This window comes from Ambystoma mexicanum, chromosome 7q (assembly GCF_040938575.1).
Source record: "Ambystoma mexicanum isolate Mex_15411 chromosome 7q, UKY_AmexF1_1, whole genome shotgun sequence".
Lineage (NCBI taxonomy): Eukaryota > Metazoa > Chordata > Amphibia > Caudata > Ambystomatidae > Ambystoma > Ambystoma mexicanum.
In genome coordinates, this window is record NC_090941.1 from 1,059,057,886 (window position 1) to 1,059,202,064 (window position 144,179).

The 144,179-nt window shown below is 48.0% G+C and overlaps 1 protein-coding gene across 3 annotated transcripts; it reads left to right on the forward strand.

Annotated features, from left to right (window-relative positions):
• The first annotated feature begins 47,281 nt into the window (after positions 1 to 47,281).
• LOC138528607 (uncharacterized) lies at positions 47,282 to 111,843 on the forward strand. Of its 3 annotated transcripts, XM_069640398.1 has the most exons (5): positions 47,282 to 47,406; positions 78,788 to 78,872; positions 91,233 to 91,368; positions 94,393 to 97,022; positions 111,246 to 111,843. In XM_069640398.1, exon 4 carries the CDS (start codon positions 94,655 to 94,657, stop codon positions 95,654 to 95,656), a length of 1,002 nt encoding a protein of 333 aa, XP_069496499.1. In that variant the 5' UTR covers positions 47,282 to 47,406; positions 78,788 to 78,872; positions 91,233 to 91,368; positions 94,393 to 94,654; the 3' UTR covers positions 95,657 to 97,022; positions 111,246 to 111,843. The 3 variants fall into 3 exon arrangements, with proteins under 3 accessions (XP_069496499.1, XP_069496497.1, XP_069496498.1); XM_069640396.1 differs by lacking the exon at positions 91,233 to 91,368; XM_069640397.1 differs by lacking the exons at positions 47,282 to 47,406; positions 91,233 to 91,368 and adding an exon at positions 47,853 to 47,986.
• Positions 111,844 to 144,179: the final 32,336 nt, after the last annotated feature.

The window sequence follows — 144,179 nt, forward strand, 5'->3', positions numbered from 1 at the left end:
AAGGTTCAGGGAATTTAAGAAACGAGAGAATGTGTCTTGGGTTGACTGGGTGAGTGCTGCACACATGAACATGATGGGGTGGATTGATGTTTACAAAGTGAAAACGTTTGTTGAATTATCACACCACACCTTTTGTTTTTTAAGCTTTTTTCGGAAGCCTGTTCACCGGAGATGCGTCGGTATGTTGCTGACCAGAACATTTTAGATCCAGATGCTCCTCTGAGAACCACCAGGTTAGCTGGTGGGCCTCCCAAATTATCGCCTGTAGCCTAGTCAACGTTACGATTGTAGATAAGACATCAAAGCTTCCTGTCCTGGTCCAGGACAATGTGCCTGCTAACATTGTATTAGGAAATGATTTGGTGGAAATGGGAATGAGCTCGAATAGTCTACCCATGGCTGCTGCGGTGGTCACCCGATGACAGGTCACACCGGGTCCGGCTGCGAGTCCGGTACCCTTGCTGACGGGGAAGGAAGAGCAAGAAGGTCGCCTCTGCGAAAGGGATCCCCTTTTCTTCCTACTGCTCCTGCAGCCCACATTGGGATTCATGCTCCGGGCAGACTGGATCTCGTGGTAATCCCAAACTCAACTCCTGAGGGAGATGAGGCAGAAGACCCTCTGTTAAGATGGATTTCTGAACTCTGACCTGGAGGGGCAGAGGTTCAGAAGGCCAGCCTAGTTTCTTGGAACAGGGTAACCTCTGGACAAGCCAGACCAATCAGGGTAGCGATGGCGGCAGTCAAGACTAAGTCTCAAGAGGGGTGAGGGTGACTGAAAGACCTCAATTAGCACACAAAGCAAGGACACTTACAAATTACTTGAGACAGGTGTTATATTGAAAATATAGACACATTTATTACAAGGCCTTTGTAACATCGACCATAGCAAAGAATCACAATAATACTGAAGTAAACCAACACCTCACAATCAATACAATATATATACAAGACCGAGGGGGTCTAAGGAGTTAAACGCACGAAATATGTAGACCACCTAGATGGGTGTTATGCTTGAACTAAAATGGCGCTGGTGCTCAGTGCATTCTGGGAGCGCTCAGAGCCATGATGGATATTTACTTCATGCCGCAGTGAAAATCTGCACACATTTTGCTGAGTGTTAGATTCACGGTGCTGAGGAAAACATGCTTTCCAAACCTGGTATGCGGTCAAGGACATTTCTGCTGGGAAAGCTAACTTTGTTATGGTTTGTTACTGTTCTCCGTGGAGCGTGCTTTTAGAGGAGGGAGGCACTCTGCTCCTTGACGGTGGCCGTCGATTGACCCAGCTGGCAACCGACGGCTGCTCATCAACTGCGCAAGTGCCATTTCCAGAAGGTTCGAGAACTGCAACCCCTTTTCGGAGTGTGTATATATGCGGAAAATCCGTAGGTGGTCAGGTGAGACTTCAGCCGGAGGAGGACGCTTACGTCGGGCATTCCTGTGGGCTGTAGTGCTCTCGGCCTGGCTGTTCCCGGGGTCTTCCAGCTGCTTCTGGGCGAGATGAGGAATCCAGGTACGCTCACGGTGATGTATTTCCTTTTGAATTCCTTGCTTCTCCTGTGATTTATGTCTATATTATTTCTGTGAGTTATTTCTATGTTATTATTGGTTGCTTCTAAACTTTGAATAAATAGCTGTATACGTGCTGATTATCTTCTAAGAGTGTGTGGTTGCGAGTTACTGCGTCTTTCTGCGTTCAAAGTATTGGCTCTATAATTGCATTGGTGATTTATGTTTGTCCGTGCACTCTGGGGAGAGCAATAGATTTTTGGCGTCACAAACAGGATACTTGTGATGAGTTGTTCCGAGTATTCAAGAATCTGTTTGAACGTCGATAGGATTCGGTTATCTTGCAAGTGAAAGTAAGTGGGTAGTGATGTTTTTGAGTCGTGAAGTTTTTTTTTCTCTCCTTTGCTGGTGTGTGCGTGCCTGTGGGGCTGACCGCAGTGTGAAGAGAAAAAATACATAGATATAAAGAGGTTTTGTTTTGTTTGCGATAATGAGTAGTTTATTCAGGAAGTAGAGCGTTACCGCTGGCGGTGACTGTTCTGATGTTGTTATTCCAGGCTGGACTAAGAGTCCATATGATAAGTTGGCCCAGGCGTGGGCATGTGGTGCAGGTCTAAGTGAAACATGGGATCAAGGATTGGGAGATGCTGATCCGTCTGATGTAATGGCATGCTTGCAACAAGTTCCAGTGTAATGTGGCAGAGAGTGTGCTGCATTAGGTAGGCGAGGTTGGGTTCTGTTGCATGCTTATAGGAAAATACATCAAATGAAGGTGGAAATGAAAAATTAGGTTTTACGATTAGAGAGAGAGATGGCTGCAGAATGGCAGACTGCGTTAATGCAGTAGATTCAAATGAAACTGTTTAAAGATGAGGCTGACACATATCAGGCTGTGGCCGAGAGGGCAGCAGTCAGAGTAGTCCGGTATAAGTATAGGAAAAGACGGGGAGGGGTCAAAAAAAGAAAGGTGGCAGCTGTAATCGCTACCGCTGGTGTGGACTGGGATCCAGATAAGTGGGATGGTGATATTTTTGATTCAACCAGTCTAGAAAGTAGTTCCGCAAATGAATCTGACCCCAAATTGGAAGTGAAACAGAAAACAGTGGCGGCTAAGCCCGTTAGAAGACGGCGAGCTGGACCCCACCCACAGAATCCTGCTGGCGGAATGGTGGATTTAACCACGCTGGAGGATTACATACAGCAGGAGGTTGGGGAAATTATTACCCATTTGAGGCAAAAATCAGGGGAAGCTTTATTGACATGGATGGTGAGATTGCTAGATGAGGGTGCTGCAGGGTTGTTGTTAGATTCTACGGATTCACCGCGTTTTTTACCCCTGTCAATTGACACCAATGTACAAGAGGTCTTAAGGGCAGGACCGCCCCCTGACGTGAATGGTCAAGATATGCAGGTGTCTTTGTTGCACCTGGTAGCCTAAGCATGTAACCGTAAATACCCCATTACCACAGATTGGCCTAGCGAAGAAACAAAGTGGTATACGTTGAGAGAGGCAATTCAAAAAGTCAGAGATCATGCTATGAAAGAGGCTATTCACATAGATGCTCCTGATCACATGGGACCCGTGCCGCTCTCAGTTTCAACTCGAAACATGGTGATTAGAACCACGCCACCCGCATACAAAAGTGTCATTATGACTTTGCTCGTAGGTATGACGGGCAAAACTACTGATGAGGTAGCGGATGCCATTCGGCAACTTGCAGATTTAGGGGAGTGGGATACGAGCGATAACAAGCCACGGGAGAGAGAAGGGCGGCGTGAGAAAAGAACCGAAGGCAGGCGGCAAGAAGATAGCAGAGACTCCCGAGTGTCCCGAAAATACATGTTTTTGACTTTTTTGAAAGATGGTGTGCCACACGAAGAAATTGATGGCATTGAAACCAGAGTAATGTATGAATTATACAAAAAACGAGGCCTTGCAGCCAAAGAGCGCTATAAACAGGTTAAGAAACAGGTAGTCACCACGCCGCAGCGGGACACCTCACCTTCTGCTCCCCCTGTGGAAGAACAAGACGAAGGGTCTATGGGGACACCTTCCCCGTACCAGCCGACATACGCTGATTTGAGAAAGGTGGTGAGTGCGATGTTAGAGGCGGAGTCGAGTCACACTCATTCGAAGTTTGACTAGGGCTTCAGCCAAGCTCAGGCAGCGTCTGCCCGCATAAAAATTGATAGGGGGCCTCATGTTGATGTTAAGATTTTTTGGGGGCCAGGAAATACACAAGGGGTGCAAGCATTGATAGACACCAGGGCGGAGGCCTCTTTGATTCATGGCAATCCAACACGATTTAAAGGCAAACAGTTTACTATTACAGGTCTAGGGGGAAAGGAAACCCCTGCAGTACAAACGAAAGTGGAGATGAAAATAGGCAATTTGAATAGGCAGAAATACCAAGTGTTGATTTTCCCGATACCTGAATATATAATTGGCTTTGACATTTTGGAAGAGTTAACCTTGGGACTTGGCGGTAAAATGTACCAGTTTGGGGTGAGTGCATTGATCTGTACACCCATTACCGTAGGCAAATTGAAGATGCCCCCTGTGCAAGTGCCGGTGGCAACCAAGCGGGTAGCAATGAAACAATACCGCATTCGTGGGGGGCACAAGGAAATTTCAGACACCATCAAAGATTACGTGGAGGCGGGTGTATTACGCCCTATTACCACCGCATGGAACAATCCTCTCTGGCCTATCAAAAAGGGAGATGGGTCGTGGAGGATTATGGTGGATTACAGTGAGTTGAAAAAACACACTCCTCCCTTAGTGCCCGCAGTCCCAGATGACATTACCTTAATTGAGAATGTCCAAAAGTTTGAGGGGACTTGGTATGCAGTGATCGATTTAGCCAATGCATTTTTCTCTGTGCCAATTGCTGTCAAGAGCAGTTTGCATTTTTGTGGAGTGGACATCAGTACACTTTCACGAGGCTACCAATGGGGTACACACATAGCCTGACTATCTGTCACCGGCTGGTGGCAGAGCACTTAGACAAGATACCGTGTAAACCTGACTTACAAATTTCTCATTACTGATGATATTTTGATTCAGGGCAAGGATGAGCACAGTGTGCAAAGTCAGTTAAATGTCATTATGGAAGGATTGAAGAAGGAAGGGTGGGAGATTAACCCGAGTAAAATTCAAGGTCCAGCTGAAACAGTGATATTCCTAGGGATTCAGTGGCATCATGGGCATCGAGAAATGGTGCCAAAACCCAGACAGAAAATATTTGAATTCACCACTCAAATGAACAAAAAGCAAGCTCAGCAGTTTATAGGGCTGTTTGGGTTTTGGAGACAGCACATTCCCCATTTAGGGCAGATATTGGCCCCCCTTTACAAAGTGACACGAAAGAAATATGAGTTTCAGTGGGGGGAGGAGCAGCAGAAAGCCTTTGAGCTGGCGAAAGACACTGTGCAGCAGGTGCTTGATTTATGGCCATTAAAGGAAGGCGAAGTGGAATTAAATGTGTCTGTACAAGACAATTATGCTAACTGGAGTGTGTGGCAGAAACAAGACAGGAAACGTGTGCCATTGGGGTTTTGGAGTCGTAAGTTGCCCGATGCTGGTAAATCATACACTCCGTTTGAGAAGCAATTGCTGGCATGTTATTGGGCCCTTGTTGATACCGAGCAAATGACGGTGGGCCATGATGTATTGATGAGACCAGAAATACCAATTATGCAATGGGTACTGAGCTCTCCTAAAACGCATAGAATAGGACATGCTCAAGAAGCCAGCATAATTAAATGGAAATGGTATATTCAAGACAGAGCCAAATCAGGGGAGGGTGGAGTTGCAAAATTACATGAGCAAGTAGCCAACATGCTGCCCTCAGATTACATACCATCGGAAGTGCCTGAAAAACGTGAGTCTCCCGTGAAATGGGGAATACCTTACAGCGATTTGACCGTGGAGCAAGAGCATGCTTGGTTCACGGATGGCTCAGCTCAATATGTAGGAACTGAGCGGTACTGAAAAGCAGTGTCGTATAATCCCAAGACAAAAAAGATGTTGACAACGTCAGGGAAATGGAAGAGCAGTCAATTTGCAGAGCTTTACGCAGTTTACCAAGCATTGAAACAAGAGACCCCTGGTCAATGTTATGTGTAGACAGATTCATGGTCAGTGGCGAATGGATTGGCAGTGTGGTTGCCAACCTGGCAAAAGAATGGGTGGAAGATTCATTCAAAAGAGTTGTGGGGAAAAGAACTGTGGCAAGATATTGCAGAAATGTTATTACAAAGTGAAGTCACTGTATATTATGTGGACGCGCATTGTGCCACAGGCTCATTAGAACGTTGGTTTAATTCTGTTGCAGACGAACACACCAAGATTTCATCTGTGGATGCAGAGGCTCAGGAAGACGATTTGGAGGGTTTGGCCAAATGGGCTCATCAGAAACGTGGGCACCTTGGAGAAAAGGCTACTATCAGGTGGGCACAAGCTCGAGGAATCAGTCTTCCTTTAGAAGTAGTGAAAACAATCATTTTGCAATGTCCAGTGTGCCAACACCAACTGCATAGACCTATCCCTCAGATTGTTCGAGGTACATTGTGAAGAGGAAAATTACCAGGTCAAATTTGGCAGATTGATTATATCGGTCCCATGCCAATCAGTAGAGGTTGTCAGTATGTATGCACTGTTGTGGATACATAATCAGGATATTTCATGGTTTTGCAGTGCAAACGTGCAACACAACTGAACACCATCAGGTTGTTAGATCAGATCATACTACATTATGGAGTGCCTTTGCAGATTCAAAGTGACAATGGGTCACATTTCAAAGGCCAATTAATTAAGGAGGATTGACAGGAAAAGAGCATTGAGTGGTTGTATCACGTACCTTATTACCCAGCTGCTTCAGGGTTAATTGAACAAATTAATGGGTTATTGAAAGAACAGTTGCGCAAATCTGGAGATGGCAATCTGGCAGGCTGGCGTGATCGTGTGTTTGATGCGGTGCAAGTATTAAACAATAGACCTGTGAATGAGCATGAAACTCCTTTGATGCGACTAATGACTCCTACTTTACAGGTTCAACCCAATTCAGTCAGAGAAACACTATTGTACTGGGAAATGACTGCGGGTTCTTTAGCTCCCTATCGAGCAACTCCAGAGTCAGCAGGGGTAGACTTGCATTCCCATGAAGAAATCAGATTAGACCCGAGAGGGATAGTTGTAATTGAAACAGGGATTGGAGTACAAATTCCCCCAGAGCATATGGGATGGATTGCCCCTAGATCTGGCCTAGCATTGAAGAGAGTTCAAATGTTGGGAGGGATAATTGATGCTGATTACCAAGGCGAGATTAAAGTCATCCTAATGAATAGTGGGGACCAATTGTTATCGATCCACAAGGGTGATCGAATGGCCCAATTGATCATTATTCCTGTTAAGTTGTCCATGATTAAGAAGGGGAAGCCTCCGACAGTGTTAACTACCCGTGGGGATCGCGGTTTTGGCTCTTCAGACAGTATGGTACCGGGTGCAAAGGTGTGGGTGGAAAAGCCAAGTGGCCCACCAGTGCCTGCAGATGTCATTGCATCAGGCAAGGATCAAGTAGTTTTAGTCATGGAGCCTGGTAGAAAGAAATGGCAATATGTGCCTGCAGACAAATGTTACCTGAGAGAGTGATGTGCAACACTGATATCTCTTTTCTGGGTTTGCCTTGTAGATCCTGTGTCTGGCTGGTGTAATTGTGGTACTAAATGGACTCCTTTTGGGAGAGTTGAACAGCCTGCTGCTACCAATGAAAAATGTCACATCTGTGCCAGTGATCAAGGGGATACTGATAGTGATGAATAATGTTGTCCCAAAGCAGCCTCATGCTGATGCAGAAAAGCCAGCCAGACCGAAGACATGGATTCGTTAAATGCGGCAAACACGTCAGGAGCAAGTGAAAACAACTTTGATGCTAGTCATGCAAGATGCATTTTCGGGACGGCGAAAACATTCTCCTATGATCACCCAGATGGAGAATATGTGGATATATCTGGCACAGCAGGTCCTCAACATATCGCACTTCTGTCTTACTGATGTGCCCAATGCTGAAGCTTTACTGACTACGTGTTTAGTAGCAGTGCCGACGCCTGTTCCGGTTTTAAAGCATATCTTCGGCGTCACACACAATGATTCTTTGCTCCAAGATTCGGATATTAGGCAATCTTTTTCTGTTTATGTGTACTGTAGGTTTTTGCCAAGAAACTGATCGCAAATGGAGAAATCTGACACGTGTTATTACTTATAATATGACCCAAGGTGATTTATGTTATTTCATGACATGCAATGCACAAGAAATTGGCAAATACCAAAAGATCGATTTAACCAAACAGCACAATCATACAAGGTTTGAGCAGCGACTGTGTTCGCGAGTGCAACGCACATGCACCAGTGTAAATAATACTATGGGCCTCATTAGGACCCAGGCGGTAAGGGGTTTATGGCGGCGTAAACAGCGCCGACCCTTACCGCCTGATTCCGAGGTCCCTTAGCGCCATGGAGGATTTAACACCTGCTTTTAGCAGGTGTTAAAATCCATGGCGCTAAGGGACCTTGTCGTTAATTACGCCACCGTAATTTACGGTGGCGTAATTAACGCCTTCCCCACTCCCATTATGCCCTATGGGGCAAAAATGGGAATGGGGAAGGGTAAATGGGTTAATGGGGACTTACCGCCCCGCCAACCTCAGAATGGTAAAGGTAAAGGTATGACCCAGGCGGTAACTTACCGCCTGGGTCGTAATGAGGCCCAATGTCTTGTACTCATACAGTGATAGCTGCCAGTCATTTGAATCATGTGAAACTTCCAACAGGATGGCTCTTTTCATGTGGCAACATCACATACACTTATATTCCAGCTAACATTTCTGGAGGTCCATGTGCTTTAACTCGAGGTAAACGTTCAACTTTCGAATATGTGGGTCTATCTCCTGATTGTGATTCACATGTACACTGGTTATCAGAAGCTGAGGTTCTAGCATTAACCCTTTCATTAGAGGGGGTTTGGGGTTTAGCTGCTGGGGGTTACAAATCTTTGATGAAATTAGCATGTTTAGTAGTCAAAAGCCTTAATCATACTTCTCAGGCATTAGAAGAATTACTCCTTGATAGTCAAGTTATTAGAAAAGCATCTTTGCAGAACAGAGCTGCTGTTGATTATCCATTGCTAAAGCATAATTTGGGATGTAACGCATTTGAAGGTATATGTTGTTTCAATCTAAGTGACCATTCACGATCCATTGAAAGTCATATTCGAGGTTTGAGGGATCTCATTTCTCAAGTGTCTCAAGATTGTACTGGAAATTGGTGGGATTGGTTATTTTCATGGATACCTGATATTTGGGGTACACTACGTTATGCTTTTGCTTGCATTTTCATTATATTAGCTATCATAATAGCTTGTTGTTGTTGTATTCAATGTATTCCCAATTTAGTTTTAACGTTTCGTAGGTTTCAGAGACTGGCTCCTTTGCCACCGGGCTATGGAAGGTAAATATCCAAGGGTGGAATTGTTATGCTTGAACTAAAATGGTGCTGGTGCACAGTGCATTCTGGGAGCGCTCGGAGCCATGATGGATATTTACTTCATGCCACAGTGAAAAGCTGCACACATTTTGCTGAGTGTTAGATTCACAGTGCTGAGGTCAAGGACATTTCTGCTAGGAAAGCTAACTTTGTTATGGTTTGTTACTGTTCTCCGTGGAGTGTTTTTTTTTTAGAGGAGGGAGACACTCTGCTCCTTGAGGGTGGCTGTCGATTGACCCAGCTGGCAACCGACGGCTGCTCATCAACTGCGCAAGTGCCATTTCCAGAAGGTTCGAGAACTGCCACCCCTTTTCGGAGTGCATATGCGGAAACCCGGAGGTGGTCAGGTGAGACTTCAACCGGAGGAGGACGCTTACGTCCGGCATTCCTGTGGGCTGTAATACTCGGCCTGGCTGTTCCCGGGGTCTTCCAGCCGCTTCTGGGTGAGATGAGGAATCCAGTTACGATCACGGTGATGTATTTCCTTTTGAATTCTTTGCTTCTTCTGTGATTTATGTCTATATTATTTCTGTGAGTTATTTCTATGTTATTATTGGTTGCTTCTAAACTTTGAATAAATAGCCGTATAAGTGACTGCGAGTTATTGCGTCTTTCTGCGTTCAAAGTATTGGCTCTATAATTGCATTAGTGATTTATGTTTTTCTGTGCACTCTGGGGAGAGCAATACAATGGGGAGGAAAACAGGCAGTGCAAGTAATCATTAGACCCAGTTCGACATCAGAAACACACCTAACTAAGAGGCAGTCCAAGCCCTACGAAGAGAGGAGCCTTGTGCTCAATAGTACATGCACAAGCTTGTGTCAATGGACAAAATAGGGTCTCTTCAAGGGTCTCTGATAGTTCAGCAAGGTAGATTAGGCGATGAAGAACAAGTCCCCACTACTCAAGCAAGACCACCACTTGCGGGCAGAAGCAGGGTGAGAGTGGGGGATGGAGCCGCTATTTTGCAACAGCGGTAGACAAGAAATGGATTCCTGCGCTAGGGGCCACCGGTTGGGGTATGGACTACTCACAGGTCCCCGACGCAGGCAGACCCAGACTTCGCCAGTTCAGTTCACTTTGCTGGCAGGTTCGGATGCGAAAATCAGGACGTCTCGACACTGTGTAGTTTCCACGGTAGCAGGTTTCAGGGTCAAGGGGGTCACAAATGCAGCGAACTTGCACAGGTCATTGCCGTAGCAGGGCAACACGGTAACCGACTTTACTCCGGGTGCACTCGTCTCACTTCAGACCTGGGAATGCCAAGAGTGCGAAATTCGGTGTGAGGGTGCCGGGGACACAGAGCAAGCAAGATACCAAGTTTCGAGGGCTTGCTCAAAACGGCGGCAGGGACAGAGCAAACGTCCCATGTAAGCTGGTCAGCCCACTGGTTGGCCCAGGGGCACTTCTGAAGAGGCTTACTTGCAGGGTTTGATGAAGGTGCCGAGAATAGTTGGTCCCACTATTCCAATGGGTCGAAGCGCCTTCGCAGACCTTCTAGGATGATCAGATGCAGAGGGGTCTCGCAGGATGACAGCGGGCTCAGGGTACCAAACCTTCCAGCGGGTCACCAGTGGTTCTTCGACTCGGCTTCTTGTTGCAGGATACTTGGCTCCTTATCCTTTGTTCGTGTGAACTCAGGAGATCGACATGGTAGTGGTGTTTTCGGCCTCCTCTTATCCAAAGTTCCCTTCGCGCCAAAACAGAGAGGACCCAATGGGAGATCTGCTCACAAACATTCACTTCATACGTGGACCAATCACGGACCACAGTGGTCCCAGGCATTCAGGACACTCAAGACTCTCTGGCACCCAGGATGTGTATTGGGAACAGACATCCCAGCCCACATCCTGGAGGCACACACACAAGGCATGCAGAAGCCCGCAAAAGCTTTGGGTTTCGCGGGAAAGTGCATGACCAAATAAGGACTGACCCGGGTCGGCTCAACCTGGGGAAGGTGAAGGGGCAAGATGGCCAAAGGACAGGACAAAGAACTGCGTGACATGGCCATTTTGGAGCCAGGCCACCTATTTGTGCCAAACGTGGTAAGCGTGGATAACATGGCAAAAAAAGGGTTCAACACATAAGATAAACGATAGCTGCCACCAGTCCTATCCGTGACACACCTGCACAGTTCATAATAAGTCCAGCGAGAGTTTCTAGGGCCTTTGGAAGGACTAGAGACCCAAGTGTGCGGTACAGTAAGTTGCATTGCACTCTGGTTACATGTTGCACAAAAGCTGCAACATGAGGAAAGGACTAAGGGAAACAAAGTCTCCCAGTACTGACTGTCTTAAGGGCATGTCAGTTTCCCCATAAGAAGTGAGCGAAAGTCCAGAGGAGGGCGGCAGAGGGCTGCGCTTCTCTGGCAAAGGTTAGATCAGGGTGTAAAACAGCAGCAAACAGTTTGGGGGTTGACACATGGAGGGAAAATTACATTCAAATATGAAATCTTTCCTAACACCCTCCTGCGGGAGAGGTGCTCAACTCGGAGGACCACCCCAACCGTCAATGCCTGCTGACTGAAGGGGGGCCCTCCCTGGTGGACTTCTGTAGGGGTCAGAGAGAGTGCCACTCTCTAGATGGTCTGAGAAAACAGGCCCTTTCTTAGGCACAGGGAGAAGTGCCTAGGACATTCTGGATCTATTGGGAGGGTGAGCCCACTAAACAAGAGGTTGGTGGTACCCCAGGTTTACAGGCCCCTCCTGCTGCAGCTGGTGCATGAGGTGCCCCTGGCTGGACATCATGGTACCAAGAAGACTAAGCAGAGGCTCTCTGCCCATTTCTACTGGCCACGGATGGGAGTAGAAGTGGAGTCCCACTGCAGGATCTGCCCAACTTGCCAGTTGTCTGGAAAGCCTGGAGGCAGTGTCATTCCCTCACTGCAGCCATTGCCAGTGGGTGGCACACCATTTGAGCAGGTGGGCATCGACATTTACATTGTCGGTCCCCTTGACCCTCCCACTTCAGGTGGACACCGGTTCATCCTGGTCTTGGTTGATCATGCCACCAGGTACCCTGAGGCGATACCCCTTCGGACTATTACTGCCAAGGTGGTTGCCAGGGCTCTCCTGGGCATTTGCACCCGTGTTGGATTCCCTAAGGAGTTTGTCTCTGACAGAGGGTTCAACTTCATGTCGAGTTACATTAAAACCATGTGGAAAGAGTGTGGGATAAACTACAAGTCCTCCACCTCTTACCATTCCCAGACCAATGGTTTGGTTGAGAGATTGTTATAAAACTCTCAAGGGCATGCTAGGCACTTTGGAAGAGCCCCTAAGTAGGAAATGGGATCTCCTCCTGCCATGCCTGCTGTTCGCTTACAGAGAGGTATATCAAGAGGGTGTTGGTTTCAGCCCCTTTGAGTTACTCTTTGGACATCCAGTGAGGGGGCCCCTTGCCTTGATCAGAGAAGGTTTGGAAGCCACCCCTCCCGGTCCCGCCAAGCAAGTGGGGGACTATGTGTTAGGCCTCAGATGGAGGATGACACAGATGATGGGTCAGGCAACAGCGAATCTCAAGGCCAGCCATGAATTGAACAAGTACTGGCATGAGCTTAAAGCCTTGCAAGTGGATTGAACTCCAGGTCAGGAGATCCTTGCGATGGAGCCGACTAAGCCTAGAGCTTTGGCAGATAAGCGGACTGGACCCTTCAGGATCATATCCAAGATGGGTAAAGTCAACTATCTGGTTGACATAGGAGTCCCTGGGGTAGCTCCTCAGTTATTCAATTTTAACAGGCTCAAGCCTTTCCATAGGCGAGCCAAAGTCTCATGTCTCTTGCTGGCTTCAGAGCAAGAAGCAGATGAGAGTGAGCCCCTTCCTGATTAGCTGCATAGCAACCTCAGGATGGCTTAGTGGAGGGAGTGCATCTCTCTCCGCATCTGATGACAGAGCAGCAGAGGGCCTGCAGGGCTTTGCTCTAGCAGTATGCCTCTCTGTTCTCACTGGCACCATTCCTTACACTGTGGTGTAGACACGAAATTGACACTGGTGACAGTGTGCCTGTCAAAAGCAGGTGCTACCGTATGTCAGATACAGTTAAGAACCACATCCAGGCTGAGGTCGCCAAGATGTTGGATCTGGGTGTTATTGAACCCTCGACCAGTCCCTGGTCCAGTCCAGTGGTCTGTGTCCCCAAGGCAAGTTCCCAGGCAGGTACCAAGGATTGGCGGTTCTGTGTGGATGTTAGGATTCCATCCGCCCCTGTACCCAAGCCACACAAACCACTTCTATCTGCTTCAACTAAAATGCATCTAACATCACGTTTCTCTTTTAAAAGCATGGACACATCTCGTTTACTTCATTCACACCACAGGTTTCTATTGATTCACAAGAAACTACGCCAATTCGTTCCCTTGCACTTTCCCAACTACAGTCCCCAGAGGGCTGTGCATCCTGGATGTTATGGCCGCAACTGGAAGTTGCCATGGAAGCTGTGGCGGCCATGAATTGACGTAATTCTGGCACGTTCTGACGCTGGTACCATCATGTGATCACTTCACGGCTTTTAAACACCGCTTTCCCCTGGTTACGGTGCTTCTGAATTTGCAGAAGTGGGCTTTGTTTCCTGATACATTGCCTTGCTTTTGATTCCTGTGGTTTTGACTGTGGATTTGTTTGCCTGGAATTCCCTTGTCTTCTCCTTGCCTGTTATGTTGCCTGGTTTACACTGCCCTTATGGTTTTTGACCTGTCTCTACCACAGAACTCTTTACATACTCCCTGCCTGCTACGTCTCCAAGTGCAACGTACTCAAGACCTTGCAAGTCCCAGACTATTTACTGGATTGATTCTACGTTGCTCTTGTTCTTCATTATTGCCCTGTTCCGTGGTCACCTTGCTCTCTGCTGGAACTTATCTATGAATCACCTCGATGGTGAAGCACACTCGCAGTCATGCACCACATTACACGAACACTCATTCGTATAGACGTAGAATATGCTTACAGAGTTCTGTAGCTAGAGGACGGATACATATACATACTGTCAAAGCGTTATTATTTTTCTCATTAGCCAAATGCAGTAAAGCAGAACCGCAAGGCAACTAGAGACCCAGAGCAAGCTTGCAGATGCTTAAAGCCAATAAGCCTATGGAACGTTATGCAGTAATAAAATTGCGGCAAAAATGCCGTGGTTTGACCCGGTAAAAGTGTACCCCATTATACCATTTAAGGGGAGCGGGGGTTGCAGGGGAGTCCCCCGCATCCCTTACATGGATTGCAGTGGTAAAACCACAGCCTTTTTACCGCAATTTTTTGTGTAAACAGCCATTTGTGCTGTGATTGTAACACATCGAACCTATGGAACTACAAGAGTATATATATATATAGCCTGGTAGGACCATGTGCGACTAACTTGTAGGTACTTAAAATAACACGAACATGTAGAAATCATATTATAAGTCTAAGGAAAATTACAGAAGTCCTCAAGCCGCAGAGCATGAGATGAGAAGAGCAGATTTAGGCTGCGGAGAGTGCAAAGCAGGCTCAAAGCCAAGGTCAGAGATACACAGTTACATTCAAAACTGCAGACGACAAGGGGACCAGCTGTGGAGAAAGGGAATAAATCCTCATAAATGCAAGCTAAAGAGCTTGATTTCGTGGTCTCTAAACAAGTGATGCAGCCGAGCCAGACAATGGGCATTCACCCGTGGTGGGAAAGCAGAGCCGATCCCAGCAAGCCAGACGAAGAAGGCAACAAGTGTTTCAACGTCAGAGGCGCACTCTCATAGGCAAAGGTGGTACATTACAAGTTACAATGCAGACACATACTTGTTCACATCACCTTAAATAGGTACACAGAGGGCTGTGAACCCAATTGAGTCCAAGGCCTGGGGAGATCAACCCTAGCCAATCACAGCATAGATATTCAGAGGTGGGTGACCAGGGGCAAGAACCAATTGTAAGCCCATTACTCTGCAACAATGTGATAGTTTCTTGTGGACGGGACAGGCCAGCCACCTGACATGCAAGGGCCAGTAGAATAACCTCTATAGGTTACCACCATAGGTATTAACTGTCTCGATACCCAATTATGTATGGTGATAAGTTTTTCGGGGAAGGCCTCAAGGATGATGCAATTTGTGCACAAAAACGCAATACACACAATGGAGAGCTGAGAAGTACTGGAGAATCTCAATTGTCTTGTATGATCCCTGTTGGTTTTTGCAATAAACCGCAGTTCTATCTTGTCGTTGACTGAGTCCTCCATTTATTCTGGGAGGGTGTTGGGCCCTTGGAGTCAGACGGACTCCCAGGCGGCCTCTGGTATACCTGGGAGAATTACCCCAACACTGTGGACTCCTTTTTAAATGTAGAGAGAGGAATGAAACATGTGAAAGAGTATATTGTGTTTGGGAATGAATGAACAGCGATGTGTAGCTGTCCAAAGGGTACTGTAAAGCACTAGCATTTTATTTGTTGCACTGTGATGCAATGCCGAAGACCACTTTCTTGTATTTCTTTTTTTATAATATGCTAAATTAAATGTAATGACATTATGTATACTATTAAATTGTAATTCTTTTAGATTGTTGGAGTGAAATTAAATATTTATTTTCTGTGTAGGGTGTGAATCTGCCTCTTGTGTATAGGCACGTTACAAATGCCATATATCATATCATTGTGAAACCACTAGACCCAGTAGCATTTTTTGTTGATGTAAGGATAGTTTCCTGTAGAGGGGTTGCTCAACTGGGTCTCAAAACTACCCTACAGTCTCACTTTGTTGTTGAGGACATACAAGGGCCTAAATTAATTTTCTCCAAATTAGACCTTCGAACAGGGTAGCAATAGATCCCAGTTCACAAAGATTTGAGATGCATAACAAAATGTTCATGTGCACGTGGAGCTGCACAGGTACAAACGTACAGTGTATCATCAGTGGCTGAGTTTTTTTTAAGAACACTGTCTGTGGAGTTATATTAGGGATGTCAGGAGTTGTAAAAGTCAGCAAGGATATACTGATTTTTGCTAAGTCAAAGGCCGAACATTTCAGCCATTTGCGGATGGTCCTGAAGAGGATTCAAGATCATGGGCTCACACTCAACGAAAAGAAGTGTCAATTTCTCAAAGACCACCTACAGTTTTTCAGTTTCGTATTCCACAAAGCCGCGGTGTCGGCTGACCCCACAGAAAATAAAGGACACAAAATTGGCCTCCACCACCGAAAAATCTGTCTGAGCTATGCAGTTTCCACAGTATGGTTAATTCCCATACCTGGCTATGCTGTCAGAGTCGTATGTCACCTTACGAGGACGGCTGAGCCACAGGAATGAACCAAACTGCAGCAAAGTGCGTAAGTGCTGATTTTGGGTACAACACAAGTTGGTAGTTGACAAATACTCCCATTATCCTGAAGTGGAGATAGTTACATCCACTGCGACCCTCTATGATCCCCAAACTGGAAAATATTTTTGCAACTCATGGGCTCCCGGAGGTATTGAAGCCAGGAAACATCACCACAGTGTGTAAAAGGACCAGAGCCTCGGCGCATGTGCCAGAGAGGCCTCAGGGCAAGCACCCAGGGTGGCCAACTGTCCCATATTTTGCAGGGCTGTATACTTTTGGAGGTCTTTGTTACATGATACATGGGAAAAGTCCTGCCTCCATCACTGAGCAGTCTCGACCCAGCCTGCTTTGTGTGCCTGCAGGTAGAGCTGCTGCTGCGCTCTTCCAGTCGTTCTCACCTGAGTCTGAAAAATCGGCCTTTCCAGGACGTTCTGGCCTTTCCTTTCTTAGTCTTATCTTGAAGCCGCTGCTGGAAGAGATAGGGCCTACACTCGCCGGACACCACAGTGGCCTCCTGTAGATGACCACTGGTTGGACACTGTGGCAACCAGGCAGAACGTGCCCAAAGTTTTGAGGGAAAAGCCCAAAGACACAAAAACCCTCTATCAAATGAAGTGGTGAGTACGGGCCGTTCAATTTCTGGCTGTGGATGTGGCTGATGCGGGATGAAGCAGAGAGATCCAAAGAATACAAATCACAGAGAGATTCCATGCAAACGGAGTCCATAGGCATGAAGGAGAACCGAGAAGTAGTGCCAGAGTGCAGGAGATTACAGCAGCAGAGAATGGATGCTGAGAGCAAGGATCCAGGAGAAAGGGAGATCGAAAGCGGAAGAGGTTCAAAAGACAGGACAGGAGCAAGGAAGAGGAAACAGGGCAAAGGCATACACAGAGAGAAAAATAGCACTGGCGTCTTACCCAAAGGCTGCAGTAGCATACAGGGTTGCAACGCAATGCGTGTTCAGTGTTTGCCAGTAAATGAAGAACTCTGTGAGTCAGACGGCCATCTTGGTTGTAGACTAGACTGTTGCTATAGATCGAATAACAACAAGACAGAACATTCATACCTCTAGTCCTCTGAACAGAATGAAGCCCTCTGTGCTATTGATGCCACAGGGACCAAAGGGTCGCTGTAACAGTCGTGCTGTCTGTTCAGCACTGACAACCGGCTTCATTACAATGTTAATGCTTTGTGCGTGGGGTTGTGGGGGTCATGTTTACAGTTTAAAATAAAGTGACCATCCCCACCCAAGGACAACTTGAGTATTAGCATTACAATTAAGCCAGGTGTTAGATCTTTAAAGGCTCCTCACCAATTGTTAATAGGGGCGGCTGTGACAGAGTCACGTGGGCGTGACAACTCTGTTCGCCATTGTGCATGGGCTCTAATAAAGTGGGCGGGCTGGAGCTCATCAGAGCGCACCGAGCACCCATCCGTAGCAGGCCGGTGTCCTGCGTGTTCATTACAGGTACGGGTAGCCAAGGCTGTTAATGGGGGGCCGTGGGGGCATATTGAGAAACCTCACACTGGCGACGAGGACACAACTGGGTAGGGGGTCTACAATCCGACACCAGAATTAGCATCCAGATTACTGTACCAATGCCTACCAGGAGCTCTACCCGCGCAGGAGGATTCCCAACCGCCATTTTGAGCCGTTGACAGTTACGGCCCCACACGTGGAGTGATCGTGCACCATCCTGCCAATTATTGGGAGCCTACCAGGCCTATACTTTAGAAAAGAACACCCGGGGCCACCAGGAAAGGTCAGCGATGCCCGCAATCTATTAAAAAAAATACATATATATTTTTTTTTTACAAGCCACAATCTCAATGTTACGTGGTTTTCCCTTGTGGGCATTACATATGCATATTACATGCTGAGAAGAGCAAGAGAACTGAACTCTCTAGTACAGAGACATTTATTTTCCTTTTCTTCTGACAAGAGGACTAAGGAGGTGGGGCACTCCACGCTATGTTTTTGCATAGACTCAATACATACCTGCTGAAGGTGCTTGTGTGTGTGCTGCGCCACAGTGCACTGTCACTTAGGTGGACTTGCGGCCTTTCACTCAAGGTGTTAGGTGCCAGTGCGGTCCGTGGCCATGAGTGACCCTACAGACAATGCTCAAGGGGCTGCTGCTCCCCCACAAGTCAGAAATATACCCAGACAACAAGGCACACGGCCCCCATGCCAGAGTTTGACATGTCAGGTGCGCCATAGAAGCTAGGCCCAAAATAGCTGCTGTGGGTCAAGAAACTAGAGATGTATTTTCGGGCCAAGGGAGAAACAGACGATGAGGCAAAGGTGGCAACGCTACTGTATGCTGCAGGATCTGATGTACACCGCATATACAAATCCCTCACTCCCACCGCATGACTCATATCAAGCCGTGAAAGGTGCGCTCAAGGAACATTTTCTGCCACTTGCTAACCAGGATTTTTAGAATTTTGTAATGTGTAGCGAAAAACAAGCAACGTGATGAAGAATCGCTTGACCAGTTCTCCGGAAGGCAGCGTCAGCTTGCCACGTGCCGCTGGGAAAACGAAGAGGGAATCATCCGCAACCAACAGATACAAGGCTGTAGCTCTGGGAAATTATGTCATCAAGTACTCCGAGAACCGGGGCTCACTCAAACACAAATCCTGGACATGGGAAGGTCCTGTGAGCTTGCTGATAGCCGCGCAGCAAAAATGGATGCCGCAGTCAAAGTAGTAAAGAGTGAGGAGATATGCGCAGTTGAACGGACAGCGAATGCCAGTCAGTCACGACCATCTTGGCCCCAGAAGAAGTCGTACCCCTCGCAACCTTGTTCAAAATGCAGCTATGATCTCCCGCACACTAGTGACTGTCCAACAAAAGGGAGAGTCTGTGCGCTGTGGGGCTGCAGATCAATTCGCCAGAATGTGCCGGGCTGCCGCCCCAACTGCAATTCCCAGGGGGCCAAGCAGAGCGACCAATTCAGTGACGCACAGGCAGAAAAGTGTAGCCATGGTGGAAGATGAGTTCCAAGATCTGGACATCACAGAAGAAGAGGACGAAGAGGTGTTCTTCTTCATATCAAACATTGACTTGAAGCCAAAGAAACTGCGACAACCCACGTGCACAGTCAACATCGACGAGACTCCAACCCCAGTTCTAATCAACAGAGGCGCATCTGTATGCGTACTTGCGACACAACACTAAGAGGCACTCCCTGGACCACCGGCATAGGGTGAGACCAAAGCAAAAATATACTAATTTGGAGGAGCCCAACCACTTCCTCCCAGGGGAGTGTTTACAACTCCAGTTACGTATGCCAATAACACCATTAGAGCGAGATTCGTTGTGATGGTTGTCAGCCCTCAATCACACTGTAGCTGCGCCACTTCAGAGGCACTAGACATTGTGCGCTTTCAGTATATGAAGCAGACATCCGAGACATAATTGAAAAGTTGGAAAGTTGAAAGGGGAACCTATCAAGCTACATATTGATGGAACAGTGCGTCCAATGGTGCTCAACCACAGGCGTATACCCTTCCATTTGCGTGCACGAGTGGAAAAAGAACTGAAAAGCCTTGAAGATGCAGACATTATCGAAAAAGTAGAAGGTCCAACCCCGTGGGTATCCCTCATTGTGGCCGCGGCCAAACCCAAACAGTCAGGTGCTGTACACACTTGCGTGGACATGAGGTTACCTAACCTCGCCATAAAACGAGAACGGCACCTCACGCCAGCATTGGACGATGTAGTAGGTGATCTGAAAGGAGCCAAGGTGTTTTCGAAGCTTGATCTGCACTCTGGATATCACCAACTTGAGTTGCCCCCGGATACACGCTTCATAACCACGTTCATCACCCACAACGGACTAAACCAATATAAGCGCCTACGTTTTGGAGTCTCCTCTGCAGTGGAAGTGTTCCAAAATGTTATCAGAGGGGCCCTTGTTAGCCTGGAAGGAGTAATCAATTTAAGGGATGATATATTGGTATATGCAGCATCAGAGACGGAACACATGTTCCGGTTGGAGACGGCATTAGTGGGGATCAGGGATTTAGGATTAACTTTACACTGCGAGAAATGTGAATTTCTCAAAGACAGCATAGAATTCTTCAGTTTCATTTTTCACTCAAAAGGAATTTCTCCAGACCCGAAGAAAGTGAAAGACATTCAGGACGCAAGGCCGCCAAAGAATGCCTCAGAGGTGAGGAGTTTCCTCGGTATGGTAACGTATTGTGGAAGATTTATTCAAAACCTACTTTCTCTTTCAGAACCCCTGCAAGCCTTGACAAAGAAAGACACTGCATGGGTCTGGTCAGACATCGAACAGACGGCTTTCGACACCATAAAGGCTGCCCTCACACGGGGTGAAATCATGGCGTTTTTCGACCCCGGGAAGGAATCCAAATTGGTCGTGGATGCCAGCCCTGTGGGGCTAGGAGCTGTGCTACTTCAGCCTGATCTACATGGTCAAATGAGGCCCATTGTGTATGCCAGCAAAGCACTGACAGCAACCGAACAAAGATACTCCCAAATGGAAAGAGAGGTGCTTGCCATACTTTGTGGTTGTAGACATTTTTGCATTTATATTCTTGAAAAACCACTATCCGTCATCACCGACCACAGGCCTCTGATCACAATCTTGACTGGCTCATCCCCCAAACCACCACCAAGAATAAAGAGATGGATGCTAGCCCTCACAGAACATGGAGTGAACGTGCAGTACAGACCAGGGATGCACAACCCAGCGGACTACCTGTCCCATCATCCAAGGGGTGATGGCGAGCAGGGGACGAGTCCAATTGGGGAGTGTGAGGATTACATCCGCCTGGTCATGGACACGCAACGCATCGACAGGGGACGAATGTTTCCAACTCATCCAGGAGGCAGTAGAAGGTGGGTACTGGAGGTCGACACTCGCAACATGTCCCGCCAAGATACAGACACTCAACGAGGGATCCAGCAGTTATGGAAAATCTGACATGAACTGTCTAGGTCGGCAGAAGGCCTGATCCTTCGAGGGAGACAAATCGTGATACCAAGAAAGCTTGTCGGGAAAGTGATAGAATTAGCCCACTTTGGCCACAAGGCACAGCAAAGACCAATGCAAGGCTGAGAACCAAAGTGTGGTTCCCGGAACTAGAGGAGAGGGTCGATGACCATGTGAGAAACTGTGTTTGGTGCCAGGCAAGTGCCCCTGTGAATAAAGAACCCTGCATTGAGTCCATGGAGCGAAGCAACAGCCCATGGGACACTGTGCATGCAGATTTTGAATCAATGGGGAGAGGTATGTACTTTCTGGTGCTAATAGACCAATGGTCATGATATCCAGAGGTAGAACTAGTTGACTCTACGTCGTGTGAACAAACCATGCAAGCATTAAAGAAGGTGTTCGCAACCCATGGGCTGCCCCGTGTCTTATGCTTGGACAATGGGCCGCCGTTTTGCCGATTATATGAAGGACTATGGTATCCTGCACAGAAAGGTGACACCGGGATGGCCGAGAACTAATGGGGAGGCGGAACGCTTTATGCGCATGCTTAATAAAATCTTTTGCATCTCACAGGGACAAGGAGGGGAACTTAAGTGAAACTTGTACCAGTTCCTCAGAGAGTATCGGTCAAGCCCGCACCAGTCCACAGGCGTTCCACCAGCGGAAGCGTTATTTAGCAGATGCCCGAGAGAACTTATCCCCGAAATGGACGGCCGAAAAACCGGGGGTCATTGACGACCAGAAGACAGCCGATGACAGGCAAATGCATAATGAGAAGGAAGCCGCCTAAGAATTGAAGTGGGCGACATGGTTTTGGTGATGAACAGACACCCAGAAGGGAAATTATCCCTCAACTATGAGCCCACTCCCATGCCATGGTGACGACCGCTGACCAGCGAGGATCGGTAATGAGAAACTCATGCTTCTTCAAAAAGATCACCAGAGAGGAACAACAACCTGAACCGGAGACAGAGATGCCACCGCTCCGAGTGACACTCAGTGGACCTACCCTCGAAGAAAGCCTGAGGGGTCATGAAAGGGAAGAGCCCAAATGTGAGGAAGAGCACAGCGATGGGAGATATCCCCGTCGGGAAGGCCGGAGGCGTCCAGCGAGATTCAAGGACTACATCCTGGACCTGGATTGAAGAAAGCCGGCGGACGATGTTGGTTACCCACTTTGGGACCAGACACTGCTGGTGATAATTCTTTATGTTTATATGTCATGTTGACAGTAAGTTAAAAGTTGAATATAATAAATGTTTTGTTTTAAAAAAGGAGGGATGTGCCAGAGTCACGTGGACGCGACGACCTGTTCGCCGTCGATCATGCGCACTAATAAAGTGGGCGGGCCGGAGCTTGTAAGAGCGTGCCGGGCACCCATCTGAAGCAGACCTGTGTCCTCCATATTCATTATGGGTACAGGAGGCCAAGACTGTTAATAGGGGGCCCGGGGAATATTGAGAAACCTCACACAGGCCACATGTGATGTCATCAGCACTGTGTGTGTGTGCCAAATGTACCGCATTTTTTTTTCTACGAAAGTTGCCCAGCCCACATTCTTGTCTGGTGATGTTATTGTGGCAGGGCCACAGCACATGTGTATGTGAACCTGCCGTTCATCAGTTCCTCTGCTGATTGCAGCACAGCAGAAGCAACATAAGACTACAGGCACCCAGGAGATCTGGGACCCTTCTGCTAGGGGGGCTTTTTTTTTAACCAAGGTAACACTCATAAGGATTTTTCAATAGCAACAACAAACGCCTGAAAACATTTCGGATGTGCATATGAAATACTTTCTGCCCAGTTCCCCCTTATTCTTAACATTCATGACCGCAGCGGAGGGTCATTTGTAGCTGCAGACGCTGCCAGAAGCATCGCAAAGTGAGGACTCTTGTGGCTGTTTTATTCACTAACATGGCGTCCAGAGCTCTCAACCTTTCGTGGCCCCATCGCGGGTGAAAACACCCGAATTTTTATTTGGCGGTGTGAAGAGCTTAACAACAAGGAGTTAAATCATTAAGAGGTCTCCAGCAATATAAGGCTTCACGGCAGAAAGAAGGTGAAGGGGTGACACCACGTGGGAGGTGTTTAGTATGTTGATTGACAAGGCATTACTCCAATAGAAAATGTATTACTATGTGGCTGGGTGCTTTTCTTTAATGGACTATGTTCGTTGACAGGACACAGCTTATGTGAGCGAGGAAAATAATGCTCTGATTACTTACCGGTAATCTTCTTTACTCCTAGTCCTACTCTTCCTCGTCACAGTACTTACTTCATGAGGCCCCTGCCTCCGACACAGGACCTTCTTCTATTTCTTTAAATTCCTATAACTCCTCCCCCACATCCACGTCACTCAGTTTCATATTACCAAGCCAGAGCATAGGACCTTCCTCGCAGGGAGGGTGAGGAGGGTCGTCGGTACTGTGACGAGGAAGAGTAGGGCTATGAGTAATGAAGATTACCGGTAAGTAATCAGAGCATTACCTCCACTTCCACTCTTCCTCGTCCCACTACTTACTTCATGAGGTATACCAAAGCAGCACCGGGGAAAAGGTCCCAATGAGACACAGAGCTAAAGACAGTGCAGCAAACACACCCACAATAACTCTTAATTCATATCCCCACAGATAAAACTCCAACCACGAAGGAACCAACCCCCCAGTGGGAGAAAATCAACCCATAGCGGTTGATAAAATCCCTAGACCAGACAAGGCGGCAGCCATACAAATCTCTTGCAGAGAAAACCCTCCTTGCATCGGCCCAGGAAGCCGCCAAACCCCTGGCGGACCGCCCCTGATCGTGCGCAGGCACAGGCAAGCCAAAAGCCACATAGACCCTGGAGATCACAACCCGGAACCATCGGAAAATGGAAACCACAGATGTGTTATGCCCAGCCCCAGCCGGACCACAAGCAATCAGAAGACTATCAGATTGGTGAAAAAAAGCAAACCTAGCCAAATACTCCAACACGTCCCGCCGGATATAATGTTAAGCCAAGCCACCTCCTCATGCATTCTCGATCATGAAAGAAGTCAGGGAGAACCAGATCCTGAGAGGTGTGAAAACCGAGATACAACTTAAGGGAGGAACTTCGGACCACACCTCAGCAGCACCGAGTCTGGCAGCACCCTCAGGAAAGGAGGGTGACATCAGAGAGCCCCAATCTCCCCAGGCCTATGGGCAGAAGCGAGGGCATTAAGAAAAGCAGATATCAGTGTAAGATGTTTGATATAAATCTCGGAAAAGGGCTCAAAAGGAGGCCCTTGAAGGAACCGTAATACACGAGGGAGATCCCAAGGGGGAAGCCCTTTATCAGCACAAGGACGGGAAGAAGAAAAACCCTGGAGCAACTTCCCCACCAGCACCTCCCCATCCAAGTGACCATCAGAGTCCCCCAAAATCAATTTCATGGAGGTCCACTGAGAGTGAAGCCTGGGAAAAAAAAAATAATAACTGCCAGGCCCCTGTCAAAAGCCCTTCTGGAGGAATCGAAGGATAGCTGAGGCCAGAACGCAGGGGAGGGATCCCAGACCGCCCATACCAGTCTCGGAAATGGCCCCAATGCCTGCCGAACACCTTCAGAGTGGATGGTCTAAGAGCATCCATTATGTACTCAACTACAGGATCTGAGAACCCCTGAGATATCAACCTAGACCAAGCAATAGCCACACTGCCCATTGCATCCAGTGGAATTCCAACCGCAGATCCCCTTGAAGAGGACACGGCCACCTCGGAACCAGCCAAGGTTCCTAGGACCGAAGCTCCAACAGAGAGGGGAGCCAACTCCGGCGGGACCAGAACTGAGCTAACAACAACACAGTCACCCTGGACACTCTGATGCGCCAAACCACCCAGGGCAGAAGGGGAATAGGCAGAAAGGCATAAAGGAAAACCCCAAGGCCACTGCACAGAGAGGGCATCCATTCCCCAATCCCCCCGGCCTGAAACCGAGAGCAGAAGAGGGGAACTTCTGCTGAGGCCGGGGATGCAGACAGGTCTAGAACCGGGGACCCTAATCTGACACAGGTCACCACAAAGACCTGGGCCAACAGGACCAGTTCCGCCGAGGAGTGAAAACCGGCGTCTGAGAAGATCCGCTTGAACATTGTCCACCCTTCTGATACGTGAGGCCACCAGAGACACCAGATGAGATTTCTCCCAGGTGCCTATCAGTGCTGCCAGAGCATTCAAGGAGCGGCCGGAACCCCTTTTGCAGTTGACATATGCCAAGGCCGTCGTATTGTCCGATCGGATCAAAACTGCCGACCGTCCAGCAACTCCTTGTAGTACACCAGAGCTTGGACAATGGCACAACTCTTGCCAATTGGATGATCACCGGCTCTCCCCAGATCTCACAACCCTTGAGCTGAGAGGACGCCCAATGTAGACCCTTTCTGCCGGCGTCGGTAGTAAGAGAGGCCATAGGAGGATGGACCATGCACACCTCATCATGTAGACCTGAAAACCCCCCGCCACCACAGCAGGGAGACTCGCAGCGCTGGGGACACTGAAAACACAACTACGAAAGCCGAGACGTCGGAAGCCAGTGGAAGAGAGTATAAGACACCAGGGGACGTAACCGAAGACAGGCTCAAGGAACCGAAAAACACGCAAGACGCCACGTGCCCGGTAACTTCAGCAACAGGCGAGCCGAGACATACTGCCTTCTGAGAACCCAGCCCAAACCAGCCAGCAAGCGCCCCCCCCCTGCACAACATCCAGAGTACGCTCTCCCCAGACGTCCAGACAAGCAGTGCAGGGTCTTGAGACCCATAAGCAGTTGACACATCCTAGAAGCCATAGGGACCAGGAACACCCGCAAGTAGAAAACTTGACCCTGAACAGGAAGAGGAATGGGCAAGACGGTAACCCACAACAATCGTTCAGAGAGAACTGATCCCATGGCCAACTACTTGGACCGTGAGCTGGGTACCAAAGTCCTAACAATGCAAACCTGGACAGGAGGAGACAGAACTGCAACTGATACCCCCCTCCGGAAAGAGCCCATTACCCAGGAAGCCGAACCCCACCGGTCCCATACACCTCCGAGAAGACAGAGACGAGGAGCCAGGGAAAACCGCCAGTCACTGCACTTGCACCAGAGGAAAATCACAGAACGTTGAAGCATGCCTGCGCCACAATATAACAGCATGCTTGTCAGCCCACAAAAAGATCCCACTTATGAAAAGGAAGATACAGGACAGCCCAGACGTCCAGCAGACCATGGTCCCCCCAGCCGACAGAGGAGCCACCAGGCTGGCGCCAAAAGGGCAGAGTACTGTCACAAAGCGGGGCAAAGCAATCCATCCCGGATAGCAGACATGAAAGGCAACCCCCCACCTGGGGTATTCCTACACTGGAAAAACCCACTGAAGTGACATCCCCCTCCACCGACACCAGGGGCTCTGAGGACCCCTCTAAGCACAGACATGTGCCACCATGTGCCATATCACTTCCCACAAGTCTGAGAGGAGGCGTGAAAGCAACACGTCGGCACCGGAGGACCTGGGCCCTAAAAGAAGAGACACTTGGAACCCTCTGAATGGCCATTACTTCCATGATGCATTTTCTATAATTCCATGCCGGGCAAGGGAAAAGAAAAACATCTCCTTTGACCTTCCCTCGTGCAGTTCAGAGGAAGAGGACAGGACAAGGAGCCTGCGTCCATAGCTAGCACAGACCCAAACACACCACTAACTCGCCACATTGCTGAGAGGTGGCTTGAGCCCTGTATCCAGTAGCTGGTAAACCCAAGCTCTAAATCGTTCCAATGCGTTGGTCTAGGAAGGATGAAGGGCCGAGTCAGCACCGCAGAGACTCGAACCCGAAGTGTAGACTATGCCAGGCCGGTACCCTTCCGGCCGCTTGCAGACGCGTCCAAATCTGCGCCGTTTTCACAGGCTGCACGCAAAGAAAGCGGCCAACATCCGGTGCATCCTTGGCTGCGTGTGTCTGAGGAGCGGGTGGTCCGCACTTTCAAAGACTCTCTGCCACTGTCACCCCATGACAAGAAGCAGAGAGGCCTTACAACAAAAGGGGAAGGCTAGGCCATACTGCCAAGTGCTTGCCATTATTTCCAATAAAGATGTGTACACAGAGCATGAGGAAACGGCATGTTGAAGGAGTCAAGATGGCCATACCAGCAGGAGAGGGGAAAAATATCAAGCACAGTCCTCCCCTCTCCTTACCTTCCACCAGAGAATGCAGCTAACATCCAGTGCATCCTGGGCTGTGTGTGTCTGAGGACCGGTTGTATGCGACATGCCTGTGACAGAACAGAGCCCCCGCACTTTCAAATACTCTCTGCCACAGTCACCCCACGACAAGAAGCAGAGAGGCCTCACAACAAAAGGGAAGACTTAGCCCATACTGCCAAGTGCTTGCCATCATTTCCAACAAAGATGTGTACACAAAGCACGAGGAAACAGCATGCTGAAGGAGTCAAGAATCGCCATACCAGCAGGAGAGGGGAAATATATCAAGCACAGTCCTCCCCTCTCCTTACCTTCCCCCAGAGAATGCAGCTAACATCCGGCGCATCCTGTGCTGTTTGTGTCTGAGGAGCGGGTGGTATGTGACATGCCTGCGACAGAACAGAGCCCCCGCACTTTCAAAGTCTCTCTGCCACTGTCACCCCACGACGAGAAGCAGAGAGGCCACACAACAAAAGGGAAGGCTAGCCCATACTGCCAAGTGCTTGCCATCATTTCCAATAAAGATGTGTACACAGAGCACGAGGAAAAGGCCTGTCGAATCAACATGGCCAAAACAGGAGGAGAGGGGAAAAAACATCAAGCCCAGTTCTCCCCTCTCCTTACCTTCCCCGGGCCATGCAGGACCCGGGACACAATGCTCACGCTGCGGTCCGGAGCCCAGCAAAGAACCGAGCGAGCAATCCCGCTCAACTGTGACCCCAAGCCCCGCAGGTGGCCCAGGAGCAGCGCCGCACCTGAGGGAGCCGAGGGCCTCGCCACACAGCCCCCCCAGGGGGCCAGCAATCGGTGCTCCCCAGTGCCCCGCACCGGGAAGAAAAAGTCCAACCTGCCGGAGGCAGGAAAAATTCAACTGAGTGACGTGGATGTGGGGGAGTAGTTATAGGAATTTAAAGAAATAGAAGAAGGTCCTGTGTCGGAGGCAGGGGCCTCATGAAGTAAGTACTGGGACGGGGAAGAGTGGACGTGGAGCTAATGTCTGCTACGAATGGGCGTATTGAGTGAAGCCCGATGAAATCGAAGATGAGGATAATCCGGGGCCCATTTGTATCGACAAGCCTGTTCTGAGTACATATTGTTGAAGAGTTGAAACACGAGTTGCGCGGTAGCGCCTGTTCATTTTGAAGTTAAAAAAAAGGAAGTGTTCGTCTGACATGGTAACCCGGCCCTGTAATTGACGAGGTGTGCCCTCTCCGGTGGTTGGCCTGAGAGACTCCTAATGAGGCGTGGCTCCTGTCTGTCAACCGCGGCTTGAACAGCTGTGCAGCGGCACCAGAGGGAAACGAAGCCGCAGCGCCGAGGTCGACAGCTGACACAGGAGTGATTAGCAGAACTGGGTGGGTCCGCCCACGCATTCAGTAATTTAGAAGAAGAAGAAGAAGAAGAAGAAGAAGAAGAAGAACTGGCCCGCGTCCGGAACAGCTGATCCCAACACGCACTAACACCCGCCACAGCCGAGGACAATACATAGTGTGTAAATGCTATAAACTGTATTACAGGCACCAACCCTGTCAATGAGAGAGAGTCTGGGTCACTTCAGCGAAGAGGGAACACTAAATGGAAGGAAGTTAAAGAGACAGTTACATTACATTATGTTTTGAATCCAAGCAAGTGGGGAACCCTGCCTGTGGTTTTTTTGTGAACTGAAGCAGCAAGCCTGAGAGGGGAGAACTCCTAAGTAGCGGGAACAGGAGTGAGTCCAATATGCCGCAGGGGAAAACTTCTCACCACATAAACTGAGGCAGTGAGTTAAGACTGGGGGAATGCTGATAAAACTCAAGAGAGTGCTCGGAAAGGTTAAATGACTGTTACATTTGATTCAGTTGTTTGAGTGGACTTCAAGAAAACCAGAAACACTGCAGCCTTTATATCGCACATTGTGTTTTCCACGGCAGAGGAGTCCACACAAGCGGTGTAGCAATCACTGTGTATCCTTTTATGGTCACCACTTAATATGCTGTTTCGGAATCTTTTGTGAGTGTTGTCTTATTCCCACCACAAAATTGTGACATTTGGTGGCAGAGGTGGGATAAGATTGAACACCATGGAGGCCTTAATTAAGACTTTAAGTGAGGGTCAACATCTTCTCCAACAGGCTCTACAGCTACAAAGTCAACAGGCACAGGCCGATCGACAGGCTTTCCAACAAGCCCTGCAGGTTCAGCAAGCTCAACTACTAGATGCAACAAATCTAAGGAGACACTCACAGGTACCTGCTTCAGTGCTTCAGAAATATGCCTCGGCAGAGGATCCAGTGCATTTCTTTGTAACTTTTGAGCGAGTGGCGAGAAATGCCCAGTGGCCGGCTGATAGATGGTGCCATTACATCGCTCCCCGATGATGGGGAGATGCAGCATGCATACCAAGCTGCAAACGCTACGGGAAATACAAACTATGTGGACATAAAAAGGGTCATACTCGAAAGACTGGGACATGATGAGGAGGCCTACAGGATAAAATTTAGAGAAACCAAGCTCCAAACTGATGAAACCCCCCCCCCCCCCGACAATTGTACTACTGAGTGAAGGAGCTGGGAGATAAGTGGTTGCAAACGGCTACGACTAGAACCAGGAAATGATTGAAAAGATTGTGTTAGAGTAGTTTGTCAAAGCGCTTCCGTTGCCCATACAATGCTGAGTTAGACAGCACCATCGCCCTAGTCTAATGGAAGCCGTTAACATTGCATCCGCGTATCAGAAAGCGGGTCAAGGTCGATTGATAACCTACCCTGGAACCCCCAGAACAGTCAACAGTCCCTCGCCTTTAGCAAGCAGACCTGCAAAGATGGCCAAATTCGATGATCAGAAGACCAGATTGGGAAAATACCCGATCCCGACCTACCAGTGAAGCTCCTCCTGCTCTAAGACCACGGAGCATAAACATCAGAGGCCCACAATGTTTTGAGTGTGGAGAGTGGGGGCAGTTAGCACGATTGTGTCCCAAAAGAAGCAAGTCAGAACCAGTGGATATTGGAATCTTCGAGGTGTCTAAGGATAGTGATTTTCAGGAGTCTGTTCCTACCACCAAATCTCCATATGTGTACACGTGTGACGCAGAGGTGGAAGGAAGACATACACGTGCAATGATTGATTCCGGAAGTTTACAAACAACAGTCAGCTCCGACCTGGTAGGTGAAGTTCCTGAATCGAATAGAAGTATACCCATTCAATGTGTGCATGGGGATGTGAAAAGTTATCCATATGAACAAATAAAGATAAAAGTGGCTGGGGAACAAATAGATGTAAGGTCTGCCGTAATGCCTGTGTTGCCAGAACTTCTTCTAGTCGGGACAGATGTACCCAATTTTCCCTGCCTAGTACAAAACATAGAGAAAGGCTGGTTAGAAAGTGCTCCCTTTCACGATCAGGAAATTGTAAGCCCCTTCGGAAAGGAACGGAAGAGTCGGGCCGACAGGAGAAGGGTGAAGCGGGAATGGGGAGAACAAAATGTCTTCCCAGTGGCTGTAGATTGGAAGTTGGATGAACAGGGTGATAGTTTTCGAATGGCCCAAGAACTGGATCCAGTTTTAAAACATGCACAAACGTCTGTTGGGAAAAACAAGGGAGGAAAGGACCCTATTTCATCAAGGACAAGGGCTTATACTACAGAATTACGCAAGGCTCAGGAGAGAAAACAGTCACGCAGCTATTGCTTCCCAGTAAATATTATAAGGCAGTACTGGGAGTGGCTCACTTACAAGGGGGAGAAGGACATTTGGGAACTGAGAAAACTACCCAAAAGATATTGGCGAGGTTATTTTGGCCAGGTGTGTATGGCCAAGTCACCAGCTTCTGTCAGGAGTGTACGAAATATCAAAAAAATAAGAGAGCTAACATCACTGATGCCGTTACTCCTCAAGCCATTTCACCGTATCGGCATGGACATTGTTGGCCCGCTTGATCCCACCAGTCGAGGTCATAAATATCTTCTGGTGATAGTAGACTATGCTACACAATATCCTGAGGCTTTCCCATTGAAATCCACCAACCCCCAGCAAATCTATGATGTGCTGATTCCTTTTATATGCCGTGTGGGTATTCCCAAGGAGATCGTGACTGATCGAGGCACCAATTTTATGTCTGCCATTCTTAAACAGGTGTGTGAGACTCTTTAGATCGAGCAATTGAAGACGGCAGTCTATCACCCAAACAGACGGGTTGGTCGAGAGGTATAATCAAACTATCAAACAAATGTTGAGGAAGACCACTACACCAGGAGAGAGGAACCGGGATAGACTAATGCCCTGGATATTGCTGACGCTCCGCAACACTCCTCAGTCCTCGACAGGGTTTTCGCCATTTGAGCTTCCCTTTGATAGACCGGTGCAGACCCTGTTGGATATATCAAAAGAAGGTTGGGAGGAGCAGCCCTCCCAAGAGATTTCTCTCATGGAATATGCATCCCAGTTAAAGGAGAGAGAAGAAAAGTTGCAATCAGTGGCCCGAGACAATCTGCTACAAGCTCAAGGTCGGCAGGGACAGTATTACAATCGAAATTCTCGAGTGCAAAGTTTCCAGGTGGGGGAACAGGTGTTAGCTCTTCTATCAACCTCAGAAAATAAGATGCTAGCAGCCTGGAGAGGTCCTTATATAGTGGAGGAGGTTTTTGGTCCAGTGATTTATAGGATCCGACAACCAGACAGGAAATTTCCTTTACAAACTTACCATGTGAATCTCTTAAAGAAATGGGTTGAACCTGCCCGAACCCTGGCCATGATTAATACTGATGAAATCCAGGCTGAACATTTTCCCCAGACTGGGAATAACAATGGAAAGGGGGCCCTGAATATAAATCCAGAGCTGAGCACAGCACAAAGGATAAAACTGTCAGCCTTAGTGAATAAGTATACGGATGTATTCTCTTCTATTCCAGGAAAGACCACGTTGGCTTACTGTTAGGGAGAACTCTCATAAATGGCTGATTTCCCTTACCTAATGAGTCCCTCAGCAGCTTTGCTGGATTTCTAGGATTTATTATTTTCACCTGGTAAGAGTGTGAGCCTTTTTCCCACTCTTATATGTGTTTTGCTGTGTATGTTTTCACTTTTTCCGTGATCTTGAGCACTGGAGCCTCACCTACTCCATGGCCTCATATTTTTCATGTGTGTTACACAGCACCTTCAGTGCATTGACACAGGGTTTGTCTTTAAGACTTCCCACTGACTCCATTTTCTAGGGCTGACTACTGTCCCCCAGAAAAAGTAAAGTTGCCATTAACTTTATTATTAGTCACTTTAAACCACAGACCCAGTACACCCCATCTTACATGGAGTATTGGAAAGGGTTAATTCTTATCCCTTTTTGTCTATGCCTCTTGGAGCCTTGTTTCGCTCCCTTTACATCAAGACTTGGCTGGTGGCAGTGGTAACTACCCTAACTTTTCTACAAGCAAGTGGGGAATTCTGCCTGTGGTTTTTTTTGTGAACTGAAGAAGCAAGCCTGAGAGGGGGGAACTCCTTAGCAGCGGGAACAGGAGTGAGTCCAATATGCTGCAGGGGAAAACTTCTCACCACATAATCTGAGGCAGTGGGCTAAGACTGGGGGGATGCTGATAAAACTCAAGAGAGTGCTCGGAAAGGTTAAATGACTGTTACATTCGATTCAGTTGTTCGAGTGGACTTCAAGAAAACCAGAAACACTGCAGCCTTTATATCACACACTGTATTTTCCACGGTAGAGGAGTCCACGCAAGCGGTGGAAGGAATAGCAATCACTGTGTATCCTTTTATGGTTGCCACTTAATAAAAGTTACTGTTTTGCAATCTTTTAAGTGAGTGTTGTCCTATTCCCACCACAAAATTGTGACAGGCGGGTGAAAGCCCATTGATCTATATGGGCGTGCAAGGGGCTTGGTGTGTGAGAGAGGTGCCTAAGTGGCGGGTGACACCCAACAAAAGCATGTGAGTTGAGAGCATACCTTCCTAACCTCTGGATTTTTCCCAGAGACTCCGAATTTTAACCATTTCTCCAGATCTCCGGGGGAAGACTCTGGAATCTCAAGAATGTTTGTGTTCTTTCCGGTCCCGTCAGATCCTTCACCCGATTGGCTGCAAAAGACTGCTGGACCCAGAAACAGCGCGAACGTGCCTCCCATTAGCCCGTTGCTGAGGTGTGGGACAGCTTTTACTGATTGCTTTTATTTTATGCATGCAGGACTGCGCTGCCCCGGACTCCCTGCCTGAGTGTGGCTTCGTCTCTGCAGCAATGACTGTAACGCTTCCAGCACATTGGCAAAAAGAATGCAGGTGAAGCAAAATAACGCGCGTTTATTTAGCTTCACCTTTCATTCTTTTTTGCCGAGTTTCAATACGAACGCGCGTTTATTTTGCTTTCATTCTTTTTGCCCAGGTTACCAGGGCTGAAGTCGAGTGTACGTGGCCCACATTTTTAAGAGGGTGGTCTCAGTCCCATTGAACCACAGCCATCAGGTTTGCAGGCTGGACAACTCACCACTGCACTAAATAACCTCATGAAAAACAACTAAGGTGAAATGTCCAATTTTGGTACTACAAAATTCAGGGAAAACCTTTGTATTGGTTCTTAGAGTTTACACGTGCACATTTTAACGTGTTGATTTTATGGAAGGCGAATGCCTTTTGTCCTATGCAATTTGGGTGGTTGTGAAAAGGCAATTTAATGAAATATGCATATTTCAATTTGAACTGCAAATTTCTGACGTCACATCACAACAGAGTTTACCTTTTTGACATGTGGGCGGGGCCACGTGAAAATAGGCCTAGTTTTGTGTGACTGTGGGTGGAGCATAAATCTCAGGATTTTTGATTTTCAAATGTAGGCAGGTATGGTTGAGAGGTATGCCAGAGCTCTCAACGTTACTGGTGGAATGTTTGCAGTGCAAACTTTGCACCCTAGTTCTATAGAAGAGCTGTATGGGGAATGCACATAGAAATGTAGTGGTCACACTGAGAAGGCTAGTTCCCATTAGAAAAGTGGCCCTTTTTGCCCCTAGTGGCCAAGTTCTGATAATAATGGGAACTAGCCCACTCACACTCAGACGGCTAGCTCCCATTAGACAAATGGCCCTTTTGCTCCCCTAGTGGCCAAGTCCAGCATAATAATGGGAACTCGCCCACTCACACTGAGAAGGCATAGTTCCCATTAGAGAAATGGCCCTTTTTGCCCCTAATGGCCAAGTCCTGCCTAATAATGGGAACAAGCCTACTCAAACTGAGAAGGCTACTTCCAATTACAGACATGTCCCTTTTTGCCCCTAGTGGACAAGTCCTGCATTATAATGGGAACTAGCCTACTCACACTGAGAAGGCTAGTTCCCATTAGAGAAATGGCCCTTTTTGCCCCTAGTGGCCAAGTCCTGCATAATAATGGGAACTAGCCCACCCAAACTGAGAAGGCCAGTTGGCATTAGAGAAACGGCCCTCTGACCTGCAGAGGCAGAAAGGTCCTCTCGTCTAATGGGAACTAGCCCATTCACACTGAAGCTGCTATTTCCCATTAGAGAAACGTCCCTATGACCTTCAGAGGCAAAAAGGTCCTATCGTCTAATGGGAACTAGCCCACTCACACTGAAGCAGCTATTTCCCATTAGAGAAACGGTCCTCCGACCTGCAGAGGCAGAAAGATCCCCTCGTCTAATAGGAACTAGACCACTCACACTGAAGCAGCTATTTCCCATTAGAGAAACGGCCCTCTGACCTGCAGAGGCAGAAAGGTCCTCTCCTCTAATGGGAACTAGCCCACTCACACTGAAGCAGCTGTTTCCCATTAGAGAAACGGCCCTCCGACCTGCAGAGGCAGAAAGGTCCTCTCCTCTAATGGGAACTAGCCCACTCACACTGAAGCAGCTGTTTCCCATTAGAGAAATGGCCCTTGGACCTGGAGAGGCAGAAAGGCCCTCTCATCTAATGGGAACAAGCCCACTCACACTGAAGCAGCTATTTCCCATTAGAGAAACGTTCTGTTTAATTGTACTTACGCTGCAGGAAGGAACGTGTGTGAGTGTTCACTGAATCCAGCTCAGCACTGTGAGTCTCTGAGACTCTTGCTGCCTTGTGCTCACTCCCAGGAGGGGGTGGAGCCTATTGGCAGTCACGTGCTGTATCACGTGACTTTTTTCTGCTGTAAAAGCCGGCCACAGTCGCCCGAGTAGCGAGGACGTTCTGTTTAATTGTACTTACGCTGCAGGAAGGAACGTGTGTGAGTGTTCACTGAATCCAGCTCAGCAATGTGAGTCTCCGAGACTCTTGCTGCCTTGTGCTCGCTCCCAGGAGGGGGTGGAGCCTATTGGCAGTCACGTGCTGTATCACGTGACTTTTTTCTGCTGTAAAAGCCGGCCACAGTCACCCTTGCGGCATTACACCCGTCAGGGGTAAAGGGCGATGACTGTTGTGTGGCTGTTAGGTGGCTTATTTAAGTTGACCACAGCGGAGTGGTGTGCAGAGTCTAATTCTGCTGTCGTTCGTGGAAGGACGCCAAGAAGAAGGTTTGGCGGAGTCGAGTATAGAGTCAGTCTACGGTAGTCCACGGCTGGTCGTGGCTGAGAGGCGCGCAGTGGACATTTGTGACTGTCATGACGGCTCAATCAGGCATAGGAGGCCAGGATGGCCCTGTAACCCAACGAAAGACCATCCAGCAACGTAGGATGCAGAATCCCTAGACTGCCCTTAAAGCGGACTCGTCACTCGAGACTTTGAAGGTAAGCTCTGCGTCACGTAAACGTGCGCCAAAGAAACATTTGGAGTCTTGCACACACTTGAACTCCATTGATTGTAACAAATTGCACACAGACGGTACGCCCCCTGTAATAATAAACAAAACTTTGGAAGGTCTATCTACTAACGTACCTGAAGCCAGTGCAGAAACATCCATATTTGAGAATCGGCCCGAAACTGCAGGCTCAATGAGTCTTACCATTCCACTCGATAATGCTGACACCTCAAACTGTTCGTCGCTGTATGACCACGCAGACCTAAGTATTGACGCGACGTTTGCCGACGATCCCGTTGTCGATGAGGTGCGGCAGAGTCAGGTAAATAATCCTGCGGGTCCTTGTGCGTCCGATTTCGCCTCTGAGAGCGAAGTCGAGGCCACAGCTGCAACGGCAGACTTGGATAATGAGGCTGCTCACCCCGCCAGTCGTCGACAAAGACCATTATTATCTCTACTTGATTTACGACCTTTTGAACGGAGTGCAGTGAGACCAGCCCCATCTAATCAAAACCAATCTGAAATGGGTGATGAGTTTTTCACTGCATTCGATCTAACAGATGCAGAGTTAATGGAAGCCTCGCAAGATGAGGAGGATAATGTATCACTGAATGACTCGGCCGTAACATTGCTGAAGGCCTCGTCAGTACTTGCAACTTTCATCGCTGACAACGATGACACAATCCTGGCCGGCAGTTCATCAGTAGCCAATTTAAACACCAAGAAACACATGGATTCTGATAACAAAGAACTAAGAGTAGTGCCACGTCGAGAAATTAAAACAAAAACAATTACAGAATTACCGACATGTGCTATATTCACATATCCATGGCCCCATTTCTCTGAGAAAGACAATGCTATGAAACAAACGAGCAGTTCAGTATCCGTTCGTGTAGATCAAAGACCTCAAATTGATTCACTTCATCGCAACCTCAAGTCCAGCAATGAAATTTCGGAATCATCTTGTGGGGTGCAGAGGGACGTCTTAACGGGAAATTTCATTGTTACCGGTCTACCAACAGGCAACAACTGTGCCTCCAAAGATGGAGTAACCCAGGAAACAAGCCACTTGTCACATAAATCTTGCATTCAACATCACAAGACACCTCCAATGTGTGTACCGAGAATCAGGGGAACGCGTTCAATTCAATTACACTCATCAAAAGTCGCTTCAATGAATGCAACTGGGGATTCATTATTAACATCTGATCGGCCGGTGATGCTATTGACATGCCTCCCAGGTTGGTCAGCCTGAAGGCTCATATTTTTGCTTTCAGGGGCTTGGAACCCATCCCGCTGGACGGTGCCTTTGTAGTGAAAGTTGAACATGATGTCTCGCAGATCAGCGCCCATTTCTATGTCACGCCAGTGAGCACGAACACTCTCCTGAGTTGCGCTGCAGCAGAGGCCCTCGGCATTGTCAGCTTTGCCTATTCTGTGTATCTAGAAGACATCAATGATCTCCTGGACAAATATTCCGCTTTGATGCACGGAATTGGACAAATGACTGGTGTCCCTGTGAGGCTGCACATCGACGAATCGGTGCAGCCCATAGCCCTGAAACATCAAGGGTGCCTTTTCATCTTCGGGAGCAGGTGGACAAAGAGTTGGACAATCTTGTGAACTTAGACATCATCGAGAAGGTGGAGGGTCCTACTCCGTGGATGTCCCCAATTGTTGTGGCAAGAAAACCTAATCAGCCTGACTCCGTCCGCATATGTGTCGACATGAGGCTACCCAACAAGGCCATCAAGCGGGAGAGACATCTTACCCCAACTATCGACGACATCATTGCAGAGTTACCGGGTGCTCGGTTCTACTCCAAACTGGACCTCCGGGCCGGCTACCATCAAGTCATTCTACACCGGAGTCGAGGTATATAACCACGTTCTCCACCCGCTGTGGACTCTACCGCTTTAAAAGACTCAGTTTTCGCGTGTCATCGGCGGCTGAGGTGTTCCAGAACATCATACGAGAAGCCCTCACCGACCTGGAGGGCGTCTTAAACATTACTGATGACATCCTAGTGTTTGCCAGAACTGAGGTGGATCATCTACACAAGCTGGCAAGAACTTTTGAAAGGCTACAATCGTTCGGCCTCACACTCCACAGAGAGAAATGTGAGTTCCTGCGACCATCCATTGAATTCTTTGTGTTCGTCTTCAAGGAGGGAGGGGTGTCACCAGACCCGAGAAAGGTTCAGGATATTAAGAAGGCTCAACCACCTGAGTCGGTGTTACACCTTTTCGCTGATGGCAGCTTAGGCGTCATTGGTCCCTGTGTGGAGCTATGATTCGAGGAAACTCCGATATAGCAAGAGAATCCTATGTCAGCAGTCTAGTTGTTTCACGTTGCCGTCAGGAACACATGATTAATCATGTGATCCCTCTTAAGGAACCCGGAACTCCGCTTCAACGCGTCGCTTCTGCTGAATGTGATGCTCCGTAAATTCGCTAAGATTCAGAACCCCGAACCTTATTCTATCGACAGCTATTCAACTCTCTTTTCTCACTAACATTCCTTTTTGTTATAGAATTGTATCTCGTCTCGGCCTGCTCACTTCCTCTCCTTCGTTCAGTCCAGGGAATTCCCTCATCTCTTCAAGCAGAGCTCTCCATTTGATATTCCGCTCTAGTCAGAAGGTCCGCCTATCGAAAGTAAGTCCAATTCCTACATTTGGTCTATCTTTTCTTTGCTTAGAACCACACTTACCATTCTTCCTTTGTCAGTTGTTACCCTCCTCTTTGGACTACCACTCCTTCAACTGCCTGGGAAGACCCATTTGAAGGATCTAACTCCAGTCATATCCAAAGTTAGTTTCGCACTTTCCTCATTAATTTACCCTTCATTCTGCTCTTCTTATACTTACCTGTTATTCTCGTTCTGTAGGTCTCGTTCCACTTCGCCACATAGAGAAGGGCCATCCTGAGAGACAACCAGTCCTGACGGCCGTAGTCTTTCCTTACAAGAAGGCTGATTCAAGATCTCCAGGGTTTTCTTCCCCAGAGGGTTTCCCTGGGGTCTGTGTTTCCCCTCACTGATTCTTTTATGTTCGGTTCTAGGGAAGCAGGGATTCCGGGGTGATTCTTCTCTTCTGCTGTTGCTGCTCTGAACACGTTGGCATCCAATCAGGTTAGTGTTTTTCTAAATATCCTTTTTGGGAATTGGTAACACAATACCGAGAGGTATTAACCTCAACGGAGTTATAACTGTTACAGTAAGCGACGCCCAATATAGCTGACAAGATCGGGTGGCAATAACATGGAGCAGCAAATGCAACAATTAATGGCCGCTATGAAGTCTATGTCACTAGAAATGCAAGCTATCAAGCAGGATAATCCTCAATTAAGGCAACAGGTGACCCTAGCCTTTTCCGAGACTCCCCCAATTTCATTGAGCATGGGCAGGTTTAATGGGGATCCTCATAAACTCAAGGAATTTTTGGATAGCTACACTGTGCAATTCACATTTAAACCCAGATTCTTCCCAACCGATAAAGATAAGGTGGGATTTTTGGATCTTGCATCTATCTGGTCCTGCCCTAGCTTGGGCTACCCCTTTAGTTACATCAGGTAATGCAGTATTAGATTCCTACCCAGCATTTGTAAACAGTCTGAGATCTATGTTTAGGATCTCCGCCAGGGAAACAAGGACCTTCTTGTTTATATCACCCAGTTTAAACAATTGTCCTCAGAGGTTGGATGGCCAGATGATGATCTCTTAACGTTGTTTCGCCGAGGACTCTCTGAGGAGTTGAAGGACGAGGTTTCCAAGTTCCTCGACCGGCCAACTTGGCTGAAATGATAACCCTCACCATGCAAATAGACTACCGACTTCAAGAAAGGGCGCATGAAAAGAAGAAGCCTAAGGGAATCCGTACTCATTCTGATCCTCTGCCCAGTATTCTCAAAGCCCCTACGGGTGAGGAACCTATGCAGATTGGATCCGTCAAGGGTCCTTTAACAAACACCGAAAGAGAACGAAGGAAGCCCCTGGGGCTTTGTATGTATTGTGGCTCCTCTTCTCACATATTACATGATTGCCCGATTGTTCCTCCGCGCAGAACCAAACCTCAGACGGCGGGAAACGCCAAAGCCCTGCCGTAGAGGGAACCACGGTAGGGAAATCTATTCAGAGTTCCCCACATATTTTAGGATTGTCTCCTGAACAGCCCGTCTTCCACCAATCCATGATTGAACTAGCATTGACCTTTAGCCTTCCAGATCATTTAATCCAAAATATCCCAGCTTTACTCGACTGTGGGGCGGCTGGAAACTTTTTGGATGACCATTGGGCAGCTACAAATGGCATCACAAGGACTCTTAAATCTTGCTCCACTCCAATCCAAGGAGTAGATGGCAGTCCCTTAATATCTGGACCTATTAGAGAACAAACCAGTCCCGTGACTTGTATAATGGCCTCATATAAGGAGAGTTTGACTTTCGATCTGATAAAGGCTGCCCACTTTCCTGTCATTTTGGGACTCCCTTGGCTACGCACTCATAACCCGTTTATAAATTGGACAGCAGGGACTCTTTTTTTGGGTTTGGAGTATTGTTTAGCCCATTGTATATCTCAAGATGCAGTTGGAATTCAAGTTCCATCGGAAATTTCCAATACTCCCACAACTTCTTCTATTAATCAGTTACAGACAGTGCCTGAATGTCATCAACAGTACCACAAAGTTTTTTCAAAACCCCTTTTTCCCTCTTTACCACCTCATCATCGGGATGATTGCCACATCGCCCTGCTCCCCGATCAGCCTCTTCCATTCAGACAGATATATGTCCTGTATCAAAAAGAAAAAGCGTCTCTCTTCATTCTAATCTACAGAATGGGTTAATTACTGAGTCCAAATCTCCAGCTGGGGCCTCTCTCTTTTTTATCCCAAAGAAAGACTCAGAGGAGTTACGTCCTTGCATAGACTATCGGGGACTCAATAAGATCACCATCCCAGATAAGTACCCGATGCCACTGATTAAAGACATCCTAGAAGCGATTCAAGGAGCAGCACTTTACACCAAACTAGATCTTCGTGGGGCTTACCGTCTGATCCGAATCACCCCGGAGACGAATGGAAAACAGCTTTTCGCACACCTTTTGGACACTTTTAGTATCAGGTGATGCCTTTTGGACTGATAAATGTACCCGCTGTCTTCCAAAGGTTTATGGACCATTTATTCTCCGACATTCTTCTTCATTTTGTAATCATCCATTTCGATGATATCCTAGTGTTCTCTGCAAATGAGGAGGATCATATTCATCACGTGAACATCGTCTTGGAGCACCTTCAGGCTAATCAACTGTATTGTAAGGCTGAAAAATGTGAGTTTCATCAAGCACAGATCTCCTACCTGGGATTCGTTCTATCAGCTCACGGTATCTCCATGGACCAGAGGAAGGTTTCAGCCGTTCCAGATTGGCCATCCCCCACATCGTTTAAAGAGATCCAACAATTTCTAGGATTTGCAAACTTTTGTCGAAAGTTTATTCCTTGTTATTCTGAGACTGTCTTACCAATAACAAGGTTACTCAAGAAGGGCGTACGTTTCAAGTAGGATGAACAAGATCAACATGCATTTGATACTTTGAAAGGTCTCTTTACCTCTGCATCTATCTTGGGCACTCCAGATCAGACACGTCCATTTATTGTAGAAACTGACGCTTCTCATCATGCGCTAGGGACGGTCCTATTGCAACAATCAAGTACTGGTGACGAAAGACCCGTAGCCTATCTTTCGAAGACATTCACTCATTCTGAAGAAAATTATTCAGTACTTGAAAAGGAGCTTCTGGCTATAAAGAAAGCCTTTGAAGAATGGAGACACCTCTTATTAGGTTCCCGCTTCCCAGTAGTGGTACGTACTGACCATCAAAACCTTAAAGTACTTCAGCAGGCTCAAACCACCAATAGCAGGCAAGCAAGAAGGGCCCATTTTTGTCTCCCATATCGGATTGAGGTCACCTTTTTACCAGGGAATCAGAACCTACGAGCGGATGCTTTATCCCATAAGAATACTCATGCTACTAGATTCTGTTCTGAAAAGATGTTTCCCCAAGCTCGATTTGTCTCCATCATATTTGATTTTCTCCAAGCCCTTAAAACTGAAACCTCAAATCAAAGTCAACTGTGTGAAGGATTAGCTACTTCCTACCATCTAACCAGAGATCAGGGATTGTATTTTCATGAAGGCCAAGTATTGATTCCTACGTACCCATTACAATTGGAGGTTCTTCGGATGTGTCATGACACCCGTGCAGCGGGACATCGAGGCATTCAAACTACTCTTGACTTGATTAAACGTCACTTTTGGTGGCCTACCCTTCAGTCGGACGTCACAGATTATGTAAAGGCTTGCAGTGTTTGCATTCAATCGAAGACACTACGGTCTCCTCCCTTCGGATTGTTGGCCCGCATGCCTATACCAGAAAGACCGTGGCAAGTCATCTCTACTGACTTCATAGTCGATCTTCCACCTTCTTCTCACAACACTACTATTATGGTCACTGTCGAATACTTCACCAAGATGGCCCACTTCACTCCATTACCCAAGCTTCCAGGAACTGCTCAGATGGCTAAGATATTCATCTCAGAAATATTTTCAAGACATGGTCTTCCTGATACTATCATTTCAGATAGAGGCCCTCAATATACATCCTGTTTTCTGGAAGGGAGTATGCCAAGCCTTAAGCATAAAGAGAGCTCTAAGTTCAGGATATCATCCCCAGACCAACGGGCAAACTGAGCGCTTGAATCAGACGTTAGAAGGCTACCTCTGCTGCTTTGTGTCGGCTGCTCAAGACAACTGGGTAGAGCTATTACCTTTTGCAGAGTTCGCCTATAACAATGCCAAGCATGCAGCATTAAAGACAAGTCCCTTCTACTGTTCTTATGGATATCATCCTTCATTTGTGCAATCCATCTCCTCAACCTCATCACAAATTCCTGGAGTAGACAGTTTGATAGCTGATATACAAGAGGGACATCGAACGGCACGAGTGGCACTGCAAAATGCACAAGATCATGCCAAGAAATATGCTGATAAACGCTGTCAAGCCGAGCCAAATTTGAATCCAGGGGCAAAGTTTGGTTGGCCTCTCGCTTTCTACCCAAACATCTGATCCCTTCCAAACTATCCCCAAGATTCTTTGGACCCTTTGAGGTACTAGAGTGGGTGGGTTCAGTGGCAGTGCGACTGTCTTTACCTCCCTCTTGGTCTCGCATTCACCCTGTTTTCCACTTGTCCCAGATCAGGCCGGATGTACCAGACCGTTTCCCTCGGTCCACCAAACCTTTACCTCCTCCCGTTATGACCTCTTCTGGGGATCATTATGAGGTTGCCGGTATCTGTGATTCCAGATATCGTCGAGGCCGTCTCCAATTCCTTATTGATTGGAAGGGTTACTCCCCTGCAGACAGAACATGGGAACCGGCATCAGGAGTACATGCGCCTCGATTGGTGTGCCGTTTCTTTCGCCTTCACCTGGGTAAACCAGGTTCGCCTCCCCTGAGGAGGGGGCATACTGTTACACCTTTTCACCGATGGCAGCTTAGGCGTCATTAGTCCCTGTGTGGAACTATGATTCGAGGAAACTCCGATATAGCAAGAGAATCCTATGCCAGCAGTCTAGTTGTTTCATGTTGCCGTCAGGAACACGTGATTAATCATCTGGTCCAATTCCTACATTTGGTCTATCTTTTCTTTGCTTAGAACCACACTTACCATTCTTCCTTTGTCAGTTGTTATCCTCCTCTTTGGACTACCACTCCTTCAACTGCCCGGGAAGACCCATTTGAAGGATCTAACTCCAGTCATATCCAAAGTTGGTTTTGCACTTTCCTCATCAATTTACGCTTCTTTTTGCTCTTCTTATACTTAGCTGTTATTCTCGTTCTGTAGGTCTCTTTCCACTTCACCACATAGAGAAGGGCCATCCTGAGAGACAACCAGTCCTGACGGCTGGAGTCTTTCCTTACAAGACGGCTGATTCAAGATCTCCAGGGTTTTCTTCCCCAGAGGGTTTCCTTGGGGTCTGTGTTTTCCCTCACTGATTCTTTTATGTTCGGTAATAGGGGAAACAGGGACTCCGGGATGATTCTTCTCTTCTCTTCTGCTGTTGCTGCTCTGAACACGTTGGCATCCGATCAGGTTAGTGTTTTTCTAAATATCCTTTTTGGGAATTGGTAACACAATACCGAGAGGTATTAACCTCAATGGAGTTATAACTGTTATAGTCGGTGTCTGATGTGAGGAGCTTTCTTGGCATGGTAACTTACTGTGGACGCTTCATTCAGAACCTGGCCTCAAGATCTGAGCCCCTGAGGGCCCTTACAAAGAAGGAAACCGCCTGGCAGTGGGGCCCCCTCGAACAGGCGGCTTTCGACGATATCAAGAGTGCACTCACGGCAGAGGATACCATGGCGTTCTTTGATCCCACCCTGCCCTCAGAAATCATTGTGGATGCCAGCCGTTTGGCCTGGGGGCCGTGTTAATGCAAGTCGATCGGGATGGCGGTGTCCGCCCAGTGGGTTATGCCAGCAAGGCGCTGTCCGACAACGAACAGCGGTACTCACAAATCGAACGTGATGCTCTGGCAGTGCTATGAGGCTGCCGGCATTTCAGACTCTATGTCCTGGGGCACCCAGTGACTGTTGTAACGGACCACACGCCCCTGCTTCCCATTCTGGCGGGGTCCTCATCCAAACCACCGGCGAGGATAGAGCGATGGACGCTTGCCCTCCTGGAATACAGGGTTACTCTCGTATATCGACCAGGAGTGAACAATGCAGCGGACTATCTGTTCAGGCATCCAAGAGTGACCGACAGAGAAGAACAGCACACATGTGCCGAGGAGGCGGACAATCACGTTCACATGGTGGTCGAGGCGGCTACCCCCAATGCCATGCCACTCGAAGATTTGGAGGCAGCGGCAGTGGGGAATGAGTGCTTCCAAATCTTAAAGCACGCCATGCAACAGGGTTCTTGGAAGACGGTGCTGGATTTCCTGGCCGGGCGCACAGAAGATGCTGAGATAGGGCTAGAGCAACCGTGGAAGGTGCGGGAGGAGTTGTCATTCTCGCTTCCGGTCTTCTGCTGAGAGGCGACCGAATAGTTGTACCCGAGTCAAAGATCAAGGAAGTGATCACTCTGGCCCACAATGGACACCAAGGCGCCGCGAAGACCAAGGCCCGACTGCGCCTCAAGGTGTGGTTCCCAGAGTTAGAGCGGAAGGTTGATGACTTTGTTGCTGCCTGTGTCTAGTGTCGGGCGGCATCCCCTCTGCAAAGAGAGCCAGCGATTGAGGCCATGCCCGAGGCACGAGGCCCTGGGAAGTGGTGCATGCGGACTTTGGATCCACCACGCTGGGCACCCACTTCATGATAATTGTGGATGAGTACTCTCGATATCCTGAGGTGGAATTTGTGGACTTGGTGGCCTTTGAGCATGTGGTGGTGGCCATAGAGAAAGTGTTCGCTGCCCACGGGTTCCCCCACACCCTGTGCTCTGACAACGTGGCGCCATTCCAAAGTGAGCGGTTCTCGGAGCTGATGGGTGGATATGAGGTACAACACAGGAAGATCACCCCACTCTGGCCGCGGGAGAATGGTGAAGCAGAGAGACTGATGAGGACACTAAACAAGACATTCAGGATAGCCCAGGGCCAGGGACAGTGCCTGCAGCGGGCCCTTTACCAATTCCTGCGGGTGTATCGCACTACCCCCCATGCATCCACAGGAGTGGCGCCGGCTGAGGCCCTATTCAAATGGTGCCCCCGCGGACTGTTGCCAGAGATGGGGGAGAAGTAGCCGGGGTCATCGATGATCAGCAGGTGGAGATGGATCGCCGGCTGCGGATTGAACAGGAGAACGCCGGGAGAGGACTTTGCCCTCAGCGACTGGAGCTGGGAGATGAGGTGCTTATCAGGAACAGACACCCCCATGGAAAGCTCTCTCTCCCCTACGAACCTGAGCCACTTGATGTGTTGGCCGTCAAGGGGTCCATGGTGACGGCCTCGGATGGGCGGTCGCTGTCACCCGGAATGTGAGCTTCTTTTAAGAAGCTAGGAGACCCCAGAGCCTCCCCTCGAACCGGACCGGATGGAAGCGCCTGACGACGGGGGAGGCCAAACCTCCATGCCCTCGTCTCCTGCCCGGGGAGGGCCACCGGATGGACTACCCGTGCCGGAGGTAAGCGGGAGGTACACCCAGAGGTCTGGGCGAGGGAAACCCGCTTACCTCAGCGATTATGTGTTGGGACATGTTTCGTGAGTGGTGTGTAGGCTCATAATGTTATTTAGGGGGATCCAGGGTGGTTGTCAATAAAGGGGTGTGTGGGCATTTGACGTGTATGTTGGAAAGTTATGTTGAAATGTTATTTTGTGATTTGTGTAGACTAATAAAGTTTTGTTGTTTGTGCTCATGAAAAAGGAGGAGTGTGGTGATGTCCCTTTAATGGACGCGCATGTGGCGGCCTGACGTTGCACGCCGCTGCGTGCATTATAAATAAAGGGGGCGTTCCTGGACACGGCAGTGTGACCGGGAAGCCCGAGACGAGCAGACGTGTTCGTATGTGGGGGCTTACGGGCATCGCGAGTGGGGGTCTGATACACTCCCAACACTGTCCACTCACAACTGGGAGACGGCGAACGCTCTATACCCAAATATTGCCTGCTCTACTGCAAAAATGGATTGTTCTGCATTGAACATAGCCAGCCAGATGTTTATAATAGCCAAGTTATGTTGCTATAAAACGTGTATTAGCCAATTTCAAAGTGAATAAAATACAATAGTGTACAATAGTGTAAAAAAAGTATATTTCAGGCCAGTATTATTTTGCATTCTGGAACTTCTAGTCTCTATTCAATAAAAAATTGTTGTTTTAACGCACTATGTCAGTGTTCTGTCTATGTATGTTTTTGCTGTTGTGTTACGTTTCTTACTTTTGTGACCTTTCCACAACGTTTAATGTGCATGCTTGTTTTTTCAGCTTTTTTGGATGGGAGGCAGCTTGCTTTGGACTTGTTTTGGAAGGTCATTGAGCTTATTTTTCCCTTCCCACCTGGCCACACTGATCACGTGGGTTTCAACGTTCATTTTGTCTTTTTCTTTTGCACGCGCGGGAAGGCAAGGGGTTGCGGCAGCGAGTCCTCCGCTGCAAAGCACATTTCCCATAGTTGATTGTTACTTGGTTTCGTGTAAGTCTTAAAGTTATCTCTTGTTGATAGTTACTTTAATGCACAGCGGCAATATTGGGAAAGGGTATTTTGAGGATATGTAATGTGCACCAAAGGGGTGACGCGCTATTGGGGAGCGGGTATTTCTGTATGTTTTGGGGATTGTAATGTGCATCGGTTGAGATGTACTTAGTACAGGTGGATTCTGTTAGTTTTGGGTTTTTCTCGTGCAGTTGTGCGATTTGCACGGGGCGGTTGTGTTTTATGGAGTGGGGATGGGCACAGTGCGTTCCTCCCCGCGGGAGGGGTTGGAGGATTTGGTATGTGCAGCCGATGGGGATAAGACAGACGCACTGTGCCACTTGGGTACTAATAACAGTTCAGTTCTTTATTTCTCCTGCATCAATCACACTTTTAAAGTGCCTATAAGACCCGATAGGCGATAGCATTGTGCGTTTGTTAAAAAGTTTGCCGGTACTTTCTGAAATGCCTTTACGACGTAATGACGTTTCTGTAACGTCGTCGTCGTGACGTTTTCACGTGCGACGTCTACGTGCTTAGGAAGAGGATTACGGAGGAAAGAGAGCGCCACGCCGGGCAGGTATTTATTTTTTATTGCGCATTTAAAATGCTCTTATTCGTCTCGGGTATATTTAATGATATTTATATTTTTATCGCGCGCACGGGTGTTTTACAGCGCGGCAAGGGAGAGGAGAACAAAACACCGATGAGTTTGTTTTTCCTGTCTTGATTTTAGTTGCACCAACAGCGGTCCTTTGTGTGTCTTCTTGGCTGGTATCCGCCCCCGCATTTGCCCCCTCCCCCCGAACATTGGTGGCTTATCATGGCCGTGCCGCACACGCCGAGGGATTTTCAGGGCAGCAAGTTGGGTTGTACCGCCATCTTCACCCTTATCTAGAGGTGCTGTTCTCTAATATTGGGTACCCCATATGTGGCATAGCGCCCGAGTTCCATATTGTCCAGTCAGTGGAGTATCCAGCATTGCAAGAGGGGCTGGGGGGACAGCCACGGTGAAAGTCCTGCTACTTTCCCCTCAAATGCAGTGCAAGCAATTCCAGGTTTTCATTCGCGCCCACAAACCGCCCACCCCTGCCCCAATCTACTTTTTTGGTAACGTTACTTGTGGCATATCGCATTTTAACACAACAAAAAAAAAACAGCAGAATCATTACAGATGCAGGGAACGCATCCATTAACGATCTGTCCAGGCGCTCTGGGTAAAATACATGCACATCTACTGATCTGCATATGGATTGCACCAACAGACAATTACTTCACAGAAAGCACATTGCAAGGAGCATCATCAGTCTTTGATACTTGGAGGCGCCATGCAAGTGACTTTAGAATAAGTTGTCTTAAGTAAGCCAAGTGGCAAAATCATTTTGTGGTTCAAAATACCTAAATTGCACTGTTATATAGAGCAAGTCAGCCTTTTTTAATAAAAATAACAGCATCATATATGAACACACAAGCTTTGGAGTGAATCACTTAAAGAGTTGCAGATAAAACAGTCTGGTTACACGATCTGCCCAGGATCACACACTTTGGTTAAATAGTGAAACCAGGATGTGGACAATTTAAGCAACTGAGCACATCTTCACAGGTTTAGTTCATATAGATATTTATTAAGGTTTCCCTTTTGCGTTTCATGTGCTTAAATAATTTATAGCAATGCCTTGGAAGCAAAGCACACTACATAAGAAACTACCCTTCATTATTAACTTTAACGATACATCATTATAGAAATATGTTTAGCAATAAGAGGATGAATTTAGTTTTATTCTCCCCATCCAGCATGCAAAGTCACAATAGCATCGTGCAGATCAATGTGAGCCTAACAAATCCCCCTTGGGTAAAGCCATAGTCCTTATTTCATAAAGCCTGCTGCATTGTGCAACCTTCTCAAACCTGATCACTCCCTGCCATGTACATTTCTAAAGGGACAAAAGTCCCTGCTAATAGTCCCCCCCCCCCCTATTAGTGCCTAATGGCTCACATTGAAATGCTCTGTTGACACAGAGCAACTTGAGAGCCCATCTGCTGCTGCCTTGAGCTCCTTGGGACATTGTCCTGCCAGAGGTTTCGGAAAGGGTAAGATGTCCTCCTGCCAGGAAAATTACGGTGCTGAGCAGGAATTACTCAGCACACATTGTCCTGCCAGCTGGGCACCCTCATTGAGGTGCCGAACGGGAGGGGTGGCCCACTGATGAAAGTCCCGGTCAGGCTCCAAAAAGAGCCTGTGGGGTGGCAGCTTGCCCCCCGGGCTCGGTACACCACTGTTACTTGATCAGTCAGCTGAACTGCATTGAGTTGAATGAAGTTTAGTTGGTTCTATGGTTATTTGTAGCTTAAAAAATCACAGCTGCCAACACTTGGCGGGTTATATGGTTATTAGTAGCTTAATAAATCACAGCCGCCAACAGTGATGGAACTGGGTACACAAACTACCCCTGGAAATTGAAAAAAATATTTAGAATACTACCTCCTTTGGGAAATTGAACCCATAGATGGGTTCACTGTAGAGGGTGTGGCGTAGCGTGCAGTCATCATGGCAGGCATGTAAAACACATACAAATATTTTATTCTACAGGTTTTAGATGAAACACAGATAAAACACACAATAAACCAGACTGACACATCTCATAGCATAGTGGGTGTATTTGTTTTTTATTTATTGCATTTGTTTTACGCCCGGACCCTGAGGTATCACGCCGTAGTTACAGACAAAGCAGGTGCATTATTAGTGGTGATCAATGCAATAGGACAGTACAGATTTGGTTACATTTATACATTATGTACACTTATGTACAATTATATACAGTGAAGATGCAGAGTTGGTTGGGATACAAGTATCTGGGATCAACTTAGAACTGGTTGAATAAACACGTTTTGAGCAATTTTTTAAATTGTGGGCAGGATGTTTCATTCTTAATGTGGATGGGTAGGGCGTTTCAGTGCTTATGAGCGAGTACTTTGGAGCTACTGCCCCCTGCTTTTTCTCTATTGTATCGTGGGATTTCAAGGTTTTCACTGTTATTCGATCTAAGGAGTCTGGTCTGCGTTTTCTTGTTCACTGTGTTGAGGAGGTATTTGGGAGCTTTGTTGGCAATACATTTATGGGTGATGCTAAGGGCTTTAAAGGGTATTCTGGCTTTGAAGGGAAGCCAGTGATTTTGTGTCCTGATGTTGGAGATCTACTCTGATTTTTTTATGCCTAGTGCAGCTCGGAGGGATTTATTCTGCATGAGTTGGAGTTTGGTTAGGTTGGTGTTGGAGGTGCCTAGGAGAAGGACGTTACAATAAAGTTTTGATAATATGAGCGCTCTTGCTAGTGTGGTGCAGTTTTCTGGTGTCCGGAATTTGCGACTAAGAGATTAGTTTGGCTGGGTAGGAGGTAGAGGAGGCTAGGGTGTTTACTTGCTTGGACATTGTGAGTGTCGCGTGTCTTAACTTGTTTAACTACTGTGATTGTGGTGCCGTCAATGTTGAGCGATGAGTAGACAGGCTGAAGGGAAGCGATTGTGGACGCTGATCCTAGTATAAGTAACTCTGTTTTTTCATCATTGAGACATAGGCTGTTAGCCATCATGTTTTGGATTATTGAGTTGATTTTATTGATGAGCAGAGAGTCTTGCTCATGGTTACCTGTTAGTGGGGTGAGGATCTGGGTGTCATCTGCAAAATTGGTGTAGATGACGCCCATATCATCCAGTGCTGTGAAAAGCCGCTTGGTGTAGGCGTTGTACATGGTGGGGGATAGGCAAGAACCTTGCGGGGCGCCTATTGGGACTGGTATGGGATCTGCTGATTCTTTCCCAATGGCATCTCTTGAGGTCCTGTCTGCGAGGAATGATTTAATCCAATCTGTAGCGTTGTTGGATAGGTTGAAGTTATTGTTTAGGGTGGCACAGAGTTGTCGTGGTCGACCAAATCGAAAGCTGCTGAGAGGTCAAGGAGCAGTAGCAGGTGGAGTTTACCTGATTCTCTCGTGGCATCCATTTTAAGAACATGTATTGCCCCTCTAAGGAGGTGTCATGACAGCCTCATACCTGACTGGGAAAAGGAGCCTCCGCACGCACGTGCAATACCACGGCGGTAGACTAAATGTAATGGCATTCTGTCTCTGTGTCTTATAGTGTTGGGCCTGCAGGCCTACCTTGTGCGATCACAGGCCTGCGGCCCTGCTTGTCTGGGTGCCCCCAGACCAGCATGTGTAACCTGGGTGCCTCCAGGCCACTGGCCCTCTGTCATTGCAGAGCAGCTGCTTGTCCGGGAGCCCACTGCAGCTGCTGTCTTGTCGTGTGACTAGGGTGATCCCTGCCACATTAATTGTGTGTTGGTGCCCCTAGCACCCCTTGGGCTAGCCCAGAGTCACAGTGCACAGAACTTATGTCCTCCCCCAATTCAAGGGATAGTTCAAGCAGTATTTTGTTCAATGTTACCCCTCAACATCAAGGGGATACCAAATATTACAACCCTATATTAGCTGTAATATTTGGTATCCCCTTCAAAATAAGGAAGAGATGGCTTCCAGAAGCTGTCAAAGTGTAGGCTCATGATGTACTCCCCTCCCCAATACAAGGAATAGTTCAAGCAGTGCTTTGTTAAATGTTACCCCTCATAATCAAGAGGATACCAAATATTACAACACTATATCAGCCACTATATTTGGAATCCCCTTAAAAAAAGGATGAGATTGCTTCCAGAAGTCATTGCCTCCATTTGGCAGTGCTTCCATATCCTGTTGTGGGCGCTCAGGTGGTGCTCTCTCTGGTCGTGGCTGACTCCTGTCGATGTCTTGACTCCGATTCGGCCTCCAATCACCCTTTAGTTTTCTTTCCGCCCAGCTCCACGCTTCTCTGGGATCGTTGAAATGCACTGTCGTACTGTCGTACTGTTGTGGTATATTTTCAGTTGTGCTGGGAACAGAAGTCTGTATTTTATGTTAAGAGCTTGAAGGTGTTTCTTGAGTGGGTCGAAGGACTGCCTAGCTTTCTGAACCTCCTTGATGAAGTCTGGGGGGAAAAAGTGATTCTGGAGCCATTAATTGTTATGGCGACCTTAGTTCTGGCCATCTGTAGTATGGTATCCTAATCCCTATAGTTCGGGAGCTCCGGGTATTTATCTGTGTCGTTGGTAAGCGGTGAGCAAATTCAACTAAGAAGAATTTTGATAGGGTTTTGGGAGTGAATAGATCCGCAAGCCATTGCTCTAGTAATAGCTCCATGCTCGGGCACTGACTTTTCGGGCAATCCAAGGGCCCGGATGTTCCATCTTGCTCTGCCCTCACCCTCTTCCACTCATTCTTCCAGTGCCTTGAGGCGTGCCAACGCTCTGGTCATGTGGTGATTTACAGACCTCAGGCTGTCCTCTGTTTCCAATATGCAGCCCTCTGCTTCCCCGGTACGAGCCGTGAGTTTTTGCAGGTCATGACGCAATAGCGACACCTCAGTACTTATGCCATCCATCTTTTTTTCCATGGAGGTATGGAAGGGATATATTGTCGTCCTTCGGTCCCAGTACATCACCAGAGCTGCCCTGCTCCTGCGGGGGAACTTGGGTTTTGATTGTGTACTGCTCCATTTTGCTCTGCGTTGTCGCGTTCTTTCCCCTGTCTTTCCCCATGGTGGTCAAGCCAGTGTTGATTTGCAGTTGCTCCCTTCCCTCTCAGCTGATGTTTTTGCAGCTGTTTAGGTCAGTGGGGTGCTTGCTTCGGGCGCAACGATTCGGCAAGGCACCATCCAGTCGTTGCTGTTGGTTCAGGATCTTGTGGATACTGATCAAGTAGTTCACCAGAGACACTTGTTCCGCCTTCGCAGGTACACTGTCCAGCGTTTATTACCAAATGGTGCTGTCCATGACAACCTGGCTGCGGTACTCTGAAGACGGCAGAGCCACAAGCCTTGGCTTTCTCTCGCTAGGGAGGTGCCGTTGTTATCTACACCTCTTCCCTCCTTTTGGTTTCTCTTACGGTTTATATGTACTGTCCACTCAGTGGTTTCTTCCCAGAAGTCTACTCAGTTATCACCTATGTACTCTCTCTCCTTTGTCTTGTTGGCCTGAGGATTGGCTCAGTCGGCACCCCATCTTTCGGGAAGGAGGTGTTTCTATTGGTCTCAGTTCAAATGTGTCTTAGACTCGTACAGTGCTGGATTAGGGGCCCTGTTGCTTCTTCGCCCCATGGACAAGCAGGCCAGTACTCCAGTTGTCTCCTTTGCTTGTTTCAGTTGCCCTCAGTAGTAGTCTTTGATCGGGCCAGTGATATCAGAATGTTTTGCTCTCTCAAATCCCTGCAGCTTCTGAAGTGCGTGCTGCCACTCAGCTTGGCGCACCGGTTGTGTACAAGCTCGCCTCTCAGCTTGTGATAACGGTTTGGGCTCACGCGATTTCAAGTTTGTAAACTACATTTATTGCTGCGTGTTATGGCGGCTAGGTGATGTATTCACAGGATATTAGCCTTATTGGGTTCACCTTGGACACTCAGCCACATTACTACTTTATTGGGAGCTCGGAGCGTTGTAGATTCAGTGCGCAGTTCTCATTCACCTTATAACAGCCATGCCCTCAGCGTGGGCAGCTCTCCTTCTGTTCTCGGTTACTTTGTGGAACGTGTTGCAATCCACGTGTCACGTTCCACTTTCAGGGTCCCACTGTGAGCAGTTGGGGTCCGGGGGTAATTGTACTGCGTATCATTGTTGGTAGGCAGTTTAGCTTCTTCGCACTGTCTCTAGGTAGGAGATGTGTTTGATTTGGTTGCCCCCGCTTTATCCTTGTCGCAGGCGCTGCTCGCTTCGTTGTCGGTCTGGCACTCCTGCAACCGGACTGCCTTCAGGCAGCCTTCCTATGTTCGCCTGCTAGCTCGGGTAACGTCGTTCCCAGGGGCCCACAGCAGCTTCTCGCAGCCTCAGATGGGACCGCCCGGGCAGCAGGTAGGAGCCTAGCCTAGCTGGCACTTGGAGATCCCATGACGTGGGGATGCCCATAGCGCGGCTCATCTTGTCGCTGCAGTGATCCGGATCGTAACATCGGCTGTCCTCTGCGTCGTTCTCAAGCAGGGTTGCTCCACCTCATATCGGAGCAGGGGATGCCAGTGCCTGCCCGCTTTCATGGGCGCACTTGCTGCCTACTCGCAGTGTTTGGGGTCGGGATCAGTGTTTAGTCTTCCTGATTTCGGCCTCAGCGCTGTGATGGTAGTTGCTCTTGCGAGGTGCTTGATTCAGTGGAGCCTTTAACATAATGCACACCTTCCACTTAGCTTGCAGACACGTCGGCCATCTTGTCTGGCATACGCGGTCAGCCGCTTCTGGATTCCACAGCACGTATCTCTGGAACCACTCATCGGTTCAGGTCCCTAGTGCAGCGACCTGTTGCAGAAGGGTTCTGCCGCTTTTGGAAGCTATTTTTGTGAGTTTAACATGAATTGTCAGGATAAAGGCAGGATCTAGCTGGCTACCCGGGAGCAGCAAGGAATCTCATCCTCATTGCCCGCTTGCTGGCAACACCCACCTCCAACCTTGGTGATTATTGAAGGTAAGGTTACCCGGTATATCGGATGCTGTGCGTCCGCCTACCGTGCTCAGCCCCCCTTTCAATGAGCAGTAAACACATTTGGAGACTCTTTGCACACACCCGTCCATATTTCATTGTGGGCAAGGGGATGTTCAGTGACCAGTCCTCCAGCGGATCTGACAGATCCTTTGGCAGACCTACACCCATTTTGAGGTTAAAATCTCCTCCCCATATGCATTGCTCTTTACGATTGCTCCTGTTTAGAAATAACTTGTCAATAAACGCCTTGACTTTGGCTAACCTGTCTGCCTCAGCCTTATGGGGGCTGTTATAGAGGTTCAAAATTATTAACGGGTCCCCCCTAGAGGGTAAAATACAGAGCACCTGTAGGTAGTCCGTTAGTCTCCACTACTCTAACCCTCCACTACTTAAACCCTACAGGTTAGGGAGGCTTTATTCGCAATGACCAGACCCCCATAACATCTTACTCTAGCATTTTTTTGGCTGAGATCCCCTACAATGTGTAGCCATCTAATAACAGTGTGGTCTCCAAGGCCCAGGTCTCTTGCAGGAGAATGACATTGTTTTAAAAAAAAATGTATTTATTTGTATTTGTTTTATGATACAACAGAGAACCTTCGGCGCAAACATGAAAGGGACTCGGATCCCTATAAACCTTATACAAAAAAAAAGATAATTCCCTGGCGTATACACCCTCCCAACCCCCTTTCAAGGCACAGTCTCTGATCGCTGCTTTCACTTATAATTCTCAATCCGTTGTCGGCAGTCCCGACCGGGCTCTAGATCGTCAGCAATGGGCTGATTCCTCTGAATTAAAGTCTGTGTTTTCCAGGTTAACTATTCGGTGGGGCCGAGTCTCTGTTCTCTGGGAATTTCAACCTGTACTTTCCATGTTGCTGAAGGCATTAAAGAACCCGAGCCATTCAGTCTGTTAGAACGCTGGATCCCTGTATAGCTTCTGTGATCTTTTCCATAAGATAAATATCCCTGGCCACTGCCTCCCATTCTTTCTTCGTGGGGAGGCAGGTCCTTTTCCAAGTTCTAGCTCGACAGGCGCTGGCTGCTAAAAGTAAATCAATTTGACAGGTGTGGAAGCTTGTCCAACTGCTCATCCCTTCTTTCAAGTCCAAATAATACTAAGATTGGGTCTAGTGGGTGGGATCCTCTGTTCATCTTTGATCCAGCTCAACACTTCTGTCCAATATGTGCGCACTTTGTGACATGTCCACCACATATGCCTATAATTGGCTTTTTCCCCGCATCCGTGCCAGCAACGGGGAATAACCGCTGGAAACATCTTGGAGAGTACTACCGGGTCATATCGCACCCATAAACAGTCTCCAATTTCATAGCTAAAGTCTCTCTCCCATCTTGTTCTTAGACCCCTGATTGCTCCTTCACGGGGCGACAAAAGCGCCCTATACAGGAGGGAGATGAGACCTTTCATATCTACATGCATTTCCAAGACCACCTCTACTGGGGTGATTGGCCTCTGTATATGCTGCTTCCATTTCCTTGCCATGAATACCCCCTTCAATCTTAGGAGTGGGGACAGCCTGCCAATGCCCAATGCTTCCTCCAGTTCTTGGATGCTTATGAATGTATTTTCTTTCACCAACTGACACACCCTGTAAAGCCCTGCTTCAAACCAGGACTGATAAAGTTCGTGGCCAGGGATCGCGTCCCTCACCGGTGGGGACCAAATGTGACTTAAAGGTGAGCGCCATGTAGTCACTTTGTCTTTCTTTCCTTTCCCTGCTAAAGCTTTCCACATGGTCCCAAGGAGTGGATGCTCCATGATCCATCTCAGAAGTGTGCCCAGTGGGACCCATAGCCACTCCTCCACCGCTATTGGGCGCAGGTAGAAATTCTCCAGGTAGACCCATTGTTGGTTCAGGTCCTCCCTAAGGTGTGGAGCCAGGGCTCTTAATTGAGCTGCTCTATGGTAAGCCTGCAAGTCTGGGAGTGCTACTCCACCTTTCTCTTTGGGGAGGGTGAGGGTTTCGTACCCTACTCTAGGTTTTCGGCCCTGCCACAGTAATTTTAATATACGTTTTTTGGCCTCCTTAAGATAATCATTGGGGGCCTCCAGAGGAAGCATCTGGAACATACATAGCACTCTGGGGAGGAGATTCATCTTTATCGCGTTTACTCTCCCCCATCCACGAAATCTGCCTCTTGCCCCATCCTTCCATTTCCTTGAATATCTTGTCGAACAGGCGGGGGGTAATTTGCCCTGCTCAGGTCTTCATCGGGTCGAACAATGTTCATCCCTAGATATTTCACCCCCTCCAACTGGATCTGGAGGCCCAGTGGGGCCAGCTCTGTGATATTCCTGTCTGGGTCAGGGGCGAAGGGTAGATTACTGATTTGCCCACATTCACCTTGAATCCTGAAAAATGCCCGAACTCCTCTTCACTCGAAAGGTGGCTGGGGCAGATTGGGCTGGCTGCCTCGCGTGGAGCATTATATCATCTGCATAGAGACAGAGTTTAAAGGTTCTGTCTCCGCCATCTATACCAATCACATGAGGGGACCCCCTCAGATATTCCGCCAAAATCTCCATGGACATTGCAAACAATAGGGGAGGGGGGGGCAGCCCTGTCGGGCCCCTCGCTGAAGATTAAATCTACGTGATCGCTGCCCATTTACCATAATTCTGACTGACGGGTCTGCGTACAGAGCCTTGGTTGCTCGTCGGACACACTCACCAAAACCCAACTTCTCTAGTACCCCCATGTAGAAACCCCCAGTCGACTCGGTCAAAGGCCTTTTCAGCATCTATGGCCACCGTGACTGGGTATATTAATAATAATCGTGAATGGATCCGCCAGGAATCCCGCCAGTTGGCCTGCAAATGCCTTAAAGAACATGCTGTGAACCCGTCCTCTCCAGGGGTTTTCCCCAGCTTCAAACCTAATATTGCCCGGAGGACTTCCTCATCTGTTATTGAGGCCTCTAGGGTGGAGACTTCTCCCGGTCTAAGGGTCGGGAGGGTCACTCCCTCAAATAGGATTCGAATGTTTCCCCTCCTTTTTAACTCCTTCCTTCTCATACAATAGTTCATAGAAGCTGGCGAATTCTCCCGCTATCGCCTCTGGGTCTGATCTTTCCCATTCTCTATCTTTGCCACCCATCTATCTGGCCGCTGGACGCAGAGTTTCGCCGCCAGCAAGTGCCTTATCCCCTTTTGCGTTATGTTCCCGTCTCTTGGTTCTGGCGATCCCCAGGTCTCTTTCCTTCTTTTCCTTCCCCTCGACTCTCTCCATTAGGTGTATCTCAGATCTTAGTTTGTGGGCCAAGAGCGTTCCAGTTCTCTTCTTGGCCACCCCTTCACTAATCAATCAACCCCGCCATGTAGCTTTAGCCGCCTCCCATACTGTCTGCAAGTGAACCTCTCCAGGGTTGTTTAACTCAAAGCACTCTCTAATGGCTGCCATCATCTCCTCTCTGAAAACTGCATCCCTCAGGTTGTTGCACCTCCACAATGATTCCCTCGGTTTTAAACCCGATATAATAATGTCTGCCCAAACCAGGTCATGATCTAACCAGCTAACCGGTTGATGGACACAAGCATCGGTTCTGCTCATATGCTGGTGTTCAAGAAATATATAATCAATAGTGGTTCTGTAGCCATGGACTGCAGAGTAAAATGTATAGCCTTTCGTAATTGGGTGAGTCTCCCTCCAAAGATCTACCAACCGTCTAAGGACCCTCTGTACAGCTAACCCCACCACCCCCCACTACTTGTGGGGACCGGCTTCCCACTATGATCCAATCCCCGGTCCGCCCACATGTTAAAATCGCCTCCCAAGAGTAGGAGTCCCTCTGCCCAATCCAGGAGTGAGTGCTTTGTTGGTGAGTTAAGGCACTTTACATTAAGCAATCCTAGCCTTAAAGTTTCGATCCGGCCCCTTTTCTCATTGTCTATAATCAAATTAAGTTTTTGGATTCGCACCTCTTCCGGCCATATGGAAGCCGCTCAGCTCACTTCTTGAATCTGATCTGTTGAGCCTGACCCCATAAATTCTCAACCCTTTCCCTCCCCCCACACCCTCCTCCCATCCTTGTCTGCAATGCTTGCCAGTTGGCAAGCCACTCGGGTAAGAGGTCCGTCCTTATCTCCTCGCCACCCCCAGTTGGGGTCCTTGAACTTTTCCCGACTCCTGCACCTCTGATGCGGCCCCAGTCTTGTAATCCTCCTCTAGATCATGCGTCTGGGTGTTGGGTTTTTTAAAATTTTCTCTTGACCTTCATCTTTTTGGCCCAGGGGCCCTCTGGTTCTCGTCTATGCTCCTTGGGAGTCAGGGTCCCTCCCTTCCCTCCGAAGGGGGATTGTCTTTAAGTACCTGCAGCACCTGTAAAGCATGCCCCCCCTGCGTGACCTGATAATCCACCCCATCCCGTTCAAATGCGAGGGCAAATTGGTAGGACCATCTATATCGTATATCCTGTCCAGTGAGCCATTGTGTGAGGGGACGGCATTCCCTTCTGCGGCTAAGTGTGAAAGATCTTGATAAATCCTGATTGTGTCCCCCTCAAAGGAGAAGCTCCCCAGTCTCTTTGCCTTTTCTGGGACCTCCATCTTTCCTCTGTAGCAGAGGAAACGCACCACGATGGATCTTGGGCCTTTACCTCTGCCTCCACCACCCCTATGAGCTCTTTCCAGCTGGACTTCCTTGCCCCCCTCCAGGGTGAAGAGTTGCTTTCTTAAGCCTAGGACTAGCCTCCCAAAGTCTGCCGCTGTCTCCCCCTAGAATACGCAGGTTATTTTGGCGTTCCCTGTTTTCAAGGTCGTCCATCTTCAAAGGCATGTCCTTTTCTCTCATTTCCAGGTCTGTCCGCCTCGCTTCATATTTCATGTCCAGCAGATCAGTCTGGAGGTGGTTATTCTCCATACCTTCCATTTTCTCTTCAAGAGTGTCAACTCTCCCTTTAAGATCCACTATCGAGGCCTGTATATCTGTCCTTATGGCCTTGATTTCCTGCAGAATGTCTTTAAGATCATCCCTAGTAAGTGCTGCAGGGGGGGCACTTCCTGTGGCCATATTGCAGTGCTTGTCCCAGGCCCTGCTCCTCGTGTTGCTTGAGGCCTACGGAAACACTGGAGGGATAGGATTTCATGGGTAAGTGCTCGTTGCTCCGGGGTGCCTATCAATGGTTGCTCCAGGTTTACGGTCCCCTGTGCTCCAATAGTTCGGTGCAGGCTTCAGGCTTCGCTGTCTGTACCCCTGTGACCTCGTTCCAGACTCCTTTTGTTTTGTATGCCTTGAGCCCAGATCTGGCTTTGTCCTGAAGGGGCCCCACTGCAAGCCCAGAGTTCTTTAGAGATTCCTCAGATGAGGTCTGGGTTTCTGGCAGGGCCTCCCTGGTTGAGCCTTCTCCTCGTGGCCTTGGGCTCCCTCCGTGTTCTCTCTCTCTCTGGCGTGGGTGGGCTGGATTGTGCGCCGGTGAAGACTGGGATGGCGGGGCACCTGCTGCCTGCTTATTTTCTGCACCTGCTTAGGTCTCCAGAACGGTTCACGGGCTCTGCGCTAGAACGGGTCGGGGTCCCGTTTGTTGGCACCCCAGGGTTCCCGAGGGCTGCTGTTTGATGTCCACGAGCCGCCCTCCCCTCCAATGTTGGGGCCTGTGCCTTGCGGGCAGAGGCCCTGCACACCGAAAGAGGGTCCGGGGCGGTTCTCGGGAGGGCCCCGCTCCCACCCGCGTGTCTGAGCGTTTATATATGCCAGGTGTGGGGGTGGGGGGGCATGGCTTGTGCTTTAGCGTCCTCTGGGCCTCCTCACCTCTTCTTCTGGATCCTTCCAAGACAGCGTTGGACCGTGTTCTTTGAGGCCACCGCCCGTCGTCTGTCTTCCCCACTCTGCGACAAGCTGGTTCCAAGCCCTCTCTCTGCCCCATGGCTCTGAGGGGTGCCCCGGGAAGGCATCTCTCACCAACGAACTATCCCCTGCGTCGGGGCTCGCTCTCGTGGTTTACTTCTCCAGGCACCGGGCTACGTGCACCTTCTCTGGGCCACGATGGAGCCCGCGGGGTACCTTGTTCCACTCTTGGGTCTTCTCATTGTGGGTTTTTTAAATCTCCACAGTGGCTTTCCCCTTTGAATTTTCGCTGGCCCGGCTATATTCCAGGATAACAAGCTAGCTACCAAAGGGGCTGCTTTAGATAACGTGTACCCCTCCAATCTCAAGGACCCCCCCCCCCACAAAGCTCCTGGTTGACTGGGCCGGGCAGCCGTACGTCAGTCCAGATCTTCACCGGAGGTTAGGGCATCGTACTGATTCGCTAGCTCAACCCCAATAGTATGCACCCCTCTCTTCTGTGGGGTCAATCTTTCAATCCAAGGGTAATCTGAGGCCAAGAGGTGGATACAGAGGCCCCTGTGTGTGGGGTCACTCAGTACTTCCCTCCTAACAAATTTGTTCAAGCGGTTCCCTGAATCGGCCACCCTCCCTGTACAACCGTAGAACAAATCCAGAGAGAAGAGAGACCAGCCTACTATGTAGACATTAGCTTTTTGGTTTTAGGCCTCTGGATAAATTAGATGACCAACTAACAAACCATTGTTGCATCTGAGAAGGAAACCAGCCCCCCCCCCCCTTCATACATTGGGTTTTTGGCCTACCCTTCTTGCCATTAATATAAGGCTTGGGACAATGCTCGGTCCAATCGGGTTGGTGTTGATCTAATGGGTCGCTTTTTTCATTAGTGAAATAGTTGATTCAAATCCAAACTTGGGGAGCCCCGGTACACCCATGATAATCCCCACAAGAGGCTGCTGCAGGCAGTAAATTCAAAATGCTCTTCTCGGGTACTCCTATATGCATGTTAGCCCCAGTGTCCCCTATGAAAGTCCTAAAGCTTAGGTCGGACCTCCCAGTACCCGTAAAATGTACTTACTGAGCTTAACTGTGTGGTTATTGCCTTATCCTTTGCCGGCATCACCAGCCTACCAACCTCAGTGACCGGGCGAGGATGCTCACCACTGAACCCCTCCCTGATAGTATCTTACCATTTGGCTTTGCCCCTACCCCAACCATACCTATTTCTGCCACTCTTTTTGTTAGAACTCCGAGTCATCCAGGATAGCCAGTGTGTTCATTACCCCTGACGTAAACATCTGCAATGACTCTAGGATGGTCTAAAGGGGCTTGAGCTTTACATATAAAAGTTATTCCAACCAGAGCGTATCTCCCCACACCCCTACCCCCAGAGGAGGAATTTAGATCCTGACTTGGTTCCCTCTCCGGGCTCCCACCGATATGGCTATTCACCAATTGATCCGTTACTACACCCCCTCACTGTTAAGATACATAATGATGACTGCGTAAAGTTATAATTAACTCTTTATTGAGTTAGTAACAGCAACGACCCCCCAGCCAGGGGAAATCTTCTCAACTGACCTAGTGGAATGTGGAGTCCCCCAGACGCTGAGACTCCACATTCCAGGAGGTGATGTCAGTGAACATATTATGACGCAGCAACCAGGTTATGAATGAATGTATTGCACACACAAGCCCATCAATACATAGACATTTTAATATAATAACTTCTAATATGATCAACTCGAACACTCACCATCCGGTCTCCCGTCCCTAGTCTCGCCCCCTCCTCTTCCACTTCTACTTGCTTATCTTCCTCCGTACCAGGGTGCAGAGGATCCTGAGGCATATGCACCCCAAACAGCTGCTCCTGTAGAGCCATTGCCTGAACTACTGTGCCCCCTAAGGCCCCCATCCCCTCAATACAATTTTTTTTCCAGTGGTGCTACCTTTAGGATTCCCTTGTGCACGTGAAATAGCCTCCCATGTGGCTTTTCCAGTAACAGTAATGCGATTCACTATTTTGCTGGCCATGACTTCCAAATACGAATCATGGGAGCGTTGCAAAAGCTGGGGCTTAACCTTGGCTAGCTCCTGGGCCGTTTAAATTTGTTTAGGTTTTTTGACCTTTTTGGCAGCGCACCCGGTCCCCGATCATCCCTTGCTTTTCTTTTCACCATGGTGGAAATGCACCTAAGAACAGTAAAATTGAGCCATTATAAAATAGGTTAGAGTAACCGCTAAAATGTCAATGTCTAAATGGTGACTACAGTGGGACCTTCCGGCATGCACCGTTGCATAAGAAACAAATGGTAATGGGCTGCTGGCCAGAGGACCACGACCATCCGCAGGACAAATACAGCCACCTGCCACCCTGGATTGATAGCTTAGTAAGAACTGTTCGGCTCCAAAGGCAGCCACTACAACCACGGTTACAGATGGCCACCGGGAGCCAGTCCTCAGGAAAAAACCCTCCAGAGAACCAGAAAGGGGGGACAGAAAGGGTGGACAGGGGACGACTAATGGCTCAAGGAGCAGCCTTAGTCTGTCTCCCGCTTAACCCCACTCTTAAACACAAAACCTGAAACAGTCAGAGGCATTGGAGGGCGATGGAATTCGGCGGCAAATCAATAGTCAACCAGTAGCACGGCTCTCTGGAGTGATTCTAGCTTGGCACACTACTCCTTATCCAATTGCCAGAATAAGTAAATAGCCACTCAGTTGGCTGGACGTAGAGTAGCAGGCAAAAGTGGAGGGGAGTGCAAATCTATTTACGTACAGTTTTTCAACAGTCCAGCTTTCACTTTCCCGCTTTCGGGTTACATGTTTTCTGCACTCCACTATCATGCGGAAGTACCAAGTGCAGAGGGAGGAAACCTGGGTTACAAACGGAGGTCGGTCGATGACTTACTTGCAGACCTTGTTGACTGAAGTAACCCCCTCCATGCCGCTCCACCAATAACCACTTGTACCTCCACTTCATCTCTGTGCAGCACTCTGCGCTCGTGTTAGGGTTAAATGCTCCTCAACCTCACATGAGCATAGGCAGCAGTAAATGTGCTAATCGTATTCATACCCCGTTTATAAAGGCTGGAGATTTCAACACCATTTTAAGCACCCCCCTAGGTAGATTAAGCCGAGTTCCTATAGCTCTTTCATTGTCTCCACAGGAAATTCACAAGGGCATGCAAGATTTTGAGCTTTTAGAGCTGTGGAGGACACTCCATCCAAGTGATAGGGAATATTCATATTACTCTTCAGTCCATGATATGCAGTCACGGATTGAATGTTTCTTAATCGGGACTGTTACATAAGTCTCGAGTGTATTCTGCTCCTTGGGACTCTATCATAACACCCCCGCTTATTGTGATTGAGCAACTTCTCTGGCATTTTAAATTGCATGCACTGTCGGATGTAGCATTTAAAAGTGACATCAACGTGGTCATTAACACCTTCTTTTAAACTATTATCAGCTTGGTCCCCCTCAATATCCACTATCGGGGACACAGTCAAGGTTTATCTTCATGCTGCATGGGCATAGAGAATGGAGTCCATAAGGCCATAAGGAGGAGTTTGACAGAACTCGAGGTAGAGATCCGACACCTTGAGATTGAAATAGATCAGGTCCAGCAATAACGTCCTGCTTGCAGCCATAAAAGTTCAACTGGACCAATTCCGATCACTGGCAGATCAGGAGGTGAAATTAGTTTCTGCCCAGATACAGACCCGAAATATAGAGAGGACGGAAAACCTGCTTCTTACTAGCCTTACTGTTGTGTTCTGAAAGAGCCATCACCTCTTTAGTTTTGCTGTGGAGGGTTGCCCAGAGCAATGCCAGTAGTTAAGATTAATTCTAAACCTTCCAGCGATCACCTCTTGTTTTGCATTCTGAACGGGGGGTCTATAAACATAGCCACCATATTGAACGATGAAGGGACACTTATGTCAGATCTGAGTGACTTAGTGTATACGTTTCATACTTCTAGCAAGACACTATGCTAGGAAGAATACACAATTCCCTAAGGAACTCAAAGGAAACCTATGCGATATACCAATGCGCAAAATAAATCGGAGCACCCTATACTCTTAAATGCCCCAATCACGGAAAAGGATATAATGAATGCCATTGCAGTGCTACCCACCTCAAAAGTCCTGATATCGGATGGTCTAACGGCTGTATTTTTTTACGAATTTGGTCTTAAAGTGTCCTTGCACTTGTTGAAAGTCTGGCAAGCAGCTTTCCAGCAAGGCTCCCTCCCTCCTTCTATGGTGAAGTCATGATTACGCTAATCCTGAAGCCCAGGAAAGACCCCACTAATTGTGCCTCCTATAGACCTACAGCACTATTACCTATGTGTGGTGGCACATCTAGTTGGCAGATATTAACTCTTGTCAGGAAGTTCTGTGGATGAGGGGGCGGATAGAAAAAGGGGGAGGGCGGTGTAAGGAACTCATGGTGGCAACAGTAAAGACAGACACAAGTGATCACAGTTCAAGGGTGTTTATTAAACTGTATGTAGGTTGGAAAAATGCCTAATCTGAACCTAAATCTAAGATGGGAGCAATCGTCGACCATCAAATGAAAATAAGGCAGTCCTAGTGGCATTGTCAAATGAAAAGGGGCCTATACTAAAACCTATTGCCAAGCCTTACAACTAATCGAAAAAAGGGTGTGGGATAGTTTAAAAAAAAGTGTTCACAAATAATATGTCCGGATATGGTAGCCTGGGTCTTCCTTCCCCACGTTTTGAGCACGGGGTAAGGTGGGATCTTGGAGCACAGCACAGTCTCGAGCTTTCCCAGCATGAGACAGTTCTGTTTTAGCTTAACAGGAGCCTCGATTGCCAAGTCTTTTCTTCAAAAAGTCTCTTGCCTTCTAGGGTGAGTAAAATAACAAACACAAAGTTCCTTTTCAGGTACCAATCGCTTTCCACAAATCGTATATACAGTCCCCTTTCAGTGGGTCTTGGATGATGACTTCCACCCCGGGAACCCCCTCTTCCGGGCTTGGATCCTAAAACAATTCCTATCAATATCAAGGCCTTCATTGGTTGAGTCTCCTGTTTCCGAGGGCCTGATAGGTTTACAAAAATGACTAACAAACGCAAAGTTCTGTTCAACGTATTCCTCGGGGGATGGCTTCTCCCCTGGGTCCCCCTCTTCGGGCGCAGACCCCTCTTTGCTTTCAGCCTCCTCCCACTGGGTTCACAAAGCCTTTCTATTGGTTCCCAAATCTTAATGTCTTTTCTAACAGTTCATAGTGGACATCCCTCTACCGGGTTCATGTTTGTCAATGCACTGTTTCTTGGGACTTTAGACTTTGTCCCCTCTTCGTCAGCATCACTCTTCCGGGTTCACTCTGGCCAACTTCGCATTCACATTTACTTCCCTTGCTTGCAGGATTTATTTCCCTTGCTTTCTTATTGTTTTTAGGTCAAAGGCTTTCGACTGTACAGGGATTTTGCTTGGCCTCCTGTATGACCACTTTGAGCTATCTCGGCGGCTCTCCTACAGCCTTTTGGTATCTGTAGTTTTACTCGACCAGAGTTTCTCGAAGCAGCACCCACGTGGTGCTTGTCCCCTTCTGCAACTTGTCGCCCCTTTACAATTTTACAGTTCTTTGAACTTTTACTTTGCGACTTTCATTCCCCACAGCCCGGTTTTCCCTTTCGACTCACTAGCTTTGATGAACCTCTTGGTTTTCTTCGCAAGTGGAGTCAAGGCCGGTACCATGGTAGCAGGAGTCTCCTTTGATCCAGCTCATCAGCGTCAATACGCTCTGTGTACCTTTGACATCTGCTGCAGGACACTTGGGCTATTGTCCTCGGTCTTACGAAAGCCGCTGACTGGTGAAGGCCTGTGAACGAGGCCTACGCCGCTCTCTGCAGCTCTCCGATGAAGCCATCAGAGACAAGGTAAGGCCACCAGCAGGCGCAAGTGTGAAAAAGCTTGCAATCTTTACTCCCAACAGAGAAAGGTTGATGCTTATACCCAGCACCCTCCTCCTTGCTGCCTCAAACGCACGATGCCGGTTGCGCTCCTGTTGCCTCCCCCCCCCCCAATGCCTATCACCTACTTCCCGAGCCTGGCAGACTGCAACTCGATGGTCGGTCTCAGGTGTCCACCCTTCTCACTCCGCCGCCACCATGTTGATAATTATCTGTGGCTCGGGCCCCGAAGCCTGGAAATTCAAAGACTTAGACACCGATACAGGATACCCCTAGCAATAAAAACACGTGGTCTTCCATGCATGGCCGCCCCTTCCAGCAGCATATTGTCTACAGACCTCCTGGTCCCATCAGACTTTCAGGACACACTCATCCTCTCATTGTCTGACAACATCCAAAAGAGGCCCCAAGTCCTACTCCTGGGAGATTGAAACCTAGGGCTCAATGACCCCAAGGACCCCCACGCCAAATCCCTCAAAGCCCCATCCACCTTGGGCCTCTTGCAAACTATCTCCGAACCTACCCACATCAAAGGGAGCACTCGTCTGGATCAGCCATCATAACTGTTCCAGCCGAATCACTGCCAACTCTCCCATCCCATGGTCCGACCATCACTGTTCAATTCAACCTCAACACGAAAAAAGGGCAACCTAGGCCCATCTCCCCTTGTCCAGCAGCCTTCGCAAGGAGCTCCGCCAATTGACAGCTGAAAACTTAGCACTGTTCCTTCTTATCCCCGCTCTGCAGGCCCCATTTTCCAAAAACCCAGAAACCTTATCAAACACTTTTTTTTTTTATATATATATATAAAGCGATTGTCACCCAAGCAGTTGATGCCATTGCTCCACTTGTCCTCAAAAAAGCTAAAAAAGCCAAATACTCTAACACATGGTTCTCAAAATAACTCCTTGACCAACGTTCTCAGAAGAGGCTTGCCCTCTCCGCATGGATAGCCAACACCTCTGAAGCAACCAGAAGCGCTTTCAAAACCATTTCCATATCTTACAAAGCCAACATCACCCTAGCCAAAGCCGCATCTTTCAATTCAAAGATCAATGATGCCAAATCAGGGTCCAAAGAAATCTTCAACATCTTTAGGGAGTTGGAAAAACCACCCACTCCTCCCTCTCTCCTCAAGGATGAAAGCTGGTGCAACAGTATTCAATCTGCCATACTAGACAGGCTCCATTCTCTTCAAACCAAAGTTTGCGGCCATCAAAAATCTCTTAACTGCCTCATAGCCAACCTGCACAGTAAAATGCCCACGCCTACCAAGAGTTACAATACCACTGAGCTGGATGTTATCACCCTGCTCAAATCCATCAAACCTAACTGCAAGGGAGATGCCTGTCCAGCCAACTCATCAGATTCGGCACATATCCTAGCACCCTTCCTAACCGCATTGATCAACTCCTCTTTCCAGGCTGGCCACGTTCCAACTGAACTTACGGAAGAATTTACGCCCACCCCTTTAAAAAAAATCCCTGGACCCAACGGTCCCAGGGAACTATAGGCCCATTACCACGTCCCATTCTTACTCAAAATCCTGGACAAAGCAGCCTACCTGCAAGTCAAAAATTCCTGGAATATAACCGGCTCCTCAACCTGCGGCAATCTGGCTTCTGCCCACGACATGGCTCCGAAACGGCTCTCCTAGACTTAAAGAATCAAATGGACGATCTGGGAGACGCAGGCAAACCTGCGCTCCTTCTGCTCCTGGACCTATCCGCAGCCTTTGACTTGGTGGATCACAACACCCTGTGCCGCCATCTAGCAACTGAGGCCAACTTCTCCCCTAAAGCGTGCAAATGGATAACATCCTTACTCCGAGAGAGGGCCATAAAAGTCTTCTCTGACGCAGCCTGTGCACCCACAGCCACATCAAATGTGGTGTGCCACAGGGCTCCTCTATCGCGCCCACGCTTTACAACCTCTTCACGAGGCCTTTGTTCAGCATCCTTGACTCCTTGTGCATTTCGTATACCAATTATGCAGATGACACACAGGTACTTATCCCACTCACTGGGGTCTATGAAGCGGATACGAACACGCTCACCACCATTTACTCCACTATCCAATCCTGGATGGCATACAGTTGGCTCTGCAAATAACAAGGGGGGGGTCCTGGCAGACTCTCTGCCAGACATGAGTCTGTCTGGGGATGCTGTTGGTACTCTTGTTCAGAGGAGAATTGCCTAGCATTTCGGTGCTGGACTGCCCCAGGGCAGGACAAAGACTGATATGTTTGGGATATTTCTTCTCTGTGAAAGATAGTGAGCTAAAGACTCTGGGTAAGTCTCTCGTAACCAGGACTAATGTCTGGCAGAGAGACTCCCAGGGCCCCCCTTGTCAATCTACAATTGGCTCTGCCTCATCAGTGAAAAAACTGAACTTCTGCTCATAGGGTCACCCACCACCTTGGGCTACCTCGATCAACAGTACATATCCTTTACCATTGATGATATTCCCATCAAGGTCTCTACTACCGTTAAGACACTTGGTGTCTAATTGGACTCGGATCTGACCATGGATAGACCAGTTAATGCCATCACCTCCTCGTCAGCCTATTACTCTAAAGTCCTCAAGGCAGCCAGACCCTTCCATCACATCAGAATTGCCTCACCATTGCCAGGGCAATAATTGGATCGAGGCTGGACTATTGCAATGTCCTCCTCATAGGGCTCTCCTGCAAAAATCTGGCTAAGTCTAGCTGGTCCAGAACAACGCCCTCAGAGCGGCCACAGGAACCTCATGAAAAGACCACATTTCCAAAGTGAGAAGGCAGGCCCACTGGCTCCCGGTCAGAGAGAATTGTCTTCAAAACCCTTGCCCTCGCTCACAAATGCCTCCATGAACTTGCACCCCTGTACCTGGCTCAGAATCACCAAGCACACCGCCACAAGACCTCTGAGGAAGTGCTATTCCAACATGATTGTCCCGCCTAAAACTTCCAAAATAAAACCTGATCAGTTTTGCTACTCTGGCCGCCACCCATTGGAACTCACTACCCACCTGAGTCCCACCAAGCATTCCGCAAAGCTATCAAAGCTAAGCTTTTTGTCTGAAAGGAAAATGTCTAGGATCACCCTGTAAATTGATGTCATTGTATTATGCATTTGTATGTAACTCTGATTATATCTGTATTTCATAGTCTGTTCTTGTAAACAAGAGACCTCTCGATGTTTGTCTACTTTCTCCTCCTCTTGAACTGTTGGTCTTGATAGCTGTCTCATTGTGCAGTCTGCCTCACTTGTACTGTGCTCTCTTGCTCCCTTTTTTATTCCTGTGGGGGAAGGGCCGTCAGGTGTGTGATTCTGATAAATTGCCCGATTTTGCCTGACCCCGGTATTGGGACAAGTCAGGTAAACGGCTCTGGTGTTAGTCCATTGTCTTTCATATTGTGCGAAAGTGTTCGTGGCGGAAGGGGGGGGGGGCAGTGTTTTTGAATGCCCTACGGAAGAGGATAGGGGAAAAGGTGTTGAAGGAAGGGTGATACCACGTCTCACCCATCAGTGTCCCACTCCCGAGTCACCCCATCCAGGTGATGCTCCCTCACTAGTCCACCCACAGGAACTGGATCAATAGCGATGGCCATGTCCTGGCCATCTGGACGACAGATCGTCGGGATTTAGCCAGGGAGACACCTTCAGGTTTCTCCCAGCGGGTAAACGGGCATAAGGTGCAAACTTTAATCTGCCACTGAGAGAGTACTGTATGTTTTTTATGTTGAAGGGAAAGTGTGAAAGGGAATTGTAATTGGGCAATCACAAAAAAATGGAGGCTCGCCAAAAGTAGGGCGAGTTGGCACTTAAGTTGTCCCACTGATCTTGATCATAACCCTGGGGAGTGGCTTCCTCTGACAGCTTAGAACTAGGTCTGCCTCCCATCAGTCTTCAGCTACAACCCAAACAGACTTGTTTTTGGGACACTGAGAATGCTGGGATTCCTCGCTAATTGTTTCAATGTGTCTCTCTTCAGCACACGAGTGAAGCGGCTGCATCCCCCATGCACAACCCCCACTCACTCTCTCAAATACTAGAGAAGCATCTTCTGATTCTAGAATAGGTCTCTGAAGTACTGGCAAGTCCCAGTTCGGTCCAGAACCTTGCTACGTCCCACCTCAGCAAGCTCTATCCCATGTTATGTTATAGCGCTTTATGTATCATTGGTATGATCTCGAGGTGCTGGTAGGTTGAACGCCCTCGGGAATCGCCGTTCAAGTCAGTTGAGAGAGTCGTAAAGTGCGTGGGTGCACCAGGTATGTCTGCAGCTGGTGTGGTTGTTGTGCATGATAGCTGCTTCTTAGCGTAGGTGTGATGCTGACTCCTCTAAACCCAGTCTGCCGCAGGGCGTCCCCCTGTATCTGGTGGGTGATAGGGCACTGCTGCCACACCAGCTCAGGAGAGCCTTTCAGAAGCTACACTGTACAGACCCTCCAGAAAATTGCGGCATGAAATGGAAAATATTGCGGCACAAAAAAGAAAAAAATTGCGGCACCCAACTGCGTTTTTTGCGGCATTTTCTAACGTTGAAAAATATATCATTTAACATCTTTTTTAGCCTAAAACCAAGTAATTGCAAGGCTTTTGTTAGTGAGGACCAAAATGTGTTCTGTCTGGCTGCGCTCTGTAGGACAGCCAGGTCGAGTCACCACAGCCTAACATTTTGGATTGTGGTGGGGGAAGGGGGATACAGCCTGATGAGCTCCAAGGAAATGGTGCTGTGCCACTACTTCCAGCAGACAAGTGGAAAGCAAATAAACAGGCTTTAATTCAAAAGTGTAACCCTGGTTGAAGCCCATAGGTTTGCTTTTCGCTTGTCCTATGACCCCAGGAGAGAGGGGGAACAACTCTACACTTCTCCATGGAAGGAATCCATGAGGCCAAGACACAGGGGCAATGCAGTGGCAGTAACTGCAAGCCCATAATACCTAGCCAAACAATGAACTCTCTTGGGTGGTCATAATTCCTTGGTTATGCCACCCACACATGGTGACTAAACACACCCACAAACAGAAATGAAACATCACAACACTACCAGGGGTCAAGTCCTACAAATTAAAGTGGGGGAGGGAACTCATTAACAAATGCAATGGCATGTGATGTCATCAGAAATTAGCATATCAAGGTGAAATATGCATATATCATTAAATTGGCTTTGCATAACCACCAAAATTGCACAGGACGAATGGCATTTGCCTTTCATAAATTTTAACACCCAATTTTGTGCGTAATTGGTGTCATACAGCCCAGCCTTGATTCAAACGCTCGTAGCTGTATTCATATTTAAATTGCTTTACAATTATTGTAAAGCAATTTGAAATGAATACAGCTACGAGAGTCTTCAATTGGCATCATGCAGCCCAGCCTTGATTCAAGGCTGGGCTGCATGATACAAACGCTCGTAGCTGTATTCGTTTTCAAATTGCTTTACAATTGGTATCATGCAGCCCATGATACCAATTTTAAAGCAATTTGAAATTAATACAGCTACGAGAGTCTTCAATTGGTATCATGCAGCCCAGCCTTGAGGCCTTGATGTATACCTACTGTGATGTTTCTGCACAGCATACTGTGTTGCCGCATCACTCTGACCCACGCCACAAGGGCACACCGCTCGTGGTTTAGGAGGCGTGTGGGGGTGTTGCAGGGTGCTGCACAGAGCAGCAGGCAGAGAGGTTGCTCCCATGGGGGGCTCCTGCTTGTGGAGCGAACTACATTATGCACACCAGCCGACTGATAGCAGCATAGGTACTTTATGAAGAATAATACTGTATCTTGTTATGAATAACAAGACCATGGGCCTCATTATGGGTCTGGCGGTAACCCTGCCGGTATAACTGGCGTGTTTTGCCGCCAGACCCGAAATAAATTACCAGCACCTGATTTCCCGGTATTACAACCCCGGTGACCGGGAAGTCAGGTGCCAGTAATTCTATTTGTCCCCATTCCCTTTGAGTCCAGTAGGACTCAATGGGAATGGGGCCCACGGAAGCAACGGCACCGTTAACGTTTTTGGTGCGTCCGTGAAACTCTCCGGGCGGGACGGCACCTGCCCGCAGAGTTGTACTGTGCCGGTCCAGTAACAGTGCCGGTAGGCTTACCGGCACCACTGTTACCGGGCCGGCACATTCGTAAGTCAACTTTATGTGTAGAAATTTCTACACATCTCTCAGGCATATTACCTCCATGTTCCTCTTCGTTGTCCCAGTACCTACTTTTAAGGGATCAGCCTCTTTGACAGAAACCCTTTAGGTGTTGGCACATGAGGGCCACACAGCTTGCAGACTTAATTGCTGCTGTAAACACGCTACCGGTGTAATAAAAATGCTGAAGCCAGGTCTGCATTCAGCCACTTGATTTATAAGCACTCTGTTTATTTCATTGAAGTCCTGTTAAGCACAAGCACTGGCAAAGCCAACCGTTTCGGCTTGTGTATAATATTAGGAACTTGCCGGGCACTGGTTAGATGCCCAGGTATGGCCACCATTTTACACCTGCAACTACCAATGGGCAGTTAATACCAATATGACTGTGCCTGAGAAGTGCCTTCGCGATGCCTACAAAAAGTTCAAACTGTTTGCATTGCTAATGCTTGTTGTATCGGTGTGCTCCGTCTTGTCGATGTTGCTGTCTGTCAGACACACCTTGTACCCACCGGATTTCCTTATGTATTGCTGTTTGTGGTTGGTTTTATTAGTGCCTCTTTGATGGAAAATCGTATTTGAAAGGTTGCATTTCTTGATTTATGTAAGGATTCTGCGGCGGTATATGATGAGGTTGTATCACTTTGTTGAAATTACTGTTCACGCTCTTTCTTGAATATAACATTTTGACAAAAAAAGTGTAGAACCCAATGGAGGAAGTCTTATGTGGTGTCCAAGCCCCTCAATCAGGAGGATGGATGAAATGCACAAGGGTGGTTCATGAACTCATAAGCTTGATATCTTGATTGGAGAACACCTGGACACTGTGGCCGGAGGGCACGCTGCCACCCCAGACTCTTTTGAAAGCCTGACCGGGACTTTCGTCAGTGGGCCACCTCTCCTGTTCGGCACCTCAACAAGGGTGCCCAACGGGAAAGGTGTCCCCCTGGCAGGACAGTGTGCTAATTCCTGCTCAGCACGTTAATTGTCCTGGCAGCAGGACACCTTACCCTTTCTGAAACCTCTGCCAGGATAATGTCCCATGGAGCTCCGGGCAGCAGCAGAGGGGCTCTCAAGTTGCTCTGTGTCAACAGAGCTTTTCAATGTGAACCATTAGGCACTGATAGGAGGGAGGGGCACTATTAGCTGAGGCTTTTGTCCCTTTAGAAATGTGCATTGGAGGGAGTGATCAGGTGTGATAAGGTTGCATAATGCTGCAGGGTTTATGAAATAATGACTATGGCTTTACCCAAGGGGGATTGGTTAGGCTGACATCAATCTGCATGATGCTATTGTGACTTTGCATGCAGGATGTGGAGAATAAAACTAAATCCATCCTCTTATTGCTCAACATATTTCTATAATGATGTATCGTTAAAGTTAATAATGAAAGGGTAGTTTCTTACGTAATGTGCTTTGCTTCCAAGGCATTGCTATAATTAAAGTAGTATTTAAGCCCATGAAATGCAAAGGTAATCATTAATAAATATCTATATAAACTAAAACTGTGAAGATGTGCTCAGTTGCTTAAATTGTCCACATCCCTGTTGCACCATTTAACCAAAGTGTGTGATCCTGGGCAGATCATGTAATCCGACTGTCTTATCTGCAGCTCTGCAAGTGATTCACTTCAAAGCTTTAATATATCATGCTGTTATTTAAATAAAAAAAAAACACTTGCTCCATATATATAACAGTGCAATTTAGGTATTTTGCACCACAAAATTATTTGCCACTTAGCTTACTTATGACAACTTATTCTAAAGTCACTTTAAAGTCACTTGCATAGTGCCCCCAAGTATCAAGACTGATGATGCTCCTTGCAATGTGCTTTCTGTGAAGTAATTTCTGTTGCAATCCATATACAAATCAGGAGATGTGCATGTATTTACCCCAGAGCACCTAGACAGAGGTCTAATAGATGAGTTCCCTGCATCTGTAATGATTCTGCTGGTTTTTTTGTTGCGTTAAAATGCGATATGCCACTGGTAATGTTACCAAAAAAGTAGCTTGGGGACAGGGGTGGGCCGTTTGTGGGCGCGAATGAAACAAACTGGAATTGCTTGCGCTGCATTTGAGGGGAAAGTAGCAGGACTTTCACCGGGTCTGTCCCCCCAGCCCCTCTTGCATTGCCAGATAATATAGGGAGGCTCAAGAAACATTTCATAAGCTGTAACTGTCTTGTTGTTCCCACAAGGAACTGTCATGAATGGCTTCTATAAGTCGAAGCTTCGTATTTTAATGACAAGTTAGTTTATGAAATGCCGAGCTTCGTTCCGTTGTGGGTATACATTATTCAGAGAGAAAGCTTTACTTCAGCGGCTTCCTCAAAGACAGCCTAGCGTTTTAATGCAAAGCTTTCTCTCAGAATGAACAGTGTTTAGCTATTACAGCAACAGAGGCCGCTCGCTTGCTTGGTGCTTTGTTGCTTATGTCTGTGACAGCTCGGAAGAGGGGCCGGTGCTCGGGCTTAATACAGCCAATCGGCGATGAGCCAAACACACCCGAAGACCAGGGGATACCAGATCCATATGGCATACCAAATATTACAGAACAGCGGAAATGGAAACAATTTGGTGGTGGGGTCCCACAAGGGGCAGAGTTTGGTGGGCAGAGCTGACAGTTAACCACCCATCTAAGGAAATGTCCAAAATAGTTTAAAACGGCGCAATTTCTTTCATGCTGCTTTTCTAAACTATATATCAATTACACTTTAAACCACTTCCATGGCACTGGTGATTTTACTTCACTATGTGAATAATAGTTTTGACCAGTGTGGCTGAGTAAATATTCTTTAAAATGCACAATTTGCATCCCATTTTATTAAAAATATCTCTCCCTTTGGGTACTATTCAAACGAGATTAGAGAAGGAATTAATACTATGGGCCACTTTTTCATAGGTCCCCGAAACAATTTTATGGCCCAGTCCAACCCGCACTTGTACACGGGAGCAAACCCTACCCGCCATCTGTGCACCTAATCTAACAACAGAAATGTTAGTCTACATTGTGATCTGAGCTCATGCAGAGCAGTATTTTAAGCAGACACTGAAAGAATCATTAAGAAGAGCAACTACTCTAGCTAATGGTGAAAGAGCAGAAATCTGCAGAAACCGAGGGATTGTTCTGCAACCTCATTCTTAAAACCTGCTGATTTCTGTTCGCCATAAGACACATTTTCTTTTACGTGAACCACACCTGGCACAGCTCCTGCAGCTCCCCTCTGAAAGCAGTTGAGTGGCTGCATCGTTTGGGATAGTTTCAATGATAATAGGGGTATTTATTCATGCGATGTTTGTCGGATACCTGTGTTTTTTTTTATGCAATGTAGTTTTCTTTTCCTGCAGCTGTGACCTGTATCAAAGTCCTGCTGTATACACGTAGGGGGCGGAGCCATCAGATCGCTCATGGCAGCAATGAACTGCTCCGCCTGCGCCCCCCAAGCCCCTGCCCCCCACCCTCCTTGCCAATGCGGGTGCTTTCTTTTCTTTCTCACACCCCCCCCCCCCCCCCCCGCAAAGTAACCCAGCGCAGAGCATGGGTTTGTGGCGACTGACTCTGACCGGATCCCGCGATCTGCGCAACATGGCTTTCACTGTTAAAACAGCAATGAGCTGAACACGACGTTATGCAGTTCCCTTGCTATGATTTCTGTAACTTTCCTGCCTTTACGAGGTCAGGGGTTCTGAACATCCTTTACATTTTAGGGAGATGTGCCTGACTTAACTGCTCAGTGCTGCCAGGCAGTGCATTGAGCTGTACCGCCAGAGTCTGTATCACAAGATGTCTTTTGTTGACCGGCCCCCCTCCCATATTTCTTTCTCTCTGTATAGGACAGACTTCCTTCATTTCCCTGTGACTTCTTGATTTACCTGCGTTGTCTCACTGACTAGGTGCCTGCATGTTGCTTTGCTAGTAAATAGTGAAAATGCAAACTCCTATGTAGTCTTGCCAGCAAGATAACAATGAGTATTTGTTTAGCCCTAAAAATGACCATACTGTAGGCAGAGGTCTTCAATTGTGACCCAGGACAGCGAGAAAAGAGAAAATACATGCTCAGTCAGTGCAACATGATGCGGGCGCGGGAAATAAATGCTGCCTGGATGTGCGCTTTCCTGCATTTGGATCGCGTGTCCACGCTGCATTGTTGCTTCCTGCTGGTGCCGCCAGCGTCTTATTGCCTGGTAAGGAATGCCGCTTCTCGGCTCAGACCGCCACACCACAGTTGGCGGGAGTGCCGTGAAGCAAGCGTTTCATGTCTGACGGTCCCTCTGCTTCCCTCTTCCCCCTTTGGACCCACGGACGCGTGTGGAAATGTGAGCAGGGGGGGCTGGATCACTGCAGTGCTGGTTCCCCCACCTTGCTTGGCCATGGGGGAAGAAGAGGCGAGGGACGATGGAAGCACGCATTGCCATTGTTGTGTGATATCCAGCTCCCCCACCAGCTGTTTGCTGCGCTCTCCAGCAATCTGCAGTGGGGGAGCCAGATATCATACAACACAAGTCCCCCTGCTTTGGCTGTCCCTCTGCATCGTCACCCCTCTGGTCCATGGGACAGCGCTGGCCGGGTATGAGATCCGGCATCTGATGTCTGGCCGGATCTCGGGACCCGGCCTGCCTCAGCCATGACCAGGCTTTACCAAGCCCCCAGCTTTGCAGAGGGAAGCTGGGGACTCGGTGACCTAATCTCCTTCCACCAGCCGTCGCTTACGCCATCACTCGTGCATTTTCTGGCCCAGTTTGCTCATCCAGTTTGTTTTTTCTGTCCTGAAAGGGACACCGTGGAAATCAATGGGCCCTGAACATCACTGTGGTGGGGAGGGGAGGGCTGGTCACTGTTGAAAGCATGCATTGTACATGCTGGACACATTGTTCAAATGTGTGTTTTACACAGTCAAAGGAAAAACATTTCCAAACTCAAAAATGCTGCTGAAACCTGCGTTCACTAGTTTTTCTTTGAGATGTATTTTTATCACGGGTTATATTTATGGAGATGTTATGTTTACAAATAAATGCTTCCATTGTTCTGACAGCAGTTATTAGGAAATTAAACTGGGTTCATGGGTGCCAAATGGAGGCAGAAATACCCCACCCATCCCTTGGCCAAACACATTTTATAGCACTTCATTTTTTTTAGAAGTAATTTCAAAAAGTAATTCGATTAACAACAAGTTTTACATATTTGTTTCTTTTTTTTGTTGTTAAATTCAACCTTAAACAGTCTCAGCAATGGTGTGTCAACCTGCTGAGCTACCCTGGGAGCCATCTACTATAGAGCAAGTCTATGCATCCGTTGATGTACTAAAATCACTGCATTACCAACAGTACTTTGGGTGCACCGCTGCCATAGAAGTTATTTTAAAGTGGAATTTGTGTATATCACCCTGCTGTGGGTGCCAGGCCTTCGCATGCATGTCACCATATGCTGCAGAGAAGTCGGGGGCCCTTGTGTGTGGCATGGCAGCCGCAGCAGTCTGCTGCTATGCTACGTCAGCGCTGTCATCTAACTGCAGTATAAGCTACATGGCTATTACTCGATGTTTCCGAAAGTTAGCTCGGTGAGTTAAGAACTACTGTGTCGTATTCTATGTAAGATATGTAGACGAAAGATTGGAATGCCCGCAGGCTGGATTTCTCAACTATTAAGGGTAAAATATAACAAGCTGATGCTCTTTCTCTAGCTCTTCACTGTTATTTTTTTTGTCTCTGTGGCTGTAAGTCACGTTTTCAGTTGTGTTCTGACTGCTCTCTCTGCCAGCTGGAGTGGACTGACCTATAGGGGACTTTGGAGATTTCCCGGTTGGACCCTGCACCCTAGGTCCCTTTTGTGTGCGGGGGAGGATGTGTGCTGTCTGGCAGAGTGCAGGGCGCAAATATTGGTACAGTCAATCTAGTACGTCTCTAATATTTTTTTTATTGTACTTTTTTCTATTACAGGAACACAAATTGGCTCAATCATCCCATTTTAAAGTCCCCCAGCAGCATAAAAAAATCCTGACATCTGTATTAGGACTTGCCGACGGTAAGAATGTTTTTTTTACGTCATGCTTACTAGCTGATGCCTAACACCCAAGAGCTGGTTTTAACCCATGATCATTTTTGAAGTCGCAGGTAGACCCCTGTATCCTTGACAAACTGTTTTCATTGTAGCATCATTGCTCCACACGTCGGTGTGTCAACCTAACCACCTGTGTCCCAGCAAGAAAAATCCAGTGAAGCACTTGACCCAGTCACGCAGGCATGTAAGACAAATGATAAACCCCCCCCCCCCAAAAACCCCCCGCCACCCCGCAGACCCTCCTGCCACAAAAGCAATGTTTTCAGTCGGGCTCCTTTTTTTTAGATGGATCATTGGTAGTAAGTGAAAATATAATTTTCACTGTACCGAGTGTACTGCGTAGGGGCTGACGGGTGCTGTGAGCCCCAGCAGAGAGTCGTCACAGGAGGCAGAGGTGAGTTTAGGACTGTATGTGTGTGCGCGCATGGGGGTAAGATGCAGGTGTTGGGATGGGGGAGCGAGCGGAAATCGGATTTGGGGGGGGGGTCCCCATTTGATGAGTTAATGAGCAGGTGGGGAAGGAGGGGGCAGTATGTGGTTTCCGCACTTTAAAGCCAATACAAAAACGGCTAGAAAAAAAATCAATTTTTGTGTTTGTGCTTTAAAATGCAGAAATAACACACATAACTGGATAGTTTCCTAGTGCCCAAAGATTGTTGGAATCTCAAACAAAAAGCGGAAGGAGGGGTGGAAATGGACACGAGAAATACAAAAACACAGAAATTTGTTTTTTTGCATTTTGGGTTCACATGGATCGCAGTTGCTGACCCGTTGAGCTGCAGTGTGTGGTTTGTGGCGCTACATTAGCAAGCCTGAAACCAACACTGTTAAGGTGCATTTGGAAACAAAACATTAGTAAAAAAAAAAAAAAAAGACCAGGGATTTTTTTGTATGGCAGCTGCAAGGCATACACAAGCAGAAAGACAGTTAAAACGTGGCCTCAGTACTTGCAAATGCTTTGGAAGCTTCTTACCACATTATCTGTGGGGGAAAGCCCTTTACAGGTGCTGAGTAATTCTGCCAACAATTCTCGCTGTCAACCGGGTAATGCTTAGTGACGGCGCAGCAGAGAAATGTAAAAGTATCTTATGTCTGACACTTTTCCCCTGCATCACTGACCTGTCCTCTGTCAGTGCAGAATTGATATCGTGTTTAAAATATTTTGTAAACCAATTCAGGGCAGAGCAACTGCATCTATGGTCATTGACATTAACTACTTCCTAAATTCCCACTGCCTAAAGTGGGAGGCATGTGTTGGTATTTGCTTGGATGGTGCTCCTTCAATGTCTGTTGCTAGAACTGGGTTAAAAGCTAAAGTATTGGTAGTAGCTCCACCTAAATTGTGAACACACTGCGTGACCCCTGGAAGCTTTGCCTGTGCGCAATATGGGGACTGGACTCTGAGGTGCTGACTTATGTATTTGTATTTTATTTATATAGCGCACCAGGCCCAAGGGCATCCGGGCGCAACATTTAGGTTACAAGAAAGTATAAGCATAGCACAACAGCAAAATAAGTAGTGCAGGCAAATAGAGCATTTACAGAATTATATACAGGTTCAGAATGTAAGGACAGATAATTGCATATTTACATAAGAGTAAGCCACAAGCAGGGGCATGATAGATCGCTAGTGAGCGGTCTGAGTTAACGGCAGGTCTTGGGCAGACAGCCAGGTTTTGACCTTGCTCTTGAATGCCAGGAAGGAGGGATCCCCTCTAAGTGGGTTAGGGAGCGATTTCCATAGTTTCGCCACCATGACTGGGAAACTGATACCGCCAGATCTCTGAAGGTTGAAACGGGAAATGGAGAGGCAGTTGGTCTGTGCACTTGTGAGAGGTCTGTTGGTAGTATTGAGTTAGAGCGAGTGCTTTTAGAGAGATTCTTTGTGTTACTGAGAGCCATCGGATGCTCCGTCTGGTGTCAGAAATGTGTTGGTTCCTAGGGATGTTTAATGCTGCTCTAATGGCATTGTTTTGGATGATCTGTAACTTGTTGTTATTAGAAACGTTGGTGCCAAGATAGAGGGTGTTGCAATAGTCAATTTTAGACAAAACCAGTGTCCTGGCTAGTGTGGTGCAGTTGGCTGGTGATAAGAAAAGACGGCATGCTGTGATCATCTTGCATGTGTATGCTGCAGCAGAGGATACTGCGTTAGTTTGTCTGGCAAGAGAGAGGGTGGAGTCAATATAAACATTTTAGTATCCTTTGTGACATTGATAATATTACCATCAAATGAAAGATTGGGTCTTTGGTGAGAGCCTAGGATGAGAAGCTGTCTTTTCGACCAGACAAAGTTAATGTTGCGCCATCCAGGCTTGGATGACTTGGTAGATGTTAACGGCAAGAGTGTCAGTTATGTGATCACCAGTAATGGGGATGAGTAGCTGAGTGTCATCTGCATAGATGGTGTAGGTGACACCCAGATAATTCAGGATATCGAATAGTGGCTTCCTGAACCCGTTGTAAAGTGTAGGGGAAACACACGGTCCTTGTGGTATCAGGTGACTGGTGAGGGTTCTGCAGCTGCAGAGGGGGAAAAAACTCTCATGGATCTGTTATTCAAGAATCAACTAAGCCAGGCCGTAGCTTGGTCTGAAGTAAGCTGCAAGTTTGAGGTGTCAACAAAGGATTTGGTGATTGAGCAGGTCAATCGCAGCAGAAAGATCTAGTAAGAGTAGTAAGGCAGTTTGCCCTTATCTTTTTGGTCTTCAATCTGTGTTTTAAGATCAATGAAAGGGCAGTTTCAGTACCATGCCGCGGACGGAACCCAGATTGCTTCAGTCCCACAAGATTGTTAGTTTCCAGATAATCTTGGATCTGCAGCTCGATATTTTTAGCAAAAATGGCACCGTAGTGATGGGCCTGTAATTGGTTGGTATGTTGGCATCCAGTGATGGTTTTTTAAGGAGCGGGATGACCCAGACGTCCTTCAGGTTGTCGGGGACAATCCCGGAGCTAAATGAGGCGTTTATGAAGGTGGCAATGAAAGGAGCAAGATCACGAGAAGCCACTTACATTTTTTTTTAAAGAATTTTATTGTCATTTATATAAATACATAACAACCATCAAACGGTAACATAACATACGAACAACAACCAATTAACTTCCACAGTCTTCATAGCTCAACGTATTGTTCTTAGTTGTGGTGAGTGGGGCCGGTGGTCGGTGTACCCAAGGTCACGGGGGCCGAGTTTCCAGGTTGTCCGTTCTTTGGGGTAAACCCCAGGCAAGTCTCTGGTAGGGGTGAGAACTCAGGGGGGTTTGTGATCAGAAGCGTATTGGATGTCACGCAGCAGGGCCCGCCGTGATTCCAGGGTGTTGTTGGAGTTATCGTCGCTTGAGTTGATTCCATCTTGCCAGGCTCTGGTCTCTGCCTCTGTCCATTTTTTCCAGGTCCTTAAGCCAACGTCCATGCATCGGGCCCCCTGGTGATTTCCATGCCATGGCTATGGACCTTTTTGCGAGGATGCAGGCTAGGTCCATTAGTTTGACCAGGTGTTTGTATTTGCTCAGTCTGGGATGGGCTCCCAGTAAGCATTCCTTTGGGTTCATTCATATCTTGGGAGTCCCGCTTTGGTGCAGGTGCTTTCTACCATGGACCAGAATTTCGCCGTTTTGGTGCAGGTCCAGAACATGTGGATCATGTCCGCTTTATCATTTCAGCACCAGGGGCAGTTCGGAGATGCTTGATTGTTAAAGGTAGCAACTCTTAGTGGGGTCATGTATGTTCTGTATAGCACATTTAGTTGAACCTTTTTAAATCTAATGTTCCTCGACACCTCTTTGGGGGTATAGTAATATTCACTCCCATTCACCGTCAGATAGTGTAATCCCCAATTCGGTTTCCCATTTTTGTCTCAGGATTGCGCTTTTTGGATTGGGTCTATCGTTCAGTTTGATGTATAAACGGGAGACCGGCTTCCAACCATCTGCTAGGTTGTACATTTCCTGGAGGAGGGGGGTCCTGTGGGGGTTCCTCTGGCCAGACAGGCCATTGTGCCCTAGCTATCCGCTTGAGGCGGTGATACCACAGGAATTGGGTGTTCGAGATGCCTTCATTAGCTTGTAGCGATTCAAGTTCTCTGAACATGCCGTCTTCAAACAAGTCTCCCCATGTGTAGATTCCGGATCCCTCCCATTTCCTGGCTGTCGCTAGGTACGCCTTAGTTTTGCATACATCAGCCAGAATGGGGGTGTTGGGATTGTAGGGATGTTTTATTTGTCGAAGGAAGCCAGTTCTGGCCCATATCTGCCTGCCCAGATGTAACAATCGTGGGAACTTCAGATGTTTGTTTCATCGGGTTCCAAAGCATTTCCTTGGGGAATAGCTTGGAGGTCGCATGTCGCAGGAGCCCCACTTCAGCTGACGGGCCATCGGAGAGCCATTTCGTCACGTGGCTGAGCTGTGCAGCTAGTAGTACCTTTGCAGATCGGGTAGGTGTAGCCTTCCTTCCTTGTACGGGAGCATAAGTGTAGGTAAAGAGAGCTTGTGTCTGGATGACCCCCATATGAAGTCCTTGATTAGAGAGTACAGTTTTTTGAAGAAGGGAGGTCTGATGTAGAAGCAGACGTTCGTGAAGTGATATAAAAAACGGGGGAGAACTATCATCCTGACTATTGCCGCTCTGCCCATCACTGCCAGTGGTAGCTTCGACCAAAAGTTCATGGATTTGCGGTGGGCACCTACTGCTTTTTCAGTGTTGTGTTCATGCGTGAGTGCAGGGGTATGACACATCGACTCCTAGGTACTTAAACTTCTCTAATTGCCATTGTATCCCGACGTCTGGTAGATCGGACTTATCCAGACCCCTGAGTCTAGCCAGTGGAAATGCACATGACTTTTGCTTGCTAAATGTTATCCCAGAATATCAGGCATAGTTGTCTAGGATGTCCAACGCGACTTGTGCATCGAGCTGAGGGTTATTTAAATACAGGAGGACGTCGTCCGCGTACATGGGTATTATGGAACGGTCACTGCCCAGCTCAATGCCCGCGTCAGTGTTTCCTGAAATAGGCGGCTACTGGCTCCAGGCCCAGTATGTATAACATCGGGGACAGCGGGCATCCTTGCCTCGTGCCCCGCTGTATCGCCCAGGCTTTGGACACCGTCCCTCCAGTCTTCACTCTCGCTGCCAGTGAATTATACAGTACCTCGACCCATTTTACAAAGCCCTCGCCAAAGCCGAATTCCCTTAGTACTTCGACCAGCCACTCCCAGTAGATCGAATCGAAGGCTTTTATGGCGTCTAGCGTTAGCACCGCTAGGTCCTTGTCCCGATCATAGGTCTCTGCCATGATGTGCTGGAGCCTCCTCAGGTTTGCGGTAGTATTGCGTCCTGGAACGAAACCATTCTGGTCCTCGTGAATCAGGGTTCCTACCACCCTCGCCAGCCTCTTAGCCAGTATTGTGGTCAGGAGCTTGCAGTCATAGTTTAGCATGGCGATTGGGCGGTATGATTCACAGTTGTCGACAGGTTTGTTGGGTTTCAGTATAGGGATAATTGTTTCTTTCATGGAGTTGGGTAGTATTCCGTTTTCGTATGCCTCATATACACCTTGTGTAGTATCGGGGTGAGGGTCGCTTCATACGCTTTGTAGAATTCTGGCGGAAGCCCATCACTCCCGGGGGTCTTGCAAGTGGCTAGCGATCTAATCGACCCGTCACGTCTTCTGGAGTGATTTCCGCGTCCAGTAGCTCGCTTTGGGCCTCCGTCAGTCTTGGGAGCTCAATCTCTGCCAGTGTAGCCCTTATGTCATCCACTGGTATTTTAGTGTCGTGGGCATACAGTTTGGAGTAGAAGGCCGCAAACGCAGAGTTATTATCTTGTTGCGTCCTGTCGGTTGTCCCCCTTTCATCAGTTATTTCGGTTGGGAGGTGTCTTGGGAACTCGCGTTTACACAGCCAGGCCAACATTCTACCAGGTTTATCTGCTTCTTTGTGCGCCCTGGCTATGTAGGTCGTGTAGTTGAATTTAGACTGTCTATTCCAGGCCAAAAGGCATTCCTCCCGGGTGCCCTTTAGTTCTGTTTCAGCGTCCGGCATGATGTCGATTTCGGATTCCAGGTGTGTAATCTTAATCTCCAGATCCTCCAGTTCCGACTTCAGATGCCTGAGGATGCCACCAGCTCCGGATATGACGTCTCCCTGTGTCACCTTCATGGCCTCCCATAGTGTGCTCCAACCTGACACTGAGCCTGTGTTGATGTCCAGGTATTCGAGTTTAGCACCAAGTTCCTCCTTAAATGCGTGGTCAGTGAGTGCTGCCGGTGGCATTCTCCATAATGGGATTGGCGGTCTGGGTCCTCTAGGAGCCCATTGCATAATCAGCAGGGAGTGATCGGATATGGTTCTGCCTAGATACATTGTGGAGTCTACTTGTTGAGCCAGCTCACGATCTATGAACAAAGTCTATCCTCGTATGGACCTTGTGCGGGGCCGAGTAATAAGAATAGCTCCTCTCGCTGCGATGTTGTTCCCTCCAGATGTCCACTAGGTCGAGTTGCTCTATTGTGGTGTTTAGCACGTTAGATGCCGGGCTATTTGAAAGACGGGGGGGATCTGATCAGTCCGTAGCTCCGTTCCTGATGCAATTGAAATCACCACCCCATATGAACGCACTCTGCGAAGAATCATTTTAGCACTAAGCATTTTGAGGTGAGGGTATTCCGTGTTGTGGTAAGTATGAGTTCACCAGGCACACTGGCGTGGATTCGATAGTTCCCCATAGTATTAGATGTCTGCCCTCTTTGTCGGCTTAATAGTCCAGTTGCTTGAAGGGGACCGTCGGGTTTACCCACGTGAACACTCTAGCAAATTTGGAGTATGGTGCCCCTCTTCCGATCCCACCCCATCTTTCGGACAGTTTGGCTGTGGATTCTTCTGTGAGATGGGTCTCTTGAAGCATCGCTATCGATACCTTTTTCCTGCACAGGTAAGAGTGGATGCGATTCCTTCTCAGGTACGTGCCCATACCCCTCACATTCCACGTCATCACCTTTAAATTGGAGCGCCATTGAGTTGGTGTTTTGGTCTCATCCTTCCGGTCGCCCCAGGTTTCACGGGGCGGCCCCTTCTCCAGGTGATGAGGCTCCTGGGTTGCTGTGTTTTCTCATCCTCGGGCCCACATGGACCTCCGGTCCCGTGCTTCCCTTTTCTTAATATTACGAAGACTGTGGTGTGAACGAAACAATTAACAAAACTGGAACTGGTGCGCCCAGCAACGATAAGTTCCTGCTGGTGCTCAGGAGCTCTCGTACCGTCAGGACCCATCCGGGTGTCGGGCACGAGTGAGGTCGGTCAGGCAACTGGCTTGTCCTGAACTGTTCGTGGGGCTAGGGCTCTGTGCCTGGCGTGGGCCGAGCGAAGGCCGCACCTATGTTGCTGACTGTTGGGTGATTTTACTTTTTCTTTGGTTATTTGCCTTGTATCTGGGTTAGCTTTGTGAGTCATGGATCCGTCCACGTCTCAAGCGCAGGTGATTCTTAAGTTTTCCGTGGATTGAGGATCCTTATCTGCAGCTAGGTTGTTGTCTTCCAGCCACATGTTAGCAGCTGCTGGGGAATCCAGGAAAATCGCCCTCCCCTTGTGGATCACTTTCAGTCTGGAGGGGTATAATAGCATGTACTTCAGGTTCAGTTGCCTGAGCCGGGCTTTAATCGGCACAAATGAGTTTCTCTCTCGTTGGACCTTCGGGGTGTAATCGGGATAGATTGTTATCCTGGAGCTCCCACGTTCAATGGGGCCCTCTTCTCTGGAGTGCCGGAGGATGGTCTCGCTATCCTGGAAGTTGAGTACTTTAGTTATTCATAGGGCGAGGATGCAAGCCCGGCAGGGGGGTCTCTTCTGAAGAGATCTATGCGCCCTTTCGATCGAGAATCCATGCGTTAGTCTTCCAGCGCCCACCTCCTGTTGTATCAGGGATTCTATATAGGTTGTCGGATTCGAGCCCTCGCTTCCTTCCGGGACCCAAAGTATTCTGATGTTGGCGTGTCTGGCCCGGCCCTCAGCCTCCTCAGCTCTGGCCTCAAGTGTGAACACCTTTCGTTCGAGGTCCTACACCTTAGCTTTCAGCTCTGCTGTGTCGTCTGACGTTTCTTTTATGGTCGTTTCGGCATTGGTCACTCTTTCTGTTAAGTTGCAGGCATCCTGGCGCATGAGTTGTAGCTCGGATTTGAACTCCCCGATTCTGGAATCTATAAATGACTGCAATGATGCAATTGCCTCCGGTACCTGGGCTTGGTTTTCGGGGGAGTCTGCCAGTTTTGCTTGCGGAGGTTCGGGGTGGAAGTGCGTGGCTGTGGAGGAGTTTTCGCTTTAGCGGATACATACGTGTCCATGGTGCTTGTTTTCGTCTTATTCCTGGCCGCCATGATGAGGGACGTTCAGAGACGCCACTTGGGTCATGTGTGGGTAGGTGATAATGGACGTCGCCTCCTCAGCAATGCCCCCACCAGCCCGGTGATTTTAGTGTGCGGGCTGGGGGAGCTTATGGTTCCGAGGGTGAGAGGGTCAGCGTTCAAGTTCTCGGAGGGGCATACAACAGCACGCCGATGGTGCAGCGCTATGGTCCCCTATGCTGGGGGTATTCGATTGGTTTAAGCCCTCACCCAGTGCTCTCCTCACCTCCACTTTCTTTTGCTGTCGGTTGCTGGGCTCCCCACACCAAGGGGTCCGCGTGTCCTCTCTCTCCGGCTCTCGCCCCTCGTCCGCTACGGAGGCCAGGGCCCAGGCCCAGTCTCCGTGGGCGGGAGCGCCCTCTTGTCTCTGCTCAGCCGCTGCGGCAACAGCAGATCGGACCCGGGTGGGGGGGGGGCAGGCTCCTTATTTTTTCCGTCGTGGCAGCAGCTTGTGGGTCGGCTTCGCTGCAAAGGCGGTTAGCGTTTTCCTCCAGCGCCGGCTTCAAGAGATGGCTGCCATCTTGGGTCCTGCCAGCAGTGGGGGGAGGGGGGACCTTTGCAGGGGAAAATCTGTGGGTCTGGAGGTCCAAACCCAGGAGAAGACCACAGGATCGTGTCCGGGGCCGGTTCTCCTTCACTCGGAACCGGTTCTTTCTGACTTTGACGTAATTTCAGGCAGGCAAAAGGATCAAGATGCGGGGCCTCGGCCGGAGCACGGCGACTCAGCTTCCACTCGCCATGAGCTCCAGGCCACGCCCCTCGAGAAGCCACTTTAATAATAGGAGCAGGGCATGGGTCACCTTGGCAGTTAGAGGTTGTTGATAATATTTTCCACTTCAGTGATGGAGAGAGGGGTGTAAAGCTGAATGGTTTCAGCGAGTCGAGATTGGTGTTCCTACCCATAGGGGTTTTAGGTTGCGGGCCAATCTGCAAACAGGTTTTTTTTTGTCGTTTATTTTGCTTTGGAGAGTAGCTATTTTCCCAAGGAGCGCCTTTTGAATATTGGCACACCAAGTACTGTCTTTGGTACAGGTGTCAGGTGGGGTGACGGGGGATTCCAATTCTTTTAGTACTCTGAATTACTCTTTAGTGTTGGAATTAGATACTTTTGTTAGAAGTGTCTTTTTTTAGCCTGAAGTGTAGCCTCTTTGTAGTTCAGGGTGGCTAGGGTTATAATTGCTTTATTTGTTTCAGTGGGATTACCTTTCCAAAGCACTTCTAGATTCTGTTTTTCTTTACGTAGGATTCTCAACTGTGGTGTAAAGCATGAGTTGATCCCTTGGTTTAGGCTTTCTATATTTAGTGGGAGCATTGTGATCCAGGGCTTTCAGCATGGTCTGAACGTGTCTACTATAACCGTTGGATCAATGCATGAGGAAGCGTGTTCATTGAGAACTGGGAGGATTAGTGGGAGTAGTTTTTCACAGGTTATGTCTCGCTAATTTCTTGTAGCGATCACAGGTGCGATGTCTAGAGTGGTAGGGATAATTCTGGCAGGGACGTTGAAGGTGATTAAGTGGTGGTCTGTACAGGCACAAGGTTGGTTAGATTCCACGTTGATTTCACAATTTAGGTCCACTATCCAATCCAGGATTCTGCCCTTGACAAAAGATTGTGCATTTTATTAAGATGACCCACACAAGAGCACCTCTGTTTACCACATAATGTTCAGAAATGGGAGCGGAACATGCTTTGTTTCACACGGAGGTCAGGTTGCTTTCCAGGGGGGGAAAGGGTCTTCAATTGTCTTTTCGGGATCAAAGTGAGACACTTTCTCCTGGGTTTAGACCAGACGAAAGAAGAGCCTTGTGTGACTCACTGGCTTGCACTGTTAGCTTACCATGGCGACCTCTTTGAAAAGCTACATTTTCTAAACCTCCCCCTGCACGGTACAGATTTCCATTAGCAGATGCTCTTGAGGAGGCGTAGTATGATCTTTTCATGTGTTGCTGAACTAATGGGGAAACCATCTCAGAACCACTCTCAAATGTACTTTCCAAGGACAATTGTAGCATCAATGACTGAGTGGTTCAGCCTTTCCTAGCAGACGTAGGGGCCCGCCCACCTCCCAATGCACCTGCAGGAGGAGCTAATGGAACTTCAAAGTGACTGCCTACTGGAGAGCCAATTAAAAAAATTGTCCTCTGGTGGATTGCAAAATGCGGGTTTCCTAATTTATCCAAATACACAGTAAATGTACTGTTACCTTTCAGCACCTCATACCTTTGCAAGATTGGATTTTCAACACTTGCAGCCCTAAAGACTAAATATTGGTCAAAGCTGGAAGAAAACCTATGGTTGGCTATTGCAAAAATTGAACCCAATAGTGTTGGCTAGCTGCTGAAAGGCAGGCCCACCCTTCACACTAGTTCTCCAGTATGCCACTGCATGTGACTGCATTGAAAGTAATCAAGTTGTTGTACTTGGGTATGTCCTACCTTACTGTAGGAAATATCCAACACTACTTTTAGTCATGTCCCCTGTAGCAAAAACATCTGAAGGCTGCGTTTACACATATTTGCCCTCTAATTGAGTTATTGCAAGCAATGATTTTGAAAGAATGTTGTTTAGCACCCACACCTCCATTTGGCACCATTCTACAACGTTTTGGAGTCCATGTGTATTGAGGGGCCCAAGCCAGGTACCCTTTTCTTAGGGAGGGATAGGGGGTCAAAAAAGTCTGCTTAAGAACATTTGCATAGCCCAGGTCAGAATGTCTATTGTATATAGAGGGCACAATGCTTGTAATTTTCAAGAAGTTGCCCAGGCAGCTGCATGGAAGTGCACAGACACCAGCTGGCATAGATTTCCCTTGTGGGGGGATTGTTGATGTGTGGCTTCCCACATCTTTAAGGGTGCCAAGTGGCAAAGTTTTGTTTGGCTAGCATGAAGGCTGGCTAAATTTTGAAGTGTGTGGCAGACTGTTTGAGCCGATGTTTGATGCCATGTTAGCTTGAGGTGAGATATGAAATGAGGGAGTTTAGAGGTTGGTTTGTGACCTAGTGGGCTGGATTTGTAGTTTTGTATACTAAATCGGCAAACCTTAGTTAAAGACATTTGAGTGCTCTAGCAAACATGGTAAGTAATGGCTGCAAATTCCATGTTTTCCAGTACACTATCCATAAGTCTAACCCCATAGTAATACCACCCATCTTATACACAGGGTGTCAAAACCCTTTTCCTAAATTGTTTGAAAGCAACATCCTCCTGGAGTTGTCTGCAATAATCGTTCACAAACCCATCCTACTCCCCCCCCCCCCCCCCCCCCCTATCCTGAAGTTGTCATGGGGTCATCAAGGAGTAATCTCAACCCATCCTGTAGTAATACAAGATAATCACTGGAAGTAATCGCAACTCCTCTTGGAGTAGTTTCTGTGATAACTCGATCATCTCATTTGAATATTTCGGCCTATACACATACTTCAGGATGGTTTCGGATGATCTCCCTGAACGAGCCATGGACGACTCTAGGATGGAGTCACCTGATGACTCAATGATTCCAGGAACATCTTCCTTTTTGACTTGGGTAACGTTGTACCCAAAGGCTGCAGTAGCGAACACGAGTCATCTTGGTTCTATACGAAACCGTTGGCTGTAGATCGTATAATAACGGTCGCTGTGACAGTCGTGACAACCGGCTTAATTAAAATGCTAATGCTTTGTGGAGTTGTGGTGGTCATGCTTACAGTTTTTAAAAAAGTGACCAGCACCTCCCAAGGGTAACCTGAGTATTAGCATTACAATTAAGCCAGGTGTTAGATCTTGAAAGGCTCTTCAACAATTGTTTAAATAACTATTGGGGGTGGGCCACATGTGATGTCATCAACGCTCTGTGTGTGTGCGCCAAATGTATTGCAAAATGTTTTTTCAGAAGTTTGCTACCTCACAACCAACATCCTTGAATGTCTGGTGATGTTGTTGTTGCAGGGCCACAGAACATGTGTATGTGAACCTGCAGTTCATCAGTTCCTCTGCTGATTGCAGCACAGCAGAAGCAACATAAGACTACAGGCACCCAGGAGATCTGGGACCCTTCTGCTAGGGGGGCTTTTTTTTAACCAAGGTAACTCTAATAAGGATTTTTCAATAGCAACAACAGACACCAGAAAATTTCGGATGTGCATATGAAATACTTTGTCAGGTTCCCCCTTATTCTTAACTTCAAGACAGCAGCGAAAGATCATTTGTAGCTGCAAACGCTGCCAGAAGCATAGCAAAGTGAGGGATGTAATGGCTGTTTAATTCACTAACATGGTGTCCAGAGCTGTCAGTTTCTGTGGAATGTTGGTACCCTAGTTCTATAAAAGAACTGTATGGGGAATGCTCATAAAGATGGAATAGAACATGGAGGGAGTTCTACGAGGGCATGTTTATCTATGCTAATACAAAATGTCTGCTGTTCAGATGTTAAGCCCTTTTTTAGTGTCTATGCATGGGTCGCTCGTCTTGTCCAGTTACACTTCCTGTTCCGGTGTATGCCTGCTGGTTTTTCGCGCTCTGTTTGCGGTGCGGTGGTGAGTGTGTGAGGCGGTGCTGCATTTTATTTTCTGTAGCGGCGGTGGCGGGGTACTCAGTGCAAACTAGGTAAGGGACCCGAAGGAGGGGCGTGGAAGCTGGGTGGCGGCAACCAGAATCTTACAATCGAGGAGGTGCGCGTACACAAATTTCCCGATCTTCGAAAAATGTGGCCCAGTGCTCACGGGTTCAGTCCCTAGTGTTGAACTCTCCATATCTGAAAGGGTGGATATTGTCCACTGCTGTTTGGTCAGTGAGCCGTTAACGACCGTTCTCAAAGTATAGAGCTGCTTTTTTGTAGCGCTTCTATGGTTGGGTGCCGCCAGTGATGTAATAACGAGTGTTACTGGGCAGTTTAACGCTTCTGGAGGCCTGCATATTGTACCAAAGAAGGGCCCCAGTTTGCTGTGCGAGCAGTGGCGCTTAATATCAATAAGAATTGGCTCATCACTGAGTATGTTTTGATATGGGCGGTTCTGCTTCCAGGAAGCGGCATTCTTTGTCTAGGATCCTGCCAGCCTACCCATCTCATCTCATGTGTAATGTGGGGGCAGGTTTTGCTGATCTGATGACCGTTTTTCCTCCACGTTCCTTGTATGCGTGGAGTGATATTGATTCTTTGTTCAGTTGGATGCTGCTGGTCTTGGCCACCCCTCTTACCCTTAACGGCTAATATGCACAAACGCATTGTAGTGCTGCCTTTTTCCCCCCATACACTGAATTTCAATCCCTCCGAGGGCCTTCAACCTCTATAGCGTGTTGGGCCCTTCCCCATGGTGAAAGGTGCTATACCAATCACGATAATTAATGTGAACTGTTGATTAATAATTTGGACCATGCATGTATAATGGGGAAAATGCCAGTGCTGCTGCTTCAGTTCAAAATCACATCTGCCTGACTACAACGTATACAATCCAATTAATGTATATTTAATTAATGTAGCGGCCTCTCGGATCAATTTAACATTTTGTAAATTACATATTTTATCAAAATTCAGATCCTTGGATAACATGCATACTTTATGATGCAGTTTATAAATAACTGATTATATTTGAGCTGTTTTCTGATGCATTTTTATTAAGCGTTGATAAACATTCAGGCTATACAAAATCCATCTGGGGTAGTTCACAAAATACAATTCAGGTGTGAATAAAAGGCTATTATATCAAATATTTAACTTTTGAGTCACACCAGTAAAGTATGTGGATATCAATATAAGGTTAAATGTTCACAAATTGTAGAGAAAATTGTCCAGTGTCACTATTTTTAACATATGAACTTCAGTAATGTGCAGACATAACGGCCTGGTTTCTTCCGTATGTTAACATTAATACCCACACATCAAGAAGTCGTTGATTAAATACGTACCATATTTCGATTTGAACGCAGGGTCTTCAGAACTGAAAGTTTGATTATTTGATTTTGCATATATAACTTGACATCAATTGTCTGTTTTGGATATAAATGATCATTCTATTACAATAGTGGCTGCGAAGAAGCACTGCAACAATGATAAAAGCAAATTATTTAGCTAAATGTTTCTTTTTGTGTATAAAAGTTATGTATGTTGTGATTCAAGAATCAATTGTGATCGCTAGGCATTGGGTAGATGCACTTTAAGATTTCCAATAGATCAAACTAAAAATTCTTTGATACACTGATTACTACATTTATTTTTGTATTAAATGTATCACATGGTATTGGATTTGTATAGGTTGTATTGTCAGCACACTCCATAGTCTCAATTAAGAAAGGTCTGGGAGCCACTTACTGAAAATGAACACATCCAAATAACCTTTTCTCTGGGTAGGTTCCCTCTCTGGAGGGTCTACAACCACATTTTAGCTCGATGTACCTTTCACAGAGGGAAATTATTCATTTGCATATCAGTCTTGTCTCACCCACCTGGGGAGTCCACCAAAATGCAAGTTATTCTCCTCTGAACATGAGTGCCAACTGCAACCCCAGACACATGTTTTGGCCTTGTTGGACTGCCTCTGAGAGGTGAAACTGGGCCTCTTAGCACTGTGACGTGGGATGGGCTCACAATTTGTATGCATTTTTTATGGATTTGGGGTTTCACCGTAAGTTACCCAGGGTAATACAGACGTGGACCCCCTTCTCATTGTGCTTGGAGATGTGCTCTGCTTCACCTCACTGAGGCCCAACAAGGCCAAAGCATGTCCCTGGGGTTCTAGTTGGTACAGAGAATTGCCTAGCATTCACCATACTCCCCCAGCCCCCCCCCCCCCCCCGGTGTGAGCACCTTCCCATAAAACTGGTTATTTGCCAGTGGTGGTTGGTAGAGGGTCTCCGGGACCATTTGTCAATTAAGATTTCAACATAAGAATGTACTTGGTGCCTTCGTTTTGTGGAAGTGATGGGACCTTATTAAGAATGGTTTGGGAATGTCTAAACTGCATTCAGAATCCATTTGGTGCATCGTGAATGGGCATGTTTTGCTGTTTTTGTTTATACCACTAGCTTTCCAGCAGTGACAAGTGTCTGTATTTTAGCTTTTGTGATCTACTGTTTTCCTAATTGGATACCCCTTTTTTTCTCATCTCTCTAGGGATTAATCCTGGAGGCAGCCTGAAAACTCAGTTTTGCACTAGACCAAGAGGCCTCTTCAATAGCAGCTTGGCCCTTTCAACATTTCTGTGCTAACTAAAGGGATACGTTGAGGGCCACGCATAACGTCGTTCCGTTCCCTTCTTACAAGGGACTCTGGCAGTGCTTGGCAAGGACTGTGAATTTTGTTTGCTGTACAGGAGTATTTAAAGGTTGTAGTGTAAAAGGTTCATAGTAGACGACTCTTACCGTATAGACTAGACATGGCAGAGGCTGCAGTGGCTTCGGAGAGTGATGATGAGTTAAATATGGAGGTTTTGTCTGGGTTTGTGAAAACTGTTTATGAAACAGTTAAAGAAGAGGGAGTTTTATCACCCAATAGTTCACTTGTAAAACCAGGCACAGAGGCCAACACTGAAAATGCAAAAGACACAAACGCGTTCCATGAGTTGCTTTCTAGGGCTGCTACATCCCTTAAATTAGAAAACACAGTGACTGAGGTAGACAAACGCGGCCTCCCAAATGGGGCAGGTAATGATAGACTGTTAATACCACTGGATTCAGACCTATCTCAGCTATGTCACTCTGTGTGGCAGAGACCAGCCTCTCTGAAACCTGTTGATTGGCAGATGCAGCAGAAGTACCGTGGTAAGGGGGATGGGGAGGTCCTTACCATATCACACCCTCCAGCTGACTCTGTAGTGGTGTTTGCAGCAAGTGGCGGCCGCACAATCAAAGCTGAGAATTTCTCCATCCCTGGGAAGGAGACCAAAACCTTAGATGGGGTTGGGAAAAAGGTGTATCAGGCTGGCGGGCTAGGCCTAAAAGAAGCAAATGTGGCATTTATTACTAGTCAATATAATCAGCATCTCTGGTCTCAACTCTCTGATATTTTGGAAGGTCTGCCAGAAGAAACAAAGGACAAAGCAGTTGAACTCCAAAAAGAAGGCTTGGCTGTTGCCGCCTCAAACATTCAAATGGCTCGCGATCAGGCAGATGGGTCTGCCAGGACGATGGCCACTGGCATCCTCCAAAGAAGAAGAGTCTGGTTTAGTGTTTCCGGGCTCCCCACTCAAGTGGAGAGCAGGGTTCTAGATTTACCATTTGATGGCAGCAACTTGTTTCATTCAACAACAGAGCAGGTGATTGAGCGTGCAAAGAGGGAGCCAATTAAAGGGAATTTTTTGAGAAGAGTTAATTTCCTCAGCCGCAAGGCAACGAAGTCTAAGGCAGCGAAGTCTAGGCCAAAGAAGCCTAAGGCTTGAAACTTCTACTGTCCCTTCCTAGTCAGTGATCCTAGCATTCCTTTGCTGATGGATCCACTCCTCCCCATCCTACTGTAAACCCGTTTTAACCAGTGATTTTGGATAATTTTCTTTGTATTCCAGCCGTTTTCCCAGGGAAGGCCTGGTTCTAGTCTGTTCTGAAAGATGTCCACCCTCTTGCTGTTTGGTATCCATATAGCAACACTTATTAGGGTGCACATTGTTTGGATTAGACTAAAACCTAGGCCACAATTTCTGTTTCCCGGCTGTTCTACAGCCACTACATTGATGATACATTGTTACTTGTTCTAAATCTCCACTGCCCCAGAAGATGCTGTTGACCGTCACAACTCAACAAAGTCTGCCCTTAATGTTGTCCTGTCCTTTTTTTTAGTTTAAGGCACTGTTTCGCCATGTTTTTTTACTTCAGCCAGACCACTTTGTATTTAGGCAAGAGTAATCTTTCTCTTAGAAAGTTGTTTAATTCCTGTTCTCTTGGAAATGGAGTGCTGAATGGAACATGGGCACTTTTTTTAAATCCCTTAATTTCAGCTCTGAGGTTTTTATTTTTTGTTCTTGATGTCTGTAGTATCTGCAAAATTTCGTACTGGTGTGTCTGGGTCAGCCACAGATGGTGGCACCTGGCTGCCTATGTGACATGTTGGCCACTAATCTCTACTTGCCGTTGTTTTCCCTCGTCTCTGAAGACATGTTTAAATCTTAAAATTGTTGCCACAGAAGCAAGGACAATGATCACCTCTTTGCCCTGAGGACGTACCCAATTCTGAATAGTTAGTCCCTTTTTGTGGGCAGTGGGTGTGCTCTTGCCCGCACTCCTCAGCTTTAAGGATACCATTTCTTCTCCTTGGGCATTACTTGGTTTTGTGCTTTAGTTTTGTTTGACAAAGGTCCTTCAGATAGTAAATCTAAACGTGGGATGACATAATAAAGAATTTTACATCAAATGATTTAGGAAAACTGACAGAGCTTTGCAATATTGAAGTTTTGCATGAGTGGTGATAAGTAGAGGTTTGACTTTGGTACCAGAGTTAAGCCCAACATTGCCATATTTTCTTGTGCAACGTTTTGGAATTGCAAGTGGCTACTTGGGCATAATTGAACCTTCCATCTTCTTGAGACTTTTCCCCCTGGTTAGTAAGAATAACCTCTTGCTAGAATCTGCTGGTTCCAGGTCCACTTTCGAAAAAGGTGGTCTCCTCGATGTTCCTTGAGAAATGCACTGCTTCTTCAGACCTGGCCGGCGATTGCTGATCCATGTCTCTGCACCATCCACTCTCACCACTGGCAGAGGGTGTTCAGACCATTTGTTTGAAGGATTGGATACAAGTGCCTGTCTGCAACACAAGTAAGTTCTGTTATTTTGTTGGCAATTATTAATGCAGTTGTGGTTGCACAGCATTTACCATTTCATGTTTCTTCCAACACCGTTTGGCATTTCAGCAGTTAAATGGCTTGGCTTCTTAGTTTAAGCCAATACTACAAACCCCTCCCCCAGTTATCCTCATTATCATAGTAGGATTCCCTTATCCTGCACCTCTGTTGCTTTCAACCACAGCGCTGAATGACTGACTTCCTGGTCCATCTGTGAATGCTGTTGTGCCAAATGTACTTGATTGGAGAACATGGCACGCATTCTCTTGGCTGTCTTCTGCTGTAGGCCGTCATGCGCATTCAAGAAAAAGTAAACGGCTGTGCATTCCTCTACTGGTATAAAAATAAACAAAGTTGTACGCACAAATAGGATACATGCCGATTCACTAAAGCTGTGTAGCAATGCATTGTGCGTGGTCTTAGCATTACAAAGTACTGAGTTACTCCACTAATTTGGGTACACCATGTGTTTAATGCTTTAATGTATGTATTCTTCAGATTACATGTCATTTTTTTTTTTTAACAAGGTTGAAATGTACTTCATGGTCGGTATAGCTCCTATCAGCACATCTCTGAAATATTCAATTTATTAAGTTGTCTTTTTTAATTTTGTGTAATCCATATTCCGAGGGTGTTTATAGATAGATCATGTTGGTCAGAAAGCCCACCTTTTTGCCGGTTGTGGTACCCTGTAAACTTTAAGCTTTATTTTATTGAGTTGTTCCCTCTGAAACTTCTGGTGGCACTCAAAGGGGTATCCAGGAACAAATGTCCTGTGCAAACCTGTGGGTGGTCCCCCTCACAGTGCATTTACCCAACACTGGCCTTGTCCTCCAAGTCCAACAAAGTGTGCACAAGTTATATCCCCAGTGAGTCCTATCCCAATGTCTATTCAACATCAGCTCCCATACATAATCGGAGTGCAGCATAGTGGCCATCTTAGAATGGTGACATTACACATGAACAGCATGCACATAGGACATATAAGCATCATGAATATATGTATATCTCCTGAAAGCATTCTTGAATCCTCATGCAGTAGTGTCATGAGGTTTTTATAGATTAGCTACAGTGTTTTGTAGTAATGAAGTTGTAGTGAATAGCTTTGCTGCATGTGGCCGTGCAAGCGAAGGGGGGGGGTGCAAGGCAAGCAGATGTGAGAACCTGCAGTGTTAATGGGTGCAGGTCGCAAATATTCAATTCATGTGGTGGTGTTGCTTCTCTTGTATTTGTAGTGTTTTTGAGCCTTTTTTATTTGGGGGAGAACCAATGGATGGAAAGCTGTCTAGTGATGTAGTGTGGTATTACCTTCTTATTGGGGTGTTGTGTGCTATAGCTGAGGAAAGGTCTTAATTCATTGCGTGGTAATATTCCTGTTTTGCTGGCTAGAGTGTCTTTTTTTGTTGTTGAAGGCTAACCATTTCTAATGTTGCATCTTGGTCTTCACATTACCATGTAGGCTTGGAATTTTCTTGATGAATTCCTTGCCATAGTATGAACTGTGCATAGGGTTTTGAAGTGAATTCTCGTTTTGGCAGCCATTGAGTGAGTGGAGTGGTGGAAGGATGTGTTCTTTTCAGTCGACTTATTGGCCTGTCTGCCTATCCCCACTCCCTCGTGATAAACCTTTGCCTCTTTTGCATCAATCTCGCACCGCACGTTCCTCTCACTCCTAGCGCAAAGCTGCCTGTCTGTATCCCCCGAGGACCCTTGCCTCCCCCCGCCCCCCACACCCACTCTCCTCAAGAATCTTAAACATGCACAGTCAGTATTGCATGATAAATCCTTAACTAATCCCTCACATCGGGAATCTTCCCGGAAGCCTTCAGAAAATCCTTTATCAAACCCCTCCTCTACACTCGACCCGCGCAGTTCCAACACCCATTTCACGGCCAACAACCGCACCGCATACAAGCACCTCTGCCACTTCACTGAAGCCAACAACCTCGACCCTGCCCAACATGCCTTCAGGCCCCTCGGAGGAACAGTCCTTCCTAGTGGCCGTTGGAATGACCTAAAAAGAATTGCATACTCGGAAGGAGCCCCTGTACTACTTCTCCTTGACCTCTCTGCCGCCTTATTGACCCCACCATTCTCCTAGACAAACTACTCTTTGGGAATCAAAGACACTGCTCTCCTCCTTCGCTAATCGATCACAAATCATGCTCCTCCACATCCCACCCTTTGCTGAAGGGTCCCACAGGGATCATCCCTTTCTGCCCTCCAATATCTCTCAGCCTGCACTCCTCCTCCTACAATCTCACCTGCTACAATTACGGAGACTGTTCCCAGATTGTTCTCAAAATGCCAGGCTCCACAGTCTAGATCTGTCATCATGCCTCTCGGATACTGATGACAGATGAATACCCTGGGAAAACAGAAATCCTAGTCTGTGGAAAATGTGTTTTCCTCCACTCTAAACCCCCCGAGCAACCCCCACTTCAGTGAAACACCTCAGATGCATGCTGGACACATGTATCCCTCTCCCAACACAACTTTGTATCCAGAACCTGCTTCTTCCACCTATGCATCCTCCCATACCTCATTTATCCTCGGCCATTCTCTGCCACCCTCACTATCATCCTCTCCCACTTAGACTATGCAAACTGCCTTTATCTAGGCGCACTGGCGTTCCAACTTAGGAACTGCAAAGAATCCAAAACACAGCAGCCCACCTGTTCATTGGCCTCCCTGCCAGAGAACACATCAGCCCCACACTAGCTCCCTATTGGTCGACAAACCTATAAAGCCATGTGCATTACTCACCATGCCATCCACAAAACCACCCTGGAATTCCTTCAAGACAGATTCATACACTACCTACCCTCCAGGACACTCGGATCTGGCACAGCATTTCTCCTAGTAATCATCCGAATATAACTACTGGCCAAGACCCAACAAAACACCTCTTCCAAACCACTGCGGATGCTGGCAGCTTTTGCAGTGATAAAACTGCACTTAAACCATCACTGGCTTTTCTTTTTTCATCGTTGTCTATTCTCAACTCTCCTTTGTCTGGTTTCCGTCCTCGCCACTCAACTGAAACTGCCCTCACTTCTGTTCTTAACTCTCTCCTCCATACTCGTCCTTCTTGGCCTCTCCGCTTCCTTCAATACTGTTGATCACCCTCTACTCCTAAACTCTCTCATCCGTTGGCTTTAAACACTCTGTCCTTAACTGGTTCTCCTATCTTTCTTACCGCACCATTGCTGTTACCTGGGGCGGTAGCACCTCCCTAAGGTTCTGTCCTTGGCCCCTTTCTCTTCTCGCTCTACACTTCCTTCCTAGTTCCTATCATCTCCTTTGGTGTCTCGCACCATTTCTACGCTGATGACACCCAACTCTTCCCTTCCTTCTCTTACTTCACCTCTGACATCCACCTTAACCACTCTTCCTGCCTTTCCGCGATTAAATCTTGGATGTCATCTCACTTTCTAACCCTCAATACGGACAAAACAGAAGTACTTTTCTTCCCTGCTAACACACATCCTCCTCCCTCACCCTCCATCTATTCTCTCCCTCCTTCCCCCTCCCTTCTCTCCCCATGCCCGCAATCTTGGCTTTCACATTCATTCTAATCTCACTTTCTCCCACCATATCTCACTGCCAGATCTTGCCGCTTCCACCTTTATAATAACCGTAAAATTCGTCCCTTCCGAACCTTCCATGCTACTAAACTCCTAGTTTCCTCCCACGTCTTCTCTAGACTCTTCTACTGCTCCATGCTCCTTTTTGGTCTCCCTTCTGCCCACTTAACCCCCCTTAAATCGATCTACCGCTCTATCCGCTCCCTCTTTCTTCTTTCGCCATATGATTCCATCTCCTCTTCTCTCTCCTCCTTAGGTTGACTCCCCTTTCACTCACAGCTCAAATTTAATTTCCTCTGTCTCGTTTTCAAATCCCTCTATGGTCTTGCTCCACCCTACCTTTTCTCTTTCCTCACTTTCTACACCCCTTCTCGCCCCCTCTGCTCTGCCGAACCTTTCCTGCTCCTCTTCCATCTCCCTGTGCCGCTTCCGTTCCTTCCAACTTCTTGCTCCTTTCCATTGGAACTGGCTCCTTCTCCCTATCCGCTCTATCTCCTCCTACCCTTCTTTCCACACTTCTCTAAAATCCCATCTCCTCCAGTCCCCTCCCTGACATCTTCTGCTTTCTCTCTTGGTCCTACCACCCATCCTAATTCCTTCTTGTTGCCTGTCTTACACCACTCATGTTACACTGCAGTATTCAAGCAAACTGTTGTAAATTGTTGCATGTATTGCTTTGTTACTTGATTCACATGTTTGACAATGCTTATTGTATTCTTTGGTCCTCTTGTAAAGTGCTATATAAAAAATGTACAAATACTGACTATCTTAGATTACCCATAAGACTATGGTATCTATAAATCGGACCACGTCTGTGTACACATGCCGCAGGCACGGCCCGCCCATCCATATACTCTAGAATGGGCAAATCTGGTCTAGCAGCTTGCATAGCTGCCACACTGAAACCGCAGACGTGCCTCAACACCTCTGCCCTTAGTATAAAGAGCTTACAGCAACAACCTATCTAAGGATTTGGTCTAGCTGGGCACACAATCTCCTGCACTAGCAGCGCCAACCCAGTGCTCCAGATAAGATTTTGAGGTGGGAATATTTTACTCCCTGTTTTTAAACTTTGGGAGTAAATGTGATTTTAAGAGAGTAAAAATGACTTTTCTCCTTTACAAGAGTAAAATGTATAACATCCAGCCGACGCATGCACAAACTGTATAAAAATCATTACCATACGGCAGCTTTGTGTTGTGACAGACTACACCTTTCCTTATTTCTCCAGCATGGGGTCTGGCATGGATTCACATGCTCATGAATATTCCCCGTCAGGCTGGGAATCCTCGGCAAAGAAAAAACCAGTATCAGTTTCGTTTCTGATCAGTCTTTCGTAGTAATAACCAATCACTGGTCTCTGCGTCATACTGACCACAGCCAATGACTGCCCTCTACCTAAGCACCGCCTCTGGCAGCCATCTTCAGATTTTTACCGCACGTTCATGTGTTGGGATCCTCGTGCTATTGCTCTCGAGCGTTAGTGCTATTTTTTTCACGTTTTTTCTCAAAAACTTCGTTTTTTTCGGTCAAAAGAGCCTCAAGCTCCACCGACTCTCCATCCGATCAACGGGGACCCGTGTCAGATTCGTCTGCGCCCCTCAAGGGTGAAGATTTCGTCGAGCTACGTTTTTGGAGGACTCCAGAAGCTTCTCAGGCCCGGACATGGCCCTGGAGAAGGGAAGCTCGACGCCCGGAAAGCTGTTCAGGGTCTGCCCTGGATGCCAGCTGCAGAACGTCTTTAAGGAGGACGAACACTCCTTTTGTCTCTACTGCTTACATGAGGACAAGACGCACGTGGAGAAGGACTGTGAGTTTTGCGGCAATATGTCGGAGCGGACCATGAAGGACCGCCATCAACGCCTCGCCAACTGGCTGGAAGGGAAGAGCCCGTCAGGCGAGAAGAAGAGGAAGAAATCCGAGCGGTCTTCTAAGACCTTTGAGGACGCCCCGGCGACGGGGGTCCAACACAAGGCCAAGCACCGCGAGTCCGCTGGCACCGGGAGCGCCGAACGGTCGGGCTCTACGGGCGCCAGGCAGGGCGCACCCTCCCCGGCACCTTCAGCCACGAGCCAACGCTCTGGGTCAGGTAAGAGGAAGGGCGAGCACCCGGCGAGGCTCCTGGAGAGGCCCCGGTCGAGCTCGAAGGCCCCATCGGAGGGGGAGCAAGGCAGTGTTCCCCCCTCCCCCCCTCAAGGATAAGGCGGTGAGCGCACCTAAGGTGGTGAAAGCCTTAATCCATCCGGCCAAGCCCTCTATCGATACTGTCGCGGCGGCCCTGGCTCAGCCTGTGGAGGCTACACCAGTGGTGGCGATCTCGGGGCTCAGAGTCTCCCTGCCACCTCGGAGGGAGTCCTCTTTTGTGCCCATCGATAGGACCCCCGTGAAATCCCCGGCGGGGAAGGAAAAGGGGGGGGGCAGGGCGTCGTCGTAGATTCGGCTCCAACCTCGGAGGAAGAGCTGATCGAGGTCTTAAGCCACGGCCTTGGCGTGGATGAAGACCGGCCCGTCGGGATGGATCCCGACGCAGGTGACGACGACATCGTCGAGGGTGCCGACGGGGCCCCTGACCGCCCGTCAGATTCCCCTCTGCCAGCGCCGCAAGACAACTCGGCGGCCATTTTGTTGGCTATACACTCCTTATGCTCAGAGATAAGGACGAGACTACCGTTGCCGACGGAGGAACCTCTCCTGTCGGGGGATCCTGAACCGGGACCTTCGGGTGTTCCCCCGCCCAAGAAAAGGATTCACCCTCCACCTCCTTTTCAGCCGTCGCGACCCGTCCAGCCCTCCTCCCCGTCCACCCGAGGGGATGATACGGGGACTGACACGGCAGCGACGGGTACGGACGGCGAGGTATACGACGATCTGCCGTCGTCACCTCCCACCAGGGCTTCTCCGCCCGACGAGATTGGATCGTTCCACTCCATGTTCGCCAGGGCATCCAAGCTTTTCCAACTCTGCCCTGAGGAGAAGAAAAAGGAAGGATTCCTTTATCAACGGCGCGAGGCCAAGAGGAAGACGGTCCTTGCGGTGCCTCTACTGGACGACATTTGGGATGAGGGCCTCGCCCTCCTCAAGAACCCTTCCACGACGCCAGCTAGAAGAGACCGGTACGAGAAGAAGTACCGGGTCCCGGACGCGGCCCCCCTGTGCCTCCGGGCGCAGCCTACCCCGGACTCCGTCGTCTCCGCAGCGGCCAGGAAGAAAGCGGGGGGGGGGTGCGGCCTCCACATCGACTTCCCCACCGGACGGCGAGGGAAAGAAATTGGACGCTATGGGACGCAGGGTCATCTCGTCTGCAGCGACGACGATTAAAGCGGCCAACGCCTTGGCTATCGTGGCCCGCTACGACAGGGAGCTATGGTACAAACTGGCTCCCCTGCTGGACTTCCTACCGGACGACAAGAGGGCAGATGCCCTGGAGATCCTACAGGAAGGTGAGGTGGCGTCAGACCACGCCATCACTATTGCGACGGACATCGCCGACACTGGGTTTCGCCAGTTGGGCAACGGCGTGTGCCTTAGGCGGCGTGGATGGCTCAAGGCTACGGACTTCCGTCAAGACGTACAGACCAGAGTCCTGGACATGCCGTTCGATGGGAACAACCTGTTTGGGAAAACAGTGGACGATTCCCTTCAGGCCATTAAAGCGGACACTAAGACGGCCCGGGCCCTTGGGGTTCTGCAGCAACGACGGACGCCCTTTCGGAGCAGCGGAGGCAAGGGCACCTCCATAGGTTCCGGCGGCTGTTTCTCCACCTACCGTCAAGCAGCCCGCTCGTCGTCTCAGGAGGCCTACAGAGGACGAGGCAAGTCTGGCGGACCCCACCGTCGTCGCCAAGGAGGTCAAGGCGGCAAAGCCTCGTCGAAACAGGATTGAACCGGCCGTGGGGGCGGGCCCCCGCCGAAGCACCCCGGTGGGAGGCCGGCTGGCGAGCTTCGTCAGCGTGTGGGAGTCCATCTCCACCGACCGTTGGGTGCTGGACGCCTTAGCCCGGGGCCACGCGCGAGTTTCAAAGAAGGTGCCCGCGCGTCCCCCCGTGGCCAGGAAAGAGCTTCACGTCCCTCAGCTTCTCCTGGAGGTAAAGGAGATGCTCAGGAAGGGCGCCATCGAACTCGTCCCAAAGAGGCTTCGGGGCTCCGGAGTTTACTCGAGATACTTCCTCGTGAAGAAGACGACGGGAGGATGGCGCCCCATCCTAGACCTGCGACGTCTGAACAAGTTCATCAAGGCGCAGAAGTTCCGGATGGTCACCCTCCAGCACGTCCTGGGTCAGCTGGAGGAAGGAGACTTCCTGTCGTCGCTGGATTTGGAGGATGCCTACTTCCATATTCCCATCCTAAAGGGGCACCGAAAATTCCTCAGGTTTGTGGTCCAAGGGCGTCACTACCAGTTCAAAGCCCTCCCCTTCGGACTACGGTCGGCACCCAGGGTATTCACCAAGTGCCTTGCACCGGTTGTGGCGCAGCTGCGCCGCAAGGGGATCCACGTCTACCCCTACCTGGACGACTGGCTCATCCGAGCCAAGACGAGGGAGCTCGCCGTGGAGCACACGGCAAGGACCGTCCAACTTCTCACGGACCTGGGATTCTCCGTGAACTACGCCAAGTCCCACCTGGTACCCGCGCAAAACGCACTGTTTCTGGGAGCGAAGCTCGACACAGTGTCCCTTCTGGCCTCCCCGTCGGAGGAAAGGACCAGGTCCATCCTGGGCAAGGTACAGCGGATGTTGGTTTCCGACGCGGCCAAGGTGAGGTCCATCAAGTCCCTCCTCGGAATGATGTCTTCTTGCATCTACCTCATTCCCATGTGCAGGCTCCGGATGCGCCCGTTGCAGGAGTTCCTGGACGCACGCTGGATCCAAACGACGGCCGGCTTCGAGGAGAGGATCACACTCGTCGAGAGTTTCCGCCGAGCGGTCCGGTGGTGGGGCACTCGCGCGCATCTGACGGCGGGCATGGACTTCCAGACCACCAGGAGACGGTGACCACGGAAAATCTGCATGCGAGAGGCCTTTGGCTCCCGACGGAGAAGTCCCTCCATATCAACGTCCTGGAGCTTCGTGCAGTGTTCTGGGCCCTCAGGTCCTTCCTTCCGTCCCTCAAGGGCAAGGTGGTGAGGATCTTCACCGACAACACCACCACCATGTTTTACATCAGGAAACAGGGCGGAACCAGGTCCCCAGCACTGTCCAAGGAGGCGCAGGACCTGTGGCATTGGGCCGTCGCCCAAAGGATGTTTCTGGTGTCGTTTCATCTGGCAGGGATAAAAAACACCATCGCCGACTCACTCAGCAGGGAGCTGCGCTCGTGCCACAAGTGGGAACTACGGCAGGATCTAGTGGATCGGCTCTTCCGACGGTGGGGCTCACCCCAGATCGACCTGTTCGCGACGGCGTCGAACTCCAAGTGCCCGAGGTTCGCCAGCAGGTTTCCCCAGGCGAGGAGCATGGGCGATGCTTTCTCGTCCCCGTGGGAGGGCCTGTTCCTCTACGCGTTCCCTCCTTTGCCACTGCTAATCCGGCTCGTCAACCAGCTCAAGAGGTCACGGTGCAGGATGATCCTCGTCGCACCTGCGTGACCGAGGCAGATATGGTTCCCGGACCTTCTGGACTTGTCAGCGTCCCCGCCAATCAAGCTGCCGGTGGACGCAGATCTACTCTCCAGGGAAGGAGGCGCCATCCTCCACCACGACCTGAAATCGCTGAACTTGCAGGCCTGGCTCCTGCAGCGCTAGAGTTTGGAGGATACGACATACCGGCCGACTGCAGAGAGGTTCTTGCAAAGGCCAGGGCGTCCTCGACTCTTAAATGCTACGGACACAAATGGAAGAGGTTCTCTGTCTGGTGCCACGCACAGAAGATTAACCCTCTACGGATTACGGCTCCCCAGGTACTGCTGTACCTGCTGACGCTGGCCAAAGCTGGACTGGCACACGCGTCCGGTGAAGGCGCCGGCCCCTGCGTGGGAGCTCAACGTGGTGCTGACCAAGCTCATGGGACCTCCGTTCGAGCCTCTGCACTCGGCCCCGTTGAAGTTTCTGTCGTGGAAAACAGCGTTTCTTGTGGCCATCACCTCCGCACGACGGGTGGGAGAGATCCAGGCCCTTTCCTGTAAGGCCCCGTACTTGACTTTTCACGACACGAGGGTAGTGCTCAGGACGCACCCCTCCTTCATGCCCAAGGTACCGTCGGACTGCCATCTCAACGAACCCTTGGTGTTGCCTGTGTTCTTCCCGTCGCCTTCGTCGCCGGCTGAGAGGACTTTGCACTCGCTGGATGTGGCTAGAGCGCTGAAGTTCTACGTGGACCGCACGAAGTGTTTTCGGAAGACGTCACAACTCTTTGTGAATTTTGGACCTGTCAATCAGGGGAAGGCTCTCTCGAAGGCTTCCAATTCCAGATGGCTCTCCGGCTGTATCATGTACTGTCATCGCTTGGCAAACCAACCGCTGCCTGGCCGTCCGAGAGCCCATTCCACCAGAGCGATCGCAGCTACCACGGCGTTCCTTTCTGGTGTGCCCCTGCTGGACATATGCAGGGCTGCTACGTGGACGACGCACACCTTAACGAAATTCTACTGCGTCGATCGGGATTCCAGGGAGGAGTCCAGGGTCGGCCAAGCAGTGCTGCGCAACCTGTTCGCCAGAGGTGAGCCTGGTGAGGTAAGATGCTTAATGTTGAGTTTGATGTAATGCTTAATGTTGAGCCTTTGCCACCTCCCGTGGTTGTGCATGTGTGTACTGCTATGTATTCTTTATTCATGAGCATGTGAATCCATGCCAGACCCCATGCTGGAGAAGGAACAAGTTACTTACCTGTAACAGTTCTCCAGCATGGGTCTGGCATGGATTCACATGCGAACCCTCCCGCCTACCCCTCTGCGGCTCTTCACTTGGTCATACTGCCACTTCACGTGCTTCCAAATCTGAAGATGGGTGCCAGAGGCGGTGCTTAGGTAGAGGGCAGTCTTTGGCTGTGGTCAGTATGACGCAGAGACCAGTGATTGGTTATTACTACGAAAGACAGATCAGAAACAAAACTGATACTGGTTTTTTCTTTGCCGAGGATTCCCAGCCTGACGACGGGGAATATTCATGAGCATGTGAATCCATGCCAGACCCATGCTGGAGAACAACAGTTACAGGTAAGTAACTTGTTCCTTATCTAAGGTCCGGCCATTTGATGTCTCCTGTAAATTTAAATGTTGAAATCACTAAAACCTAGCCAATTACATAGTAAAGCAAAAATGAATTGTATTGTGTGTTTTGAGGTTCGATATGAGAATTGTCTTTTGATGTTTAAGGAAAGTCCTCATTTTCTTGAGCTATTACTACCTAATGGTATGCCAATGTTATGATACACCAGTTCAGAGAGGCAAGGACTCCATGCTAAATTTTATATCTAATCTAACGGTCAAATTGTTATTTATATAGCGCTTTGGTCCTTCCTCTGCTGTTTTATAAACATTTTATTTTCCAAGCGTCACGTCCTTTGAAGAAAGTTGGGAAGTATGCTTCCCCTCGCCCCCACACCACCCCTCCCTGTCATCAAGGACGTGTATAGGAGGTGGCTACAGCTATCTAGAGACCACCGACGTATAGTGACTGGGTTCGCTGTTAGAAGGAAGCATGCCAAAAGACCAACTAGACGCTCTTTCATGTGTAGATTATTTTCTGAGGAGGGTACAAATCTGATAATTCAAGTCAAATGAGAGAGCGAGTTGAGCCGTTTGCATATGTGGCGGGAAGCTTTGAGTGGAAGGCCTGCTCCACACTCGTCTCAGGTTTTTTTCATTATGAAAACGTGGTAACTTAAGCAGGCGTCCCAACTAGGCAGAATCAAAATGTTACTGGTGTGTGATTTACAGTAGCACCCTTCTTCCCAAGTCCCTCCCATTCTTAACTCTAATTTTCACTGCCCTCTTTAGTCCCGATTGCCTCTACTTTCTTCTATTGTCTCACTTTGCCTCTTGCAATCGATTATCTTTCTTATCGCCTCAAAGTATGTGCATCATCTCTCCTGGTTGCCCCACACCCCATTTCATTGCGTCTCTGGGCCGTTGGTCATGTTTATACATGCTATGGGGAGTGTGCCACGGTTCCAGTGCCTGCCTCCTTTATCTATACTAGTGCTCTTCCATGCTGTTCATTTCCTGAAAGGGGTACAGGACCGGGAAGTCCAATGCAATTGTCCTTTTCACAATCCAGCCTATAAATGCTCAGTCGATTTTTATTTTTCAACATTCATCATGGCTTGTGGTGATGAAGTGCAACCCAGTGAATGTGGGCCGTGCTAATGCCACTGTTGATCTCTGGAGCCATTTCCTTAAACACTTTTGATCTAACCATCGAGATAATTTCGCCCTGCCATCAATCGGGCTCTCGCTCTAAAATTCTCTTGGTGGTGGCAGTTCTCCAAATGTCCTGCACTATTTGACTACATTTGGGACCTGCCTAGTTTCTTTAAGCGTGCATCTTGTGGTTATCGTGCTGGATGTTGTAGATTTTGGATCCCGGCCCAGGCAGTGGCAGACTGTACTTCCCGACTCACCACCATGGCATAGCAGGTGTTGCACAACCAAAGTAGAGGCTCCCCGGTTGAACACTGCCCTCCGGAGGCACAGAATTGACTATGCTCAGCTCGCCTGAGAATAATGCAATAACCCAGGAAACACCCCCACTGTTAACTACCACCAGGGACCCGAAATATGGGCCCTCTGTCCTACAAGTGTCTGGAAATAATCCGCCCAACCGAGCTATCACTTTATACCCTCACCGGCCAGACTATTGTGCTCAGAAAACCACGAACCGTTTAGCTGCGAAAGCAACCCAGCGACGGGGGCACCCGACCGCTAACCATACACTCACCCCAACCAATATGCTCACTCTTCACTTCAACAGAACGCAATTACACCCCTCAATCAATTCGGCCTAACTGCACACATACCTGCATGTTCCCGAAACACCTCTACAGCCCAGTAGAACGCAGCTATATCCCACGAAAAACCAGCCTAACTGCACACCTTCTACACAAGCCCCACGGCAATCAGAATGCAGACTGGGGGTTGGGTAAAAATGTCCACATCGCTGTTGGTGATGAGTGCTGTGACGCTTTAGTGGTAGCTAAGGCAGAGAAGTCCTGCTTCACTCAAGGGGAGTTTGAATAGGGCAATTGTAGGCACCCTACATGTACACTGCAGCTATTGTGGTGTTCATCCCTTGTTCCAAGGGTTGCGGGGGGGGCTGGCAGCCAGGGTGCTAAAACATTTCCTTCATTCATGCTGCGTTTGTGCTGTTCAGTGAATGGAAATACGTTGCTAAGATGACCGCCATGGTAATTGAAGCGCAGGCTCCTTACAGAGGCCCTCTTCCATTACCATGGTGGTCGGTAAGAGAAAGAGGCGGGGGTGATTGCTGCAGCAACATGAAGGCAAGTGGGGGGAGGTTGGGGAAATGAGAACCAAAACAAGTTGGGAAGGAAGATAGCGGGGCGGCCGAGGTAGTCGTCTGGTTCCGTGGAACGCGGGCTGAGAGAATAGGTTTCAGTCCCCAAACTTGATTGGCTGCGCCCCATGTCCTGGGTTCTAAATATCTCATTAAAGGGTATACCTAAGCCTACTAGTAATAAGTATTTAAGTTGTAATGCACCAAAGCCTTAGATGTATAAAAATGGCAAACTGCATATGCTGACACTTCCCACTGTTAAAAGAAATGTTTGACCTCTACCTCGTGTTGGATTCAGTACCTTATAATGCTAGATGCTGCAAATTACACCGGAACCATCAGGCACTGCAGGCCCCACTGTATGTGGGGTCTGGAGAATGCACAAAATCCCACATCGTCCACTTGTGTGGTTCGTGAGTTTGCTTAGGCACACCTCAACCCATTATGCAACCACTCTTATATATAAATGTTACCGTAACAGAGTAAATACATCTGCATAAAACACTGAACAGTCTGCTCCACACTTCTGGCCTTCATCTAGCTGCAAGAGTGCTCACTGCCAGGCAGAAACTAGCAGTTTCTAATCTTCCCAATTACCTTGCTATAGGTTTCAAACTCACTTATTCTGTTTCCTCACACAAGTCTTGTAAATGCAGGCATGGGCCCAATACACCCCAGCGCCAGTCGAATACTGTGGTAGCTTGCATAGTATGATTTACTGTGAGGAAACTATAATATTTGTGTACATATTGTACAATTCATTTGCTTGACTGGTAGATTTATTCTGCTATGCAACCATGCACCAGGGCTTCACCTTTGCTGAAGCAAGGTTTCTGGTGCCCATCTCGTTAAGACTGGTGACAATCTGTTGGGAGACTTGTAAGGCACTGGCTTGGGAGGCCAGCTGGCTTGCACAAATCCGTACTGTCACTTGTTGTCATGATCATATTACCAACACAACAGAATTACGTTCCCAAATAATCGATCTGAGTAGACGCCAACGAATTGACCTAGTTATTGGTGAAGCATTGAGTTCAAACCTGTGAATGAAACATTTTGTGTAAAAAGTTGGGAATCTGAACACGTGGGGGTAGTTTGGAGATTTGTCATTATATTTGTTCAAGCAAGAAATTAGCAAATAATTTGTATCTATCTATTGCAGGTGCTTCTTTTGATGACAGCAGTGTATGCAGGGGAGTGTCCTGGTGACTGGAATGTTTTGATGCCTGGAACATTTGTGGTATGCGACAGGCTTGCCATTTTTTTTGGAAGGTGCAGTCAGCCCCCCCCCCTCCCCACACCTCCCTCTTGTATTGAAAAACTGATGAAGGGGGTCGGACATTGTTCAGAAACATTTGGAAGAAGACTAGTATTGAGGGGGATATGTTCGCTTGAAGTGAGTTGTGTTCCATTATGCTCAAGATTTGAAACCACATGACCTACAGATTTAAACAGAACACTGAATTAAGATCCCCTGACAGTTCTGTGGCTTGGTTTGTAAATATGCACCACACTTTATTGTAACACCGGAAGCCTTGAACCTGAGGAATCTCCATTTTTGTTCAAGGAAGGATTGATCAGGATTGAGTGCCAGCCCATTCACTCACACTAGTGAACAAGTTTCACTATATCCATATCAATACTGGAGCCAAGTCTGGAGGAGTTTTCAAAATCTGTAAATGTCGAAGCCACATTGACGGTACCTGACCCATTTGATTTAAAATGTACTTGATGGCAATAAAGTGACTTTTTAAAAAAAATCTTTAATTGTTTTTTTTAACGTCCACTGTAGGAAAAAATTACTTTCTGAAGCTACCTCCCTCCCTTATCTGAATGTATACAGAATGTTACTAAGTAGTTCATGCATGGTCAAATACACAAGTATGCTTAACTTGGACTATTTTGTGGACTAATTTTGATTGGACTGATTTCTTTTTTATTAGATGCAGCATAAAGTATATGGAAACCATTTAGTTTGATCAAATAGTACTGGTGGTTGGCAAACTTGTCCTTTTGGAGCCTGAACGTTTGTTTTCACTTGCTACCAGATTTTTGTTTTGTTTTTGCTTAATGCATATTGGATATAAGGTGCGAAGATTACAATTCTCTCTCCTCAGGTTCCAGGCTCACATCCTGCTATTTGTGAATGGTTCTTCAGAAAATGACAAAATTGCATGCAACAATGTTGTACATGTTCTGCTTAGTACATGTTCAAATAAGTGTGTTGCCACTCTTCTTACCCTGCCTTGTCAAGTTAACCTAGTGTCCCAGGATTGACTTTTGTTTAAAAGCTATTTGTTTTTTGCCTAAGTGATTTCCTGCATTCATGGGGCTTGTGCACCACATATTGACCCACCAGAGGCAACTTGCCAGAGTAACTTACTTGCTGGGCTTTCTGTAAACCCACTCAGACATGTCATGCCTCATCATGAAAGTGGTCTTGTGATATTTCTTTTATCCATTAAACTATGTTGCTGCAAAAGATGGCCTTCAGGAATACAAGGTAGACCAAAGTGGCATATTTGAACCTGGCTAATAAAGAAAATACTACGCAAGTAGAATGACATTTCCCTGGAACAGTCGCCCAGCACTTTCCCCCCTTCCCCGCCACCCTTCCATAACTAAACGCTGACACAAATATTGTTGGAGCTACACCAAAATAGATTTTGCCTGAATACCTCCATTTGCAAACATAAAAGATCTAACTGCACAGGGTTGAGTATTGGTGAGTGAGCTGTGTGCTCAGTATCACGTGTTTCTACAGGTTTTTCTTTTCCTGTGTCAGCCATTTGTTGGGCATGAGGCAGCCACTCTGAAAGGTTCAGAAACCAATGGGTATAGGTGGGTTAACCCATTGAAGGGAGGCATTCTTGCAACTTACAAAGCCAAATGTGTTGCCAGGTCGTCCTGGTATATCCTAACATTTTATTTTGTAAATAAAGAAAAAGGAAGGAAGCCAAAACACAGAGCCACTGGACAAAATTGGGAAACATTGCAGGGTACGAAGCATAACCAGGAGAATCGCAAGGAAGGTAAAGGAAATATAATCCCACTGTAAAGAAGTCTGTCCCTCCCCACTTCCCCCATATTTTCACACTTTTCTCTCCAGGGCCATGCATCTGTCAATTTCCATGACCCACCGGCTCAGCTGAGGGCGCTCTTTCAATGGGCCGAGGGCACTCTTTCAATGGGCCTATGTCCCTTTCCCTCATGGCCTTGAGTAGCTAATCATTTGGCCCCAAATGCAGCAAGAAACTGGTATAAGGTGGAGATAACCCTGGCCTCTGTGCGCTGCGTGAGCAGATTGTCCTCAAGTGGGGAATGAGACTGGGTATCCTGTAGTATCTGAAACTGGTTAAGTATGTAAAAGGAAGGTTGTGTCTCTAGTTTCTGGACCAACAGGAAAACACTGACACTGTCTTAATCCAACAATTCGAAGGTTCTTCTTCATGAAGATTCACCATGAGAATCTGATGTCCCTTAATATTATGTCACGGCTGATATCTGGCACGGGATACCTGGCAAGTCATTTGATTTGGACTTGAGAATGAACATAGAATTCAGTGGGGTATACTATTGAAATGTGTCCGTCACTGCCTGTGTACCAATGGTTACTTAGGTATTGACAAATGTGTAGTGTTGTATTGGGAATGGTCTAGTTTTAAGGTGGTCCTTTATGAAGAACCTTCAAATTGTTGGACTAAGAAAGTGTCACTCTGGTTTTTTGTTTTGGACTGAGAAAGTATGTGGCACTAACACTAAGGAATATATTAACATTCTTTATTGCTCCTCCCCCGAGGAATGTCCTGTATTAGGTTACATCTTAAGGACAGAAACATGTTGGACTAGGTTTTGAACACCGATTGATACAGATTTGTGTGGTTTAAACTGTATGATGCTTCAAGAATAACTTATTCTTATAAGAATAAGGGAGGAATGTTATTACTCTTTTCACGTGTGCCTGTGATCTTATGGTTTTACGATTTTGCCATAAATGTGTTTTTTTTAAAAACAATTATTTTTTAAATGAAATTATTAAAGCGTATTTTGTAATACATGCATTTATCCATTGTTACGTTGGGTCTTTTGTATTTTTTTTTTTTTTTAAACTGTTGGTCCAGAAACTAGATGCGCTTCCCTTTTTAAATACATTTTAATGGTTTGTATGTCCCTGGCAATGGGAAGGCGCTGCTGGTGTCGCTATAACACCCTAAAGTCTTGGGCACACCGTTTATATTATTTGTGTCTGATAATTGCAAGTGGTGGTACCTTTCTATCCCCGGAAGGCCAAACATGGTTTTTAGGTCAGCAAACAAGACTAATGTACCCTCACGTCTGCAACACCACACACCTCTCCCTATCATTAACCTCTGGCAAATGCACATCCCTATCATTAACCTCTGGCAAATGCACATTGCACCAAAGCAGTTGGCTCTGGGTTGCAATTCTATTGAATTCAGCATTGGGGATCTGAAGGTGGGCATTCTGGAGCATTTACAGATACTGTGGCAGAGCTAACATTTTGAACAAGACTGCCCTCCCAAGTAGCGTCAGCTGGAGGGATCCCTAATGAGACATCGCTGGTGAACCGCTCTGATATAGGCTGAAGATTGGCATGTAGGAAGTCCCCATGGTCTGGGCCTGCCTGCCAGCCAGCCAGCAATGAACTGCCTGACCAGTGAAGGTCTCCCAATGGAAGAAAGTAACATCTCCGGGGAGATGGAGCCATGCACCCCGGAGAGGAAGGAGAAACTACGGTCAGAGGAGTGCAATGCCTGTTGGACATCCACCAGCTGCATTGCGTGTGAAGAAGTGTTGAGGCTGTCGGTGTTTATGCCCTTGAGTGGTGGGTGTGATCCATCAGTGGATGACACCCAACCCAATGACGTTCCATCGTCGCCATGGTAGTATATGAAAATTATTGCACACGAAAATAACCCAGCGGCTAAGGGCCCCAAGGCAAAGGGCGACTCCAACAGAGGCGGCTCCAGAAGGTGTCTGCAGGGGAAGCAAAGGAAGACGGCAACCAACAGACACCAACAAAACTAAGTGTGGCTCGGGTGGGGGTAGAGAAATCGCTCTACTCCAGAAAGCCCTCGCCACTCTATCTTGCCTCTCCATAACGTTAACTGCGATAGAATTACAACACGCATACTTAAAGAGATTAGTGACCACCTACCTAAAACATTCTTGGCTGCACTATAAATGTTGCACTGCACTACGCTCTAACATACTGCTATGTTATGTGGCATTTACATAGCGCTTTATGTACCATTGGTAGGTCCGCTAAGCCAATGTTAACTGGCCTATAGATAACGGTCAAGACTTGCCTATATCACCTTAGACAGGTGCAATAATCGTTAGCCTGTGCATTATCTAGACGAGATTGTGAATGTAGGCATGTGCACACACAGAAGGAAATCTTAACCTTAGCCTGCGCCACATCTAGATGGAACTGTGAATGTTAGCATGTGCCACACTTGGAATTGACATTAGCCTCTGCTGTATCTAAATAGGATTGTGAATGTTAGCATGTGCACACACAGAAGGAATTCTTGATCTTAGCATGTGCCGCATCTAGATGGAATTGTGAATGTTAGCATGTGCCACACTTGGTCTGAATCAACCTAGCCTGCGTCGCATCTAGATGGAATATGATTGTTAGCATGTGCCACACTTAGATGGAATCCTTAAGCTTAGCCTGCACCGCATCCAGATAGAACTGTAAATGTTAGCATATGCCACACACGGATGGAATTCTCAACTTTAATTTGTGCGACATCTAGACAGAAATGGGTTTTTCTTTGCATATACCACACTCCGATTGAATTCTTAAGTTTAGCCTGCGCAACTTATAGATAGAAATGTGATTCAATGATTGACATGCGATTCACCGAACCTGGACCACCCAGCGCACAATCATGATTCAATAACCAACTCACTAACAATCTCAACCCTCTGCATACACCTCTCAAACTCTAAACAAACACAACCATAACTCTATAGCACTACAAACCGCACACACTTCACTGCAACAACAAAACACATAGACTTGCACAACAGTACACGACGACTACCGAACGGAAAGCACCTCCAAGCCCAGTCAACGGACCCACCGGGCTGAGGCCGCCAACAGCACATCACGGTTCTCTTGCACTTTTCCAGCCTATTCCCGCTAACTCGCTCCCCTCTTTTTTTCAGAGCCGCCAGGGGACCACTCCGGTGGTGATAGTGCGCGCTACAAATATCCTTTAACATTAATATAACAAGCCTACTTGTAATACCTGGTCTGCAGGCTCTCTTAACTGTGGCCACCTGGCCAGGATGCCCTCTTCCTCTCATTGTGCCGACCTCTCTTCTTTCCTTGATCAAATTCTCCTCTGAAATCTTAACATCCACCTGGATGCTTCTAATTCCTTCTTGGGGCTTTTCCACAACCTCTGCAACACTCTCTTGCTATTCTGCCATCTGGCCTGACACTCTGCAGCACATACTTTTAATGTTTTCATCACCTCAGACATAACCCTCTCACCACTCATCTCTTGGACGGACCACTTTCTACTCTAACCTGAAACGCTCTATCCCTCAGGCAAAGCCCACCCGCTCATTTGGCTCAGGAAGGGTATGTCAGTGGATACCTTTGCCTCTACTGTCTTTGCTCCTCCTACTCATGGGGTTGACTCACACCCTGACCCAGTCCTTTCTAATCTGCATGTTTCTATTTCCAACACCCTAGACATCCTTGCCCCTGTCATGATGATCTGGCTGAAGCCTACCTCCAAGTGCAACTCTTGGTAGGATTCCGACCATGTCATCCTGAAAATGCAAGTGCAGGTTTGCTGAGAGGAAGTGGAGGGCTTCGGGAGCATCCTCCGACACAGGCCTGCCACCTGCTCCAAAGGCAAGACAGACTGTCTTGTCCAAGAAGAGGGCACACATTCAAGCCTGTGTCTCTGTGGCCTCGAACAACACGGCCAAACTCTTTAAAATCAACAAGGAACTGGCCAATCTAGTTGCAGCCGCAACCTCTCCTGTTTCCTCCCAGGCCCCTGTATGGCTTTGGCCTCGCATGTCAGCAAAAACACAGGACATCCTGGCCTTATCTCTCTCCCCTCTTTCTCTCTCGGGCGCCACTCTCTTTTGCTTGGAAAATCAGGTGAGCAGCATTGAACTGAGACTCTCCTGAGCCTCTAATTAGTTAATTTGCCAGCCTCCAGCCCCTCTGTGCACCGCATCCTGTGACCCCTTTGCCAGCATCAATTTCCTCATCCTGCTTCCCTCCCGCCTCCCAGCCCGCTCACCATCCCTGATTGGCTATCCCTTTCCACCCAGCTTGGTATAGCGTGGTGTACAACAGCATGCTCATTTCTTTTTGCTTGGAACATCGGGTGAGCAGCACCTCCTGAGCCTCTAATCTGATAATTCTTCCAGCCACTCTGCACCGCATCCTGCGTCCCGCCCCCTTTTCCCGGCCGTCCATTTCGCTTCCAGCCTGCCTACTATCCCTGATAGGCTGCTTAAGTGCTTTTAACCCACCTTGCCAGGGTCGCCCTCTGCCCATGCCCAGGGTGGGGGTAGAGCAATCGCTCTACGCTGGAAGCCCTACCACTTTGCAAACTATCCATGGACTGTAAATGTTAGCCTACTTATGGAACTGTTGAGACCGTCTTCTATCAAAACTGCTTTCCCTGCACTGTTTCGTAACTAGAAAGTGCCTAGTATGTTAGTACTGTAAACTATTTGCCTGTGCCGCAAACTTAGTCACTTCTGTTAGCTTAACCCGCAACTAGAAAGCTTCCCCTCCCCCTGTGATGCTACTGTTCTATTCAGCTTGTCACACAGAAGTGCCCCCGAAATATGACTGTGATTTATTTGTTCAACACACTTAGAAATTCGCCTTGCTGCATTGATTCACACATGGAAAGTACCCTCCGTGATTTTGGAATTGAACCTGTTAGCCTGATTCGCATCTAAAGTGACCCATGAGCTGTGTGTGCTTTACTCTGCCTGAGCTATTACTGTGTGTATTCCGCCTGTCCCACACACTTGCCCAATTCAAATCTTGAAATGCCCCCTAGATATTACTGTGATTTATTTGCGCCACACACTTGGAAACTGGATTGATTCTCTCCTGGCAGGTTCCCTCTCTGACTTAAAAATTGTTCCCGTTGGACTGATTTGCATCTAGAAGTGCACCCTAAATACTACTGTGATTTATTTGTTCCACGCTCTTCGAAATGTGCTCTTCAGGATTGATGCGCATCTTGAAGGTTCCCTCTGTGACTTATACCAGTCCGCCTCAATCGCATCTAGAAAGTGACCCCTGATATATTTTACTGTTTTATTCTGCCTGAGTTACTACTGTGTTTTATTCTTCCTGTCCCCCACACTTAGAATCTGTTTGGGATAGCCTAATTCAAATCTAGAACTGCCCACCAATATATTACTGTGATTTATTTGTTTAATGCACCTAGAAATTGTTCCTGTTAGTCTGATTCGCATCTAGAAGTGCCCCATGAGTTACTACTGTGTGTTTATTCTGCTTATGTTAAATGTATTTGCACCGTCGCCAATGGAATTGGTCCCCAGGCGCTCTGGCGGGTCTGTAAATAAGGTGAGATGGGTTAGTAAGGTGAAGAAGGGGGAGGACAGTGAGAGGAGTGGTGTTCTGTTGGCAGCTTCAGCTCGGTATACACCAGATACTGAGCTTTGGTGTGGGTATTGGATCGGTGTCAGTCCGCGTGTGCTGTTGCTCCTGCTTGTGTTGTGAAGTGCGTGCGGCTTGTGCGAGAGATGGTTGTGAGTTTTTGAATGAGACAAGTATGCAGAGTTTGAGCTTATATTGGTTAGTGGGTTACCTGACCTTTAGCATGCTAACATTCACAGTATTGTCCATGCGTGGCACCTGTTGACCCGCACAATCCTATTAGAATGTGGCGCAGGCCAGTGTTTAGGATTCCATCTAGGTGTGAGCATGCCAACATTCACAGTCCCATCTGGATGTGGCGCAGGCCAATATCCACAACTCCATCTATGTGTGGGCATGCTAACATTCACGATTCTATCCAAGTGTGTACATGCCAGCATTCAAAGTCCCATCTAGATGTAACGCAGGCTAACATTCACAGTTCCATCCAAGTGTGGCCATGCCAACATTAACAATTCTATCCAAGTGTGGACAAGCTAACCTTCGAGGTCCTATCCGGATGCGACGCAGGCCAGTATTCACATGTCTATCCGAGTGTGGACATGCTAAGCTAAGTGCGGGCCTGCTAACATTCATAGTCCCAGCCAGGTGCGACGCAGGCCAGCACCCACACTTCCATCCGAGCGTGGACATGCGAACATTCACAATTCCAACCAGGCGTGGACATGCTAATATTCACAATTCCATCCGAGTGTGGACATGCTAATATTCACAATTCCATCCGAGTGTGGACATGCTAATATTCATGCTTATCCCACACACTTAGAATCTGTTCCCTAATTCAAATCTGGAATTGACCTCCAAGCTGTGATTTATTTGTTCCACACATTTAGACATTTGCTCTTGCTGCATTGACTCATCTAGAAGGTGCCCCCTGTGACTTAGATGTATTGCCCCTTCTCTATTCCCCCACCTGATCACAAACCACGTCACTCCCCATTCATCAATGGTCCCAGAGGCCAGCCACCCACTCTCCTACCATCATCCCTCGTCCAACTCGTAAGATCGGAGGAGCACTCTGGTGCACCACACTACGGCCCCCTCAAGTGCTTAACCCCCTTTCTCCATCCCAGCCTAACACATCAACTTCCACTCTCCTCCCTGCATCTATTTAGAACACCCTAATACCACATGCCCATACACCACCCCCCCTAAAGAACATGCAAGCCAGGGGAGCCCTCTGGTGCTCCAAACAGTGCAAGGCCCCCTCACTTCCACTCCATCCGTTTGCCTCCTGAGGGATCGTCCCTCCCTCTAGACCAACCCCCCCCCCCCATGCTGCCTGCTCCTTCCCCCTTAGCCCACTGTGGAACACATAAACCCCCCCCACCATCCTCTCATACCACCCCATAACTCCTGCTCTACCCCCCAACTATCCACCCCCTTCACATCCCTTCCCCTCTGAATGTAGTGCGTCTCACCCTTTTTAGAACTGTAGCCTCATCTCCCCACCCTCTCTCGGACTCATGGCTCCAAAACCCCTCCCACCATCTGACCCATTACCTTCCTTCCCTACCCTCCCAGCCCACCCTACCCTTCGTCTCTCGCATTCCTACCTCCTCCCACCCCCTAGCTTGCGTTACATCTAGATAGAAATGTGAATGTTAGCATGCACCACAATTAGATGAAACTGAATGACAAGTGCAACACCTGAATGGAATCATGATCACTAGCCTTCCTCACATCTAGACGGAATATTGAAATTGGCAAGCGCCACACTCCGATGGAATGGTGAATGATGGGAAGCATCACACCTAGACATAATTGTAGGGACAGCAAGGCAAACTAACCAATCCACTAACAATTTCATCCCTCTGCATACACCTCCCAAACTCTAACCAACCACAAGCGTAAAACGCAGCAATCCGCATAAACTTCACTACACTGCAACAACAAAACAAACCACACTTAGACTTGCACAACAGCACACGACTACCGACCGTAAAACACCCCAAGCCCAGCCAACGTACCCACCGGGCTGAGTCTGCCAAGAGCACATCACTGCTCTCTTGCACTTTTCCAGCTTATTCCCACTAACTAAACCCCCCGCCGCCCCTTTTTCAGAGCCGCCAGGGGACCGCTCCGGTGGTGATAGTGTGCAGTACAAATATCCTTTAACATTTAATGTAATCCTCTCAGCAGACACTCGGGCACCCAGCCACCTGTGACCCACCCCAACCCCCCATTCGGTCTCAACACACCTGAATGCTCCTACCACCCCACCCGGCACCCATGTCCCCCATGCCCGCTCAATCAGCACCACGAAATCCACTTCCCCTCAGGAAATCACTTGCATCCTCTTTAATGCCCGCTCGGTAGCAAGAAACAGACACAGCATTTTTTTACCTATCCTCTGACAAGCCGGACCTAATTTTTATCACCTAAACATGGTTCTCTCCGACAGCTTTGCCCCGGTAGCACACAAAGAGCCCCCCACGCCCTCCCCCCCCGCACCCAGCTACTCGCTCATAGTACACAATAGACCCTCCAGAGGTGAGTGGCAGTCCTCTTCTCATTTGTCAAGTCCCAGACATGCACTTCCTTCTGTGAATCACTTTTGGTGAAACTGTCTACCACTGACCTTCTCCAACAGCTTCCTCATCTACAGACCGTCTCTTCTCCCCCCCCAAAACCCGGCTACAACTGACTTTTCGCCAACAACCTCTGATTCAATAGCTACCATTCAAGTAAATCTGTCGGGTCCAAACTTGAATCTTCCTGCAGGAGTGATGCTGGGCCCACCAGACCCCCTAAGTCTGCCTGCCCAACAGTCCTTCAACTGATAAAACTACCAAACTGGCAAACCCAAGGGGAATAGAGGAGAAAATAACAAGACAGATCTTCACTGGCTGGCACTGTAGTTCTCTGGAGCTGGAAATACACCTCAGTGTCTGAGATCTAGGAGACAAATATATATGTATATATTAATAATCAATCCACTCTAGCTAAGTTTGCTAAAATGTTACCACTCCTTGTAGTACCTGTAGCCTATGCTTTATTGCTCATAGGCTTATTCAGTTAGTAGCTGAAGTCTAGTAATCTGAACTCAATGTTTCCTTCTACTGTGGTAATATTTTCTTTAAGAAATGTCTTTGTTAGGTCTTTCGTTGACTAATACGCTTTTTCCAACTACTCAATTCACAAAATATATTTTTCATAAATGAACTTCTTAAAATACTTATTCTCGTATTTATTGCATAAGGAAAGTCTGTTACTTGAATTAGTTTATAAAACTTGCAATAAATTACGATGTCAAAAGAAATGTAAACTCCTTAAAAGATCGGCATTGCTGTAAAGAGTTCCACTAGTCATTTACTTCCTGAAAAACGAACGTCAGCCGACGCAGCGCTTCTCTACTCAATTGTCCTTCGAAACAATGCTTTCAGAAAAAAGGTGTCACGCCGCTTAAACATGCTCAATATAATAGTCCTGCAAACGAGCACTTCCTGAAACGACGTCACGACGCTTACACGCGCGTTTAACGTTCGTAGGGTTCCTTCTAACTTCAGAGCCGCGCATGGCGTAATACTCGAACCGAAAAATAACGCTTACGCAAGAACTGCGAGCGAGAAAAACAAACATGCGAGTAGTACACGAAGAGTTACGCGCGCCTGGTTAGTAAATATTAAACGCGCAATTATTCAGAAAAATCACTTTCAGAAGCAGAATTGAAGCGCAACAATAGAAGTTCAAAAAGTTGCACTGAATCAATTTTCCCTCAATTAAAAATAAATATTAGCATTTGATTCCACTCAGTCTTTTTCAAAAGTAATTCGAACTGAAAATCCTTGACATTAGACTTTGTAGATCAAATAAACTTAGCTTGCTTCATCTGTACGACTTCTTCAGCTTCTTGGATAAACTTCACTTAAGCTTAGAATTGGTAGTAAATGGAAATTCTAAAATCTTCTTGAAATACTAAGAATTAAATATATTCTTTGCTAGAGCTAACTAAACTGCGACCTGTCTCAAAGGATACTAAAATGAAAGGCAGTTGAAAACTCGGAGCAACATTCCAAATGACCTCATAACTATGTACACCAATTAGTGCTGCAGAAAAAACTCCATCTTGCTTTGGGGAGTCAAGTGATTCCTGAATGTACATTAAGGAATATTTATACTAGTTCAATTGTCAATCCAAACATGACCCAAACATCACACTTCTAAGTAAACTACATTCAAAAGGTTTTTTGGTGCTAATGATGAATTCTTAATTAGGTAATGTAAATGTGTAAGTCTATTTAATTTACCTTGGAATTGTAATGGTATGTCTTTTAAGGTTATGAACCCTTGAAACTCTAGAAATGTACCATGGAATCCTGACAAATAACCCATTTATACTCCTAGGAGACTTCAATATCTGGTTTGGCATCTCCAACAACCCCATGACTCATCTGGTTGACAGTCTTGATGCGCTCAACCTCTCCCATCATACGATTGGTGCAACCCACTCAGTTGGCCACACCCTTGATGTTATTTTCAGCTGCCATGATCTGGTCTGTCTTAAGTCATTCATCTGATCCGATCATTGTGCCATCCCTTTCTTTATCCACACCCCTGCCCGCCCCCGCTCTCCGGCAGCCCCCAAACAACCCCCCCCGGGTCTTAAATGCTGGAACAAAGAACAAAGTCAAGATCCTTCACGACCTAGTGGAAGCTCTGATTCTTCGCCCCGTCCTGCAGTGATCCCACCCCCCGATGGAGCCTTAACCATCGACTCTTTACTCCTGGCTTAATGACTCACTAATTCCTCTCACCCCCCTGGTGCCCTGCATCATCCAGCAATGGAACGTTGCCCAAATGGTTCATGCCCCTCCTGAGGAATGCCAAAAACAAAATGACTCTTGAACGTAAATGGCGAGCATCTAAAACCGATATCAGCAGATCCATGTTCGCCCTTCACCACTGTAACTACAAAGCTGAAATCCGAAAGGCCAAAAAAAGCATATTACAATAAATGAATTCTCAACTCTGCCAACCGCGGCAAAGAACGTCACATGATCATAATCACAATTAGTCAAACCTGCTTGCTCATCTACCCAATCATAAGCCCCCCCCACCCCCCCCCCCCCCCGACAATCGCTCTGCAACTCCCTCTCCCTGCACTTCTACAACACCGCTCTTGACTGGACAACATCCCTTAGACCCCACCCTCTCTTAAACCGCTCCTGATCCCACTGCACAGATGTCAATTTTCCCGACCTTTGACTCCTTCAAACCCATCTCCAGGGACTAGTTATTTGACCTAATATCAGCCAGCAAACCCTCTGGGTTGACCCTGGCCAGCCTCCGTCCTGAAAGAAATATTCTCGTCTACCGGCGCAGGAGAACATGCAAGAGCCCGTCTAAAAGAATCCTTCACCTCTGGCATCTTCCCTGATGCCTTCAAAGTAGTGCATGTCAAGCCACTCCTATAAAAGACCTCCTTTTAACCCCAAGAATTACAGATTGATCTCCAATACCAGATTTCTGGCTAAACTCATTGATCGACTGCCAACTCCCAGCTCAACTCCTTTGTAGAATCCAACTGCCTCCTTGAACCCACACAATCGTGCTTCAGACCGTGACATGGAACTGAAACCACCCCGATATCTATCTGCAATGATCTGAAGGTCACTGCAGACTGAAGGCTGCGCAGCACTGTTTCTCCTCCATCTCTCTGCAGCCTTTGACGCGATTAACCACTCCTCCTCGACCGACTTCACTCCCTAGGAATCCGAGCCACTACTCTCAAATGGATCGCCTCCTTAGGAAACAAATAACCCTCCTCTCCCCTTGTCTCAACTGCTCGCTCGGTGAACACTGGAGTACCCCAAGGTGCATGCTGTCTGCTTCAACCTCCTTCCCAATTTAGAAGCCTGCCTCCGCAATATTGATTGATGGATGACAATAAACTACCTCCATCATGGTGTGCTGCAATATTGCCCTTCTACCACATCTGCTCCCATGGCCCTAGTGTCCCCCTCTCCCCCCCCCTATTGTAAAAGACCTAGGCTGCACTATGGATTCTGTAGGTTTGCTAATCAAATGAACACTTGTGTAGCAAAGTTAGCTATTTAAGTTGCCCTCTTCAATGAAAGCACAGCTCACCCTGCCTTGCTCTCAGTGCTCTTTTCTCGTTTTTTCTTCAAGTGCCGTGCCGTGCCGTGCCGGGGGGGGGGAGTGCAGCAGTAATCATCTCCTTCACTCGTTAGTGCCAAACCATGTGTAGGAGTGCTGGGCAAGAATTTCTTTTTCAAATAATTGCAAACCAGAAGTAATCGTCATGGTACTTTTTACTAAGCTTTATATGTTCTGTCTGGCACAGATCAGTATGTATCAAATTTATTTAAAGACGGCAATTTCAGTCCTAAAATGTAAGTCGTTATAATTACAGTATTGATACTGTAAAACACTGAATCATCTCAATTTTGTACAGTAAAGTTTAGGTTAGTGTATCTGAATTTCATTGTGTGAACTATATTTCATTTTGCTTGATAAGATTCATCATGTTGACTAGTGAACTTTTTTAAAATGTACATGATCCCTTTTGATGTCAAACCAAGTTCTGTAACCTGCAGGTTGCATACATCTTGCAAATGGTGCTCAACCCATGACAAACCCTACTCCTTGACATTCTACATTATCACCTTGTTGCTTTATACCCGCTACCCTGAAAGTGAGATGGCCACAAACTACAATATTCCACCTAGTTTGGCCAGTTCTCTGCCTGCTACGCAATCCACACTGGTCTTTCTTGCCTCTGACATAATGAATACACAAAGCGGACTACATGGTCATACAAGTAGTGATCAATAGTGCCATCCAGTCTGAACATCTACTGCAATACCAAACACTGTAGGTAGGCTCTAGAACTCGCTTTGCTTCATGATTGTATTATATATATATATATATATATATTAGCACCTGCAGCAGTCAGCTGGCAAAAACTGTTCAGAGCCTTTTTATCATATATATTTGTTTGCATTCATGCAGCAAACATTTTACAGACTTACCTGTGGCTTGCATTTTTCCCCAAAGTAGAGTAGATTTTATGAAGTGAGAGTAGCATTTAAAAGAGATGTTTGATACTTTTATTTATTTAAAATTGACTTTGCAATAAATGTCAAATAAGTTTCACTGTGCATGGCTAGCCTCTGGGGGACAGCAGTGTGCCAAACATAAAGCCTGTTTGTAGTGACATGCACAATTTTACAGAATCTCATTTTAAATTTGTTGTCCTCGTTGGTATGGGCTAAGGTCATTTCTCTTAGGGTGAAGATGTAAACTAAATTAACTGACGTTCAGGTCTAGCTGAAGTTTGAAGAATTTGCAAGGCCTCACTCCTCTCACTAATATATTTTAGCAGTACGCAAAACTGATGTATTGTTGGTCATTTCATGTCTTGGGTACAAATAACCTCAGGTGACATTGACCATTAGTACAAATGGGTCTGTTTGCTAATCAAAAACATTTTAATTGGCAAACTCTGCTAATCAATTTTTGAAAACTAATTTATGCCTTGAGACTCTGGCCTAACCCTCTCCTGCCTGATCAACGTGTCGAAATGCTGTCACTACCACCTCAAACTTCTCAGGTGCATCTTTCCCCTACCTCTCCTACCTAAAATGACTTGCCGCAGTTATGTCTATTGTGATGTTGAGACTGCACTATGCCAACTCCCTATACCTGGGAACCCGGGCATACCAACTCGGCAAACTCCAAAGAGCCCAAAACGCTGCTGCAAAACTGCTCCTAGCCGTGGGCCAAAGAGACCACATTTTGCCAGCTCTCCAATCCCTCTGGCTCCCGGTCAGACGAGACCGGCCCGTTATACCCCTTGTCCCACACCCGAAGATCAAGCACTGCCCTCCTCCTAGTGATCCCAGTCAGGATCAGAGGATCCGCCTTCTCAATCTTGGCCCCAACTCTGTCGAACTCGCTTCCCCCTCATATTCGTCAGACCCAAGACTATATGATCTGCAAAGCTCTAAATATTTCTCTTTCCGTAATACCAACCACGACCATCTGAAGCGTTTGAACACTAGCAACCAGGTGACTAATCCTAAATGAAATCCCGGACAATGTTGGAAGGTTTTTTTTTTTGATTGGCAGAAATTGCCAGGGGTGGCTCACATGGTTGGGCTGAAGCATGTAACTGTCTCGGGCACCAATGAAAAAGTGGCCCACAGTTGTACATGGATATTCATTACTTTACTCGCAGACTGTTTCAATAGTACCCAAGGGGCTGCTTTGTGTTAAACTGTAAGCAAATTGTGATATTTAAAGAATATTTATTCACCAACAATGGTCAAAATGATTAACTGCATAGTGAAGTAACTCATCAAACTGGCCCACATTGGCCAAAAAGGTGGCCCATTTTGACTGGCCCACACTACCATATTATTTGGTACAGGCATCGCTCTATAGGCGAGTCCAAGCTTGGTGGCTCATCCATGATGGCGAGGGGGCACCCACCCAGTGGCCCCCTCACCCATTATGGAGGATTTGAGGAGCCATCCCAGTGAAACAGTGAGCATGCCCTCTGTTGCTTTTCCCAGATGAGGGAGTGCTCATGGGCTGGCTGAACAGTCAAAGGGAAACACCATTTCCCTTTTGACAGTGCAGTTCAGTTCCCCACGGAGCCACGCAAGGCTGGGGCATTTTGCTTCCAGCTTTGCATAGCTCATTGGAAATGCTGGCTGGGGGCACTGCATGTCTGTATGTGTGAGGGGGAGATCCTGTGCCTCCTTGCATATACGGACAGCAGCATGGAGCATAAATGTTTATGGATGCGTGGATTATGAGTGTTTGGTGATGATGCTTGTGTGAATGATGGTGATTGCTGTATGAATGTGTTAGTTTGTTTTGGTCTGTTGAGCTGATTTGGTGGGAGGGTTGTACAACAAAGGCATTTTACACATTTCTAAATACCTTTGCACAATCCCCCTACCCACCTGCCAGAATCGGTTCTCTCCTCCAGAGGCGATGTGGAGCATAGATGTCCAGTCAAAATACCATGCTCTCCACCCTTGGCACACCAGCGCCTTGCATACACACATAATCATGTTGATTGTGTTAGGCCCAGGGGACAGGGATAGTATCTTTTTACTGCTCATCTATCATAGATGTCCAGTAAAAAATATGCCTGCACCCTGGGGCCCCCAGCATCAATTGCAAACTGTTTGGCTATTTAACAATTTTTTTTGTTTTAAGTGTGTTCTAGAATGCAACATTTTAACCCATTATTTTAAAAAGAATTCACGGTTGGACTCCCCCCGGACCCCTCTTCATTGGTTTGGGCTCCCTCACTGCACTCAATCGCTATGGCATTTTTGGGGAAATAGTTATGCCCCTCCACTTAGAATTCACCATCTGCCACTGGCCCTCAGACTGTTGGCAACTGGATGGGGGGGGGGGGGCAGGGACTGTGGTGGGAGCAGGAGTGGTGGGAACCATGGGATAGTGGTGGGAGCAAGGTGGGGAGAGCCCAGAGTGTGTGATGGGGTGAGCCCAGTGACTGGGTAGGAGTGGGATGAGGGAGCTCAGCGACTGTGATGGGAGCAGGTGAAGGCGTGCAATATCTACTGTCCATTTGGCATTTTTGGGGGGTGCCTGGCCTGCCCAAACTTTGCTCAGGAGGGCCCAGGCCAAACAGATTTGAAGACCACTGCCTTAAGCACTCCCTTGTGCACCCCCCCATACCTCCCCCTCCTCAAGAAGCAGTCTGCCGATCCTACCTGCCTGGCAAACTAAACTATATCCCATTCTCCATCACCCCTTTCCTGGGAACATTCCTGGAAAGGCTGGCCATCTCCCAGTTTACTCTCCACACTGATCTGGTGGTTTTCCCCATGACCAATCTGGCTACAGAGCTGCCAGAGGCACAGCAACTGCTCTCCGGAACACCTGTGAAGATCTGCTCTATAACCTTGATTCCAGCATTCATTCCGTCCTCATCTTTGATCTTTCCTGTTGACGACATGGTCAACCACGCTACCCTAATTGATTGACTCTGGTAGAACTTGGGCATCATGGATCAGGTTCTGGAGTGGCTGACCTTCCTTTTGGACTGCCCCTCCCAGATCCAACTTGGTCCCATTCTCTCTGCCATCTCTCTCTACCTGTAGTGTTGCAGGGTTCTATCCTCTCACCCTGGTTTTTCAACTTCTACTTTGCCCCTTTGGCCTACCTGATCTCTACCTTCTCCTCTAACTTTCAGTGTTATGTGGATGACACTCTTGCTTTTCTTCAGGCTCCCCTCAGCCTCCTCTCTCTCGCTCAGTCCTGACAATGCACTATTCAGGATTGGTGCGCGTACAACAATCTCTACCTTAATGCTTAATCACTATGGCTACCTGCCTTGGGCCCTCTTTCTTCGCCTTCCTGCGGGACAAAAAACCTTGGTGTGATCTTCAACTTCTCTCTTTCGTCACATCTCAGCTGCACCTCCTCAAAGGAAATCTTCAATTTCTCACTTTCCCCCAGAAGCTCAGTCTCCAGAGCAGAAGCTCACCGTCTCCAGAGCCCTGGTTCTCTCTAGGCTGGACTACTGCAACAGCCTCTGCCTTCCTCTACTCCGCCCTCTGCAGCTCTTCCAGAGCAGGACTGAAAGACATCCTTGGCCTCAAGCCCAGAGGCAGTATCTCTGCAGTGGCTCCTGGTGGCTGCAAGGGTCAAGTTCAAGACGCTTTGCATTGTCCACAAGGCTTTCTGGGGCCGAGATCTGGACTACATCCAATGCTCTCTTCCAAAATACCTTCATTCTCGAGTCCTTTGTTCAGCTACACCCAACTCTCTAAGGGTTAGATGCTTCTCCAGGCAGAGAGTGGGGGGTAGATCTCTCTCTGCGGGTGCCTCTCTCTGGAATGGCCTTCCTGCCCCTCGCAAACTTGAGCCAGACCACGTGAAGTTCAAAACGTTAATCTTCTCTGCTTTCTCTTCCCCTGCTGATTTACCGGTCTGCTGTCTGGTACACTGGCAACCCTCTGAGTCTCACTAGGCTCTTTGTTAATGTTTTAAGTATTTATACTGTGCACAGTCACCACTATGGTCCCCAGGCACACTAACAGATCTGAAAAGGAGGGTGTCAAAAATGAGGGGACGGGGGGGGGGGGATTAGTAGGGTGTGGAAAGAGTTGTGATGTCCTGTTGGCCGCTTCAGTTCGGTTTGCTGAGTTTAAGTGCACTTTTTGATCAGTGCCAGAAGTCCCATGTGCTGATTTGTTTTTGCAATGTGAAGTGTGTGCGATTTGCTGTGCAGAGAGAGGTGGTTGTGTGAGTTTCTGTATGTTGAGTATGCGGGAAGTTGGTATGATTATAATGGTTTTCAAGTATTTGTTGATTTTCTTTCCACCTTGTCTTTGCATTTCTGTGCGTTTGGTACTCCAACTTCACCTCCTAGATGGCAGGCATGTTGCGTAGTTTGGGCTCTCTATGTGGCTCTAGTGCTTGTAGCTAGCTCATTTCCGATACTTTCCCTGCCGCAGCAGGTGTAGTTTTGGTCTCGGGACTTGTCCCTTATTGTCCATCTTGTTGGTTGTCCCCACCTATCCAAGTACCCTTTAGGAGTGGTGGTGTGTGGGCCTGAGTGGGTGGTGTGCATCCACCCCTGCTTTTTTTTTTTTAAACGTGTTTATTTTAAACAGGCAGGTTATGGCAATACAAAGCTTAATCACTTGCGACATGTAGCATACAGTAATGCCATTTGACGCTCCTCCCATCCCACCCAAGTTCCTTCATTTCCCTGTAGGGTGTCTCCATCCTGAACAGTTCTCCTGGCCAGTTGGGGCTTGAAAGTCAGGGCTGGGAACCTTTGGTCAAACTCCAATACTGGACCCCAGATGTAGCGAAAGCGATGCAAAGTGCCTGCTCCGGCAACCGTCACCTTCTCAGCGATCAGGATGTCCCAGACTTTCATCCACCAGAAAGGCATGAGAGGGCCTTCCGTCGTTTTCCAGGTGCAGGCTATCCCGTTACTACCCGCAAGTAGGCATTGTGACAATAGTTTGGCCTTGGGGCCAGACCTGGGGTAGATCCCGGGGATCGGTGCTCCAAGGAGGATAGGTTCGGGGGCCAAGGGCAGTCGCACCTGAGTGATGTCCGCGATCGTCGCCAGGCATTGTTTCCAAAAGGCTTGAGCCTTGGGGCAGGACCACCACATGTGGAAGAAGGAGCCTATTTTGCCGCACTGCCTCCAGTATTGACGGTTGATCATGGAGTTCATGTGGTGGAGTCTTAGGGGAGGGTAGTGCCACCGGAGGAGGATCTTGTACGCGCACTCTATTAGTTATGCATGATGAGGAGGTGTGCGCCCGGACCAGATGTCAGCCCACTGTCGGTCTTCAATCGGATGGCCCAGGTCCACCTCCCATAGGGCCATATACCGGGTCTTGGAGGTTAGGAAGTCCGTTTGGAGGCGCTTGTATAGAGTGGAGATTCTTCCTCAGGGCAGGAGCTCCTTAAGGGTCAATTCGATGGCTGTGGGGGGACGAGTAGCCGCCTGGCGAGTCTGTGGATGGGTGCACCAGTGGCGTAGCTGAGTATATGTGAATCTATCTCGTTCCTGGATCCCAAAGAGTTCTTTGCATCGCTCATAGGTGCAGGGTTGGCCCCCTTCAAAAAGTTGACCCAGGGTCTCTAGGCCTCCTGCAATCCAGGCGGCCTTAAAATTCCGGGGAGACAGACCAGGAGAGAAGGTAGGGTTTATGAACACTGGGGAGAGGGGGCTGAGCCCTGTCAGGATCCTCTTCTGTTTCAACGCCTTGTCCCACACCGAAATGGTGTGTTTGGTGGATGCCAGGAGATTCTGTCGCTGTTCCGGAGGGGGGACATGTGGGAGAAAGCGTAGCGGGAGGGGCAACTGCGCTTGTTCGAGGTCTACCCATCTAGGGCGGTTGGTGAGGACTTGCCATGATTGGATACAAGACGGGTGAGCCACCATTTGGTATTTCTGCAAGTCGGGGACCCCGAGCCCACCCAATTTCGCATTGCCCAGCATCGTGGATTTAGGGATCCTGGGCTTTCCCCCCCCCCCCCTCCAAATAAACTGCAGCATTTTCTTCTGTAAGCGTTGAAGGGCTGGCACCGGGACCGGCACCGGGAGTGTGGAGCATGCATACAGAAATCTCGGTAGTAAGTTCATCTTACAGGCTGTAATACGGCCCATCAGCGATATGTCCTGTGTCGCCCAGTGTCTCACATCTGCCTCCAAGTTTGTAAATAATGGGGGAAAATTAGCCCAATAAGTCTCGCTTATACTGGCCGGGATCTGAACTCCTAAGTAGCTCATTCCTTTGGTCAACCATTGTATTGGGCACAGCGGAACCAGGGCTTCTCGGGTCAAGCGCACTCCCATGGCGACTGATTTCCGGTAGTTGACTGTGAAGCCTGTGACCCTGCCACAGCTCGTTATCTCAGCCAGGGCTTGAGGGAGGGAGGAGCGGGTTTCGTGATAGTCAGGAGGACATCATCTGCATAGAGGGCCAGCTTGTGGTGCGCCGGGCCTGAATGAAAGCCTTCGACTGCAGTATTCAACCTGATCCGCTGGGCAAACGGTTCCATAATTAAAGCGAAGAGAAGTGGCGACAGCGGGCATCCCTTTCGGGTTCCGCAAGTTAGGTTGATGGGGGAGGAGAGGGTGCCGTTAACTCTAAGAAGGGTTTTGGGGGCTTTGTAATTTGCTAGCGTCATGATGCAGAACTCCGGGCCAAATCCAAAAGCCTTCAGGGTGAGCCTCATGAAAGTCCAATCCACTTTGTCAAACGCCTTGGTCGCGTCCAGGGCCAAGAGCACAAACTCCCGGGAATCTCGGGAGGCGAGTTCCACCAGATCTAAGGCTGTTCGAATGTTGTCAGCCGTGGAGCGGTGTCTGAGGAAGCCACTCTGATCCGCACTGATTTATCTCCGGCAAGAATCGAGACAGTCGAGACGCCAGGATTTTAAAGTAAATATTGGCATCTATGTTGAGCAGGGCAATGGGTCTATATGATGCAGGGTTCTTCGGATCGCCCCCAGGTTTAGGTAGTAAGACTGTAAATGACTCCTGCATGGACGGGGTTACAGTGCCCATGGTCCTGAACGAGTTAAACAACTGTACCAAAGGTGCTAATAGTTGGGGTTTGAAAATCTTGTAGAACCTGGTTGTATAGCCATCAGGTTTTGGATTTAAGAACTTTTATTGCCTCGTCCACTTCTTAGTCAGTAATCGGCGCCTCCAGAAAGTCGCAGGCTTTTCTTTTTAGTCGGGGAAGCGCTTCACCCCGTAAGCATTCCTTCTGTTCCTCCATGTCCCGCGCTGGAGCGGTCATCACCTGAGTCAGGTGAGCTGCAGTTTGTCCTAGTCAGCGTAATGGACCTTGCCTCGTTGGTCCCGCAGGCCCACAATTGTATTGTTCCTCTTCGCCTTGGCAAGTTTGGCCACTAGTAGCTTATTTGCTTTGTTGTTTTTAGCATAATAAAACTGTTTTGCTTTTGCCATTTGGTGGGTGTTCAGCATAGTGGGCCTCAATCTTTTTCTGTGCTATCCGGATGGCCCGCTGGGTTTTAGGGGTCCAGCCCTTCTCCTTATGGGTCCTTTCTGCATTTTTAAGATCTTCCTCAAGGCTCTGGCGAGTTTGACGCTTATGTCTACGATAGGCCGCTCCTTGCGCAATCAGTTCACCCCGCACTACTGCCTTCATTGTGTCCCAAGTGTTGGCGGTAGAGGTGTCCTCACTGGGGTTCTCCTTAAAGGAGTTGGTGATCGTGGTTGCGATTGTGTCCCTGAGTGGCATCTCGTTGAGAATCGGATCATATAGAGTCCATCTGCGCTGTTGGGGGTTAGCTGGTTCCTGCACTCGGATTTCCAGGATCACCGGAGCATGATCAGACAAGATTCTGGAGCCAATTATCACATTGTTAGTAAACGTAAAGATTTGTGGGGACACTAGGAGAAGATCTATCCTGGAGAAGGTTTGGTGGACATAAGAATAAAAGGAAAAGTCTCTTTCGGATGGGTGGAGTACTCTCCATGAATCCACCACCCCCAAGGTTCCAAATAGTTGTAGGAGAGCCAGGGCTATGGTGAGGTCTCCAGCACTGGGTGGGTGTGACTTGTCTTTGGAGGGGTCCGGGACCCCATTCAAGTCCCCTCCAATCACCATCTGGCCTTCCAAAAACAGGGAGAGGGTTGTACTCGGGGATTCATAGAACATCGCCTGGCCTGAGTTGGGTGCGTATACAGAGATTATAGAATGGAGTTGTCCTAGTAATAGGCATTTCACCGCCATATAGTCCAGAATCTGAGGGTTTAGGCCCCTCCCGAATAGGATGGCTGTGCCACCCCTCTTGGAGTTCCCAGACGCGAAAAGTTGCTTCAGAAAGTCTCGGTAGCGCAGGCGGCTGTGGTCTGCCGGCAGCAGATGGGCTTCTTGTAGCATAGCCACAGCTGCACCGTCGTTCTGAAGCTTCTGTAGGATAGACTTGCGTTTGGCGGGTGAATTTAGTCCCTTGACATTCAGGGAGACGAACCTTAAAGTTCGATGTTCCGGGGCCAGGTCCGGGTAGGTTGACGAGTACTGGGGGACGGGGGGGGGGGGGGGACTAGAGGAATCAGCCATCCTGTCGCGGAGTGTAGCCATTCCCCAACCTGCCTGTGGGTTTTTTTCTCGGGCCGCCAACGGAAGGACCGAGTTTTAACTGAGGGTGGCTGACCTTCTGCGGGTCTAATGCCTCCCTTGGCCAACGGGGCCATCGAACAGTGTGTAGCCAACATGGCTAACCTTATGAGTAATCTTAGTGGTTTGTTCCAAGGACTCGTAGATGGATTGTGCCTTGGAACCGGGCATGGGCCGTGGAATAATGCCTGCTGCTTAAAGAATAAAGCTTATCTGTGTTCCTGAGGGTGTAGATCGGATCATGGTGCCGGGCTGCGAGCCGGGATCGAGGTGGAAGCTCCATCATAGGGTTGCATCTGGCGATTTGCTCTTCCGGAATCTGGGAACCCTCGACCAAGAGTCTTTTGTGGGATTAGGGGAGGCCACCAGGTTTGAATCAGCCGCTGCTTCGGAGGGCGGGAGAGATGAGGGTTTGGAAGCATCTGGACGTAGGATGTCGGTAGCATCTTCCAGGTGGCTAATTTTCCTGTGCGAACCCTTGTAGGAAAATTGCAAAGCTGTGGGAAAGGGCCATCTGTAGCGGATTTTTTGAGCCTGAAGAAGGGCGGTTAAAGCGCGAAGGGCTCGCCTCTTTTGAAGAGTAAGCGGAGAAAGGTCCTGGAAGATCTGGAGAGGAGTCCCTTGGAATGTAATTTCGTCTTTGGAGCGGCTTATTGCCGAGATGGCTTCGTTCGTAGTAAAGAAGGGCACCCTAGTAATGACGTCCGGGGGGGGGCATCCGATTCCACTCCGCGTCGGGGGTTCAGCCTGTGGGTGCGATCCAGGAGAAGCAGTGAATCTTTGAGGTTGGGGAGAAGAGATTGGAAAAAGAGGCCCACATATTCAGCTAACCCCTTATCTGGGATTGAGGTGGGAACCCCCCGAATGCGGAGGTTGTTGCGCCGGGCCCCATTTTCGAGGTCGTCTTGCTTGTATTCCAGGATGTCGCACCTGTCCTGCAATAGTCTGAGCGTTGGACCTCCGTTAGCGCGGGGGCATGGTCTTGGATATGATCCTCAACAACTCCTACTATTTGTTCAACCTCTGAGGCCTTTTTGTCTGTGCTTTCCAGTTTAGTTGTGAGTTCTGCCATACAAGAGCGGAATTCTGATTTGATATCCGCCATGAATTCACGAATATCATCTTTGGTCGCCAAAGGTCCTTTATTATCTAGGGATTCCCGTGAGATAGAGGAGCAGGAATCTTGTTTTTTAGCTTTGTCGAAAGCGGTCAGCAGAGTTGCTATGTCCGAAGACTTGGTGGTCTTTTGTTGCTTGGACATTGCGCTAGTTAGAGGCAGGACAATGGCCGCCGGGAGCGATGTAGTGGTGAAGAGGAGCAGGACCATGGGCCGGGAGCCCCAGGAAGCGTTCAGGGAGAAGCGCATGCGAGCTAGGCCTACCTTAAATCTCTCAAGGGGCTCCCGCTGAAGGCTCCCGCCGCCAACTGTTGGGGGGAGGGTCTCATCTTTGCTCCAGGAATTGAATCGCCTCTAGGGCCGTTATCTGTGTCCATGAGCCGGAAGGTAGGCCCCACCGAGCATCCAGGTGGGCCACTAACGCAGCCGCGAAGATCTCCGTCCGCTGGATGTGTAGCTGTAGGGCGGCAGGAGGAAAAGGGAGAGGGTGCACAAAACGGGGCCGATGTATGCGGGGCTCCTTGCCGGTTCCAGGGGGGGGGGGCCCTCGCCGGCCGATGGAAATAGTCAGTTTGTCTGGATATCCAGATGTCCGTTCGTCCCCTCCGGCTCGAGTGCTACGGGGAGGATCGCCTCCGACTCCTGACTGTGGCTGCCATCATACGTGCGCCCGCCATCTTGGATTCTCCGAGCCGCAGAGGGGGGGGGCCGGGATTCAGGCAACGAGTACGGACATAGGGCACCCTCTCCCAGCTTTCATCTTTGAGCCGCTAGTGCCCCATCGGTTCCGATCCACATAGCTGGCGTCGGTGGATCGTATAGGCCACAGGAACCGCACAATTTTAGCTGAAGCAGCGGGCCGTCCACGGGCGGCTTTAGAGGAGCGACTGCATCGCGTCGGCTCCAAGCCACGCCCCCACCCCTGCTTTTCTAATGAAGGTGAAGCTTGGGGATTATGGTTTCCTACCGGGATATTCATGGTATCGTTTTGGTCCTTTCATCCTAGTTGATTCCTCCTGAATCTGGAGCATAGAGCCAGGCTGTGTAGTTTTCTGAACTCCAAATGGCCCATTGTTTTGCATATGTTTTTTTGGTAGGGTATTCCAGGTTGAGGTTGCCAGGTGAGTGAAAGATGATCCTCCTGAGTTTTAATTTGTTGTAAGCTTTTGGAATTAGGTGAATGTTGTTGCTTGATCTGAGTGCTTGTCGGGTGGTAGATGGTTATTTTTTTCTTTAGGAACTGCTCCCTAGCGCTGTACTGCTGTGCGTTAGCACATAGTTTTGAACTTTATTCTCACTTTTATTGGCAACCAGTGTAGCGTTTTCAGCGCTGGGGTAATGTGTTTTCTCTGTGGTAGTCTAAGCAGTAGTCTTACCGAAGCGTTCTGAATGCGCTGAGGTTTTTTAACAATCCTTCTGCCATTCGCAGGTATAGGCTGTTGGCATAGTCTACTCTGGACATAAGTGCAATTATGGTGAGTTTTGTGGGTGAGAGGAACGATAGGATCCGTTTTACTGCTTGGTGTATGCCGCTTTGAATGATTGAAGTCCTTTCCCTGTTGAAAGTGATTGGTTGAAAAGGTTTCTGTAGTATTCCATGGGCGTTCCTTGTGAGGATGATTTGTGTATGTCTGGGGGGCATGGATTGATGGGGGAGCCTGCTTTGTTACTTACCAGCTTGACGAATGTCTCTGCTGATAATTGGGGGAAGCTTTGGCATTTGTTCTGGTGATCCACTGATGGATGGGTAGGTCACATGTTGTCGATTGATCTGCTTTGTATGATTGGTTGGATGGTGGTGATTTTGTCTTTGAAGTGGTTTGCGAGGTCATTGCATAGCTTCAGTGAAGTTATCGAGTGTTGCAGCCAGGATGGATTGTTATTTTGTGAATGATTTTAAACAATTGCTTTTGGGTTTTGGTGATTCTGTTATCGTAGTATTTTGTTTTTTTCTTTTTGGCCTTTTATATAGTTCCTTGTATGAGTGGATCTGTCACTGGAGTTCTAGTTTCTTTGCCCAGCCGTTTGTCGTTTTTCCTTTTCATGGCACGGAGTAGCTGGGTAAACCATTTTGCTGTTGCTCTTTTGCATGATGGTGTGAAAGGATTTTGAGATCCCGCCAATCGTTCCAGCAATCCATTTATGAAGTATTCTGTTTTTAATTTGATGTCAGCTTTGACCAGGTTCGTTGGGTGGTTTGTTGATTTCTAATTGTTCTGCTAGGTTGGTAGCTCTAATGGCTCTGAGTTTCTTTTCGTGAAAGTTGGGAGTTTGTCTGGTTTTTTGGCTGTTAACGTGGGGAGTGTGATCATGAATGCAATGACGAGGTGGTTGCTCCAGAGGATCAGTAGTAGTAGTAGTAGTATTGGTGTCGTGGCGATGAGATTCATGTTGGCGAACATTGCGTCCAGCTGTCACACAGTGTGGGTTGCTCCTTTGACTAGCTGATGTTTCATTGTCTTCAGTAGTTTGGCTAGCGATTTTCTGTGAGTTAGCGGATTCTTTGTCAAACCAGATAGTGTCAGAGGATTACCAGGTGTTCCTGCTCGATTGCAAGGTTGGTGATGGCTTCAGAGAATACGTCTGTGAAGCTTGCATCGTATGTTGGTGGTCTGTATAACAGGACGAATTTGAGGTTTCTTTTGGGATTGGCTGTTGGTGAAGGATCATGGATTTGCAGTTTTTGATGTTTAGTAGTTCATCAGTTTTAATTTTGAGGTGTGGCTTGTATCCGATCACCAGTCCTTTTTTTGTTTAATTGTGAACACTTGAAGTTGTCAGGGATACAATTATGCAAAGTGGTTTTGTAGTTGTCTAGCCATGTTTCAGATATGAATAGGATGTCGATACCACCTTTGCATAGGAGGGCAAGGATATCTGTGGCATGTTTGGACATTGATCCAAGTATTGATGAGGTTGCAGTGGATCTTTTTGATGCGGTTTTTAATCCTTGCTTTGTCTTGTGGTTGTTCCGTTGGACTTCTTCTTTGTTTGAGAGACAATTTGGTTGGTGCTCCATGTATTCGGCTTCCTTGCAGAAGCGATCTGTTAGGTTGATTGTTGGGTTGATATAGTCTTCAGGTTCTTTCTGTTTTGCTGTGGTTGCTTGCAGTGCCCTTGTGTTTTCGTGATGTAAGGGGTGAGGGCAATGGTTTAATTCCTTCCCCTTCTTGGGTGGTGCCTGGATGTATTGCTGTGCGTTGAGGTTGTGAGATAGTGTTAGATATAGGGATTTATCTCTTGTGAAATTTGTTTTGTTGGCTGTGGTGTATTTCGGCGTGTATTCAGTATTTGTGGTGGCTTCTGCTGAAGTCTGGCGCATATCGGGTTGGTTTGTTCTAGTTTGTTTCTCTCCGGCAGTTTCCTGCTGTTCGACGTAGCTTCTTCAGTGTCTTTGGTGGTGTGATGGCTCAGACATTTGTTACAGGGGCTGTAGGCCGCCTCTAGGACTTTGTGCAATTTGAATGATTGTTGGGTTTTGTCCTCTTTGGTTGTGTTGATGGGGTGTACTCTTTTGGCTTTTGTCTTTGTAGGTTGTTTACGTTCTACTAGTGAAGATGCTCTTGAGTGTCGCTCTTGTAGATTGGCTGGAGTGCCTGAATAAGGCTGAGTTGTAGATGTTGGGTTCCTAGTTTGGTTGTTCTAGGGTGTGGGATGTATAGCTCAGGGTTTTCAACTGTTTTGCTGTGTAGTGTTTTATTGTTGTTCCAGACTTCTTTCTTTCAATGGTGCTTCTAAGTATGGCACGGTCCAGTTACTAGGGTTTCAATTGAGGGGGTGCACACCGTTGGACTAACTAGCTCTTGAATTATACGGTGGGTTTGCGTTTGACTGGGGCAAAGATGCAGCTCCAAGCAATTGCCTTTATGCGGCTAGTTGGGTGTGCCTGGAAGGTGGTGATGTCTTGTGGTTAGGCAGATGGCATGCGATGGGGAACACACTTAGGTTTGAGGTTCCTGTCTAAAGGAACGGTTGCTAGGTCTCATGATACAATAGGCAGAAATCTGAGGTAAACATACCTTTTGTATTCCTGTCTAGTGGTTGAAGGCCTAGGTTTCAAGATGAATGGGGAGAGCATGCCTAGATTTGGGGGTTTTGTAAATTGGTATAAAGGCCTTTACAATACTGTGGGCTGGTGAGGGTGTGACTCACGCAGATTTGAGTTTTCTGTATAGTCTGAGAGGCCTAGGTTTCACAATACAATTTGCGGTACGGGAGAGAGGCCTAGGTTTCACAATTTGTGGTACGGGAGAAACACACCTAGATGTGAGAATCCTGTATAGTGGGAGAGACCTGGGTTTCACAATACAATAGGATTTTGCAGTTTCTGTCCTCTTAACAAGTGGGAATTGCCGGGTCCTTCCTGGGTTGGTAACAACCTCTCCAGTTTGCACTTCAACTGCATACAGCAGCAATTGGGCTGGCCGAAATGCTTTTTCAGAATCATCAAAGCCCATGGGATTGCCCTCCTAGTCGGAACCAGCCCTTGTAATTTATCAGGTCCAAATTAATTGCAAACTGATTGAGAATGTCCGTGCCTAAATAGAATGCAGCAGGGACATCTCACACAACCCTACAAATATGTTCTATTCTTTTGTTACTTAAAGAAATTTTGAGCATACACCTACTAGGCAGGAGATGTTTGGAATTGGGAGTTTCCATGCCCATTTCCCACTTATCGATCAATTTAAATGTGGGAATGGTTGATCTTTAGGGAGCTTTCTGAACACTGCTTCGCTGATGAAGCCCTTTCTGTTGTTCATGCCTCTCTGTGAAAAGTGCATTTAGAAGTGTGCCCAATTGCCTCTCTGTGAAAGTTGAATTTAGAAGGTGAATTTAGAAGTGCATTTAGAAGTTGAATTTAGAAGTGTGCCCAATTGCCTCTCCGTGGAAGGGGCATTTAGAAGTGTGCCCAATAGCCTCTCTGTGAAACCTGAATTTAAAAGTACATTTTGAAGTTGAATTCAGAAGTGTGCCCAATTGCCTCTCCGTGGAAGGGGCATTTAGAAGTGTGCCCAATTGCCTCCCCGTGGAAGGGGCATTTAGAAGTGTGCCCAATAGCCTCTCCGTGGAAGGGGCATTTAGAAGTGTGCCCAATTGCCTCTCCGTGGAAGGGGCATTTAGAAGTGTGCCCAATTGCCTCTCCGTGGAAGGGGCATTTAGAAGTGTGCCCAATTGCCTCTCCGTGGAAGGGGCATTTAGAAGTGTGCCCAATAGCCTCTCCGTGGAAGGGGCATTTAGAAGTGTGCCCAATTGCCTCTCCGTGGAAGGGGCATTTAGAAGTGTGCCCAATAGCCTCTCTGTGGAAGGGGCATTTAGAAGTGTGCCCAATAGCCTCTCTGTGAAAGTTGAATTTACAAGCGCATTTAGAAGTTGCATTAAAGTGTGCCCAATAGCATCTCTGTGAAAAGCGCATTTAGAAGTATGCCCAATAGCCTCTCTGTATTGAGGGGGGGTGAGTGCGTGGAGGGGGTGAGTGCGTGTGAGGACATAAAACGGACGAGTGCGTAGAGCGGGTGAGTGAGCAAAACATATGAATGCATGGTGCGTGACGTACATAGTATGGTTTGGAATGCAGGGAACGTCTCAAAGAACATATAACCCATCATATCTCACTACCACGCTTACTCTTCTTTACACCACAACTCAACTAGAACACAGAGATACTATGACACCATTCGGTATATCTGTTCTCATACGAACATCCGCCGCTTACTCCACGTTATTCTAAGTAAACACCGCTGGTTACACACTCCCCAGCCAGGCGTTCTCCTCAGGCCTAATGCAGCCACATGTGGTCTGGATAAACCCTGCCAGAACGTTCACATACTACTGATCTCTCAACCACCACCACACCTACCGCTAAAATGCAGCTATTACATGAATACTGAACCAGCTGCACACATACCTGGTGCTCACATGCACCTTGACTCTCTCTACTGACCTGAACTTCGGTTCCCAATGGCGTTCAACCTACCAGCGCCTTCAGACCATACCAATGGTATATAAGGCGCTATATAAATGCAAAATAACATAACACTCGGGCGCGAAGAGACTCCTTCCCTTCATTTAACTGAATAGGGAGAAACAACTATTCTCTCATTTTCTGAATGTCAGCTAAACTTTGAGCTGGTTTCTCATCACTTTTGACTATAGAATTGGGATTTTCAGATTGTGAATCGGTATAAAATTTCAAAGTATTTCCTTCCAGTGTGGAATGCCACTTGAAACAGGAATGTTGATTTTCAGGAATGGAGAGGAGTTCCCATCACCAGTTTGTTTGACAGCAATTACTGTCACATCAGGTATTTGATTATTCTGGAAATGAAACTCAATATGATCAGATTTTTTTTCAACCATGTGGCATGTGTCATTTAAACTAACATGGTTGACACTGTTCTAATTTTATTGGCCTGATAGACTTGGAGTCCAGAGTACCTTGTTCACACAGTCTATTTCGGGGTGGGGGGGCAGCCTGTGCAGGATGTCATTCCCCAGTAGATAGGGTGTTCCTTCTGGAGTCACGACTATGACCGGGTGTTTCACTTTGTGTCGCCCCATTTTTATTTCCAAATCTGCCGTCCCCTCGACAGTAATTTAATTCCCGTCGAAGTTCTGGAGTTGTCCAGGAAGAGGGGGGGAGAGGGATCTGGTGTCTCTCCCACTTCCTGAATTTAGCTGCTCAAAGGCCCTTTTTGACAGAGTGGCTTGGAATCCAGTGCCCACCAACGCTGAAAATGTACATTGCACTTGGACCGGGGCATAAAATCTCCCCTCCTTCTCCTCCAGTGGACAAAGGTAATGGGCATTTTGGGCAAGTTGGGTGGGCAATTTCTTTATTTTGGAATCCGACACAGAGAAGTTTTGGACAATTTTCAGTGCTGGAATCTGTGAATCTCTAATAAAAATTTGGCATCCTGAAATAGTGGAGATTTTGGAATCCACTGTTTCCCTTAGCTCTGTGCTGCCTGCCCCCGTTTGCTTACCTGGTGGCAGTCACCACAACCAATTTGTTGAGGGGAGGATCTCTCATCACTATTTTCTCAGGGTGACTCAGGGATGGGTGACTCTGAATCAGTCCCCACACGCACCCAGTCTTCATTCAGATCTCTAGGGACCCATTTTTCTGTGGGAGGAATTCCCCTGTCCGTGAAGGAGAAGATTTTGATCCCAGAATCCTCAAAGGATTCTTCCCCTTCAAACTGAAGGGCACTCACTTCCTCCATAAAATGGGCCTTCTTGACGTCTTTATTTCACCTACCCCCACACTGTTCCCTGGGTTGCAGATTTTCAGGGGCAAGAGATTTTAGTTTGGTTCCTGGGTGTCCTGTGGCTTTTCACGGGGGAGGAATGAAGCTTCCTCTAGGGCAGTGGTCTTCAGCCTTCTTTGGCCTGGGCCCCCTGAGCAAAATGTGGGCAGGCCGGGCCCCCCCCTCACCCGCCAGAAATACCAAATGGACAGTATGTATTGCGCACAGTCACCTGCTCCCATCACAGTTGCTGGGCTCCCTCATCCCGCTCCTACCCAGTCCCTGGTCTCTCCCCACCCCATCAGACACCCTGGGCTCTCCCCACTCTGCTCCCTTCACTATCCCATGGTTCCTCCCGATCATGCTCCCACCACAGTCCCTGGGCTCCCCCCATCCTGTTCCCAACACAGTCCGAGGGCCAGTGGCGGCTGGTGATTTTTTTCATTTTTTTTTTTTAATGGAGGGGCATAACTGTTTTCCCCCAAAAATGCCATAGCGACCAAGCACAGTGAGGGAGCCTGAACCAATAAAGGGGGGCTGGAGGGGGTATTTTTTAAATAATGGTTAAAATGTTGCATTGTAGAGCATACTTCAAAAAATAAAATGGGTAAATAGACAAAGTTTCCAATTGGTGCTGGGGGGCGCAGGGGGCAGGCATGACATTTATTACTGGACAGCTATGATAGAGTAAAAAGATACCATCCCTGTCCCCTGGGCCCCAATGGGACTAACACAATCAACATGATTGTGTGTTTGCAAGGCGCTGCACATTCATACAGCAATCACACTATCATTCACACGAGAATCCATCACCATACACCCACTAATAATATAAGCATGCACGCATCCATACACCTTTTTAAATATAAACATACCTTCTGCATTGGCTTGCCTGTGGGTGCTGAATCACCATTTTCCAGGCCGCTCTGTCCATAGGTGCGAGGAGGCGCAAGAACTCCCCCTCGCACATAGACATGCAGTGCCCCAGCCAGCATTTCCAATGAGCTATGCAATACTGGCGAAGCAAAACATCCCAGCCTTGCATGGCTCAGTGAGCATGTGCAGCTGGGGAACTGAACTGAACAGTCAAAGGGGAAACAGTGTTTCCCTTTGACAGTTTAGCCAGCTCAGGAACACTCCCTCAGCTGAAAAAAGCAGCAGATGGTGTGCTCACTGTTTCACTGGGCTGTGCCTTAGCTCCTCCATAATGGGTGAGGGGGCCACTGGATGGGTGCCCCCTCGCCATTATGGATGAGCCGCCAGGCTCGGACTGGCTTATAGGGCAATGCTTGTACCAAAAATGCAAAATGCTCGTGTGGGCCAGTCAAAATGGGCCAGTTTGAGTTACTTCACTATGCAGTGACCATTATTCCTGAATAAATAGTCT

Coding starts and splice junctions, on each gene's coding strand:
- LOC138528607 (XM_069640398.1), top strand. CDS start 94,655: ATGGCAGAGGCTGCAGTGGCTTCGGAGAGTGATGATGAGTTAAATATG.